Source organism: Psammomys obesus, unplaced genomic scaffold (assembly GCF_907164565.1).
Source record: "Psammomys obesus unplaced genomic scaffold, mPsaObe1.curated_primary_1811, whole genome shotgun sequence".
NCBI lineage: Eukaryota > Metazoa > Chordata > Mammalia > Rodentia > Muridae > Psammomys > Psammomys obesus.
In genome coordinates, this window is record NW_026596057.1 from 6,235,736 (window position 1) to 6,376,768 (window position 141,033).

General features: G+C 40.6%; 5 protein-coding genes and 1 pseudogene across 6 annotated transcripts in view; 1 reads left to right on the plus strand and 5 right to left on the minus strand.

The window, feature by feature from the left end:
* The window catches only part of Sele (selectin E), a 7,181-nt gene extending 3,146 nt beyond the window's left edge, over positions 1 to 4,035 (minus strand). Inside the window, exons 1-7 of the mRNA XM_055624694.1 lie at positions 3,964 to 4,035; positions 3,542 to 3,625; positions 2,754 to 3,137; positions 2,166 to 2,273; positions 1,539 to 1,727; positions 614 to 799; positions 323 to 511 (exon numbers count right to left, since the gene is read on the minus strand). Coding sequence (XP_055480669.1) covers positions 323 to 511; positions 614 to 799; positions 1,539 to 1,727; positions 2,166 to 2,273; positions 2,754 to 3,137; positions 3,542 to 3,599 — 1,114 coding nt within the window. The 5' untranslated portion in view covers positions 3,600 to 3,625; positions 3,964 to 4,035. The remainder of the gene's footprint in view (positions 1 to 322; positions 512 to 613; positions 800 to 1,538; positions 1,728 to 2,165; positions 2,274 to 2,753; positions 3,138 to 3,541; positions 3,626 to 3,963) is intronic.
* A 42,533-nt stretch (positions 4,036 to 46,568) lies between these two features.
* Positions 46,569 to 49,001, minus strand: Mettl18 (methyltransferase 18, RPL3 N3-histidine). Its single transcript, XM_055624578.1, has 2 exons — positions 48,902 to 49,001; positions 46,569 to 48,207 (listed from the first exon to the last, which is right to left on the minus strand). Exon 2 carries the CDS (start codon positions 48,015 to 48,017, stop codon positions 46,911 to 46,913), a length of 1,107 nt encoding a protein of 368 aa, XP_055480553.1. The 5' UTR covers positions 48,018 to 48,207; positions 48,902 to 49,001; the 3' UTR covers positions 46,569 to 46,910.
* Positions 49,002 to 49,176: 175 nt separating this feature from the next.
* Positions 49,177 to 90,363, plus strand: Firrm (FIGNL1 interacting regulator of recombination and mitosis). The gene is made up of 24 exons (XM_055624486.1): positions 49,177 to 49,287; positions 52,895 to 52,934; positions 53,849 to 53,937; positions 54,856 to 54,960; positions 55,508 to 55,648; positions 56,231 to 56,393; positions 59,364 to 59,448; positions 60,562 to 60,700; positions 64,818 to 64,898; positions 66,360 to 66,424; positions 69,719 to 69,867; positions 70,114 to 70,228; positions 74,169 to 74,355; positions 75,537 to 75,619; positions 76,202 to 76,253; positions 77,350 to 77,439; positions 80,186 to 80,371; positions 82,637 to 82,756; positions 84,689 to 84,784; positions 85,610 to 85,723; positions 86,568 to 86,672; positions 87,409 to 87,489; positions 88,997 to 89,116; positions 90,102 to 90,363. Exons 1-24 carry the CDS (start codon positions 49,177 to 49,179, stop codon positions 90,300 to 90,302), a joined length of 2,718 nt encoding a protein of 905 aa, XP_055480461.1. The 3' UTR covers positions 90,303 to 90,363.
* On the minus strand, positions 57,871 to 58,198 carry LOC129689335 (mitochondrial pyruvate carrier 1-like; annotated as a pseudogene).
* Positions 90,364 to 90,707: 344 nt separating the features above from the next.
* On the minus strand, positions 90,708 to 117,693 carry Scyl3 (SCY1 like pseudokinase 3). Its single transcript, XM_055624485.1, has 14 exons — positions 117,305 to 117,693; positions 113,842 to 114,056; positions 108,889 to 109,074; positions 108,298 to 108,411; positions 106,299 to 106,355; positions 105,188 to 105,290; positions 103,932 to 104,043; positions 101,594 to 101,671; positions 100,525 to 100,664; positions 99,159 to 99,343; positions 96,014 to 96,185; positions 93,705 to 93,866; positions 92,032 to 92,714; positions 90,708 to 91,084 (listed from the first exon to the last, which is right to left on the minus strand). Exons 2-14 carry the CDS (start codon positions 114,004 to 114,006, stop codon positions 91,025 to 91,027), a joined length of 2,217 nt encoding a protein of 738 aa, XP_055480460.1. The 5' UTR covers positions 114,007 to 114,056; positions 117,305 to 117,693; the 3' UTR covers positions 90,708 to 91,024.
* Positions 117,694 to 133,152: 15,459 nt separating this feature from the next.
* Positions 133,153 to 141,033, minus strand: part of Kifap3 (kinesin associated protein 3) — a 135,840-nt gene continuing 127,959 nt past the window's right edge. The window contains exons 20-21 of one of the 2 annotated variants that reach the window (XM_055624498.1): positions 138,313 to 138,381; positions 134,495 to 134,559 (exon numbers count right to left, since the gene is read on the minus strand). In XM_055624498.1, the coding sequence (XP_055480473.1) occupies positions 138,336 to 138,381 (46 nt within the window). In that variant the 3' untranslated portion in view covers positions 134,495 to 134,559; positions 138,313 to 138,335. Of the gene's footprint in view, positions 134,560 to 138,312; positions 138,382 to 141,033 lie in introns of both variants that reach the window. The other variant, XM_055624497.1, reaches the window with a different exon arrangement.

Sequence of the window (141,033 nt, forward strand, 5' to 3'; positions counted from 1 at the left end):
CACTTCCATTATTCTGTATTGTACGTTTTAAATGGGGTTTCTCTTACATTAAGAATTCTCCTTACCCTATGCCAATGCCAGCAAATTAATGTTATTAATATACTCTAGTTTAGAAACAAAAAAGAAAAAAAAACATCTTTTTTTAATGTCACTTGCATACAGTGCTGTTTTCTGGCCATATGTTCCTTTTTTAAACATCAATTTCCACGATACTACTGTTGCCCTCATAATAGTTACAGGGGATACCCGATGTCATTGTCCAAGACAGAAGATGACAGAGTTTGTGGAAATGAGAGTGTTAAAGGGACAGTTTCTTACTCACCTTTACAAACTGGAATCTGTGGTATCCACTGCCCTTGTGCGTTGCATTCAACCTGGGCTGGCCCTTGCAGCATGAAACTGTGCTCGCAAGTGAAGTTGCAGGATGACTTAAAGGCCAGCTCTCCAGCTGTTGAGCTGCTGCAGCTCACGGCGCCATTCTGAGGCTGAGGGATGGCATCACAGGTCACAGCTGGAACACAAGCACCCCTCCAAATTAGTAAACCTAGCTTGCCCATCTCCAGCCTTTGGTTAAGGAAGAGAATGGATGGATCTCAACACAGAAGAACACTACCTTTGCATGATGGCTTCTCATTGTCCCAGATCCCGGATGAGGTACATTGTAGATTCTGAGCTCCAACTCGTCTGTACCCTTCCTCACAGTCAAATGTACAGGTCGTGTTCCAGGGGAAGCTCCCAGGATTTGAGGAACATTTTCTGAAACCATTGGCAGGGTTTGTCAAAGCTTCACATTCAACCACTGAGGAGATGAAAGAGAAGAGAGAGTTTCACTCAAAGAAAATTCCATAGGTGCTTTTATTTTCTCTTAAATTACGGTGTATCAAAGAAGGTGAAACCCATCTTCAAAGGGCATGGCCCAAACTCCCGAGCCAATTCTTGATAACATAAAGACTCATAACAAATGTTTTAAGTCTTTACTATGCTATTCATATTTTTATATTTTCCTCTTAATTTTCGCTTTGACTATACTGGGTGGTTTCTGATTTATTTTACTACACGTAGAAACAACAAAAATGAAGAAAATAACAGCTTTGAGATCAAGATTCCTGACTTGGTGTCAAAGCAATATTGACATACAAAGGACCTAAGCAGTGAATCTTTTTGATTGCCCCAGAGGACTAAGATAGCTGTGTAAGCAGAAGATCATCGCTAAAGTAGGTCCCAGTGCATGGGAGAGCTGGACAGGAAAGTCCACAAGAAAGTCATGAGGCTGACCAGATGTGTTTCCACCGTCTCCATGACAACTTCCTTTACATCTCCCCAGAACCTCAGAAATACTGCCCTCCCAAATACCCAAAAAAGTGAAAAATCCTACATTAAACCTAACAGGTACCGGGTTTCCCATACAACCCATAGAGAGAATTCATTTTGTTAAATGAAACAAGAAGAACTTTGCACAGAATTGGAGTAAATTATATGTTGGATAGAAATGAAGGCAATGAGGAGGAGTGAAAAGCTTTGTTGCATTTGAGCGTTACCGTGGCAGGCTGGGGCTGGCACGCTCCATTCTCCAGAGGACATACACCACGTGGTCGTTTCCATGCTGCTGGGCAGGTAGCCCCTATTACAGCTGAAAGAGCAGGAGGAATTATAGCTGAAGAGGCCAAAAGGATGAGTGCAGTTCATGCTTCCGTGGTCAGGATTGTCCTGTCGTTTGCAGGTCACAACTGAAAAAAATAATCAAGTCACACATCTGCTCATCTCCCACCTTGCACTTGAGAGAGGAACACTGGACACTGTCATTACTGCCCATTGGACACTTCCTGTGGTCCAGGCTCTGTGGCACCATTAGACTGTGACACTCTCTCTACTATTAGCTTTGTGTTTCTCTGAAACCTCAAAAGCTTGGATACAGAGAGCTGTCACGTGCAGTATTAAGTTTAGTTTGATGACAACTGAAATATGCCATCATCCTGTAAGACTACTTCTTCAAGGTAGTAAGTCTGGAGTTAGACCCAGGAGGGTCTGATTTCATAGTCTCACCTGCTACAGTACTCTTACTCTGTGTACTCAGGTAGAGAAAACACGTGGACCCTGCTGACAAGCCATCTGGAACACGAGACCATCTTTGGAGACATGTTTGAACAGGCGAGGACAAGACTTACCTTGCTCACAGTTGGGTCCAAGGAAGCCCGGGTGGCACTTGCAGATGTAACTATTGATGGTCTCCACGCACTCGCCGTGACCACTGCAGGATTCACGGGCACAGGAAGCTGAGAAAGCACAGTCCGTGTGAGGACAGTCAGTCACATAGCGTTCATCGTGTGTTTTTGTTTGTTTCTAATTTAGAATCAGTGCAATCCAGATAATACTAACGACATCAGGGCTCGAGATTTTGACTGACATGCCAGATCCAAGGCCTAGGTTCATCTGCTGTATAATTTGGTGGTAATAAATGAATTCCAGTAGAATAGCTACAAACAAACAGCTAGAACACATATTTTATTCAAGTGTATATACTCTGTAAATATAGATAGAGCTATGTTTGCATGCATGTATACATATACCCATACATTCTTGACTTTACCCACAGAAATCACTAAAAGGAGATGCCCATTATTATTGGAGTGTTTATGATCCTCTCTTTAAGAGCCGAGTATGTGCACAGCAGAGACTAATTGTTTTTGCATTCTTTAACTCTGTCAGGCTGCCTGTGTGCAGAACCTGCCTTCCACCCGGCAGACTCTTCATACCTGTGTAGCACAGAGCCAGCTTCTTTTTGTCACATCTCTCGTCATTCCACATGCCCGAATCTTTGGGTCTTTGGATGTAGATTTCTACACAGTCCTCGTTTCTTTGCTTGTTGTTTGGCTCACCTGGAGCCCAGTTCTTAGCTTCCTCGGTCAGAGGCTTCTGGGTCCCCACCCAGATCCATACGTTATTGACTTTTCTGATTCCAATCCAATAATAATTTGGTGAATATCTCAGGGTGGAGTTCAGGTAGTTGATCTCTTCCTTGTTCTGGATGGCCACCAGATGTGTGTACTTCTGTTGACAGTAAGCACTGGCTTCATCATACGTCATGGGTTCAGTGGAGGTGTTGTAATACCAAGCTATGCTCTTTCCAACGAGAAGCACTGGGTTGGAGCAAGAAAGGAACAGCAAAGTTTAGTCTTGCTTTGTGGTATCTTACTTCTGGCTTGTAAGGGCCTTGTGATGGCCCAAACAATGCTATCCTCCAACTACACAGTACAATGGAAGTCAGAGAAAATAAAGTTCATTGGATGCAACGTGACACCTGTCCGAGCTCCCTTTCAGGAACCAAATGAACCAACAGGTCATTTAAGATCCATCCTTCCCATGTAAGGGAACTAAGTATTCCCACCACAGGGCAGAACCACAGGGAGAGGTCAGCAATCTTGCTCACCACCACACAAAACACAGAACAACCCCACACAGCAAAATACCCTCGCTCTTAAGAGTCAGCGGGGTGAACTGATGAGTGGGCGAGTGACCCTGGTCTCGGTTGACTCCAGCTTACCAAAAGTGAGAGTGGCGAGAGAGCGTGAGGCAGTCATGGCTCCAGCAGCTCCTGTCATCCGGAGATTAGACCGGTGATGCTTTTCTGAGGAGAGAAAGTGCGGAATTAGTCACAGACGGAAACTGTAAGTGTGGGTTCCTCACACGGTTCTGTCGTAGCATTTAAGTCAACACTGTGAGGTTTTAGGATTCCTGTGCCTCACCACTTAGGTTGCGGACATTTACTATGGTAAATAAATGCAAACTTTAAGATTTTAATTATTTTTAAATAAAGAGAAAAGGCAGGTTACACTGTTATAACAGCTTAGACAGAGTTTTTCATTAGAAAGCTTTTTTTTTTTTTTTTTTTCATATGTGTATACACATATAAATCTATGGTATAGACCCAAGTCTCCTCTGGCTCAGAATCTGCACTTCACTTACTATTCTGCAATGGTTGTTTGAGCGTTGGAATCCTCAGAGGCACTGCTCCTACTTCTGTCTTTCTCTTCTCGCAGTTTGGTTGTGTAGTCAGCCAAGGACCACTGGTTATTGCTTTGGCTGGAGCCTCTTTATAGAGGAGCTGGCTTCCTGTGAGTCATAGGACATTATTATCAAAATCTGGTAAGGAGGAAATCCTCAACCACATCCAAAAAGTTTTCTGGGAATATCCACCGAGTTAAAACACTTTCATAGTGATGTCAGAAACCCCATTAAACTAATCTTTTTCTGGGCTCCTGCAATTCATATACAATTTTATCAAATATGATTCAAATATGTGATTTTAATTCCTGTGTCATAATGTTGAATTACTGTTATCACTCATGTGTAGAAATGGGTTTCACAAACATAAACAAAGCTAAGAATATTTTATTATCCATAATCTATCACTCTCAATTTTCTCTTTAATCCATCAGCACCCACTTTCTGTTCATTCACCTGCTCCCTTAGCCCATTCTAACAGGCACAGTGGTACAGGGGAGTGATTCATGAACATGTGTTCATTCTCACATTCTACTCACTAGCTATGACAATGCTACAAAAGAAGCCTCACTCACCTATTCTGAATATATGATACAAATTAAATGAGAGATAAAAATTTACCCCTTCTGCCTTCCCACCATCTTTCACTTATTTTGATATTGACACTGTCTCAATCCTTCACCTTAGCCTACTTAGCTGAATATGGTTGTTATTGTTCAGCATATGTAGAAATGTAACCCATACATCGCTGATTTTATTTATATGCATCTGAAGGTATCACGTACAGGAAACCTCCTTCATTCACAAATCTCTTCTACAACTTGCTCTTTGATACTGAGGTCTTTCTCTCTGATACTGAGGTCTCTACCTAGATCTTTTTAAGGGAGGATTAAGGCAGTAAAGTTGTGTCCATATATGATCTGTTTATCTGTCTATCTACCTAGGTGCCTACATACGAATTACAAATGTGCATCTAGCAATTTTAAAAAGCCTAGTCAAGAAAGTGTGGCACATACCCATCATCCAGCATTTGGGAGGCTGACACAGGAGTTTGAGGCCAGAGACATCATTTCAAAACGGAAGAAAAAAAAATATGTACGTTGACTTAAATCTTGAAAATGTATCTGAAATGTTGAGTAAGTACCTAACAATTATTTTGCAAATAAGTCATAAAAAACCCTCAATCATACATTTGCATCCATGGATTTTTTTTATAACCAAATTTCTAGTTTTGAGAGTAGTGATACAATATCTATAGTGACGCAGTACCTACTTAATGACCTAGACTCCTGATTATAACCTCTAACTTTCTGAGTGCTTCCTCTGTGCCATGCTTTATTCTGAGCATATTGTCATGTTCATCTGTATTGTTTTTTAGTTCTATAATTTGTGAAACCTGTACCCTATCCTGTGGTACAGATGAGGATATTAAGGAACCAGATGTTATCTATCTATCTATCTATCTATCTATCTATCTATCTATCTATCTATCTATCATCTGTCTATTTATCTATCATCTAACTATCTGTCTAACCAGGTTTCTCTCATCTAACTGCGCAGAGATATATAGTTGAAACTCAGACAGCTGATCTCCTTGTCCATCCCCCTTGCACAGACCGTGGTGCCTTCAGTTCTTATACTCATACTGAGGTCTCTGCTCTGCTCTTCTCACTCCCAAGTCTTTGCCTTCTTCTTCCTCAAGCCCTTCCATCACTGGAGCTCTCTGCCAAAGGATGTGAGGCATGGCGGCAAGAAAAAGACCCAGGACAGTAAGTAGCATGGAAGGGGTGCCATGAGGACAGGACAGGGCTCCTCAGAAATAGGAAGCAAGTGGGAAAGGGAAAACAACAGGCAACGCAAGGAACTGCTGGCTCTAAGCCTCATTTGTCAGAAGATCCTCATCAAAGGCAAGGGCTTTCTCCAATGCAAAAGGGCAAAACATGTATTCTAAGTTTATACAGAATGAGCTCTAGGTAGAGACCTCAGTATCAGAAAGAAAAATAAGAGCAAATCATAGAAGATATTTGCAAATAAAAGAGGTTTCATGTATATCTAAAGATGCACACAAACATAACTAGAGGTATGTTATTTCCAATCCGCTCACCCTGTCATCCTACATTCTCCCAGGACATTTCCTATGTCTTGCCCCTGAGACTGGACTTGAAAGTCCCGTGCGTGGGCATTGAGAGTTGATGGACTTGCCCTTGTTGCATATGTTGCTGGAGAAGCTCTAAACAGACCTCCTGAGGAAGCTCAGGCCAAGCAGAGCCTTCTGCAGCTACGTCGTCTGGCTCGTCCCTCATCTGGTTCATCCTGTCCCGCACCAGGGAGGGACAGTCACTTTAGCAGTGGTTGTGGAAGGTAAGTTTGAAAAGGAAATTAGATGAGACTTGAGTGGTTGGGGTTTTTTTGAATATTAATTCCCTTCAAATAATACAAAGCTCACGAGAAGCAAGCTACTTACACGTACTTCAGTCTGTACGGAGTTCCCCAGACTCTGAAGATGTAGCCAGTTAGCTCTGATCTGTTTAGTTTTCAACCTAGGCTGATATAGAGCTCTTGAGGGCCTCAGTCATGGGAGACGGAATGCCCTGCATGGATGTGAACAACAGAAAGAAGAGGATGCACACACAGAGACACCACGATGCTCCACCAGGCACCACAGATCCTTGCTTCAGGAGTACTGTGCTTCAAGCCCTTTATCCTTCCTTCCACACCTTTTACATTGAGGGTTTAAACCGCCTCAGTGCTCCTGAGGGAGTGAGGGTCCAACTGAGCCTGTAGGGTCACTGACACACTTATTAACCAAGACTGTCCTGTAGAGATAGCAGATTGTTGGGTAAGGTGTGACCAAAAAAAGAAACAAAAGAAGAAAGAAAGAAAGAAAGAAAGAAAGAAAGAAAGAAAGAAAGAAAGAAAGAAAGAAAGAAAGAGAAACTCTTTCTAGATGCTTCAATTCATGTTTCAATTGTCACTGCTGAACGGAACTGAGAATTCCGAGCAGCGTCTTCCTCTCCTGCCTCCTCGGATGAAGTTCCCCATTCTCCTACCTCTGCAAAGGCTTTTCTTTCTTATCTCTTATTTTTGGGTTTTCAAAAGCCTTAGCACCTCCAAATTTCTACTTTGATGACATCTAAATTATCTTTATAGAACGGGTAGAGGAAGAAAATGCTACCGAAGATCCCTTCTTGTTTCCAGTATGCAAGCCCTTCTCTTCTGCATCCAAATAGCAAAAGAAGGCGATGATGTCACTGAGCCATCACAGCATGAAGTCACATTCCTTGTCTGATCAAAGCATGCATACGTTCAGTGTACATTTGATCTGGTTACCTTTCAATTCCCTCAGGAGCACTGAAGTGGTTAAAACCCTCAATGTAAAAGGGGTGGAAGGAAAGATAAAGGACTTGAAGCACAGTGCTCATTCCCCAAAAATTCACCGGGGATACGGCAGCTAGAGGCCTTCAGACAGCCCGCTGTCTGCCCACTCTGCTCCTCACGCCCATAGGAAGATATAGGGTTCTCAGCCTAATCTGTGGAGAAGAGTCCCCTGATCATCTCAGTAAAATGTACCTTAGCTGAGTGTGCTGTCCCAAGCTTGAAATCCCAAAGCTCAGGAGGCTGATGCAGGAGGACTGCCAATTTGGACTACAAATCAAACAAACAAAAAAAAAAAAATCAAACAAAAAAACCCACATCCTTAGGTATCAGAGTCTTGACCAAACTGGAGAGCTGAGGTGCAGGGATGGTCAGCTTTGTGACAATGCTGCACATATATAAAGAGTGTTTAGGACGAGCTGCCTTTTTGAATTCTTGCAGATGGGAAGAACATGAATTATAAACAAGGAAGAGAGAAATGTGTGTGTGAGAGAGCATGTGTCTGTGTGTGTGCATGTCTCTGTGTGTGCCTGTGTGTGTGCATGTATGTGAGTGTATGTGTGTGTCTGTGTCTATGTATGTGCATGACTCTCTGGTCATGTATGTGTCTGTGTGAGTGTATGAGTGCACGTCTGTGTGTTCATGTGTCGGCGTGTGTGTGTGTGTGTGTGTGTGTGTGTGTGTGTGTGTGTGTGTGTGCATTCACTTGCTTTATTTTCCCGTCAGGTGCAGGAGGATTCCATACTCTTTGGCCCCATTCCTGGAGCTCCTGAGATGATGAGAAACTTCAGTGTCTTAATATGGCTTTGCTTCCTGCTTGGTGTGACTTAGCTCTGCTTCCTGCCTGGCATGGCTTCACTTTGCTTCCTGCTTGGCAGCACCTTATCTCAAAGCTTCCTTGCCTACTGCTTTGGAATTAAGGAATAACTAATGGGAATTTCTTCTAAATGAGCCAACTCTGGTGAATTCCCCAATCGGAAGAAACAAGAGAGGGTGGGCTGGGTAATTAGCTGAACTTTTCCTGAATGTAGCCAGGCTGCCTGGTGACTGTTGTCTAACTCGGGAGGGAGAGCACTCAGGTTGGGAGAAAAGTCCCCTGGTTTGTTTCCCTTGGCCCCTCCTGCCGCTTGTTTTGAAAGCTAGACTTTTTCTCAGGGACTATTCTTAGCTTTGTTCTCAGTCCTTGCCAGTAGAAAACTCCCAGCCTGGACATGTTTGAAAATATAACTTTGATTTTTTAGTGTTCTCAGAAAAAAAAAAAAATGCATCAGTTCCAAATAGCATTAAAATGCCACTAATAGTCCAGGGGAAAAGGGTCATTTTCCCTCAAGTTTAGAAAGGTGATTTGAGGGAAAGAAAAGGCGCACAACTTGAGTTTGTAGGTCTCTTTACACCCATGTCAGCCATGGGAGCCGTAACGATCCGGTCCATTAGGCTGATGTTCCCTGTTTGGAAATGGCTCTATTGTTACCCGTGAATATTTAACTGCAGAACTAATGAGTGATCGCTGTTGACAACTACTTTATACATATTGTTTTGTACATATATGATGACATGGAAGGTAGACATTAAACACATCTTACAGGAGACAGAACAGAAGCCCAAGGAGGTCAAAAACCTTGTCTGTTTTTTGGTTTTGTTTTGGTTACTAACTGGCAGAACTTGGGCGCAGATCCACATCTGCGTCATCTGAAATCTTGTATCCTTTCGATAATGTCACGCTTGCTCAGAGTTCTCACCTGGGAAATACACCTTTGTTTTCACGCAGGTAACTGGTCCAGCAGCTTACTCCCGCCCTGGCTCTGTGGGCCAGCATCTTAGGTTAGGGACATTTCTGAAGAATCCAAGTCATAATGTGGTACAAGTTACCTGCTTGAGAGATGACCCTGAGAAAACCGATAGGTCAGCAAAGGAGTGAGATGGGAAGGAAGGAAAAAAATCTCACAAGGAGGTGTACTAGTAAGGGACTTGCCACCGGCAGTAGCCAGAGCTCAGCTTTACTAGAAAACTCTGTGAAACAGCACACCAAGCCTGACGATGTCTATCCGTCACTGGCTGAAAGACAACCCTGGGAAGGCATGGCAATCCTGCACTCCCGGGGGTGTCTGCAGCCCAAGAAAGCCCTCCAGAAGGAATTGCAGGTACCTGTGTTTCAGTCTGACGTGGCTTGTACGTTATCCTGGGATACTGTTGGTCTTTGAATTTTTGTTATGATTTGTTTAGTTGTGTGTATGCCCACTTGCACACCTGGGCAGACATGTGCCACAGCACAGGTGTGGAGATCAGAGGACAACTTGAGAGAGTTCTCTCCTTCCTTCCAATGTGGGTCCTGGGACTCAGAGGGCAGCAAGTGCTTTTGCCCTCTGAGCTAGCTTAGCAGCCCAGCTTTTACATCTTCTAGCTTTAGGCTAACAAGTTATTACAGATTCTGTGGATGAAAACAGCACACATTTATTATCAGACTGATAATAAATTATCTGATTATCAGACTCTTATTGGGAGCCTCAGAAATTAATCTGCTGCTGAGCTCCTTCAAACTATAGGCGGAATGGAGTTCCTTGTGGACCTGGGACAGAGGTTCTTAGGATTTGCTGGCTATTGGCCACCAGCTAAGAACAATCTACATTGCCTGGTTCAGTCCTCCTTCCCACTCTGTCCTAGTTTATTAAATGCTAAAAAGCAACTGAGACGACAGGGGGGTTATTTTAGCTCGAAGTGCTCGGTCGTAGTCCATCGTTGTGGGGAGAAGAGGCAGGGGCTTGAGACAGCTTCTCACATCGTAGCCACAGCCAAGAGCAGAGAGAGAATGGAGCCATGCGTGCCTACTATGCGGCCTCCTCTCTCTACTTTTATGTGGTCCAGGACCCATGAAAGAGTATTCCCACATGCAGGGTGGGCCTTCCCACTTCAATTAACATAAGTAAGAAAACCTTCCACCAGCATGCCCACAGGTCAGCCTTATGCAGACAATGGCTCATTGGGACCCTCTTCCCAGTGATACTATGCTTTGGCCAGGTGACAAGATTAGCTACGATGCAGGCCAAAAGAGTGTTGCATAACCAAATCCCTTTAAGTGTGTTAAAATTCTGAGAAGGGTAAACCGGGCCTTCCCAACAAGCACCAGGTCCCAACCATCATGCCTAAATTGGACGGCGCTGACAGAAACGTAGGAAAACATTAAGATAGAAAAATGGGCGCTGTGCCTGGTCTGGAAACTCCAAGCGCACCAGCCCCCCCCCCCCCCCCCCCCCGGCACACCCTGGCAAGTGTGCAGACAAAGCCACCCATCTGTGATGTCCGTCAACACCTTCACCAGCATGGCAGGCTGAAGAGCTAGCATGTGTGTGTTGCAGCATGGCAAAGGTGATTAAATAACTCTGACAGTGAGTGATGTGTGCATGGTCCAGGGACGGGAGCCTGGAAGATGCTGGGCTGACATTCAAAACAGAATTTCCTTGCTCTCTGGGCTCTGACCCTTGGCTTTTGATGTTCAGAAGTTCCTTCGGGTTGCTGGATGATGTTGATTTTGGAGAGAAAGCAGAGTTCTGTCTCTGGAGATCCCTTCCTGGACAAGGTTACAGGAATACAGACAACCTCACTAAGCCGGCAAGCCCTTGCTTCTGCTCCTAGCAGAGAGGAAGAGATGAACAATATCTCAGAAGTTCAGCTTTATCATCTTATCTCGTTAAAAGATGTCTCCAGTCAGTCTGGCTTGGGGTAATAGGAGAGTCTTTGTGATTTTCATATGTGGAATGTTTCCTTAAATAAAGGAATCTTGTCAGACTCTGAGAAATGAGACTTTTTCTCAGTCATGTCGTTGCTACCGGGCCTGCCCTGAGATGGCCTCTGAGATGTCACGAAGCCCCAGGGTGCACAGGAATGAGGAACTCAGCCACGTGGAAATACCCAGAAAATCAAATCCAACTTACATTTTACTGGGCTTTATCTAATAGACTAGATTTTCTACTTCGCCAGATTGTAGAGACACGGCATGGAATAGAAGCAAACAAACAAACAAACAAACAAACAAACAAAAAACCTGTTCACAATGGCCCATCTATTTTCATCTGTAAATGCCACAGAATTGTATGGGTATTACCACAAACTGGCTATGTGACCCCGAGCAAAACTTTAAATCTCTCTGAACTTCAGGTTCTTCCTATGTAAAGTGATACGGTATTTATAAAAATGGGAGGATTTTTTTTTTACATCACAATAATTAAATATAAATATAAATCTGAGTATGCACCTGAAACCCCAACATAAGCGAGGCTCAGGCGGAAGATTTACCGCGCATTTGAGGCCAGGATGAGCTACATAGTGAGGGGGCCAGCCTGGCCTACAGAATGAGACTCTGTTTCAAAAGGAAAAAGAAGATAAATAAATAAAAATGAAGAGAGACGCCGGCATGTAAAACACCCAGCATAGTCATCTATTGCAGTATGCGAAGACACAAATGCTCATTTTAGGCTTAGCAGCTGGGAGACAACTTGATGGAGCTAGCTCTGTCAGAAAGGAACTGGAATTTGTCCTGCAATAGAAAACTGTCCCCAGTTCCTGAGTCCTAAAGCGGAACCTATTAGTCTGGGTTGGTGGAAAAATTTCTAGGAGTGTTGTAGACTTCACTCTTAAAAATGTGTCTTTGTTGGCACACGCCTGTAACCTCAGCACTCAGGGAGGCAGAGGCAGGTGGATCTCTATGAGTTTGAGGCTAGGCTGGTCTACAACATGAGTCCAGGACAGCCAAGGCTAGAGAAATCCTGTCTGGAAAAGCACACACACATACACACACACACACACACACACACACACACACACACACACACACACACACGGTGTCTTGGAAAGAGTAATGGGAATTAAAAAACACACCAGCTTAACTGCCTAGAGTAGAGCAAGGCTAGGGGCTCTGGAAAGGGTGGATTGAATAATGAAAGGTGAAGTAGAGGGATCTTCATCTTCCCATGAAATGGCGATCAAGACTTTTCAGAATCCCCGCTTGAATGGCTACATAGATGTGGTTAATAAAATGTGTCCTCTACAATGGCCCGGAGGGAATGGCCAATAATGAAGGAAGCTAATTAGCAATGAGCTCAGGAAGGCGCCATTCCATTCCTGCTGAGTGAGTGCATCGGTGGCTGCTGCCTTTTCCTGTGGGCATCAGCCTTCAGCCTTGTCTGTCTTTTAACACGGACTCCATTCCTGAGTCTCCGTGGAACTCTGGGCTCGAGCCTCAGACTGGGACCATTCCACTAACTGCCTATGCTCCTGGGGCTTCTATCTGCTAAAACTAAGAAGTCACCCAGTGCTCTGCATTTCTGGAAAATAGGTGGTCCCTATTGGACTACCCATCCTCTAACAAAAATATGTCAATCCAAAAAAACACAACTTTTTTTTTTGAGTGAAATTATTTTTTTTTTAATTTTATTTTTTTTCTTATCAGTTACATTTTATTAACTCTGTATCCCAGCCGTGTCCGGATCCCTCATTCCCTCCCAGTCCCTCCCTCCCTCCCTCATCTCCACCATGCCCCTTTCCAAGTCCACTGATAGGGGGGACCTCCTCCCCATTCATCTGATCCTGTTTTATCAGGTATCTTCAGGACTGGCTGCAAAGCTCTCCTCTGTGGCCTAACAGGACTGCTCCTCCCTTGGAGGGTGGGGAGGCCAAAGAGCCAGTCATTGAGTTCCTGTTAGAAACAGTCCTTGTTCCCCTCACTATGGGAAACCAATTGGTTACTGAGCTACCACAGGCTACATCTGAGCAGAGGTTCTAGGTTACATTCATACATGGTCCTTGGTTGCATGTCATTCTCAGAAAAGATCCTGTGCCCAGATATATTTGGTCCTTGTGGAGCTCCTATCCTTTCCTCATCAGACTAACTCCCCTTCTTTCTTATGATTCCCTGTACTCTGCCAAAGGTATGGTCATGAGTCTTTGCTTTGAAAACACTGCTAGTTAGAGTCTTTCAAATGCGCTCAGTAGACTCCTGTCATATGTTCAATGCGCATCCCATCTGTCTTTCTAAACGAGGATTGATAATCTTACCCCATGTCCGCTCTCTTGATTGTCTTTTTTAGGTGTATAGATTTCATTATGTTTTCATATCTTATAGGTCTATATAAGTGAGTATATACTGAAAACACAACTTTTATAGCCATATGTAGTTCTTTTTATTGTGTTTCTTTCTTGAAAGAACCCTAATACACTCTATGGACAATTTTCTCTCACAGTGTTACTTTCTAACACACCGCCAACAATATAAAAATACATATATTAGGCTGTTTGTTATGGTCTAATTTTAGTAGCAAAATATTGAGAACAGTCTAATATGAATATGTGACATTTCTTTCTTTTCATAAATTATATATAAATTATCTATGTAATTAAAAGAAACATCCCTAGAGAAAATGGTTTCTTCACTAGCTAGGAGATTTTCAGCCACCTATACTTTCCTGCCTATGTCCAAAGTACAGAATTCAGATGCCATATCAGAATGTTTCTATAAGCACTCATTCTCCTCCAAAGAAAAATGTACTGTTGAGAAAAATACAAAAGACATTTTGTTCAGAATAAGGTTGTTTTCTACTTACATAAGCAGGAATGGAAGATGTTTCCTCCTTATTTTCCACCTATCTTGCAATCTTTATGCTGTCTTGGACACTTGTCTTTCCCCTTTTTACAAATACTATGTAAAAGTTCAAGGTAAGAAAAACTTGTTTGGATGTCTGTTTTGCTGACTGACGGAACACTAAAGGGACATTTGCCTTTTCTTCCTGCAACATCCAATGTGGTATGATCTGATTTTTTTTTCTTTTCTTTTCTTTTTTTTTTGTTTTTATTTTTAGAGACAGGGTTTCTCTGTGTAGCCTTGGCCGTCCTGGACTCACTTTGTAGACCAGTGAACTGGCCTTGAACTCACAGAGATCTGCCTGCCTCTGCCTCTTCAAGAGCTGGAATTGTAGGCGTGCACAACCACACCCTGCTATGATGTGAATTTTTCACAGCAAATTACTTTTAAACCATCATTCTTCTAGATAGAAAGCAAAACCTTCCTATCTTTGGACAAACTGATTCCAGTTAAGTAGCTTTTTACAAAATGTTGTGAATACAAAAGTTCCAGTACACATTCACTAAATATGTTTTTATTGTCTTCTCCCATAGTGATATTGGTCCCAAACAACATCAACGTTGTCATTTACTCAATCATATAATACACTAAGTTATCCCCAAAGTAGCAGATCAATGGTCAAATACCACATATTCATGTTTTTGAGATTTTTTTCTTAGAATATAAATACTCTTTACAGTTAAGGAACTAGTTTCTACTGACATTTAGGTTAATTCCCTCCCCCCCACCCCAGGGCTGTTATCAAAACTTTGACATCCTGTTACATTAAGTTACTTCTGTTTATATACACACACACTACATATGTGTCTATATGTATAGCATATATATGTATATATATATACATATACATATGTATAGCTCTGTCCACTGAAATACTCTCACCTCAGTGATATCCTGGTAGACGTGAGTTACTGCCCAGAATTTAGTTTACAAATGCTGTCATCTACTAACTGGAAGAGGATCTTCCTGCAGAAACTACTGATTCCAGGCCTTGAATAGGAGGGGTCTGTAAGCCTGGGCCACGAGTAAGAAAGTGCTCTCAGACTTACACAATAGATGAGGCAGACACATGAAGCCATCTGACGTGATCCTAGGTGACCATATTGGAAACAATCTGAGAGTCAACAGGGATATTAAAAAGAATAGATGATAAAATAATCTTTAAAAGTATACAGATCAGGAAGAAAAAGACACTTGTTTTTCTGAAGACCATCAAATAGTAGGCAAAGAAGAAATGTATCTTTAAAGGACCACCACAATCATCAGTTCAAGAGAGCGGCATTAACGGCTGAATCACCATTGCATAAAGACGGTTGAGGTGGGGGATGGTATTCATAGTGTTAAGGAATCACCCTAGTCATTGTTGGTTGCAGGTAGAAAAGCTAGCCAGTGATCCAAATGCCGTCCCCAATGGTAGGTCTCACTGAGTCACGTGTCTTTTAAGAGGATGGATTCCCAGGGAAGGATGCAGCAGCATAATTTCCTTCTGTGTGCTATAGGACACCCAGGCTGATGGTAGAGCCAGAGTCATTGCTTTCGACTTGCAAAGATCTTAGGTTCCTTGACTGTTCAGTAATTCACTCTAAGTAGATGATTTTTACGTTGTATTCAATATTTGGTTATCTTAACTTAGAGGGTCTTCCGATGTTTGTAACTCACTGAATTGTCAGAAATGAAAAAAGGAAATAGCACGGATTTTTTTTGAAAGTGTCTGCTCGTACGCTCACTGGGATTCATAGAGCCCCTTTGCCTAATAACGTGGTACCATGAAGCAACGACTACAAACATGTTTATAGCCTTTTTATTCGATAATGTGTCTCTTGGGAATTTATTCTGAGGAAACAATTTACTAGTCACAAAAAATGCTATTAGCACAAACCATAATGTGACTTGGACAGCCAAACGCTGAAAACAACCTAACGCTCCATCAGGAAAATCATTTACTATGCTAACTACTAAATTACTCATTATGAAGATGATGAAAACAGAAGTTGGTTATGATATTAAATTGTAAACACTCAGCATAAAATTTATATGCACTAGCTGGTCAGCGGTGGTGCACACCTTTTTATCCCAGCACTTGGGAGGCAGAGGCAGGTGGATCTCTGAGTTGGAGGCCAGCCTGGTCTACAGAGTTGGTTTCAGGACAGACAGGGCTGTAGAGAAATCTTGTCTTTAAAAAAAAAAAATGTACATGCATTCCAAATATAACTGCTAGGGGACGGGAAATGTGTGCATAGAAATGTAAGATACAAAAATAATTGTTCTGCATTAGTAGATTAGGGTTGCTTTTTTTTGGTTTGGTTTTGGTTTTTTGAGACAGGGTGTATCTCTATGTAGCCTTGGCTATCCTGGACTCACTTTGTAGACCAGACTAGTCTGGAACTCACAGAGAGCCTCCTGCTGGGATTACAGGCATGTGCCACCAGATTTTTTTTTTTGTAACATTTTGTATTTTGTAACATTTGCTACATCGTTTTAATTCACCTGAAGGGAAAGAGGCTTGAGTTTGTTCTGTTTCATTGTCGTTTTGTTTTGATTTTTACCATTCCCTCATATGTATAATGAGAATTTTAATTCCATTCCCAGTGAGCTAAATTTAATTTTTTTTTTTTAATTATCTGAGCACCACAGAACTTATCCCAGCACATTGGAAGCTGAGGTAGGACTCTTCAACTGAGTTGAGGGTCTCAGCCTTCTTAACACCGTGGCCGTTTAATAGTTCCTCGTGTTGTGGTGATCCCCAACCATGACATTATTTCAATGCTGCCTCCTAACTGTAATTTTGCTGCTGTTGTAAAATGTAATGTAACTATCTGCTATGCAACCCCTGTGGGGGGTCACGATCTATGGATTGAGAACTGCTCCAAGGTCACCCGCTTAGGGCTACTCTGGTCTCCATAGATCCTACCTCAAAAGCAAATAATGAAGCTTGTTTAGTTTTGACACCAATATTTGCAAAGTTCTCATAACTGAAGGAGTCAGAAGGAGACCTGCACTGAGGCAGTATTTTTAAGGAAATAGAAAATGTGCATTATTTTCAACTGATGTTCTTATTTTTCTTTCCTTTTTGTCATGTGTATTTATGGTGTGCATGTATGTCTATATGTGTATGGGTGCAAATACGTGCGTGTGTATAGGTGACTGTGTTCAAGAGTGCACACACACATACACACTTGGGGGCCAGAGGATGATGCTGGGTGTCTTCTTTGACAGCTCTCCCCTGAACCAGGGTCTCAGCTGTACCCTGTACAGCTGTAACTAGCTGGGGGTGCTGGGATTCCAAACTCCAGTTGTTACGCATACAGGCCAAGCACTTCATCTACTGAGTCATGTCTCCAGACCAGATATTTAACTTTTACAGAATTCTCCAGCCAGTAAGTTGGCTCCACAGATTTATTGCCTACTAACAGTGTTGAGATATGGCTGGATGAATATGTCTATAAGAATGGTCTAAATAATGAGACAACAGGTTATATTTATGGGATTAAAAAATTCTATAAGATAGTCTGGTAGCAATTTGTCAGTAGCTAAAAGAATTGCGCATTAACCCAGGAATTCCATTTAATTCTTTAGCAATACTTATGGGGCTATAAATTAAAAGTTGGCCTACACTTGTAATCTTAGCGCTCAGGGAGGCAGAGGCAGGCGGAGCTCTGTGAGTTCAAGGCCAGCCTGGTCTACAAAGTGAGTCCAGGACAGACAAGGCTACACAGAGAAACCTTGTCTCAAAAAAAAAAAAAAAAACAACCCAAAACAAAACAAAAGTTGTTTGTTGAAATATTGTTTGTAATGCAAAAAGAAAAATTAAGCACTTAAATAATGTTTGGTGGCTTGAGTGAGAAATGTCTCCCATAATGCATTTGGACACCTGGGCCCTGTGGTACTTTGGGGGAGATGTAATCTTTAAGTGGGATTTCTTTACTTTTGAAATTGATTAGTTTTGAAAGGCCAATATTACATTTGAAATTATTTTTTTAAACAATTTTGGGCTCTGTTTTCTCTGTTTGGGCACCTGTGTTCATCTAGTTTCTGATTGACATCAGTCTTTCTGGAACTGCTCAGAGTCTGTTCAAACACAAAGGTAGAATTTGTCAATATCTAGGGTGTTCTAATACACTTGTTATCTTTGTAATCTTTATGATCTTTTATACTATCTTGCTTATACATTATAGAAGGGAATAGATGCATATATTTAGCCTGAAGTCTTGATCAATCCATCCTTTGATTTGAAATAAATGTGTATAATTTATCCTATAAAATACATTTTATTGCAGAAAAATCAAAATCATATGTGTGGTTTATGATTTTCATATGCATGCATACAATAAAACTTACAATATGCAAAATAAAAGGCCAAAGAAATAAACTTTAAAGGCCAGTGGGTACAGGAGACCTCATGGAAAGAAAACTATGGGCTCGGTATTGATTCATCCTGAAAGGCACAGAACTTAGTACAGGCAAAAGACATGTATTTGGAATCCAGAAAATCAAGGTATTCTCAGGAAGGAAAAAATAAAATGTCTTCACACATTATGGGTTCCACACATCTATGAAAGCTTTGTTTTCTGTTGCACCTAATCTTCTTGCTCACCACATCACATGATTTCCTGCTGTGTTAACTTTGAATTTGCTCCCTTTATTATGTCTATCCAGTGATTTGATCCAGTCATTTTGCAAGATCATGAACTTTAAGTTTTAGTTTTCTCTCAAGTTAAAAAAAAAAAAAATCTATGAAACACCGTACAAAACCAAGGGCATTTTTTTTCCCTCCATGGTGCTATTTCTTTCTTGCAAGGATGGTCATCTGTGGCTTGGGGTTTTTCTTCATGGTCTAGAGTTTGTGACTGTTCTGAGAGTTGGTCTTAGGGCTGTTCCTTCAAAGGTGGAGCCAGAATTCCTAAGCATAGCTGACCTTTGACAACGTTCTTTGGGAAAGGCCCTTAGCTAATTTTGTACTTCCATGTATTTCCTGTTTGTATTAGCTAGCATTCTGTTGCCTACACCATTAGATTGCCTGTAGGCAAGTCTGTAGGCCATGTCTTCTTTTTATTGATTCTTTGTAAATTTCACATCATGCACCCAAATCCCACTCTTCCCCCATCCCTCCATATCCATCCTCCACCCTTGCAACCTCCCGATAAAGAAAACAAAACAAAAAAGAAAAAAAAATTAGTCTCTCTGTGGAAGGTGTGGTGTGTCACAGTGTGTCACACAGTATACCCTTTTGTCCAAACAGCCTCAGCCGCAAATGTTCATTGCAGTGCGTCATTAGTCTGATCCGAGGCCTCTGGTTTCTGTCACACTTTCAATACTTGACTCCTCCTCTCAGGTATTCTGTTGTTGCCCAGTATCATGGACATCCTGCAGCTTTGGATCTATATGACCGGCCCCTTCACATGCTCCAGCAGTTCATTGATGGGGTAGATGGCTGAGGTGGGATAATTCAAAGTTCTAGAACTGGGCCTGGGTGGTAGCTGAGTTGGTCTGCCTGCCAGCTTTCCAGCACCTGTGCCATCTGGGTCAGCTTTCCTCTCTTTGCTCAGGTGAAGGGCTGGGCCAGCAGTCCTGTATAAGGCAGCCAGCAAGGGGCTGACCAGCCTATGCCATCGGAGACAGCCCTTCTGTACTTCCCTGGCAAGGGGCAGAGCCCATTATGGCAAGGGGTGGGGCCAACTTTCTTACTCCTCCCCTCCCCCATCAGGGCTGGCTCACTCATGCCTACTCCAATATGGCTTCTGTGCTGCCCAGGTGGGGCACAGGGGGGGCCTACTGGATGCAGCTCTACCGTGCTGCATCCAGTGAGGGGAAGGGCCAGATCTCCCATGTTGCTCAGGCAAGGGGCAGGGCCAGCTCTGCACAGCCTGTGGACATCAACAAGGTCCCAGGCATCAGCCCAGGCCAGGGCCATCCCACATGGCCTTTGTTGGTAACGTAGGCCACAGATATAGACACAGAACCCAGACATGGCCCTTGGCAGCAGCATGGCTGGATCTTCACCATGGCTTCAGGTGGCAGCACAGGCTGCCCTCACCTTTGTGTCTCCAGATCGGCCTCCCTTCATAGTGCACAAGCCATTATACTCTCTCTCTCTCCCAACTCTCCATCATATACTTTCCCATTGCAGTGGCAACCACAGGCACCGCGTCAACGATGACATCTTTTTTTCAGATGTTAATGTTAGATGTTTGGCCCAAAGATTCCAAGTTAAGCATAGCACAGAAAAACTGTAATTCAACATAGAGTCATCCACTCTCATGGTTGAACCACCACCATAACCAACTAGAGAGGTTAGCAGATAGGCCCACGGTGAGAAGTAAGCATTGCTGGACATGTCAAAGTCCGTCGTGGGTCTCCACTCTGCAAACATTTCCTGGGCTAGCGGGAAGCTCCAGGAGTCACAGCAGCTCACACAATGGTCTGTTTCTCAAAGGAAGAAGGCAGAGGCCCGCTGGCACTTGCATATGTTACCGGCTCTATTGATGGGCAGTGTAACTCACCACGCCTTCGCATCTGCTCTGGGCTTCTCTTCTTCTCCAGTTACTCCACCACCTACTTGCTCGCTTCCCCGCTATGCCCTGGGTGAGGCAAGTGACATCTGGTGCTTCGCATTTTCTTAATTAACTACTGATGCGAGCAGGCCCAGCCCACAGTGGGGCAGTGCCACCGCTGGGCATGTGGTCCCAAGATGTACGAGAAAGCAGGCTGAACAAGCCATGGAGAGGAAGCCAGTGAGCAGCACCCCACCGCTTCAGCTCCTGCCTCCAGGCTGCTGCCTCGGGCTTGAGCTCCGTGCCCGACCCCCTTCTTTGACGGACTGTGCATAAACGGAAACAAACCCTTTCCTCCCCAAGTTACTTTTGGTCATGATTTTTTTTTTCCATAGCAATGGAAACCCTAAAACTATGACAAGCAAGAAACAAAATTCTGTTATCAAGTGTTCCATAGCTTATGTGCTTATTCAACCACTGAAGCGAAGCCTGGTTGCTTCCAGAGTTGGGCAATTACGTACAAAGCTACTGTAGTAACTGTGTTAACACAAGCTTCTCTCTCTCTCTTTCTCTCTCCCTTGTAGTTAAATATAAAGGAGTTGGATCATTGAGCTGTGTAGTGTTTCACCCCAAGCAGTCTTATTGTTTCACATTCTTATTAGCAGAAAGTGGTTGTTGCTCTTACTCCTTATCTTTCTTACTGTTTGGTGTCTTTAGAGTTTTAGTTGTTTGATCTAAGTTCTCCTAGATCTATTCCAAGAGAGAACACAGGTAGTAGATGGAACATATATAATGGCAGAGTTGTGTGTAAGTCATCAGTTAGTGAAGTACCCTGGTCACAGGATGGTACTTTTTGACTCTGATCTACCCTACAACAACACGTACACTTCAGAACCCACTCCCTGCCGACAGAAAGGAGGGTGCTTTCTAGTTCTTGGTCACATTGGCTTTAACTTTCTTAAGTTTTCAAGGATACAAAACATCCATGACCCTTCCTTGACTATTCGGACTTCTTCCCTGCATTGCATGCAAACGGTAACTGTGAACTAAGTGAGTTCCCATTGAGCAAAAGCTATGCGTATGGACCCTGGGCCAGCAGCATAGCATGCACCAAAATCCCCACGTGAATCAGGTGAATAGCTTCTTTCCTGTCTAATAAATACAACAGTAGTACTCCTACACCGTTAGTTCCTCACTTCATACTCAGTTGCTAACTTGTGAGAACGGAGGTGGACCCCGTGTTACTGGTTCCTTCTGTCTTATTCTCCTTATGGACACTGTGTGCCTCAGGAGAAAAATCCAACAGACGTGCTTAGCTTGCAAATTGTTTTTATCACCCTTCACAATTCACAGAGGATATAGGCCAGAACACCCACTACCTCACGTGCTGTCTTGTATACAGCAGTTACTAATTTGAAGGATACTTACTTCATTTAGTTGGCAAGAAGAGGGTATTTAAAAAAAAAAGAATTCTTATTTTTTTAATAGTAGATAAAATGGACCCCCAGATATATTCAAATTTCAATCTTTAGAATTTGTGAATAGGTTATATTTTGTAGCAAAAGGAGACTTTGCTAATACAGTTAATTCGATTAACTTGAGATTGTGAGACTCTTCTGGATTATCCAGAGCCAATCACCTGAAACATTAAAGAAACAAAACTTCCCTTGATAATTTAAAGAGAGGTAAAACAGAAGGAAAGGGGAAGCAGTTTGAAATGTGAGGGTGATGCTTCATGCTAGTACTAAATGCAGATTATGGAGGGGCACCACAGGACAAGGGGTGCAAGCATTGTTGGAACACGCGGGAAAGTCTTCAGCTAATGACAGAAGGAAGGCCAGGATGAGCAGAATTCTACCCACACTTCAAATGATCAAGGGACTATCATCTTCCCTAGAGGAAGGACACTTTAATCTTAGTCAAGTGAAACCTGAGCCAGAATTCTGACATGCAGAACTTTAAGATAATAGTCTTGTTGGAAACCTTTAAATCTGTGGTAGTTTACAACTGAAGCAATGGAAATCTAATGTTGATACAGTGAAAGAGAAAGATGACATTTTATGCCTCTTTCTGGAAAAACAGTAAAGAAATAGCTACTCTATAAAAAACAAAAACAAAAACAAAACAAGGGACTGAAAAAGACTCTGTTCCAGTCCAGCAGGTGAACCAATATGTTTATTTGGGTTAATTAAAGGAGCCTGGGAGACTCTTGGGTGCGCACAGCAGCAGGAATTTCTGTTCCACACATGTGTGGATCACATCTTGAATCACCACTGAGAAGTTCCCATCCCAAATCAATCTTTCAACTCCTGTACACTTCATCACCGCTCCCCATCTCCCGCAAACTGCACGTAGCCTGCCCAGGAGGGAATGGTGACTGAAATAAGGGTCTGCTGCCTGCTCCCTTCTTCCATTAGAGATACTCGCAGCCTTGTTACCTATTAGCTGTTTACTTGCTTATTTGACTGCTGTGGGCCAGAGCCTGGTGTAGGTCACACAGCAATTCTACTTCATGATGGCCATGGCCATGCCAAGTCAGGTAGAAGCACCTATACGAGAGAGAGAGAGAGAGAAGGAACTCTACCCTGGTATCTTTGCAAATGTCTAGGCCAAAGCCAGATTAGTTGGAACTATTACCTATTATTAGTTGGAACTATTAGCTATTACCTTCTGCCCTCTGGCCTCACTTGTTTGGATTACCACAAGTCAGTTCTGTGCACAGGAAAGTCAAAACTGGCCTCTGAACAGCTGGCAAGAAGAGGAGAGACTTCAAAGTGACTTTTATCACAAACAAACAAACAAAAAAAAAAATCAAGGAATAGGATATTGTCTCGCCGTCTCATAGTTTCATCTCAACCTGAGTCATATGTTTCTTTCCCTTTTGAGATGTTAGTAACAGAGTAACCTGAAATCAGATTATAATGCAGCAAATCACAGTATAAGTGGCTTGGGCTCCCAAAGTTTCTGATGTCCCATGGCGCCAGTCATACAAAGCCACTTGGAAATGAGCTTAAATGAGATACTTCCTGAACATATGCCTCATTGTTAGGGAGCTAGGTTGGCTTCCTCACCTATGGCCATGCCAAGTAGTCACGCTGCATGGTCTCTGAGGACATGCTATTAACTGAATTCACAAACTGCTTCATAGTACACACTTCTACTAAGAGCAAGAAGGTAAACGGCTTGTATTTCACCACAAAGTGGAAATGTCCACTCGTTGAAAAGGAAGACAGGAAGATGTGATCCTTGGGAAGTCATTGAATTAATGGGAACCTAACTCTGGAGTGTGCATTTCCTTACACTACTCAGCAGTAGTGGGCTCCTTAGCTCAGGATATTAATTTGATGAATTGATACCTCTGAAAATTTGATTGAAGAATAACTTGTTCCTCGGATAAGGAGATACCCAGCTTTCCGTCAGGAGTGCTGTGGCTGACTTGCTTGGTCAAGCAGGGTGAAATAGCAATAAGGAGTAATGACTTTCAAATTCCACTTTATGAACAGAACGCAGACCAGAAGCAAGCACAAGCATGTGCTAGGCCATCGCACAGGAAGCTGAGGATTTTTCTTCAGAAACTGTCAATGTAGACACTAAATAACTGACATGCTAAGGTACAATTATTGTGACTACATTTCTAGGGAATGTTATATAAACTTTTAAAGAGTGATTCCAACACAGTAGACTGTATGATAGAAGATCAATTGGCAGCGTGGCCACACTGGTTAAACAAGCTGTTGTGTCAATACATTAAAATTCATATATATATATATATATATATATATATATATATATATATTTTTTTTTTTTTTTTTTTACCTAGATCCAGGGCCACAGCCCTGCACAGAATAGATTTTTCTTTCCCAGTCTGCTACTCTTTGTAAAAATTTGAGTTCACTTGGCAGTTTAGGCTTGCTTATGGGGGATGGGCTGCGGGCAAAAGTCACAGAGCTGTGTCTTTCTCTGTGCCTTACTCATTAATGTACTCCAAAAATCCCCGTGACAGCTTGACAAGAATATGTCGCATTGGTGAATCTTGTTGTGAGTAGCTGATACCTACAATTACTAAAAGGTGGTTATTAGAGTGTGGGTACGAAGTGCCCCCTCTCTTCTGGATTGTTTGAATAACATTGGACTCCAGCAGTTTTCCCTGTTTGGAGAAGCCATGAAATCGTTTGAACACAGAGTCTAGGTGACAAAAAAAAAAAAAGAAAAACAAAACAAAAACCCAGGACTATGGGGATAGGATAGAGGACTACAATCCTGCCAAGTTTCCAGAACTCAGGCTTCCTGGTTTACTGGTCACCTCAAGCTCCTTCTGCCATGGAGCCCCACCACCACACCTTCCTGTCCCAGTGGACTGTATCCTCTCAAAGCGTGAGCCAAGAGAGCTTGTTCCACAAACTGCAGAATCCTTGAAGTGCCTGCCAGTATAAGCACGACCATTACCAGTCTTTAGTTGTAATGGGAGTCCCAGAAAAGAGGACAAATGATTAATGAAATCTGAGGTTGGTCTGCCCCTGTGATCAGAATCAACATTAAAAAAAAAAAAAAAAAAAGTATCAGCCGTTACATGTACATATTTTAGTTCTGAAGTCTGGCTGTTATCTGTCAAGTGGCGTTGGATTTTAACCCTGTGAGGATTAATTCCTCCACCAGGTGGCAGTAGTACGGAAGAAGCCCAAGCAGGTGAAGAAAGCATCCTGGGCACAAAGGAGGCCAGCGCAGAGGCTTGAGCATCAGCGGATGTTAATGGACCTGGCAAATTAGAAAGAGCACGAACATGAGGGTGAAGAGAGGCTGAGGACATTGTCATACAGATAGAAAAATAATTGGGAAATAACTTTAGTAGGGTTGGGTTTAGTAAGTCTTGCATCTTCTAAAAGAGAAACAGCTTGAGTACAATCTGCAGGATCAGTTAAAATATTCAATGGCTGAGGAACACCCCATAAGAGCTGATTGATAGCAGAGACTTCAGATTGTTGAGCTGTTCAACCAGGGGTCCGTGCAATCTTTTTTGTGGAGTTTGTATATAAGACATAAGCTCCTTGTCCTTTAGAAGAGCCACCTGTAAAAGCATTAAAAGCAGTCTCTACAGAATTTTCAGATGTAACTTTAGGTAAAGAGCCATGAGTATCTTTTTAAAAATTCTTTAAGGGCGTTCTGTAGGATAATGGTCACCTATAGATACCCAGTTGCACGTTAATGCTCTCTTCCAATCATTATCAGTGTAGAGAGTAATCAACCTACATTTTATTTAGTGGTACAATGATTTGTGTAGGCTCTTTATCAGTAAATTGTTTAAGACACGTCTTTCCCATCATTATCAGGTCTATAATTTTTTTGGGGGGGACTAAGGAGTTACAGATCCTTGCAGAGAATTGTAGCAAGCATACATTTCTGTAACACTGATACCTTGTTGATATGTAATCACAGCAGGAGACGAGGAAGGAAGGATAAGGAAGTGATAAGGAAGTAAGGGGTTAATTCTATGAGCTACCGCTTTAACAGCTGCTTTATTTAATAAACTAAAAGCTCATTCTGCTTCAGGTTGTATATTTACAGAGGTTCACCAGGAGTCTCCGGAAAGAAACCTAAAGAGCAGAGCCAAGTTCATAGTAGTGACAGGCAGACAAAACACACCCAACTGACATGAACCAACATTTTTTTTTTTTTTTTTTGGTAAATAATTAAGGGTACAATGTTTGGTATATTTTAAGCTGAGAGGATGATGGCAAATTTGTTGTTGAGTTATAATATATCCTAAATAATTGTAACGTAGTTGCTTTTGTATTTTATGCGGAGCTATATTAATTTTTTTTTTTTTTTTTTAGTTTAGTTTATTTACGGTGAAAATTAAGGGTGGAACCCTGGCGCTCCTGCTGCATACCGCTCCCCACCCCCACCCTCCTCCATGCCCTTTCCCCCTTGCCTCATTCCGGGCCACAGCTTACCTAGCCAAACCCTTGTGGAGTGAAAAAGACTAGTGGGCAGTGAGTGGCGAAGGATCTCCAAACGCTCGCGCCTGGTGTGGTGACCAACCATGGGGAGCCAGAGCCACAACGGATGGCGTCCCCTTGGCGCATCCTGTAAAGACTTGTTAGGCAGAGGATTTTTTTTTTTTCTTTATGGTCTTCCTGAGCAGCCCAGATTGTGAAATAATGGACGGGGATTTTATCCTCCTTTCCTGTCCTCTCTTTACATTAGCTTCTATGTATTTCCAGTTGTCAACATCTGTGGTTCCTTGCTCAGGAAACCACGGATTGGACTTTAGTCACTTGTATAAAGTGTCAGAGCTATTGCTCTGAATAGTTTGCTTCCCCAGATCTTAGCAGATATCTCAGTAGTTGAATGAAATGCTTTGCCTGAGGACCGAGAATCGCCCAGGCTATTTCACTCCCACTTGCCATCCTTCTTGGGTGAGAGGGCAAAACTCCTCCCCTCCACTTCTACTGAAAGAAGAAAATTCTTACCTTCTCAGAGGGTTGAATCTCATGTTTGGTGCTAGTTGTGTGTGTGTGTGTGTGTGGGGGGGTGTCTTCTGTGACCTTCATGGCCAGAAGAGCAATGATCCCAGAGAGGCAAGAAGGCAAGTGTTGATTCAAACTTTGGGAGTCTAACCCCGAGTAATTTATTTTAGGCATATTTAAGTACAGCACAATTAGGGGAAGCTTCCTATATTGAGTAATAATCAACTCAATCCTGTGTGCACAATAAAACTGACATGAATCTCCTTAGTGAACAAAGTAAGCTACACAAAGATCCATGTGACTACATTGAAATTCCTCATAAAGTTCATGTGACAGCTTCCATAAAGATGAGTTCTATAGATTGACTGAGAAAAGCAAGCTTATGATAAGGGTCTGGGGGAGGATCCGGACCATACAGATTGCACAAAGGTCACCAGGCTATAAACCAGGTCCCCTCCCAGCCTTCTGGATAAATTATTCATCCCTACCTTTGATTAACATTCCAGTTTCTCCTAATGCTTATCTGTAAGTACAAGGACTTCTGCTTCATACACTTGGGCAGTAAAGCTCAGACTCCTGAGGTTTCAGAGGGGAATAAACAGTCTTTGGAGTCAGCTAGAGGTCATTCATGGTATATTGTGGCAAAACATGTAGCTGTATTCTGCCTCTGTACTGAAATTGTTTAGCAGAAGAAATGCCAAGATAGCATAGCATCCAGGCTTCAGCAAGATTTCTGCTTACTTGAGCAGACTTTCAGTGAGGGAGAAGAGCTAGTTGGGTTTAAGAGGAATACACAAATGACAGATGTGAAAAAATATCTTGAGTGAGACACTAGAATCAGCCCAGATGTCAGAAAACCTATCAAAGCCAAATCATAGCTTTGACTTGAAAATCACTAATTTTTGAGTTGACACAGCCACGGAATAGGTTAGCAGCCAGTCATGAACTTTATTGCCGAGAACACTGCTGATGTCGGGGTTATAACATTTGGCTAGGTTGTTACTCTAGAAAGTGAAGTGAAGACCACTTTTGCTAAAAAGCTCGACTCCTCATTTGACCCTTACAGACTTCTAACGAGTGAAGAAAATTGGGGGGGGGGGAACACTTTTGTCTTCAAATTATCTATACCCTTTGCTACCTCAATCCTTTGTCAGATTCTACTCAGCCCTGCATGCATAAGCTGAAATATTTTGTCTAAGACTATCATGCAGAGTTAACTTGTCCCCTTGTTCATTTGACCTGGCCTGTGCATCTTCTACTCCATCTGCACGCTTTCTCGGCAGTTCTAACACTTGGCAGCCTCTCACCACCATCAGAAGGGCCAGACCAAACTGTGAAGCCAGCACATCGATGCAAGGTGCTCAGTGACTCAGTAGTTCCTGAGCAAAGCACATGAGCTAAGCCCACCAAGCCAAGGGCATGGCGCTTACTCCTGAGAAGGGAGACATCTTTCTTTAGAAATTACTAAAAGGAAAGTACTAGAAAAGTGAGAGAAGTCTACTGTTCCCTTCTCTAAAGCAGCAGTCTGATCTCTTCTACAAGTAAAAGAAGGGAGATTTTTGTCCTTGTTTATAGGGAAAGAAATAAAAGGGAGCTTTGCAAATCCTCATGTAAAGCGAGGATATGACTTGGTCTCATTTCTACTCTTTTCCCTCCATAACAGAAACCCTTTATCCGACACCGAATGAACAAAGTCAGGCCAAAACTGAACAAACCTATTTATGTCAAAATCCTAGAAAACTAAAAACTAACTTACAGTGGCAAAAGCAGAATATGGTGGCTTGGTCGGGGATGAGGGTTTCAGAATATGCAGGGAAGGGAGGATGGATTATGAAAGCAGCACATGAAAACTTTTGGGGTGATAGATGTGTTTATTATCTTTTTGTCATGTTGTTCGTGCCTGTAAACATTTGTCAAAGGAGAAAAAAGCAAAAAGGAAGAAAGGAAGGAAGATTCTAATCTTCCTTTAGAATTTAGATTCAGAAATAATAAAGGATGTGGGAGACTATAGATACATGAAGTATGTATGGGCAGAAGCCCATAAAACCTAATCTTAGTTCAACTACATTCACTCTTGTAAGTAAGATACCAAGGTACCATTGTCTCCCTGGCACTTTCAATCTCTACTGCTGATTGTGGGTTTTAGGGTCTCACTACGTAGCCCTGGCTGTCCTGGAACTCGCTATGTAGACTAGGCTGGCCTTGTACTCACAGAGATCCACCTGCCTCTGCCTCCTAAGTGCTGGGGTAAAGGTGTGAGCCACCATGCCCAGCTTTATTTCACATTCTTCATCTTTAAGCGTATTTCAAAATTAATTTTCCAGAAATGAAATTTTCAGCATAGTATTTGTGCATTCCTGAATGTCTACTATTTTCCCCTTCCTTATAGGAAAAAGAGCTCCCACTCCTTAGGCCTGGCCATGGTCAGGCTTCAAAATGATCTTACGGCTTTAGTTACATTACATTCCTGTCTGCTCACTCATCAACTAATTAGATGTCTGACATTGGCTTAGAGACAGTCTCTTGAAACTCAATGACTAGAGGCCAATTCCCGAACACGTTCTCTTCCTTGGAACACTTATGCTGTGGTGGCCTGAGGGGCGAGGAACCAAAAGCCATCAGTTTGCATAGGAAACACCTTGCATAGCCTAACCTTTTCACTTTTATTGCTTTGTTAGTCACTACAACTATTTCTTGATTGCTATGGCAATTGACTTAAAACAAGCCTTCATTAGGAATCGTCAAACCATTGTCTCACTAAAAACCACCAACATTTTTCTTGTTAGTGACAATTATGGAAACATCTACTTCCAAGAAGACATGGGGACCTCTGAACTTTCTAAATGAGGACTCCACGCGTTCTGGTCTGAAAAGGAAACAGTTGGGCAAGATGACCAACCACGAGAGAAAATGGTATCCAAGCTATCGCTTGAGGTCAAGCTGGAATTCACTGGATAAAGAAAAATACAAAGAGTGAAAGAACATACGAAGGAAGAGAACAATGTATGCAAAGATCTAGGTATGGAAATGGTGTTAGTACATGGCCAAAGCCAAGAAGACAAAAGGGGATTTGGGTGGTGAAATGTAAGACTAGAAGAGAAAGAGAGGGAATATGCTCTGGATAGAACAGCAGGAAAGTCTTCCATTTGGTCGTTAAACAAATTCGAACCGGGAGCATTTTATATGCAAAGAAGCAGGGGTGGAGATTACTTCTAGGGTGAATCACATGAATTAGGTGAACACGTTGGTCCATTCAAGGGGGGAAAAGGATGTTAGCTGCCTGCAGTGCCATGAGCCAGAAGGGGAAGGAATGGTATATGGTGAGATTTTATAAGCAGGTCCAAATAATATAGGCCCTTGTAGGCCATAATAAGAATTTGGATCTTATTTTCAGAATATTTGATAAGATTTGAAAATAATATATATTTGTAATTAGAGTGTTTTAATTTTATGTGTATGTATATGTATCACATGCATACCAGGTCAGGAACTGGAGTGACAGTTGGTTGTGAGCTAGAATTCAAACCAGAGTCCTCTGAAAAAGCAATAAGTGCTCTAAATTGTTGAGCCATCTCTTCAGCCCATATTTAGGTTTTTTAAAAGACGGTTATTGCCAGGCATGGGGGCACATGCTTGTTGTAATCAGCGCATCACTGACTGACAGAGGCAGGGATGTCATTGTGAAGTTGAGACCAGCCTGGAAAAAACAGCCAACTCTAGGACATCCAGGGATACCTAGTGAGGCCGTGTTTCAGTGAAAAAAAGCAAAATAAAAACTCAGTTTGGGAGACTTAGTTTTATACAGGAAACAGTAGTTAAGTAATTATGAGTTGTTTCATTAGGCCCAACGAGCTTGAACTAGAATTGTAACCATATACATAAATTGAAGTAGCTCAGATTTAAGCTATCATTTTACAGGTAGAACTCTTATTACTGTGTTACTAATCATGTATGAGAGTATGAAAAGGGGGTGTTACTAATGCCTCCTTCATCTCTGCCAGAGCAAATGGCTGCTGGCTCGTAGGTATGGAGAGAGAAGTAAAGAGCAAGAAAAAGGACTACAAGCTTCAACTGTAAAATTAGTTTTGAGAGGCCTGTTAGATCTTCACGCAGAGAATATTCATCAGGTGTTTGTATATGAGTTATGCTAAATAGAAAGATAAAGGGGAAGATGATTTGAGAGTCATTTGTCAATGTGTTGCAGATAACTCCAGGGGTGAAGATGGGCTATCCAAGCAGGTGAAGATAGGGAGAACTGAAGGCTCCAGGGAATGCAGCTCTGGTACAATCCATTTGTAGCACACACAGGCATGAAGGCTGATAACCAGCAAAGAAGTCCAGGAATTTAGGACGGCATTTAGAGAGTTAATGCAGAAATAAGAAAAGGCCAAAGTGGTTGATATGGAGCAGCTGATGAAGCAAACAGGAAAACCAGAAAAAGATATCACAGAAGACACTCATTGACTCCTGAGTGGTTTCATAATGTAAGTCTGGAAATAACCATGGGGTCTGAGAAGAAAATGGTCTTTTCAGTAAGCACTTTGGGTGGAGGTATGAGACAGAAGTTGAATGTCAAATCAACCATGAAAAAAAATTAGAAAATACAAGTTGCGAAGTGACAATTAAAGACAGGCGTGTGTGCGTATGTGTGTGACAGAGACAGACAGACAGAGAGAAAGATACAGAGACACACAGAAAGAAATAGAATTTTGCATGCCATGTTTTTCTAGGGGAAAGAAAGCTACTTTGAGAACAGTGCACTTGTCTATGCTTTGTCATATTCTGCCACACTGTCTGGTGCCCCCCTATTCTCCTCAGCATGCTCTCAATTGCCCAAGGCCAGGTAAATGGACAGGCAAGATGTTTGTAATTTGCCAGGGAGATAACAACTGACAGCAGATATAAACAAACTGGAGAGAAGAGGGTTTCAGTTTTCACTCTAACTTTGATCCCAAAGGGACATGAACAAGCCAGACTCTAGCTGAGTGTCCAGAAATTGGTGGTGATTACTGGCTTGAACGTTTAGCACTGGATTGATGATACTGATGGTTTTTTGTTGGGACATTCTTGCTGTTTTACCAGTTGTAGCGAATCCTCTTAGGAAACCGCTTACCAATCAGCACAGAAAATCTGAAGCATTTAAAAACTCCAAGTTCTGTTGCGGTTCTTGGAATTAACTATTGCTGTTAATAGCAAGAAAACTGCTATTGTACTGACAGGGCTGAGATGGGGGAGAGGAGACTGTGGCTTTCTGGAGATCTTTCCATCATATTGAGACAACAGTCTTTGGTGACTAAGACAGTGAGACAAAGGGTTTAGCTCTTTCCTTTGTGTGTTATAGTTGCCTCTTGACCTTCTGTTCTTGAAATGGCCAAATTCAAACTCTTACTAAGAGCTGACTCAGAGGAAATTTTGTTGTTCGCTTTTACAAGCCATGGCAGTAATGGACACGGGAAACACTTGGAATTCAGAATGAGAGTTGGTCGTTTTCAGGTAGGATACCTTTGTCAGAATAACTATTGCAGAAACGTCATGCAAGTGAAATTAAATCTTTGGGGTTCCTTAGATGAGACGAGATGTTTTAAACAAAACACATTGTTACCCTAAGTTAGAAGTTTAAAAATACTGTTTTGAACTTAATTTGTGTGGAGAATTTCCATAAACAAAGTTGAAACGCAAATGCAAAACAGAAAAACAAATCCATTACACGCACGCATGTCTGTGCACACATGTTCAGAAACGCACAAAGACGGACTCCAACCGCAGACAATGAACGCATGGCAATGTTTTCTCCCTTCTCCTTCGACAGGCACCAGGGATATCGTGGTCCCTGAACCAACTGTATGAAACAGGAAATGTCATGTGAGGCATTAACTCGTGTGAAGTTGTTGTTATCTAAATATAATTGTGTTTGCTGAAGAAACCCAAGGGCAGAGCGCCGTCTGGTCGGTCCCACAGCGGGCGCTGGACGATATCTCAGCTGTGGTGGGTCAAGGGCTGGGCGGGGTACCTGGACAGGGATGTCTCTGTCTCCCATTCCAACCAATCCCGTCACAGTAAGAGCCTCTCTTCTACCCGTGGAGATTGGGAACTGGATCTAAGCGTGTGTTTAGTCTATAATTTCACTAAATCCTCACAGAAAAACCTATGAGTTTAGTGTAATGCTCTATCCAATGTTAGGTCTCGTTAGACAGTCAGAGCTAGCTACAAAAAGGCTCACGGCAACGGGATGACAAAGATGCAGAACCAAGTCTCAGAAAGGCGGTTCCATGCCAAAGCTTGCGCGACTGCTGGATGCTGCAGCCTCGCGTGAAAACTGGGCAGTCCAGGAAAGAGAAGAATCATAAAAACCAAGTGAGCTTTCCACAGAGGGGAAATGTCCAAAATAGCTGTCAGGCTTACCCGAAATTATCAGTTTGAAAATACGCTGGGCGGGGTACTCATTAACTTTCAAGCTTTAAGAACAATGGAGGCCATCTAAGGATAAACAGACATGCGTGGAGCATGCCGAGAGACTGGAAAGCACAAAGATCCCAAGAAAAAAACTAGGAATAAGATAACCTACTTCAGACCACAGCGGGCAACCTGATAGGGTAAACGCAGTGACCAACCCTAGTTCCTATTTGTAATTCCATCTTCCGTGTGGTTTTTCTCTTCTGCAAGCTCTCAACGCCTAAAAATACTACACAAATGGAAAAAGCAGGATAATTTAGGATAAGGTTATTTCGCTTTTTTTTTACTTTATTTTTTTTCACCCTTAGCTTTCTTTTATCTATCTATCTATCTATCTATCTATCTATCTATCTATCTATCTATCTGTATCTAATCTGTATCTATCATCTATGTATCTGTTTTGAAATTATGATTTAATTGCAACATTTTGCAAGTACACAAACAAGGACTGACTGAAATCATATAAAAATCTACGCTCAAACTGTATCAATATAATAGTCAAACGATACATTTTAAAATTTAGTAACTACCAAGTTTCATGGTTACATGCGTTATTTTAGTTGATTCATAACTATTACTGGCATTGGACAATTAACTCTCTGTGTGCTGGGTTGGAGCAATGCATGATTGTGCTTACTTTTTCACACCTAAAGACAACACAGTAGCAGGCTGAATGGACTATGTCATTCGTGAATGGGTGCATGATTTCGTAATGAAAGTAAACTGTATTAAAGTAGATATCCCAGGAATTTTTTGCAATGAGAAATTTTAAAATAATTTGCTTTCTCTGCCCAAGATTTAAGAGATATTAATGTGATGAATCTCTTGACAGTCTGACAAAAGGCATACTAGATTGTGATTTATACTTTTAAACTACAAAACGGAAGTATCGCTTCATTTGCTAGTGAAAGAAAGTAACTGCAGGAAATCTAAATTCTGCATATGTTTTTAACAGGAAAGAATTTAGGGTAATTCTATAAATACTGCCTGTATATTAAAATGGGATAATTGCTTGTTCTGTTTTGTGTAGTTTTGGCATGTACTGGCTTTTAGGGAAGTGCCGCTGGGCATCAATTACTTGACTTAGTAAAATATGAACAACATTTTGCTGCTTAAAAAAGGAAGAAAAGCAGGCAACTATACAACGGTACATGGCATAAAAATGGTATGTGCTGAATTAGTGTATTTGGTATTTTAGGTACCTGAACTCTTGTCAAAGTAATCTGTATATTTAGTGTGATGTCAAACATAGGAAAAGAGCTGCTATAAGTTATCAGGATGATTACAAAGACTTTCTGGCCTGTTTGTATGGTGACTAACAAAATCTTCCAAAAGATGTGGAAAGGAAAAAAAGGAAGGAGAATTGTCTGCGAGGTCAGATTTGCCTTAGAGAGATGTGTGAGGTAAAACTGTTTAGTGCCTGTGTGGTGACCAAAGCTGCTGCCAGTGTGATAGAGACAGCATCAGCCAAGGATGTGTCGGCCTAGAGACAGTTTAGACACCTCCTTCATCACTGGGGAAGACAGTAGAGGATTAAGCCAGGGTCCCTCCTCACACTGCACACAATTATCAATTCTGAATCTATTGGAAAGAAACAACAAGCCGGCTGTGATGGTGTACCCTCTAATCCCAGGACTCTGGGAGGCAGAGGCAGGTGGATCACTATAAATTCGAGGCAAGCCTGATCTACAGAGTGATTTCAAGGACAGCCAAGGTTACACAGAGAAACCTTGTCTAGAACACAATGACAACAAAGTAAAGGAAGTAGGAATTGCAAATTATCTAATCTTGTAGTCAGACATTTTAAACATAACACTCTGTTACCATAAGCTAGAAGTTTTTAAATACTGACGTTTGGAGTTTAACTTATGTCAAGAATTTCCATATGAAAAGTTTAAAATGCAAATTAAAAAAAAGACAGAAAAAGTCTATTACACAACTGAACACAAATGTGCAAGGACACTCTTCAAACCCAAAACAATGAATATTTCCCCTGGTAAAACAAACTGCCAAAACTTGATTCCAAACCAAAAGAAATGAATAGATATATAAATCTAAACCTTCCATATACATATTTGAAAGAGTTCAACCCCACTCCCAGTCACAGGAACATACACTGAAAAAAAAAAATGGCTCCCTTCCAAAAGAAGCAAAAATATGCTAGAATATTGTCCTATAAATGTTTCTTAAAAAATACTTTCATACATCAGTGTATGTGCATGTAATTTTTATATATATATATATATATATATATATATATACATGTATATGAGGTGGTAATTTGACAACATAGAGAAATGGAAAATTGTCTTATCAGTTTCACCAGCATAATAGCAAGAAAGCATAAAGTTTACCACACAAGACAGCCTACCAGAACAGCTCTTCATACTGAAAGAAGGGAGTCAAATGTTTAACCTATTCAGCTTGAGTCTGTAAGTTATGGTGAAGCCATACAATAAACATCATACAGATACTGATGTTCAGTCCCTCTTCAAACTGTGGCTTTCTCTAACAACATTCTGCTGCAACAAGCAAAGCCCATAGGAACTGTCCAGTCTCACACTGTACTGTTTGGCTAAAAACCTAAAACAGATTTCAGTTGCCTCAAGAAAAATGTAAAATTCACTAGCTGTTTCTTGAGACTTTGTGATTCAAGCTTCTGTTTTCAAGGGCATGGACCCAGCAAGGCTGAGGTGAGGCCTGCCCCACCCATAGTCCTTCAGCCTTGCTCTGTCAAACCACCTTCCTTGCAAAAGTACCTCCAGAACTATTTCCTTTTACCTCCAATTGGCAGCTTCTACAGTTCAAGACCAATGTCTAAGGAGCCTCCCCTAAACATCCATCTATGAGCTTTTGCTCCTAGCCCCTAGAAACGTGTTCCTGTTGCTTTCAATGCTGAGAAAGCGCATTTTAGCATTTGCTACTTACCCAGTAAGATCTGAAGGCATTCGGTCAGAAAAAAAGTGTGTTGAATATTCTTCTGTCCACCTTGACTTTCCTTATACATAAAAGCAGTTTGGTAACTATGCTGGAAGGGTTAATCAATGCTTGGAAGTAATTAAAAGTCCACAGAGAGCAGGTGTTATGTCTGTTCTCATTAACAATCAAAATCGAGGAAGCTGCAATTCTCTCATACAGGAAAGCACAAAGCACTGGACAGGGACATGAAAAAAAAATTCCCTCCAGCAGGAGCCAAACAACTTTTCCTCTTGATGCAAGTCAGAAAATGGCAAAAAGATAGGGAGCACTAATGAGTGGAAACTTGATAGAGAACGGTCTCTTATGGTGGGCTACGGTGACTAAAGCACATTTACCTTCTATTCGAAGTGCCAGACATTGGCTTTGTTTCTTTGGTTGGTTGGTTGTTTTTTGTTTATTTGGCTTAACCTTTGCTTTTTTTGTTTTGTTTTGTCTTTGCTTTGTTTTGCCTTGATAAACGTTCACGATGTGAGGATCCTTAGTGTTAACAGCGAGGGTTTGATGGTTTCCCCATTCTCCCCTTGCACTGAGAAATCAACAACATCTGGAGGTAAGTACTACCCATCGTTATGCTACCTTCTCTTGGCCAAATACCAGTTCTGTTGAAATCCCACCCTCTTCCTCTGGGTCTCCTCCTAGCTGGCCGTAGTTGGGAGGGAGAAAAAAACACCTACAGATCCTTGCTCACTGGACTCCTTTCAAATTCATAATTACAAGTGTCAAGAACTCCCCTCAAGGCTGCCTGCTGGTCAGCATACTGGCCACAAAGTCCTTTTATTTGTCAACTTTTTAAGAATACTACTGCATACCATTCTTTGTCTCCTCAGATCTCCACTATCCTCTCCATTGCCCTCATTCTTAAGTGATGATCCTGTTTCCTGTATCTCTGAGAAAACATATACATCAAAATAGAGCTTCCATACCTGTTGTAGTCCAACCTGTACTTCCTTATCCGCCCCTGTATCATGCACTTTTCGAGTATTATTGTTGCCATGGATAGGTACTAGGAGTTAAGTAGGGCATCTGAGCTGTTGTGGCGCCAGCCTTCTCACTTAAGCTCTGGGCAGAATCAATTCCTGGCTTTTCCAGACCATGGCTCTGGCAGCTTACCTCTCTCATTCCTTTAACCCCATCCTGCATATTACATCCAAACAACTGTAGAAACTTGAAGCTGGGCCCTGAAGAAAACCGTGCTGCTTGGTACGTGGTGCCAGGACCACTGGTGCCCACTGAGCCCACTCTTGGTGCCCGACAAGGAATTGTAATGTGACTCACCATGAAATGACAGTACAGAAACGACACGAGAGAGGATCGGGCTTCCTTTGTTAGAGACTGGAAATGATCCCTGGCAAACGGCAGTGAAAGGTGTACTTGGGAGGTGTGGCCTAGACAACACTAGATGCCGCTGACTAATCTGGGAGCCTAAGACTCGGAGAAGAAGACTGCAGAGAGCCTCTGCATTGTGTTTTTGTGTCTGTGGGTCTGAGCTGCAGTTTTCCTAACCGTCTATGGTTAGTTCTTGCTCCCCTAGAAATACAGCCTGGTCAAGAGAACACCACAGAAGGCACAGACGAGAGGTAACTCGTCTCCACTCAGAAGCGTCTCCTATCTCCATGTGCCTCACTGACTTTGGAGCCAAACTTGATAGTAGAATAGCCATTTATGAAATTTTCCTGTATCAAAAGTATAAAAAATAAGATGACTTTATAAACTATTCTCTAACTGAATGCTACTAGGGTGTACGAGAGGGAATAAATATCTAGCAGCTGGAAAATAATCATGTCATGAATATTAGATTGCAGCTATTAATGACATCCATATGATGGTTTATTATTTATAATGGAATCTTAAAGCGTGCCAATAAACTTGTTAGCATTTATTAAAATTGAATTGCTCTGTAGTTCATTATTTAATGTTTTGTTCACTTTTCTATTAAGATACTGCTTTTAAGATCCATTTCCTTATATAAAAATAATAAAGATTTTTACATATAACATATGATCTGGTAATCCAGAATATTTATACTCATGGATTAAACCATCTGTCAGTATTTGCTCAACTGCTATTTAATAAAGCGCCAACTAATGGGATGATTTAAACATGGCTCTGACTGTGAAGATCTTAGATTTCCCTGGGAGAAGATTAAACGAGGGAAGCAGGTGCCACTTATCCTCCTTGTAGTGGAGCAATTGCCTGGCTTGTTTCAGATGGTGTTCAGTTCCCATGCCCACTACTTGAAAGAAAAGAAGGAAGGAAGAAAGGAAAAAAGAAAGGAAGGAAGGAAGGAAGGAAGGAAGGAAGGAAGAAGAAAGCTATTTTAAACTTCTTCATTTTATTGTAAATAAGTATGCCGGTTTTGGATGGTAAATTCTGTATAATGGAGAGATACACAGTGTCGGGAAGGGGAAGATAGCTCTAGTAGTAGAATATTTTCTTTATTTTATTTGTTTGGCTTGATTTTTTTGAGACACGACCATTCTAAGCATCCTTAAAGAAGAATAGGAATGGCAGTTTGGCCTTAATTAAGGGAGAGTTTCAAATGAAGACAAAAATATTTGAAGTTTACTCTTGGGATAACTGCCATAGAAAACTTTTGGGTAAAGGAGTGATGGTCTAAAACCTTGACTTTTTCCTCAGGTGTTTCACGTTTTCCCCACAGTCTCTTACTAAAAGTCTGTTTCGGGGAAACAATAATACCAAGTAGTAAGTCCTTCCCCAAATGTCCCCCAGAAAGTTCTCCATCATGTCCCCACTTGTGTAATTTCCTTATGAAGACATCAGGAGCTTCTTATCCATAGATGTGTCCTTACAGTTCTGGGCTCTATAAATACAGTCTTAGAGGTGGAGTTACTGTGGGATTATACCAAATTTATGGTGAATCTCATACCATGGCAGACAAATGAGCCATGTTTTAGATTTTAAACTGCTAATACAAGTGTATGGCTTGGTATTTTCTTCCTGGATTATAATGAATTGTCCTGTAGACTGACTTTGGAGGTTATAGCCTTTGAAAATGGGAAGCTGTTGAACATTTTAATCAGAAAAGAGGTGAGATACAGTTGACATTAGGAAAACTGTTATCTTGTGATACAGGTTGCATGCTTGACATTGGGGTGAATGGAGCAATCCTTGATTAGAGATAAATAAACAAAGGAAGCAATTGACTGAAGATTGGCAGTGGCAGTATTCAAAATTTTGTTCTAGTCAAATGTGGAAACAAAAGGAAGCATGAATTACAAATAAAGTCTTTAAGGATAAAATCCTAGATGTCTATAAAATCTCAGTAACTGTGAGGTGAATGGGTAAAAATACTTCACATGATACAAAGAGGAAACTGACTCTTGTAAGTTGCTCTTTGCTTATCACACAGGGCCATGGTACTAGAAAAAAAAAAGTGCTAAGCTGAGTTAGACTCCCCCCCCAAAAAAAAATAATGCCAAGGCTTAAAAGGCTGCTCCTTCCTGATACCCTCCCTCCCCCATAGGCCTGCTCTTTCTGACTGTACTAGCTATCCAGGACCCTCTCGAACTTCCTTCTCCCAATTCCTCCAGCTAACTGAGCTCCTTCTCACCGCTAGGGCCACCCAGGTCCTGTGAGCCAGCAGTCAGGGTGGCTACCCTTCCAAACCCAAAGGCTTCACTGAACTTACCTTACTTGTTCAGGCCTGCTTCTCCTTCCCATACACCCCCCAGATTCCTGTGGGATTCCTACCCCTGTGACACCAGATAGACCTCCTCTTTTCCTATCCCAAGTGCTGCCTTACTCCTGCAGGACTCCCCTTTCCCTGAACTTCTCTAAAAAAAATCTTAAAGACCCAGGCTAGAGAAAGCAACCCTAAACTATTAAAAACACTGCTGATGGTCCCACTCACTATCCCCTATTTTAAGTCATGCTAAGAGGCTATCATAATAAAAATATCATAGCAATGGCAGAAAAACAAACACACTGGTTCATAGAAGTGAATTAAACCCCAAAGTGCATATGAAAGACAATATTTTCAACAAATGGTACAGGTCAGACTGAATAGTTACTCATAGAAAAATTAAATTAAATTCTTATCTCTCACCTTGCACAAACTTTAGCTCAAAACAGATCAAGGACCTCAACATAAAGCCTGGCACCCTGAATCCGATAGAGGGGAAGGTAGAGACTACATTTCCACTTATTTGTACAGGAAAAGACTTTCTGCACATGCTCTCAGCAGCATGGGCATTAAGAACAATAATCGGCAAATGGGACTTCATAAAACTAAAAACCCTGTCTGTACAGCAAAGGAAAACATGTGCCACAGAACAGGAAAAACATCGTTAGTAGCTGTGTATCTGACAGAGAGTTGTCTAGAATAGATGAAGAACTCAAAATACTGCCGAGAAATCAAACAACCAAATTAAACTTGGGGCATGGAACTAAACATAAAATTCTAAAAAGAAAATACAAATTGTAATACTTTTTAAAATGTTCAATACTCTTAGCCACCAGAAAACACAAACTAACACACACACACACACACACACACACACACACACACAAGTTAAAACTAATTTGAGACTTCAACTTTCTCTCATCACAGTGGTTAAGATTTTTCTTTTTTAATGACAACAAATTCTGGCACGGATGTGGGGAAAGGAGAACATTTATTCATTGTTAGTAGAAGTGTGAAATGGTGCAGCCATTATAAAAAAAAAATCAGTGTAGAGTTTCCTCAAAAAAGCTACAAATATTTCCACCGTTTGATCTGTTTATATCACCTCTGGGCACACTCCTACAGGACTCCCAGATTCCTCCTGCAGAGATACTTGATTGGCTATGTTCATTTCTACCCTACTCATATAGCTAGGAATTGGAAATGGCTTAAACGTCCATCAACTGACAAGTAGATAATGAAAATGTGGTACATACACACCATGGAATTATTTGGCTGTAAAAAAAAAAAAAGAAAGAAAGAAAATATACAAGTAAATGGATTGAGGTCAAATAATTGTTCAGAACAAGGTAGCCTGAAACCAAAAACATAAGAAGAAACTATTAAGGTGCCAGGGTTGGAGAACTTAAAGGAAGGGGAATAGAATACCAGGGGTATGAAGGGGAAAGGGGGAACCTGGAACAGGGAGGGTTAAAGGGAGTGGGGGATGGGAGAGCAAGGTAGAGAAGAAAGGAATGTGGAGGGACCTTTAAAAATGCCATGTAGAAACCTACTACTTGTAGAAGCTTCCTAAAATGTATACATATATAAAAGGAATTTAAATTTTGTTACCCTCTAAGAAGAGAACATCCTCCAAATACCATAGTCTATTAAAAAAAAAAAAAAGCCCAATACAAGTATAAATTATCACTTTACAAGTTCTTGATTAATATGGTCTCTTAGGCCTACCCCCATAATCGCTCTTGGTTATTATCCTTCAGAACTTGAAAGGAAGGCCCTGTTGCCAAAGACAATATGTACTTGAGTCATAGGAAGGACATGGAGAAATCACGCTGGTACCAGCCTGGAAGATTCATTTCTCCTGGCCAGCTTTCATAATGCTGTAAGGTTCTATGCATACCACTGTGAACTTTGTGAACTACAGTAATAACTGGCCTGGTAAGATATGCCTTATTGGCGTAAGTATTATGGAGCAACCAACCACTTTCTGAGCAGATTTAATGCCTGTTCCACAAGACAAAACTCTTGTCTGTTACCATTACCTGGCCCAAAACTCCATGACTGGCTATAACAAGGGCCCTAGGGGAGAACCCAGTTTGATTATTGTGCAGTAGACATAGTAATAAGCTGCCCCCTATGTTCTTATTTTTCAATCCATACACTGCTGCAGCTCTCAGTCTTCATTTTGCAGTAGATGACAATACTCAGACCTACAACTAGAAAATATGCAGAGAGTAAGAGACATCTACGGCACATCCCTCCCCACAGGACTCACGGCAAAAAGAATGTAAGAGCCAGAGGTTGTGGGTGTCTTCAACAACAGGGACATTGTACACATGAACTCAAAGCAGCTGTCATAGCATGCTCAAGACCTGCACAGGATGAGGACAGTCATAATCTCAGCAGGGCTAGGAAAGGGCTCATGAAGTCCCATCTCTAGATGAGGAGATATTGGCAATTGATGGCTACTGGGGGAGGGAGTCTCAGTTTTCTTTTAAAAATGTGGCCCCGAGAGGCTACCCATAATTCAACAGATGGCCTACACCCCTGCCCATACAGACAGCACTAAGTAGACTCAGAGACAGTCAGATCTCTGTGAGTTCAAGGCCAACCTGGACAACAAAGCCCAGGATAGCCAAGGCTGCACAAAGAAACCCTGTCTTGAAAAAGCGAACCAAACCAAACCAAAAAAGAATAACAGGTAAAAGTGCCTGTTGCACATGTATTTAAAATTGTTAAAATGAGATTTTGAAGGTATTTATTTGAGGAAAACCCCTTTTATGTGGTCTGTCATCTATCTCAGGGTATTAGATCACCCTGCAAATTTACAAATGCAAAATTTTCTCTTCTCTCCTAGCACCTAGAAAAATGCATGTGTTAGCAGGTGCACATTAAACACTCAACGAGCCAACGAATTAACATGTTTGAGAGTTCAGCACTTTTTCTGCCAGTCAATGTCTTAATACCCCTCCCCATTCCTGTACCACTCTGATGAACAGCTAGTCATAAGAACAACTGTTATCTCAAAGATCTCTTCCCTCCCTTCTCTATTTTAGTAATGTTCCAGTTATTTGCTAGTCTTCCTCTTCATGTTAGTTGTTTGCTTGCATATGCGTGTACCAGGAAATTAGTCATCTTCTCTAATAAAAGAAAAAATCATTGCCCTTTGGGGTTGGTAGTGGGATAACAGAAGCCATAATTGAGAAAGGAAGAAAAGTATCCACCTAAAGTTCCAAGCATGAGATTGAAGCAGCCTGTCTTTGGCCTGTGGTTCCTCATAAAGCAGCCTAGGCTTGGTAGAGCCACCTCTCTCCTCACTATTAAACACAGTTTCTGGAAATCCTGAGTCCAAAGAAATGGTGAAAAGACAGCCTCACTTTGTAAACAGCTTTCCAATTTCTGATTCGGTACAAAAATCTACTCATGCGGTCATGCCCAGATGAATGACACTGGAAATGATCTTCCCCTCTTCCTCAGATTTCTTTTCTGTACATGATCTCATTCTTTAGCTTAGCAAGATGTCTCTATCAGAAACTTGCAGGCGTTTTAATTACGTTTCTCACTGCTGTGACAAACAACAGGCAAAAGAAAGTTAAAGCGAAGGTTTAATTTAGGTCAGTTTGAGAAGGCCCAGAGCATGGTGTTGGGAAGAGGACAACTGTAAAGGGGTTCTCTAGCTGTGGTGGCAGGAACATGAGAAAGCTGCTCACCTTACATCCAAGCCAGGGAGCAGAAAGATGAAAAGGGACAATCAGCTCTTTTTCTTTTGCTTTCTTCAGTCTAGGACCCCATCCTGTGGGATGGCTCTACTGACAATCGGTCATTCCTTCTGGAGCTAAACCTCTTTAGCTGGAATCCTCACCTCCATCCCCCGAAGTGTGTCAGTCTCGGGTGAGTCTAAATGCTGTCAAGTTGGCCATGGAGCTCAAACATTACACATAATATATGAAACATCCTCATTAAAAGGTTCATGGCTGCCAGGCATGGTGGTGTATGCCTGTAATCCCAGCTCTCCGGGAAGCAGAGGCAGGCAGGTCTTTGTGAGTTCAAGGCTGGCCTAGTCTACAAAACAGGTCCAGGACAGCCAAGGCTACCCCCACACACACACACACACAAAGTTTCATGGCTGTGTTGCCATATCTAACCTAGATAGGTACTCTTCCCAAACACACAGAAAATGTATTTGTGTTTTTATTCCAGCTTCAAGTTCAGTGTCTGATAAATAAGTTGACACTTAGTGGCTGGCTTTTTCTTTAAAACATTCATGACTCATTCCACAAAAAATAAGATCCTAAGACAGCCACAAGTTTGACTTAAATCTGCAGAGAACCAGTATATACTTTTACTTTTCAGTCCTGAGGACTGAACCCCAGGCTTCAGTCCTGCAAGTCAAGTGACTTAGGAAAATACAACCGATGCCCTCAGTATAAAAAAATCAGAAGATAAAATATAAAAACGAACAAAAGAACACGATACCCACAAATGATAGCAAACAAATTAAAAGAGACAACACAGTCTAATGATTTTAGATCTGATCTAACTTTCCTCTTTATATGGAACTATTTTAGGAGTCAAGATAACAGTCTAAAGTTTGGGGGTGGGAGGTTATAGAATAAGATCATCTCCCATTTAAGAAAAACAAAGCACAGTTACGAATGTGGTTAAGTCAATGCTTAATAGTCAAGCACAGATGCATTTCCTGTTAAAGGAATTGAAATGGAGGTGCTTGAAACAAGAGCCACCCTTCCTAGAAAAATGTTCCTCTGCATTTTCCAGGGGTTAGAAAATTGTTCTCATTGTGAAAATCTCAGCAAAGCAAACAGGAAATAAAGTTCTGTTTGTGGAAAGCCCAGGAAACAAAAGTCACTGCACAATCTGCCTGCCAATGAAGATTCTCGGGTGATGGGAATATTGTGTGCCAGTGACCTGACCAAATTTCTAGATGTACAGTATTTCCCCCGACAAGTTCTATAGGCTTTCATGCTATGTAAAGTAGATCCAGATTCTAGTTCATACAAATTTCCAGAAGCTGCATCTTCGAATTCTTTTAAAATCTCTTTTGAGCTGATGTATCACAAACCAGGTTATGATCACGGCAGTATGTGTGCTTTTTCCCAAAGAGAAGTCCTCACTCAGGCCAACAAATCCAAGGCTGCTCCAACAGTTTGAGGTCCGGGTATTCTGGCAAAGCTTTGGCTTCACAGTGTCACACTCTCCTTGCTTTTCCTTTTTCAAGTGCTTACTAAGCGTCCGAAACACTTTGGAGGGCACCACAAGGCAAAGACATGCTTGATCCTCTCCAAGCTTATTCTCTGGTGAGTACCAGGTGCTTATCTGCTCCACAGCCCATAGCACCTGTCGTTAGCACGTGTGTTGGTTACTTTGGTAAGTGCTGTGACACTATGCCTGTCAGAAGCATCTTAAGAGGCTTTGCTTTGGTTTGTGATCTAAGAATGAATAATTCATCATTGCAGTGAAAGCATAATGAATTCATACTGTATGTGGATGGGACTCCTTATATCACGGAACACTGGCACTCACCTGGCCAGTGTCGCCCTTTTTATTCAGCCTGGGATGGCAATGCATGGGGTAGTGTCACCCACAATCAAGGTGAGTGCTCCCTACTTGGTTAACGCTCTCTGGAAATGGAGTCTAAATCCATTTGACAATGAAGATTAATCATGATGGCATGGGACATATGAAGCCATAGTGTTCTTGGTGAGCCTAGAGATAATCCCCAGTACTTGGTTCTGAATCACAAACAAAAAGCCATCTAAGACAGAAAGTCTGGCCTTTGGAATGGGCTCGTAGAAGAAGCAAAAAATATTGACAAAACACATGTGCAACAGACAGTTTAGAAACATATTCATGAGATGCACTCTCCTTTAACAACCCTTAACACCACGTTTCTGAGACCTAGGAATGAGGTGAAATGTAGGGATGGGGTGCGATCACAGGATCACAGTGGATTCGTGATGGTGGAAAATGGAGACTGGGGTGCTTAAAGGTCATTTCAATTAGAAATCTCTTGAGACCCTCATCAATTATTTCAAGGGTTCTAGTCTCAAATATACCCCTTTCTTCTACAAACTTCTGAAAAAGATGAACGCCACCACCAACACCAAAATTCTACAACTTAGATTTTTCTCCAAATAATGGACAAAGATTTATAAACTAAAGTTTCAACAAAACTGAGCAGGACTTCCTATCCAAGTGGGAAAGCATGGTGGCTAAACATTGCAGGAAGTCTTAGAGAGAGGGAAGCTGAAGAGGGTTCTCAGCAGTTAAGAGAGCTCGCTGTTCTTGCAGAGGCCCGAGTTCAGTTCCCAGCACCCATGTAGGGCAGTTCACAACTACCTGTAACTCCAGCTCCAGGGCACCTGATGCCTTTTTTTGAACTCCCATTCCATGGGTACTGTACTTGTGTGTGTCTCACACACACACAAAAGAACACACTTAAAAAATAAAAATAAAATCTGAAAAGAATTCTTAAAAAAGACTTTTTATTCATACATAGGAATTGGTCCATGATACCCAACATTAACCTGTTCTTTAAAGAATCCTAGAGCTACTATTGCAAGCCCTGTTTTACAGATGGGAAAATACATTTTTAGTTTTTTTCATATATTTCAATTAATACACACTGATTGTACATTATTAGTGGGCTCTTGTGTGCTATGGGAAAGAACTTTTGTGATTCAAGAATTCCATCAAATTCTCATGGAAACTTGCAGTTTTACACAGAAAACCTAAGGCTGCTACCATACTTGGCTTATTATTTCAATAAGCAAGATCATAGAAACACCGTAATTTCAGAAAAAAAAAAAAAAAAAGTGTTCTGTTTATTTCATTAGGCCATTCGGTGTCTATTAACTGGGGTGCTTAAAGGTCATTTCAATTAGAAATCTCTTGAGACCCTCATCAATTATTTCAAGGGTTCTAGTCTCAAATATACCCCTTTCTTCTACAAATTTCTGAAAAAGATGAACGCCACCACCAACACCAAAATAATGTGCCTTGCTTGCTAGAAGCACCCGGCCATTCCTACTCAACAGTCTGAGAAATGTTTCATGCAAAGTGCTGTAATAATCTGGATTATAAATGGTTTCTGAAGTGAGAATGAGGTCATATTTCACAAACAGTTTTTCACTTAATACAAGCTTACAAAATTCAGACCACTCCCCAGAGAATAACCGGCATTTACGTATTTCTTGGGCTACTTTTGACTTCCTTTGTCTTTTCTCATCTGGCTCATTTACACCATTACTGTCATCCTGTAGAGGGAAGTTAGCAACTACATTAGGTAAGGTAACTTCATCAATCACCAAACTGTTATAATCTTGAAAATGAACTTCTCCAGCTCCTTCTTTCAATGCAGTTATTCCAAGCAATCCGGATCCACAGCCAAGATCCAACACTTTTTGTCCAGCAAATTTCAAGTTGCCCTTTGTGAAATAAGCCAGGAGATCAAAGGTACATTCCCAGATTTTTAAGCCTCCTTCATAAACACCTGGAATCAGATCAGAATGCGAAGAAAAGCTTTCTGAAACTATGTTTTCTCCGGGGAATTTCTCTTTCAACAAGATGGTTTTCACTACTTTTGTGTTAACATGCTGGGGACCAGGCAACCTTTCCATAACTTTATTTTCTAAGACTTGATTAAAATCTTGAGACATAGCATGTTCTTTAGCAGCTCTCAAGGAGGGCTGTTTTTCACAGGCTTCTGGGTCACCTGACCTGTCAGTTGTCCTAAGTGGGCTGTCAGTGTCTTCAGAGGAAGCTGCATTTCCCAGTGAGGAGCAGTCCCACAAGCAATCCGCAGGCACACCCGACAGTTCTGTAGAAGACTTTCTGTCCTGCTTTCCGTTTTGACTTTTTGGGACTGATGACGAATCCAGGGTCAAAGTTCCATCATCAAGGGGTGCTACTTTATTTTCCAGATCTTCTTCTATACTGAAATTGAATTGAAAGGCCATCCTCTTATTCTATCCACACACTTATCGAAAATGATGCTTCAGCTTCTAGATAGAATTTAATGGCATAACTAATCACGCAGCCAATTAGTTCTGTCAAGCTAAGTCTTCTAGCTGCTTATACACCACTGGATGTATTTTGAGAGGCTTTCAAAGATTTTTCAGAAGCCTTTGCTCCTCTTCCAATTCAGCCCTGGAAGGGAAAAGGAAAAAAAAGAAAACGATTTAAAAAAATAGCTGTGTGTGTTCGTGTGATTTAGGAAAATACACCAATGCCTAAGTATTCAAAATCAGAAGATAAAATATAAAAACAAACAAAAGAACAGCTATAGCGCAACCATCTTCACCAGAACAATACAAAGCCCAAGAATTTTAGACAGGACAGCCTAGCTACTTGGTGTCTTTTAACTGTCTTGTGCCCTGGCATGTTTACCCCTAAAATTCCAACACTTCTTCATCTCTGTCTGTTAATCTGCCTCCCAGGACAGTTTAAGGTCTTATTTGGGTAAGCAGGGCATCCATTTTCAGACAGGCACGGGTGTGATCTGGTGTGTGCAAACTCATCCAAAGGGCATATCTACCTGGCGTTCTAAACGTCACGTGATTGGAGGAATGACTAGGGCCTGGGACTCTGGAAGTATAATCCATTGTATAGAGAGTCAATTTCTCACTGTGCAGGACTCTCTATAGCACACGTTTTGCCTCGCACGTTTCTGGAAGGTGAGGTCTTTGCTAACTGGGCAGCCGCTGTGTACGAAGGGAAGCATTCGCGCCAGGAAAATCATCCTACTTTCAAACGCGCCGCGCGGAGGGGCTGAGAGTCATTTCCGGCTGCAGATGCTGGTCACGCGTCGTCTCAAAGTCACCTGGGACCGAGGGTAACGCACCTGAGGACTTCTGGTCTCCGCACTCTAACATCACACGTGGGGGTGAAGGAAGCCCGCCGTGTCCGGAACCCGGGCGGAGGCCGCCTTCGGCTCGCGGTGCACACCATCGAGTGAGTCCTCCACCGGCTAGAGAAGTCTGCGGCGCTGGGGAGGCGGCGCCTCCTCTCTATGGTTTGTTGTGGGCGGAGCGCTCTCAAAGCCTGTCGGGACGGCGTGGCCTCCGCTCTAAATTGTGGCGGGAGTCGAGAGGTTTGTCCGTGTGTGTCGCTGGAAGGATGTCGCGGGGCGATGCGGCGGCGGCGAGCAGGCTCGTGCTGGAGGAGCTCCACAGCTGGCCGGAGGAGACGTGCCGTCGGGAGCTGCCTGCGGTGCTGCCCCAGCTCCTCATATCCTTGGAGGGTGCTGAGGGGCGTGTCGCGAGCCTTCCCGGCTGCCCCACGAAGGCGGGCGGCCTGCGGCTGGGGCGGGCTCCCACCTTTCCTAAGTGTGAGATGTCAGGCCCGAGCTCCACGGCTGGCGCTGGTGCTTAGGTGTCTGGATGAAGTGTGAGAAGTGAGGGATGTAGTTGTAGTTGTTCTGTGATGCATAACTTCAGAGGATGATATGTAAACAAAAAAAGGTTTCCCGTTTTGAACCTCTATTATCCTTTGAGTTAGCGTTGCTTCAGGTGTTGGCTTTAATTGGATTGGGATTGCGTGTTGTCAGGTCCAAACGATAATTAACTTTGATGGTTGTAATTGGAAGTTGACCTCCTTCATGTGAAAATGTGGTTTTAATTTTATGTCTTTGCGCCCTCCTATATAAAACTACACAGAAACACACTCCTCCAAAGTCAAAAGGCTGCTACCTTCTTGGGAGTTCATACCCTGCACAAAAGATGTTTCACAGTCTGTATGAATTAAGTATTTTGTAAAAAAATCACATTGAAGTCATTCCTTAGACCTTAGCAAAATCCAACGTGGTACTAATGACTTTATAATTTTTTTTTTTTTTTTTATAGACCTTGTGTGGATAGGGAATTATTTTGCGTTTTAGGGTCTTGCAGTATAGCCCTGGCTGGCCTGGTACTAGCTACACAAAACAAGCTAGTCTTGAGTTTACAGCAATCCCATGTCTGTCCCGTTGTAGTTTTATGTGAGCCACCTGGAAGGGCTCTCTTCATGGAACTTCCTCCTGGAAGCAGCTATTTTCCTACTCAAAGATGTTAATTTATGTAATGTGTGTTTGGTTTAATGCTAGGCTTAGAGGAAATGAAGATACACTTTTTCCCCCCCTCAGTCTTAACGTCATCCTCACAACATTCAGAGTGCCATTCCTACATTACCTTGCTACCTACTGAAAACTCAGATCATATTTCCAGGTTTTCTTCTGTAAGTAAACCTTGAATATTCTTTTTTAACCAGCAGATTGTTATTTCTCATTCTAAATTACTCCATGAATCTACCTGTCCCCACTGTGATTCAGTCTTTGCAACATAGACTAAATATTTTTCTTGTTTCTACACAGTTCTTCTGTAATCCATTTCTTACAAAGTTTAGACTGAAAGACAGAACTCAATTTTTTTTCCTCCTTCACTGTACCTATGTGGCTTGATTTTAAGGATTCAATCTGAACTTGTCTTCAAGGTTCCTCATAGTTTGAACCTGGTCCATCCTTCTTACCTAACTAGCTACACTCAGTTCACAGATACATCGAGCTGACCTTCAGAATCTTTGTTCTCAGCCTAATTTGTTCTCTAGCCTTTTCAAGATCTCATTCTGGTCTTTCTCAGTTACTTCCGTAAGGAGCCTTTTTCATAGTTCTCAATCTTAGGTAGTTCCCTAACACCTAACTTTAGGGTCTTGATTGCTATGATAAAACACCATGACCAAAATCATCTTGGTGAGAAAGGGTTTATTTTAGCTGGCAGGTCTATAGCACAGGTCATCATCAAAGGAAGTCAGGACAGGAACTCAAGGAGAGCAGAGACTATGGTGGAGGCTTGCTCAGTCTTTGTTATAGCACCCAAGACCACCAGCCCAGTGAATACTGGCCAAAGTGATCTGGGCTCTTCCACCACGTCAATAATCAATGAAGAAAGTGCACTACAAATCAATTGAGCAAAGCTCATACGAACTCACAGACGGAAGCAGCAAACACAGGGCTGCCTGCATGGGTCTTCATCAAGTTCTGTATACATTATAGCTTCCAGCCTAGTATTTTTATGAGACTCCCAAGTTTGTGAACAAGTGGGTCTGATTATTATGCTTTCTCTTTGGCTCTTTTCCTTTCATTGCTTTGCCCTGTTCAACTTTGATGGCTTTTATTTTAAAATTTTGTGTTTTGTTACTCTTGGAAACTTGTTCTTTAATTCTAAAGAGAGGCAGAAAGGGAGTGGATCCTGATGGAAGGGGTGATGGTGAGGAACTATGAGGAGTAGAGGGAAGGAAAACTGTGATTAGGATATATTGTATGAGAAAAAAATCTATTCCCCCTCTGCCCCCAAGACAGGGTTTCTCTGTGTAGCATTGGCTGTTCTGAACTCCTTTTATAGAACAGGCTGGCCTGGAATTCACAGAGATTTGCCTGCCTCTGCCTCTCTGAGTGCTGTCATTAAAGTCATGCCTCACAAAACCTGGCTAAAACAAAACAAAAACTTTTCAATAAGGGGGCGGGGCAGGGTGGGGCGGGGTGGGGCATTACAGACTTGCCTATAGGCAAATCTTATGGAGGCATTTTCTCATTGAGAGTCCCTTCCAAATGACTCTAACTTGTGTCACTTTGACTTAAAACTGGCCATCACACTATTACACTTATGATATTTATGATATTTACAGATTTTGGTTTTTTGAGACAGGGTTTCTCTGTGTAGCCTTGGCTGTCTTGGACTCACACAGAGGCTGGCATGGGAACCACAGAGATCTCCCTACCTCCCCAAGTGCTGGGACTGCAGGGGTGCACCACCAACTCAGTGTTTGTAGTTTTCTGAAGACCATTTGATCCTTAAAACAACTTATTTTCCCCTACCCTACTTATCCTCACTGCATTGTCAAGTACAGAGGCAGGTATTTGGTTTTGTTAACTGTTTTATCCTCACCACTGAGAATAGTAAATGCCACATATGTGTTCAATAAAAATGCCTAGGCATCTCAAATAAGTAGTTTTTTTTTAGCATGCTATTATTTACTTTCATTCTGTATAACAAATGGAAGAAAAGTGGAATAGATCACAAGCTTATCACCTTCCACAATTTGTTTCATAGTTTTCATTTTTATATATTGTCCAGTCTTTACCTGAATATTTGCATGCTCATAACCTAATATTAATTGTGAAGTAGCAAGCTTTCTGAATTTAAACTGGAAATGTTCCAGTTGACATATTCTACCCTCTTGAACTTAAAAAAATTTGGGCTACTTCATTTTGGTTGCAGTTATAAAATATGCAAAATAAAAGTTCAGAAGAGGGATTTTTGTGATAGTTACGGATACCCAGTTTCTTGACATTGGACAAGGGTTCTTAACTGCTTTTACAATAAAATATTTCTAGCAATTCTCAGTGATGTGCAAGCATAGTTTTTACTGTGTTTATTATCAACTCTTGTACTGAATATATAACTTAGTTGTAACAGTTTGCAAGCTCCTGCCACATGCAGAAGATCTCAGCCGGGTAAGGCTGGTAAGGTTGGTATGTAAGTAACATGAAGAGTAAGGCAGATTCGAAGGGGTAGAGGTGCCAAGGAGTGTTTCCTGAGCCGGAGCTCGGGGTTATGGCAGGGCTCTCTTCCGTCAGCCATATTCTTTCACGGCTATACTGAGGTGGGAAGTTCCTTATCTCTAAGTAATTTTGAAATTTCTTCTTTAAAATATTTTCACAAAACCTTTGTTCACCTGATAAATGTTAAGTTTTCAAAGGTAAAAGAAAGCCAGGGATTTGGGTATAATTTCAGTTTCCTAGGGAAATTTATTGGTAAATTTTGAGTACCCCTTTTGAATTTATTCCTTAATTATATTTTACTTTATGTATCAGCATTCTGAAAGTTGGATTGAACACATTCGTAAGTAAAATTATTTTGTGTGTGTGATCTGTATATGTCAGTAGACAAGACTTTGCAGATTTATATCCCTTCAGCTGTAATTTTTTTATTGTAGCTTCAGCAACTTCCAGTTACATAAGAACCCAATCCTTCCAACTGTAGTGTTTTTAAGTTTTAAATTTCCATTTTTGATGAGGTATAAGCACACTAAAAATTTCAATGTTATGCTGTGATGGGACCAAGATAGAATGCCATTTCAGTCTGTTACCACTTTCAGCCTCAACATTGTTAGTGCCATTTAGAAAATACTCTTGAGTTAGGAAAAGCTCCTTCTGTAGACTCCAGATGATGACAAATTTGCCGTTTTGGAAAATTTTTCCTCTCATTTTCATCAGTTTTCATAAGACTTCCTTATAAGAAATCTGAGGTTTTCTGATGTCCATGCATGCTGGGACACACGTGTGCCTGCACTCACACATACAAATGTGTACACAGGCAAATCACTTTTAGAGAAAAGTTATGATGGGAACTGTGATTTCATTCCTTGCATTTCTGTCAGCCAGCTATGAGTCATTGTGTAGTCCTGTTTATTGAACTGTTAAAATTGGACTTTTTAGCATTTTGGAACTTAGGTTTTTAAAAATTTATCTTGGTGGTAGTAGATCCTGTTGAGTAGGTGTGTCCACACTCATTTAACTCATGTAGCTTGTTTTCAGTTGCTGTTTTTGCTCTTGTTTTTCTTCCTGTTTTTTTTTTTTTTTTTTTTTTTTTCAGTTATACTTTTTACAATGAAATGCCAAATAGTTTCTCTGTGGAATATGGGATTGAATCCTGCAAACTTTAGGGTGATATTACTTACATATTCTCATATTTGATTAAGGGCAGCAACTTATTGACTGACATGATATGATATTTTTACATATTTTGCTTTATAGGAATTTTAAAAATCATTGTTGAAATGTTTTTGCCTCATATAAACCACCTGACACTGGAACAGTCTTTCTTTTCCCAAGTTTTCCCAAAGGTACAGTTTTAATGTTAATTTACATATTACAGAGTTGTTAACATGCTCTCAACTTTATGTAATCTAGTCCTAATTTTCTTAATTTTCTTATTTTTCTAATATATCGAACATCATACTTGAGTGCAAATAAATAGTAAAAATAGTTCAGCTTTTGGACTAATTCGAGATATTTGTTGTAGACTAGGGGTATGATACAACTGAGCTTTTTGTATATAAAGCTGTTCTGTAGTATAGCAGCTCATTGTGGAGTTTGGGACAGGATAACTGAGTAGCTACATAAATCTAGATGCATGCTGTGATTATTTGTGAGGTCATTACTTTAAAGTGATTTTTATGTGTAAAAAGTTAAACTAGTGAAAATACAAGTGAGTACAGCCTGGCAAGGTTGCACACACCTTTAATCCCAGCATTTGGAAGGCAGAGGCAGGCAGAGCACTGAGTTCAAGGCCAGCCTGGTCTACATAGAGAGTTCTAGAACAGCCAGGGCTACATAAGAAACCCTGTCTCAAAAAAAGACCAAAACAAACAAAATACATGAGTACGAATTGAAAGATTCAGTGTAAGTTGATAGCCACTACCAAGAAATGCCCCTGTGAATGCCACAGGAGAGTTTAAGGTCGTTGTCTTTTAGTGTGCAGAGTAGTGCTTGAGTTTGTTACCCCCAGTTGGACTTTGAATAAGTTCTTTTTCTATTTACATTACTAAATACATTTGACACCACAGAAATGAAAAGCTCAGCAAGGCTCAAGGCTTTGTTTAAGGACTCTATTGTCGAAATACTTTTTATTTTTACTTTTAAATTTGGAATAGTAACTGACAGTGGCTAGGTGTTACTAAGGAGTAAACAGATCATTCTGTTGTCTTTATTTTTCCAGTGATTTCTCTGATTCCTGTTTATAAGCTGATTTGTTTTCACAGACTATAAAATTGTTTGATGGCATGATAAGTGAATTAATTCGTGAAGCCAGAGAACTCTCAAGCCAAACTTTAGAAATCCAGGTCATCCTACGGAATATTTTACAAGTAAGTGTATTAGAAAAAGAATGGAGCTAGGTGTGGTAACATGCCTAAGGCAGGAGAAGCTTGAGTTCAAGAGAAGACTGGGTTATATCATGAGATCCCCTTTTTTTTGATTTTTTGTTTTGTTTTGTTTTTGCAGCAGGGTGGTAGGTGCCTCATGTCCCCATCTTGTACTTGGAGGTTGAAGCTGAAAGATTACTGTGAGTTGAGTCCAGTCAGGGTTAGAGAGTGAAATCTTGTCTTCAAGAAACAAAACAAACCATTTATTTTTTATGGAATGGCATAATGCAAAATTATTTATGGACTTAAATAATATAGAAAAATTCTGCATTTTTAATATAATTTTATGTTAGATATCTTAGAAGCCATCAAGATGGCACCCTGAACTGGGTTATGATTCTAAGTGATGCTCTGATAGAGTGAAGTTCACCGAAAAGAGAGAGGCACAGAATGTTTTCTCACTGCTGTAGGTCCAGCACTCAGAATGCTGTGTAACTCCTTTGCTTCATATAGACAAGTGTATCTTTAATCAACTTTCCCTTATTTCCAGACGATGGTGCAGCTATTAGGAGGCCTTGCAGGATGTGTTCATCATGTCTGTGCCACACAGGACTCTGTCGTTTTAGAACATATTCATAGTCTTCCCTCATCTATCCTGCATGTAGTTAAAAGTACATTTGAACACTGTAAGGTGAGTAATGGGTCTATGCAGAGTATAGCCTGAAATCAGTAGGTGGAAGGACTTAATAAGTGTGTGTGTGCATAAGAGTTTACATTTTAGTTGATGTGACTGGGATGGGCTTTTCTATGGAGAGAGGAGACACGGTAGTTTCACAAGTGACTAAAAGTGGCTTTTTGAATTGCATTTGCTTTTCCTAAAGAAGAAAAAATGGTAAAGATTTGTGGTTAGCCATAGGAATCTTGAAATTGTTTCATTAGACAGTACAGGGAGTTGCTTAGTTCATGTTAACATTCCTGACGCAGCTTTAAAGCAGAAAAGATGGCTTAGAATTTGTAGGGCACAGGCAGTTTTGTTATCAGTGTTGTGTTGCGTAAAGGACAAATTTCTCATTAACTAGATTTGTGCGTGGTGATAGGGTGCAAAAATGTGTGCTTCATATGCTTGAGCATCTGTCAAAGTGCATTTAATAAGTGTGATTCTGTCAAAACCTTAAATTTGTGATCTCAGTCTGACGGTATGGGTTAAAGCACATTTGAGTTATGATGTGTCTGTGACGTACCTGTTTCTCTCCTTTTTATATGTTGTGACCAGAATAGCGAGTCCGTGTACACTGGACGCCTACACCTAGTGTCAGACCTTCTCAAGGTTCTTTTCAAGGAGGCCTATTCTCTCCAGAAGCAGCTCATGACACTGCTGGACATGGTGTACCTGGGCCCTTCAGTAGATGAGAATAACATTTTGAGGATGGTAGAAGGTGAGCAAAGAGTTTTTGATTAGAATAGGATGCTAAGTGGCTATTGTTCATTAAAACTAATGTTTCTTTTGATGCATGCTCTCTGCTTATGTGTAAAGATCTAACTCTAACTAGGTAAGTTTTCAGTTTTTTAAATTTGTAAAATTTAGTTTTTATGCTTAATATCCAGGTTAAATATATAGTAGGTAATTTCCACACAAAAGTTTTAACAGATAAAGGATGTTTGTAACTTTATATCTTTTAAGCTACTCTATATTCTTTTTTAATTAAATTTTTATTTTTTTTATTAATTACAGTTAATTCATTTTGTATCCCAGCTGTAGACACCTCCTTCATTCCCTCCTAATCCCACCCTCTCTCCCTCATCTCCTCCCTGCCCCGCTCCAAGTCCACTGATAGGGGAGGTCCTCTTCCTCTTCCATCTGACCCTAGTCTATCAGGTCTCATCAGGACTGGCTGCATTGTCTTTCTCTGTGGCCTGGCAAGGCTGCTCCTCCCTCAGGGGGAGGTGATCAAAGAGCCAACCACTGAATTCATGTCAAGCAGCTTTTAGATTTATTCCTTAACCCATGGGGGGGGGGGGGTAGGGATGGAGAAAGGTATAGGGGGAGTTAAAATTCCTTTCTGGAATTTTATGCATGTGTGTGTGGGCTTCTGGATGTGTACATGTACACCCAGACACATTTATTACAAGAAATACCCATTTTACATGTATTACTTTCTGTTTTTTATTTCCCCAGGGGAATTAAGCCCAAGGCCTTGCACATACTATTTTACTCTGCAGACTTGCTAATTTAATTAGCCAGGTGTGTTGGATGCTTAGGCCTGCACAGCACTTGGGAAGCTGAAACAGGAGGGCTTGTAAGTTCAAGGTGAACCTTGAGCCTCATAGTAAAGCCCTATCTCACCGACACAACACAAAACAGATCTAGAATTTTAAAAATAATTCTCTAATATAGGAGAACAAAGATTATATTTTTTTAAGAAAATATTTAAATATTTATTGCCGTTAAGTTACAGATCTGAATTACACACTCTGGAAAACACTAGTACTTTTACCATTGGAAATTATGTATGGACATGTGACCAACTGAGAAAATATACTGTACTCATTAAAGAAAAAGTCAAGAATTTTGAGTACTTAAGTGCTTGTAGTTATAAAATTTTGTTCCCTTAAGATTTTTTTATTACACAAATCCAAATAGATAGTATACACATTGCTACAGATTGCTATAGATAAAAGCATCAGTCAACATTAAGTTGGTTGCATATTTTGAACAACTTGATGAAGACAAATTTTAGCATTGATAAGGCAGCAGAGAGTTGGTTTAGGGATTCTTGGCTACTCTGTAATGTTAGCATGGTTATTAAACACAGCACTTCATGTTTTCCTCTCAGCAGGACTATGCTGCTCAGAGCTGTGGCTTGGCAGCAGTGGCTGAGGCACTGCCCCTTTCACGACCTGGTCCTTGCACTGCTACGCAGACGCCCGCTTACTTGTCTCATGTAGATAAGCCGTCCTCCCTGAAAGAGCCTAGCTGCTTCATTTGTTGCATGGCATGCAAACAGAAGCCAGTTTTGAGGCTGTACCTTGTAGGCAAATCTCATGAATGTCAAAGAATAGCAACAGGGGGCTAAAGTCGACCACCCACCAATATCTCTGCAGATTTCTTCATATTGATAACAGCAATGAGGAGACCCCAGTTGGCAACTGGGCCCCAGAAGTGCATACTCAGAGCTAGTCCTTGAAGTCCTTACTTAGGATATACATAGTCCACAGCTTTGTGCACCAGAGCTCCAGCCATGGCCGTGCTGTTCACGGCCATGAACAGATGACACCAGAGTTGGCCCAGCTGAGGCCCTTGGCACTCTAGCCCAGGCAAGATTATATTGTATAGTGTAAAGAAAATAGGTTCATTGTGATGCATTCAAGTACCTTTTGCTTTGTAAACCTAAAAAACACGTTGGTTTAAAATAATGTTTATTCACAATTTTATGTGCTTGCAGCTTAGGCTGGTATTATGTATAGTAATTTTCTGTGCAACTGGCTCATTCCTGCATTTGCAACTAAGGATTTCACTCACCTCTGGCTGTTTGCAGAGGCAGAACTGGTGAGAAAGTCATGTGCATTTTAAACCAGACTCAGTCACCAGTATGGCTTTAGGGTTTCCAAAAATAGCCAGGGAGGACAAGTCCCAGTACACCAGATCTTTGGTTGCTTTGCTTTGATTATTGTTTCTTTTATCAGGTCAAGTTATAAGTCTATTCCTGGAGGCACTCTGGCTGCAGGAGGGTTAGTTGGGGCCATTTTTATAAATTATCTAGCACAACCAGAATAAAAATCTTAATGAATGTAAGTGGTTGCAGTTCTTCGTAGGTTTTCTTAGCAGTGCCATTTTTTAAAAATTAAAATTGAATATATAGATTATTTCAAGTATAATAGGACATAACTTTATTCCACTGAATATTTTATAATAGGATATAACTCTTATTCCACTAAATTCACTCAGTTTTAATTGTCAGTATTTCGACTTTGCAGTTTATAGCTGAAACCTTAAAAGTATGACATTTCTTTTTAGTAATTACTTGACCCAGTTCTTTTCTTTTTCTTTCTTTCTTTCTCTTTCTTTCTCCCCATCTCCTTACCTCCTCCCTCCCTCCCTCTTTCCCTCTCTCTCTCTCTTTCGGTGTTGTGAGATAGGGTTTCTCTGTGTAGCCTTGGCTGTCTGTGCTCACTTTGTAGACCAGACTGCCCCTGACCTCACAGAACTCTGCCTGCCTCTGCAGAATCCCAAGTGCTGGGATTATAGGCATGTACCACCATGCCTAGCTGACACAGTTATTTTCAAACTAGTACATAATTAACTTAGTCAAGTATTGAGATGTTCTCTTGATCCATTTAAATATAAGAGAATGTTATCTCATATAACATTTAATTATCCTGAGAGTTGTTTTATCCTTTTTTTGTAGTTATTCATGCATTTTTGGATATCTGCTCTGTTATCTCCAGTTTGGACCAAGCATTTCATGCCAATACTTGGAAGTTTGTAATTAAGTAAGTTGGTTAGATTTTCTTTTTCATACTGCATTTTCTGTGTCTTAAATTCTAAATAGTTAATGGTTTTTAGATTACCTTTGAAATATTTTATGTAGTTGTAAAGACTACTCATTGTATAGACTACTCTGCTGCATGGTAATCCAGATATTGTACATGTTGCTTCCAAACCAAACTGAACGCCTCTGTGTAGTTATCTCTTAAAAACAAATATTCCCCCCCCCTAGAGTTGTAGCTACTTAACTGGTAGTTCTGAAATAATGGACCATGAGCCAGCGTATTCCTGAATCATACACCTGCTGTTAGTGTTGTTGGATAATTACCAGTATCAAATATGGCGTGTCTAAGCTCAGAAATTAGTAACTAACTTTGGAGCTGACAGTAATCTCTTTGTTATATATAGTTAGGTTGCTCAACCCTAATTTTATTTATGAAATAATTTGAACCTAACTTAAAGCCTTGTCAGGGATAATAGGGCGAGTGCCTATAGCAGTTGTTAGATGCTGAGGGGTGATACATTTAAAACTGAAATTGGATCATGTCGTTCAACTTTTTAAGCACTCCCACTGTTCAGAGTAACAACTTGAGCCTTTCTGGACACTTCACCAGCCCCTCTGAAGCAGCTTGCTTTCTGCTCTCAGTCCTTCGAACTCATCAAGTTCACTGGTCCTAGGCCTCTGCAAAGGCTGTTCCTCTCTCCTGCTTGTTCTTAGTCCCAAGGTGCAGCATTAACATTCTTATAACATTTTTCCATAGTACATAGGACTTTCTCAGCTTAGCATTTATCACAATTAATTATTATGTTCTTACAGTTATTTAACTTTATGTTAGGCCATATATTTCATATAGGTGGGGCAAAAATTATGTCCATTTGATTTATTTTTTTATCTTCCAAGACCTAGCAGATTGCTTGACAAGTAGGTTCAATTAATATTTTACAAAGACGGAATTTTAGCCGCTAACTTTAAAGTTGACACGTCTTAATTATACCACGTTTAGTTTTAGATTGTGTTTTGAAAATGTTTTATGCGGTGATGTTTTGCGGGCCTGAGTTATTTGATGTGGTTACTTCTCACATCTGCTGACTTTATTCATCTGTTTTTACTCATCTAGGCAGAGCCTCAAACACCAGTTGGTGATAAGGAACCAGTTGAAACACAAAGAGATAATTTCTAGCTTGTGTGGAGACATTATTTTTTCCTTTCATTCTTGTTTGCAGTTAGCTGAACAGATGGCACAGCCGGCTGTACAGGTAAAATGTAGTGGGACGACACTGCAAAGGGAGTCGTTACCTAGACAGTTAGTTATTGAAGCTTATTTGAACATGTAGAGTACAGTTTAGGGTTTTAATTATTTTCCTTGAAAAATTTTGCAGAATTATTTACACCTCATAATTACTTTTTGCCCAGAACACTGTATTGTAGCAACTCCTCTCATTTCCTATGGCATGTGCCTGCCTGTTATCTCTACAGTCTTAGTAGCTGGTCAGAGTGTTCTCCTCAGAAACTGTTGTTCTTTCCTGTCCTGTGCAGTTGCTGTTTCTGTGTTACATTTATTTAAGGTCTCCTGATTTATACGGTTTCAACCTCCTGTCACCAGTGCACCACAACTTTTAACAGTATGTGTGTGTGTGTGTGTGTGTGTGTGTGTGTGTGTGTGTGTGTGTCTTTATTCTTCTAAAATTGACAGGTAGATTTCTGTTGATTTCAAGAAGTTACAGTGTCAAATTACCATCTTTATGAAATAAGACTGTTCTAAACAGGTAGGATAGGGTTGTTGGAATTTACAGCTCATCTTCCTATAAAGTATTATGCGCAGGATGTAGTGGCCCACCCCTGTAACCCCAACACTTGGGGAGGCAGAGACAGGTGAATCACTGAGTTCAAAGCCAGCCTGGCCTACAAATTGAGTTCAGGACAGTCAAGGCTACACAGAGAAACCCTGTCTTGAAAAAAAACAAAACAAAAGTATGTACAGTGACTTTTAGACTAACTCAAAATTTATTTAAATATCCCTGAGTTACAGGATTAATGAATCCAGGAACTAATATGTAACTTTATGGGAAGACAAGTTGAATATTTCTTCCTCAAATGGCAGTAATACAACTCCTCTTCTTGAGAACTGCAACTGACAGAAAATTTCTTTTTGTATGTGTTGTTCCCCATTCCAGCCTTGAGGGTAAAGGGTAGAAGTTTAATTGAAGTTCCCAGACTGATGCAGCTATTGCTAGAACAGGGATAATCTGAAAGGACAGATCTCAGAGAAATGTACAACTTTGATAAGGAGTTCTGAAACACACAAAAGTGAAGGATAGTTGTAGGAAGAGGTTCACTTTTTTTGTTTATCTTTTTTTTTTCTTCCTCCTTTTAGATGCCTTCATTCCTTCTTTTTGTTTTCTCACTTCCTGGTTTCCTTTCTATTTCTCAGGACCTTGCAGATAGGAGAGCTCACTTGTTGAGGATCCTGCATTAATGTCACAGAACTTGTTCCCTTCTTCACTTAGCATATAGACCAGTGGTGTTTCTCAACCTGTGGGTCAAATGACCCTTTCACAGGGGTTGCCTAAGACCATTGGAAAACATAGATATTTACATTATGATTTATAACAGTAGCAAAGTTACAGTTATGAAGTAATAACAAAAATTATTTTCTGGTTGGTGGTCACCAAAACATGAACTGTATTAAGGGTCACAACATTAGGAAGGTTGAGAACCACTGAGGTAGCTCTGTCTTCACTCTTTAATTTCTTTTCAGTTTCCTTTTTGCTTGATGCCACAGACTCAAGAGTAAAATTAGGTCTCTGGCCAGGAGATAGGGAAAACCCAAAGAATAGTATAGCCTGTAGTAGTGGCAACCTGCAAGAAAGCCTGGTTCCTAGATAGAGTAGCTACAAGTATATATATATTGTTTGTATGAAAATGAGGGAATTAAATTGAAATTTTCTCAACCAAATTCTCACGTTTTGACTTAGCTATGCAAATTTTGGGCTAAGGTCAGCTGGTCAGCTCCATTCAGTAAATGAATGAGTTCTTGGATACCTTCTGTGTCTCTAGTCTTCTCACTGACTATAGCAGTGCCCTCTGCTGTTCACTGTTGGCATTTAGGAAGTTTTCCCGAGCAGCAGTCATCTTGTAGTCCTCTACTTCCCTTCTACAACACGATGCCTGAGACTAAGTCAGTTGGGGATAACAGCAGTCCATTCTCACAGTTCTCAACTCAGGCAAGTTCCAGATCAAGTCATAGCCGGTGTATGGTGAGGACTTCTCAGTTTACAAATGTGACCTTGCTGCATTCTCATGTGGTGAAAGGGCCAAGACCCCCCTCCTCCCTCTCTGTTTATAAGGACATTCAGCTCAATTATGAGATTATCACTTCCTCAGAGGCCCTAACCCTTGATACTGAGTATGCACTGAGTATGTGCTTCCAGCATTGGTGGGCATGGCACCAACCTTCAGATCACTGCCCTGCTCTTTTGAAGTGTCACGGTAACACCAGTGAATTTAATTGTAAGTATAGGATGTAAATATAGAAGTCTTTGTTTCCTGGAGCTGCCATTAAACAAAACACCAGAAAATTAATCTCTTCACCTTCTAGAGGCATTGGTAACATGGCCACGTTCTACTGATAGTGCTGGCAGACCTTGGCGTTCCTCACTGTAAGCTGCAGATTCCAGTCTCTGTGTCCGTCTTCACATGATACACTTCGCCGTGCATCCCCATCTTAAGACACCAGCTGTGAGGGTCAGGGTGCCCCTAGCTCAGTCGTGGCCTAGATTTACCTATGCCTACAATGACCCTATCTCCAGAAGATTGAAGCTCACTTCAAAACTTGAGACATGCATAAGATTGGAAGGAGAGAACTAATTCCACATGACTGGCCTCTTACTTGCACACACACTCTTGTGCTCCAGTACTCCCCAGAGTAATGTTTGTTTTTTTTTAAAACAGAATCTACACTAATGTCAACTTCTATCTTTACACAGATTCCCTTAGCAGCCTGACACCACCAAGAAGGTTGGGTGAAGTGCTTGCTTTACCCAGTCTGCATGATTTTTCTTGTGCTCACAGATAAGCACTTGGGGAGCCTGGAATGTTGCACACATGGCTGGTTCTTTCAAACAGGGATGCATGACCTGTTATCTGCCCGGAAGGCTGGGAGGAGACCTGGTTTATAGCCTGGTGACCTTTGTGCTATCTGTGAGGTCTGGATCCTCCCCCAGACCCTTATCATAAGCTTGCTTTTCTCAGTCTGTAGAACCCATCTTTTTGGAAGGTGTCACGTGAACTTTATGAGGAACTTCAGTATAGTCACATGGATCTCTGTGTAGCTTACTTTGCTTCTCAAGGAGATTTATGTCAACTTTTTGTGTACACAGGACTGAGTTGAATGTCACCAGCAACAGTTTCCCCAAATTGTGCTGTTCTTAAATATGCCTAAAATAAATTACTCGGGGTCAGACTCCCAAAGTTTGAGTCAACACAGTTTGCTTAGTTGTGTTGAACTCCACTGCCTTCTTGTCCCCCTGCAGAGACCCCCACAGGAGAAAACAGGCTAAGTGTATTCTGTTTTGCCCTTTTGATGGTGCCAGGTTGCTAAGGGATAAAAGTTGACGGTGTAGATTCATCTTTAATCTCTGTTCTCAAAATGAAAAAAAAAAAAAAATACTGTGGAGCATGGTGGTGCGTGCCAGTAATCTTAGCACTCAGGGAGGCAGGGGCAGGTGGATCTCTGTGAGTTCAAGACCAACCTGGTCTACAAAGCGAGTCTAGGACAGCCAAGGCTACACAGAAGAAACCCTGTCTCAAAAACAAGTTCCTCTGGGGGTGTAGTGGGACAAGCATTAAGCGCAGTGTGTGTAGAGGTCAGAGGACATCATGTGGAGTTGGTTTTCTCCTTCCGCTTCTAATGTATGTTCCAGGGATCAACCTCAGAACTTCAGGTTTGTGTGGCAAGCAACTTCATTTGTTGAGTTTTCCTCTGTAGCTTTTCTTCTCTGTATTTTTTTTTTGGAAAGCACTGTATAATAGTATTATTCACTGGTGTTTGCATTCTCTTTTCTCTCCATTGCCTTTCCTTTTACCTTTTACGTATCAGTCACCTCCTCTTTTTGATTAATTTGATTCCTACAGAGCAAAGAACTATAATAAATTATTTACATTTCACTTTCAAATCAAATAAGATTATAAGTTATAGTTCCTTTTTTAATAATGCAGAATTTAATTCATTAAATATCTTGTTAAACTGGTAGGAATAAAAAAACAATACAGAAAGTGGAAAATTTTATAATCACTTTACTAAGTTGTTTTAGAAACTTTTGTCTCATTTACAGGTTTAACTAATTTTACATTATTATGCTATTTATGGAACAGGATAATGCTGACTACAGATTATTTCAGAAAGCACTCAAATTGTGTCGTTTCTTTGCTAACTCCCTTTTGCACTATACTAAGGTAAGGCCCTTTATAGTATATAAATGTAAGCTAGCGCTCAATTTTAAGTTGTCCTTTTGTGGGTGGCAGGGCGGGCTTACATGTGTGTGCACACGTGGAGGCCAGTAGATGACATGGAGTGTGTCTTTTGTTTCTCTCAGCTTGTTTGGTGAGGCAGGGTCTCTCACCGAGCCTGTTCTCACCGTTTTTGGTACACTTACCAGTGAGCTCCCGGGATTCGCTTAGCTCTGTTTCCTTGGCATTACAGCATGGTGTGTCATGACTGACTGTTCTGTGGGTGCCGCTCATTCAAGTCAAGCCCCCTTGCTTTCATAATACTCTGACCCACTGAACTTTCTTCCTCCTTGGCTCGCCAGTTTTTATCGTCATGCCCAAGCCAGATCATTTGGAAGATTTTACGGTTTAATACTACTTATTGTTTCTATGATGTACTTACATTGTTAGCATTCATCATTATTGGTGTTTTCATGTAATTTGCTGAGAATTATTTCTGTAAGCTGAAGTTTCTATAAGTTAATTTGAAGAAAATAACTTAGTTTGTATTTAAATAGTATTTACAAGTTATTTCTACCACGTTTCTGAGTTAGGTTCAACTTTAAATGTTCAAATCCTTTACATGCACCACACACCACACACACACACACACACACACACACACACACACATATTCTCACACACTCACACTCTTAATTTGGTATTCTCAGAATAATCTATATTTGAAGATATAAGAATAGGATAAAAAAATAAAAATTAAAATGAAACAGATAAAATAGGATAAATAAGTTAAATAGGATAAATAAATATCAGAGATTATTTGGAAAGATGAACAGACAGTGAAATCTATTATTATTAATAGATTTTAGTGATTAAAAAAAACTATCACTTGTTAAAATTTTAATGCATTTTGCTCATTTTCACTCTTCATTAATTTTTTTCATCCTCCTTCTACATCTGTGGGATTTGTTCCCAAGTCCCCTCCTACTTTGATGTCTTTCATTTTGTCTTTGTGTTTTTAATTTTTTTTTCCTTTGGTTTGGAAAAATTTTTGTTTTTTCTCTCCCACCACTTTCCTCCTCGCAGATCCTCCTATATCTTTGGTCACCCAACTTTCTGTTCTTTCTCTGTCTTACAAAAGAACAAACAAACAAACCAAAAACAATCTCTTCCCCAAACAAAAATCAAAACAAGCAAAAGACCAGTAATACAAAAAATAAAAAAATAACAAAACTAGACAGAGGAGGTGGTCCTCAGTAAGTGATGGGTGCTAATTGCGGGTGATGATTGTGACTCTAGTAGTCTAGAAGTTTGGATGCCCAGCCTCATCCTGTATTCACATATAAGCTGTCTTTTTGTATTTGAATGCAGCATGTCCAAGTTTTTATTCTGTGCATTATATTTGTGGGAGTTTTAATTAGAAAGTCATGTGACATATAAAGAATGACTAGAATGTCTTTCTTTTAGGAATTTCTTCCTCTCCTGTCTGATTCTTGCTGTGTTTTGCACCAACTTTATCTTCAGATATACAGGTAAAAGGAGTACCTCAAGCTTACTAAAGTCTAACAGTGCTACTCCATGTAAATATAAATGCTTATCTTAACTTAAACATTAGAGTAATTTTTCTTAATGTTTCAGTAAAGTTTTACCTGCTTGCTTAAAATACTGGGAGATGGAAGCTTTTAAAGTCTATGTGAGCTTTACTTTGTTTTTAACTAGTTTCTTAAAATGATTAGTAAATAATTGTAAATACTAAAGCTTTTATTTGTATATGGGTATATTATATATACTATGTATATGGATTTATAATATACACATACATGTATACATATTATATATAATGTATATTTCCATTTTATATTGCATAGTTCTGTTTTGGTAGATCTGGAAATTTACTTGGAATTATAAATTTAATTTGGAGGGGTTTAGTAGCAGATGGAACACAAAAGACAGGAGGAATAGTAAGTCTAAAATCAAGTCAGCAAAAGTGGTAAAGACTGACAGGTTACTAAGGGCATATAGGATAATAGAAAATAACCTGACATACATGTTGGTGTAGATTCATAAGAGAGAATGTAGTTTTTAAAAGTAGACATGATGCCCAACTTTAAGCATTTTATTTTTGTTCTTGTTTGGTGTAAGTTAATGCCATGAAGTGTAGTTTACTTTTTTGTTTTGTTTTGTTTTTGGAGTTTATCTCAGTAATGAGTAAGACTCATGTTAAGATGCAAGATGTATTTTAAACTTTATTCTTTAATGTTTTACTAGGAACCTCCCTGAGGACGAAACAAAAGCACATAGATGTTTATAGGTAGGAAAAAAGTTCTGAGATTCAGAAAGGTTAATACAAGGGCATGGAATAGTAGGAGAGCCCTTCCTCATGTTATTTAAGTTAATTTTATGTGCTTTCGTGTGGGTATGCACATGCCATCGTGTGTGGGTGTCTGTGTGTGCATGCATGTGCGCACATGCTTATCGTTTGGAGGGAAACTTGCAGAGAGTTGAAATTGGGGATCAAATGCAGGACCATCAGCTTCAGTGTAAAACTAAGCATCATTCTGTATGTGTTGAAGAACTTGTTCAGCTGTCAGTTCTCTCATTTGGAAGCTGAAGTGATTGTTTTGATCATGATGATTTGTGCAGAGTGCCTGATGTGCTACACTCAGCTTCTTGCCTCATGCGATCTAGAAGAGTTGTCTGTAGGAAGGCACCAAAAAGCAGTATCCACACTAGTTCCTCCTTTTTATTCAGCTGTGTTTAGGAAGCTAGAACTTTGAAGGAATAAGAGTAGCAGTCAGCCTTTCATATTGTACAAGTTTGCTGTCATGGTTTTCTTCTTATACTTGTACTTAGGCTCATACAGTCATTTCCTCACTGCCATGAATTAATTCTACATGTGCCCGAGGCTAGCCTCTTTTGCTGTCCTCTTTGTGCAACGGGTGTAATTGTTTGATATTCTCAGGCAACCCCTGAAGGTAGTCTCTTACGTAACGTCGACCTGCCCTCTCTACTGGATCATTTTCATGTGTACATAACACATGCTACTATTTTCCCTAGTTCAGTACAAAATAGTCTTTCAGTTCTTCAGTCCTTTTCCAGATATGCTCCCATTTCTCATTATATTCCAATCTTCACATGACCTTCTCAGAGAACGTCCTGTTCATTTTCCTTGATTATTTTTTCTTTATAACACTTACGTACATATTATAGTAGCCTTCACAATTCATGAAGAGTATGTTGAAACCTACAGTTGCCAGAAAGACAAGTGGTACTGAATTGTCTACTCTGTGTTCTCCCACATACATACGTAAACACATACCTACAATAGGGTTTCTGTGTAATAAGAAGAGAGAACCGCTGTAATAGTGTATTGTGATGTAGTTACCCTTTTGATAGGAGGTGACTGAGTGTCTTGAATATTAGTAAACTGGGGTGAATGACAAAATTATTGTGGCGTGGCTTTAGGCTACTATGTAAAAGTTACTTGAACACTAGTACTGCTGTACACCAGCAGTGGAGTTGATGGAGAAGGTGGCTAGTGAACCCAGGGTGGCTGATGCATGCAGCATCGCTATATTGGACAAGGGAGTCACAGCACAGGTTGGGGGAGGGGGAGAAGGACAGTATCAAATGTTACCGTTGTGTTCTTGCATTTTTTTAATTTGGTGTTTTTGTACAGTTAACTTCAGGAAACTGAAGTCATAGATAAGGAGAGACTGCTGTACAAGTTTACTTTTTTACTTAACTGTCCCCTCATTAAACAGTAAACCATGCAAAGGGCAGTGCTTTCTATATTCTGTTTATTACTACAGTAGTACCTTCTCCTGCTACATAGACATTTAAACATTTGTGAAATAGTTTATGACTATATCATGTGATTGAGAAAGAAAATATTTAGGTGCTCAGTAGTTGTAGCTCATGTCTGTGGAAATTCATTACCTGTACTTTATTCATTCATTATTTTAGTCATCTTAACAATCAAACATTAGCTAATTACATGACACAGGAAGTAATATAAGATTAAGGAGGTCAGATGAATGAACGAAGTGACTCAGATAATTGACTGTGAATAGTACTGTTGTCATACTAGAAAGACTTCAGATATTTGTCAGATGCAGCCTTTTAAATGTTATGTTAGACAGTTTGGTTATAATTGTCCCGTTTACCATAATTAAATATCAGGTAACTTTGATTTCATATAGGTTTTAATTGAAGTTTGGTTTAAACTCCATTACTGAGAAAGTCTTTTTATGAAAGTCTTTTTAGCCCCTTTTGTTTGTATATTTATCTTTTTAAAAGCTTTAGTTTCTAAGAAACAGCATCAATTTATAGTAAATTCAGCATTTACCCATCTTAAAACAGCTATTTTACCTTAATTTATTTACTTGTGTTTGAGATAGGGTCTGTACTCTGGCCTCGGTTTCCTGAATGTTGAGGTTACAGGTGTAAGCTACTAAATCAGCTTTCAATAAAAGTTACTAAGGCAGAATTCATCCGACCTATTTTTATTATAGTTTTTACTAGTTATTTAATAAGTGTATGTTTACATTATTTTTAAGGACACCATCACCAAAGGATATTAAAATATCCCCAAATAGTACTAGATTTCTCTAAGAAATATTTTCTCTATAGAATTATAGTTATGTTATTTAGTTTCTAGATTTTTATATCTTTTTGATATCAATTTGGTACTTTTGAGTTTTTTTTCCTATAAAATATGTACTTCACTTTTTATGCTTTTTCACTACTGTGACGTGAGCTTCTAATATATCTGTCTAAATCTAGAAAATGGCTATTAAATGCATGAGTTTTTTTTACCTTTGCAGCAAGTTTCCTCCAAGCCTGTATGCTGCCAAGATTTCCAAAGCACAGCAGGAGGAAATAGCTGACACTTTCCTTGTGTTACTGGACCCACTCATCAGTCAACTGCTCAAATTCCAACCTTTTGTGCAGGCAGTTTTGGCTAGTAAACTTGGTAAGCTTCAAAACATCGAAATCATCTCCTTTATTATGGCATGTCAGATACAGTTGTTTCCCGTTTAGCAGTCACTATTTTTGTTAAACATTTTTATTTATAATTTATTATGCTTTTATTGAAACATAGATTAAGTCGTACCTTTACTTTCTTTGTATAAAACTATCAAATTCCTGCTGAAAAATATTTTGGATGTGTTGTTTTATCAATTGTTTCAACTGAATGTATGACTTTGTTACTGAAAAGATCTGCCCTGTGGACTTCAGCTCCCACAAATCCTACTTCTGGTTGTTGTCATGGATAAGCTGCCCTCTCAGCCTGAGGATGTACAGACCCTGTGGTGCACAGAAGATACAGCTAGGTAACATTGCTTACATCTAATCATAGCACTGGCTTAGAGGTTCCTATTTATTTGAAATGGCCTTGAATTTAAGTTTTAGGCAGACATGGTATATGCCAATAATCTTTCCTCTGCAGTATGCTGAGATAATCACGTGAACCTAGCATTTTGAAACCATTTTATCATATTCTGCTTAATAGCTACTGTGTAGAAAAAGTACTTTGTAAAAGCTATAAAACATAATCTATAACAAATTCTAAAAATATTTTTAAATTTTGTTTACTGATCATTACGCATTGGTTAGGGTTAAAAACGTTGGCTGTTACGGATGTAGATGCAAATAACATGTAAAAGTGAACTGCATTAGGGGCTAGTGAGATGGCGTGTCTGTTAAAAGAGCTTGCTGTTCAAGCGTGAGGACCCAAGTTTAAATCCCAGGACCTATGTCTGGTGGCTTACAAATGTCTGTGTCTCAAGCCTCATGGAATCTGACACCTTCTGCTGCTTTTCGTAGGCACACATGTGCAGTTACACTCAGCAGACACATGAGACCAAGCTACACAGCTACACAACAGTTGTAAACACAGGCATATGCATACATAAAAACTGGTAGACACTGTACAGTGTCTCTAGGAAAGTCACTTGTCTTCACCCTCTTTCCTAGCACTTTAGTCCAGTGCTAGTTTGTTACCACATGGATTATTGGTGTGATCCTAATTTTTTATCCTTCCTCTTGGCTGGGCTGGTTAGTCTATTCAAACTGTGATGCTCAAAAAGTGATTTTTTTTTTTTAAAAGATTATATATTGCTCTATCTGTGTGCAGACCTGTATGAAGAGGGCATAGAGGGTATAGATGGTTGTGAACCTCCATGTGGTTGCTGGGAATTGAACTCAGGACCTTTGAAAGAGCAGCCAGTGCTCTTAAACGCATTCTCTCCAGCCCCCCAAAATGATGTTCAAACTTCTAAATTATGCAGCCAGTTCTGTTGCTATTAACTTTGATACCCCATTTTTTCATTTAAAAATATGTATTATTTGAGAATGTCACATAGGGTGCATTTTGGTCATATTCATTCACACATCTCACCCTTAAATTTCTCTACCTTCTCACTCATTCCCAACTTTGTGTCCTCATGTGTTTTTATAACCCACTAAATTCAGTTTATGATATTCATATCCTCATGGGTGGGTGGCCATCAAGTGGAGTATGGTTGACTAACATACATAACATAAGGGGACACATCCTTAAGGTAAACTCACACTCCCTCTGTCAGAAACCATCTACTGTCAGTAGCTCTTCAGGAACAGGGACTGGTGAGACCACACAGACACATTCACACATGCATGCAACCCTCCATCCAAGGATTTTGACTAACTTGATTCCCAGTTAATTAATTAAACAAAATTTACATCCCAACCACAGTTGCCCCTCCCTTTTTTCCGCCTAGTTCCATCTATCGCTCCTCCTTTTCTCTTCAGAAAAGGGGAGGCCCCCAGTTTATAAACCAGCCTTGGCATATCAAGTTGCAATAAGACTAGGCACATTATCTCTTGAGGCTAGGTGAGGCAGCTCAGTAGGAAGAAAGGGACCCAAAGGCAGGCAACAGGCAATAGGAGACAGCTCTACCCCTATTATGAGTCCCCCAGAAGGCCAAGGTACACAACTGTTACATATGTGCAGAGGGTCAAGGTCAGTGCCATACATGCTTCCTAGTTGCGGTGTAGTCTCTGAGCCCCTATGGGCCCAGGTTAGTTGATTCTGAAGGTTTTCTTGTGATATCCTTGACATCTTTCCTCCCCGTATTTTTTAAAAAATCTATTTAATTTTATTTATGTGCATTAGTGTGAAGGTGTTAGATCCCTTGGAATTGGGGTTACAGACAGTTGTGAGTTGCCATGTAGGTGCTGGGTATTGAACCCGGGACCTTTGGAAGGGCAGACAGTGCCCTTGACCACCAAGCCATCTCTCCAGCCCCTCCTCCCTCTCTTCTGCAGGATTCCCCAAGTTCTGCCTAATATTTGGCTGTGGATCTCTGCACCTGTTTCCATCAGTTGCTGGGTGAAGCCTCTCTGATAACAGTTATACTAGGCTTTGCTCTGCAAGTCTCATTATCAGTTTTAGGGGTGGGCTCCTTTTCATGGCATGGGTCTCAAAATGGACCCATTGTTGGCTATTCCCTCAAATTCTGCTTCATCTTTACCCTTCATATAGGTAGGACAAATTGTTGGTTGAAGGTTTTGTGGTGGGGTTGGTATCCCAGTCCCTCGATTGGAAGAATTGCCTGGTTACAAAACATCGCCAGTTCAGGCTCCATATCCCCCATTGCTAGGAGTCTTAGGTAGGGTCATAGATACCTGGAAATTTTCTTTGTCCTAGGTTTCTAGCTCGCCCCAGAGATCTACCCCTTACCCCCAATTCTAGTTGTCTCTCCCAGTACTCCCTCCATCTTCCCCCCAACACCCTTCTATTCCCATCCCCAACCTTATCCAGTCCTGTTCCCCTGTCTACCCAGAATGTCTATTCTATTTCCCTTTCTCACTGAGATCCACACATCTTCCCCTGAGCCCTCCTTACTTTTTTGGGTCTAGGGATTTTAGCATGGTTATCCTTTATGGCTAATACCCACTTATAAGTGAGTACATGGCATGTTTAAGTTTTTGGGTCTGGGTTACTTCACTCAGGATGATCTTTTCTAGTTCTGACCCTTTGCCTACAAACTTCATGATGCCATTATTTTTAATAGCTGAGTCATATTCCATTATGTAAATGTACCACATTTTCTTTATCCATTCTTCAGTTGAGGGACATCTAGGTTGCTTCCAGTTTCTAGCTATTATGAATAAAGCTGCTGTGAACATAGTTGAACAAGTGTCCCTGTGGTATGATGGAGCATCCTTTGGATACATGCCCAGGAGTGGTATAGCTGGGTCTTGAAGTAGCATTACTCCCGGTTTTCTGAAAGATCACCAAGTTCATTTCCAAAGGGACTGTACCAGTTTGCACTCCCACCAGCAATGGAGGAATGTTTCCCTTGCTCCACATCCTTGCCAGCATGAGCTGTCGCCTGAATTTTTGATCTTAGCCATTCTGATGGGTGTAATGATGGATTCTGTGTTGTTTTGTTTTACATTGCACTGATGGTTAAGGACGTTGAACATTTCTTTAAGTGCTTCTCAGCCATTAGAGATTTCCTTTGTTGAAAATTTTCTGTTTAGCTCTGTACCCCATTTTTAATTGGATTATTTGGTTTGTTGGTATCTAATTTCTTGAGTTCTTTATATATTTTGCATTATTAACTTTCTTAGGGTTGACGAAGATCTTTTCCCATTCTGTAGGCTGCCATTTTGTCCTTTTGACAGTGTCCTTTACCTTACTGAAGCTTTTCAGTTTCATGAGGTCCCATTTATTAATTGTTGATCTTAGTGCCTGAGCTATTTATTATTGCTGTTCTGTTCAGGAAGTTGTCTCCTGTGCTAATTAGTTCAAAGCTTTTCCACACTTTTCTCTTATATCAGGTTTAGTGTTTTTGGTTTTATGTTGAGGTCACTTGGACTTGAGTTTTGTGAAGGGTGATAGATATGGATCAACTTGCATTCTTTTACATGAAGACATCCAGTTAGACCAGCACCATTTGTTGAAGATGCTGCCTTTTTCCATGGTATGGTTTTGGCTTCTTTGTCAAAAATCAAGTGTTCGTAGGTATTCTGGATCTTCAGTTTCTTTCTAAGATTACATGCCCATTTTGAAAAAGTTTTGTACAGAAAAATTCTTTAAAGTTTTTTTTTTTTTTCTGGCAGTAAATATATTTTTTATGTCTGTATTCATATGAATTTCAGCTATTATTGACTTATCTTGACATTTTGATTCTCTGAAGTAGCCTTGTATATAGCATTTTATTTTACCTGCTACTTCTTAACCTCCTTTAATGCTTGGCTCCAATGTTTTTAATTTTCCTGCAGAATGTCCCTACTCAAAGCCATTTTCTACAATTTTGGGCAGTGTTCTGGTGAACTCTATTTGCCTGCTCATTTACAGGGAGTAAAGGGTAAAGGACAAAGTGAGGTGCCTGTCACTGTGTATCAGCATGTTTGTGTTCATCTGTGTGCATTCGTTGCTTCTTTTCATCCCTCACTGTTTCCTGAGCTGGTAAGTGCACTACAGACTCGATAAAGTGGAGTTTACGCTTTGTATTCTTTTCATTGAAATTATATTTGATATGTAGTAGAACATGAGGATTAATGACTAATGTAAACCCCAGTCATGTCAATTTGCACATTTTATTTTTTTGTTCATTTCTGTCTTAAGAGATAGTAATTCTTAGCCAGGTGTGGTGGCACATGCCTATAATTCCAGCACTTGGAGAGGAAGGGACAGGCAGAGCTCTGAGTGCAAGGACAGCCTGGTCTACAAAGTGAGTCCAGAACAGTCAGGATTGTATAGAGAAACCCTGTCTTAGAAAACAAACATAGAAAAAAAAATTTTGACTCACAATACTATTTAGTTAAAATGCTTGATAAAAAAAACATTTGCGTTGTGCACAGGGAAGTATAAGAAAATCCTGTGAAAAGTGGAAAACTTGAAGAAAGGGATGTTACCTAATGTACTAGTTATGTTTCTGTTGCTGTCATTAAAAGCAACTTAGAAAAGGAAGAGTATGTTTTGGTTTAAAGTACCATAAAGAGAGTCCAAATAATGGTGGTACCAGGCATGGCATTAGATGGCTAGAGCCGAAGCTGAGAGATCACATCTCAACTACACACAGGAAACAAAGCTCTTCGAAGTGGAGCAAGTCTGAAACCTTAATGTCCCCAGTGATGTCCTAAAAGTGCTGTAACCTTTCCTGACACTTGCCAATTGGGGACCAAGTGTACAAATAACTGAACCTGTGTGTGGGGGCCATTTATCATCAAACCGCTATACGATACGCTTTCACGAAAAGTAAATAGTAATATGTACTGCTTGATCTGTTATAGATGGTTTTATTTTTAATGGAATTAGACTGGTAAAAAGGTTGAAAATGTTTTAGGGAAAAATTGCCATGTTAATTGAAAGCTTTTAGAGATGGTCCTTGTGGATTGCAAGGATTGAGGTAGCACACTTAAATTTGGTTTCTGTTCCCCTCAGCTCATCACAATGGTAGCATATAGTAGGTTCTCCAGAGATAAAGGAGTGCCACTATGGTTCTTTTAGGTACTAGCATGTAGAGGTTTTCTACTGAAGATCTGTCATTTTGATTCTGGTAGTGCTTTCTGATTTAGTGTGAGAACTGTTTATATCTCATGAGCACCTGCCTATTAATAAGTGGAAATTTATGTTCTTTTCATTAGGATGCTGCTTTATTGGATGCTGTGCTTAGTACTCACGTGAGCACTTCGTTGCTAGCGATGGACGTGTGGTGCTTCCTTGCTCGGTAAGAAGTGCCGCTTCTGCGTTTCCATGGGGTAGTAGTAACGGCCCACGGGGAGGAAGTTTAAGTTGACAGAAGAGTTCTGTTTCTATAATCTTTTCATAACACCTCAAAATGGTTAGATTTTAGGTCACTATACTAAGTTTGGAAACAGGTGTCCTTTTTGTTTTGTTTTGTTTTTATGTACAAAGTGAGTATTGAGGCATTTCTGTGATGTTTCTTGGTATCCAGTTTGAACATGCCTAATTTGAAGTCAAAATGTGTAAAATCTAAAACTTTGAGCCCTGATGGTAAAAAGTGAAAATTACATTCCTTGAAACTATTTAACTCTCAATATTATTTGTATTATTAAATAAATATTCAAGTTATGTATATAGCCAGTTATGAAAGATAAATGAGTTAAATTACACATATGTATATTTAAAATGATGAAATCTAAAGTCCGAAACACTTCTGGCATAAGACATTTCAGATAAAGGATGCTCAACTTGAAATAGTTCACATGTCCTCACCAGGGTGTTTCTGACTCCTTGTTCTCCTGCCTAACTGGAAACTCAGGGCCTTTTTTTTTTTTTAATGTCACAGATATGGGACTGCCGAGCTTGCTGCACACCATGTCACCTTAGTGGCTCATCTGGTAAGTAGAATTAAACAGCCTATAACATCCACTTTCTGTGTTTTCTTTAGAGTATGATTTTCTTTTTGTATGCTAATAAAAATGGGAGAAATAATGTCTAAATTTAATGCTAATTATTAATAGCTAATAGAATGCTAATGTTAATACAAAAAAAGGAGTAGAAAACGTGTATGATGAGAGATTTTCTCATTTTTACAATTTTAGAATTCTACGGTTTGGTGGAAAAAATCTAGGTCAATTGAGAATATATTTAAAAAAGAACATAAAGTGAAAGGGAAAATGTGACATTGGTGGCTAAGTGCTCATCTCCTTAGTATAACTTGAGGTCTCCTACGATTTTGTTTCATTTAGGTTAGGATGGTTTGAAAGGGTTTCATTGATTGTGACCAGTGTTCTTAGGGAAAGAAATTTGTTTTGTCATTGAGTACACGCATACGTGGATTTACTGGTTTCTTTATCTTTAACGGTGATTTTTAAAAATTATGAGTTATGTTCCATCTGAAGTGCTTACGACATTTTGTCACTGCTTATCCCTACCTTTAACATGATCATGTCTGAGCCCGCCCACCCCTTTGATTATTAGCAGTTACTGAGTCGTAGATTTCTGCATTTAGTTTTAATGATGGTGTACTCCAGTGATGAGTTGCATATCCTGACCAGCCGACATTCATTCTCACAGCCCGACACATCCTGCACAAAAGAGAGTGATTCCTTACAGGTCTTAAGTCTTCAGGCTTTGTTACTTTTTTTTTTTAAATAAAGAATTCGTTACTTTTGAACAATAAAAACATTATTTTTAGGTTATATTTGCTTGTGTACGTATGGACAGGGAATGCAGGATTCCACAGGGCCAGGTGTCACGGGTGTCGGATCTGTGGCGGCTGGATTGCAGGTGGTTTGTCAGTGGCCTGATCTGTGTGCCATAAACCAAATGCAGGTCCTCTCCGAGTTCTTATAAAGAAATTAAAAATAGCCCTAAATTAAAAAGAGCTGTAGTCCTGTCTCTCAGTAAGAGTCATTTGTTTTTGGCATATAGTTATGTATTCCAAGCTTACTTTCTGGTTTTAAATCATTCTCTTCTCTCTTGTCTTTCCAGATAAAATCTTGCCCTGGAGAGTGTATTCAGCTTAACAACCTATCAATACTGTTGAAGCGTCTCTTTTTCTTCATGGCCCCTCTCCATCAGGCAAGGATATTGTCTATGTTAATGTCTTCAATCAGCTGCAAGAATGGAATTCAGGTCCCTTCCCCTTTGTTCTATACTTAAGTGTAGTATAACTGGAACAAAAATTAACATTAATGCTTTGGTAGTTGATTTTTGTCTGTGTTTCAGTTTACAGATAATCTGATTCAGTCTTCCTGGGCTACCTCTTTCTCTCTCTCTCTTTTTTTTCTCATACCTTTAAAGTACTTACGGGCAATGAGATGGCTTTGTGTCTTTGTTCCGTGTTGTAGCAAGTAATAAAAAGTGGTTGTTGGGCTATATGATGTTTATTATTAGCCCTGTGATTATCATGGTGCTATTATCTAACTTGCTATCACAAATAATAAGACACAGACACCTGTTAGATTTTATAATTGCCTCATTCATCTTGGGCCAGGCAGATATTCCTACCTACGCTGTCTGAATCTCCTCACCATCCATCTCCCAGCCCCCAGCCAATGCCGTTCTCCTTATGCATCCTATCTTCCATCCATAATCTTACAAATACTTGCTTTTAGTCTTCATCTGGACCTTTTCACGCCATTATTGGAGTCCTTCCTCCCGGCCCCACCTGTTTGTTTGTTTTTTTTCTCCAGGCTTAGGCATCCTGACATCCTTCTTCCTCCTCTTCCCCTTCCCATGATCCTCTCTGTCCTCCTTATCCACACCCACTCCATTCTGCCCTGCCCAGGTATAAGCTGTTTAATCAACCAGATAAGTCGTTCTGCAAGTTTACAAAACAAAGATAGGTATTATCAGATTTTAAGGGCCAGTAACACATCAGACCAACCTCCAAGAGTTCCATTTATCCTATTATGCTTTGAATGATGCATCTTAGTTTTTCAGAGTAAATAAAATTGATTTTTAAGGAAAAATTGCAAGTATGATAAGCCTCAGTTGCTCAGTGTTGTGAAGTCACCAAGCTTTGTTGTGATTGAGATTCCTGTCCTGGACCTGAGTAGCCTTGCACAGTCTGGTAGATTGGAACTGGAGCTCACTATTAGAATCCAGTATTAGGGTTTTGTGGGGTTTTTTTGTGTGTGTGTGCGTGTTTGAAAACAAGTTTCTGGACTCTGACCAAATGCAGTGGTGGGTGAGAGTAAGGCTCAGCAGTTCGCTTTTGCTGTTAAGCACTTAATATGATTCTGATGTGGAGTCAAGCTTAGAACCTACTAGATGCATGAAAGAAATTTGCCTGTGAAACCCGTTGGCCTTGGCTTGGATCCTGAATTATATCAGTGATACAGCATTAACGCACATCAGATTGGATATGTTTTACTAAAAGCTGACACATGTTTCTGTTTCTATGGGGAGAATAATAGTTGAATATTATAACACAGTACTCTTACTTTAGTTGTTTCCTTACTGAGGGAGAAGTAATATACCTTATTTCAACATACCAATAATTGTTGTTACAGTTTCACTCCTGTTATGATAAAACAGTGACAAAAATCCCACAGGTATATTTCCCTTCTTCGTTTTAAGGAAGAATGTAAAATTTCTGCATAATGTTTCCTTATACTTCACTGTTCTAAGGAAGAATGGTTCTTGAGCTGCTTTCTCCAGTCGACCAAATCATGGCTTTCCTGAAGCCATGGTTTTATGCTGAAGTTGCTTATTATAATCGACATTTGGCTCTTGAAGGATCCATTTTCCACCTGTAGTCTCTGTCACAGCAGATGACCACACAAACTCTTATTTTGCCAGCTAAATATTTTCTGCAAATGAAATATAAAAATGTAATACAGAGGTCCAACAGTCAAGTTGACTGTTTTGCTTTAGTCCTAGAAGGGATTATTTAGTTTTCCAGTGTATGGCAAGTTTTGATATATTTAGTGAAGTTTAGAAACTTTAAATCGAATTGTCTCATTTTTTGACTACACTAGTATATTTTTTTAATTAGGTTCTACATATAGCAATTATAAATGCATTATTTTTTCAACCACAATCAGTTTAACATTTGGACTACCATCTTTTTGACACGAGCATTTTAGCGGAACAGTGTTCCTTTTCATCTAATATATAGTAAGCTCTTTAGATTGTATTTTAGTGGAAGAACAGATTAACCAATCACATCTTTTTTTTTTTTTTTAGTTGTTTTTGTTTGTTTTGTAGTTTCCTTTTGGGAAATTAATTTAGGATGTCCTCTAGGCAGAGCAGAGCCAGCTAATCCTTTTGAAAACTGGACCTGTGATCTTGGCTTCATGTTCTCAAATGTATTAAGATAAAAGCCAGGAGAGTTACGAATTAATTTTGTCATCTGGAATATTAGTTTGACTTAATTATATAAGATGATGCATACTTGTAAGATAGCAGATCTAAAGGGTAGAAAGAAGATAAAATATCTGGTGTGAATAATAATGAAATATATTATTTAACACTCCTTAGTGCATTTTGTATTGTGCTTCATTTAAGCATGATTTTTCATTTTGGAAGCACACAGTAGCAATGAAAATAATCAGTTCATATATGTATGTTGGTCTTATACCCAGTGATCTTACTGTATATTTAACAAGAGTGTTATATGAATATATGCCCCTGGCATCCCTAGAATTCACCATGTAGACTAGGGCAAGTTACACTCTTAGAGATCCTTATGCCTCCGCCTCCTGAATGCTGGTGTTGAGATATGTACCATCCCACCTCACATAAGTGTTAAAGTTAATATTTATTTCTTGTACACCCAGTCATCCATTAGTCTGAAGTTTCTTATTATCAACTTATTCAGGTGGAGTTTGTACAGAGATTTTCTCCAAAAGAAGCAGACAACTTGCCTCTGTGGCAACATATATCCTTCCAGGCATTATCTGCTGATCTCAGGAAACGAGCTGCATGTGAAGTGATCAGAGTATGCACAGCACAGTGCAGGAAGTGGTTGAGCAGCAGTCATACTTCGGCAGAACTTGACTCTCTGGTAAGATAGTTTGTTTATTCAGTATTATACTGAGCACTGTTTAGGTCATAGCAACAGTCTGTGCATGTGTTCTCCTTCAAAACCCAGCAATGTTTTTAGATTTGTACAATATAAAAGGATCTTTGAGAAAATTATATCAATTAATCAAAAAATTGTTGATTAGGAAGCTATTGGGTAAGATGCACTTGGAAGGCATGATAGCTCTTCATTCACTGTTTTTCCAGCCACCTGCCTGGCTGAAGCATATATGATTGACATCTTCTGTCTTAGATAGGATCTCATTAGTGCATAGCCCAGGATGGTTTTGAACTCAAGATGTTAACTTAGCCTCCTTAGTGTTGGATAATGGCCAGCTTAGACATTATTCTTTTGTTTGATAAAATACAACATGCATTTTATAGAAGCCAGTTCTGAGCCTTTATGTCTTTCTGTTTGCTTACTCAATAAAACAGTAGATTCATCTATATGTAGAAAATACATGAATTTTAAAATTGGACTAGATAGTACATGCAGTTGAATTTTTTACTTCAGTTTTTATTTGCATTTGTTCAACAAATACACATTGAGTTCTCTTATGAAATAAGTTTTGTTTTAGTTATTGGAAGATTGAAAAACCTGTTATTTTAGATGTAGATTCTTGCTAAGCAGTATACAGTATAATAAAAAAATACAAAAACTTAGCCAGAGATAAAGTATATATTCAAGGACTTAAAGGCTTTCTTGTTAAATTTTTGTTAAATTCTTGTAACATCAAGGCACATGTTTCTATACTGAGCAGTTCAGTACTGTTGTAAAATGGCAGTTGACCATAATTTATTAGTTTAAAATATTGACATAAACCAAAGAAGTGTTTTTTTTTGGGGGGGGGGTATGTGTGTGGCTTTATTTTATCATAGCTAGTCATGAGTGGGTTAGTATAATATGTCATTTGTATTTAATATGCACTAGTTTATAATTGTTCAGCAAATTCAGTAGACTCTCAATATGCATTACACTTTAATAATAAAATGTATTTTGGGTTGTATTAGGTAGAAGCACCAATTTCCTAAAATTGTGTAACTTTTTAAGCTATGGCCAAAACTCACTGAATGTATTTATTTGTAGAGGGAAGTAGATTAATCTTGAATGATAGGCTATAAGGCAATTCCAACATTGGAATATTGGATATTGCAGTAAAGGATTCGGTCAGTGCTACTTGTTATTAGATTGCATATGGCCTTCACCCTATATACATCACCCTCAGACAAGCCAGAAAGAGATCTGAGTGTTTGTATGTAGATGGAAGAATGAATCCAGGAAAAGGTTGTTTTCAGTGTCAAATTCTAGATGGTGTATTTCTTTAAGTACTTTATTTGCTTATTAAATGGAGTGTTTTTGTAGCATCTCATGGTAAAATAACAGAAATAATAAAAATCTAGTAACCTATGCAGATTACTGGTTGCATGGTGTGAATTAAAAATACTTCTTTCTAGTGATGAGTATTCCAAATTAGGCCCCCCTTGCTCATTGTGTGTTAGGTTTTTATTACCGTGACAAACACAGTGACCATAAGCAACTTGGTAGGAAAGGGTTGATGTCACCTTAGAGTGCATTATAAAGGGCATCAGGGCAGGCACCCAGGCAGGGACTGAAGCAGAAGTTGTGGAGGAACACTACTTACAGCTTCCCCCATCGCTTTCTCAGTCTGCAGCCAGTAACCAACCAGGAAAATGGCCTACACACTTGCTTAACGATAATCTGATGGGGCCATGGTGTTGGTTGTTGTTGTTTTGGGGTGGTTTTGTTTTTGTTGGCTATTTGTTTTGTTTTTCAAGACAGGGTTTGTCTGTGTAGCATTGGCTGTCTTAGACTTGCTTTGTAGACCAGGCTGGCCTCGAGCTCACAGAGATCCATCTGCCTCTGCGTCCCCAAGTGCTGGGATTACAGGTATGCACCACTACACCTGGCATGGAGGCATGTTTTTAACTAATTTGTCTCTTCCCAGATAATTCTACCTTGTGTCAAGTTGACCAAAACAAAAAACAAAACCAGCCAACCATACAACAACAACAACAACAACAAAACGGTCAGAGTAATAGAAAAACAGAACATATGTACAAAGCCTACTAAAATTCAATAGTGTTTGTATTTTAAATGAAAATTTCAAAGTAGTCTATATGAATTTTTATAAGAAGTTATAAGTAATCATACAGTGTGTATAACTGGCCCCTTGGTCCTTCAGACTAGATTTATAAGGTAAAAAACTTTCCTCTTTTCGTCCTTTAGAACACTGCCCTTGCTGCTTTGCTTACAGCATGTAGTACTGCTGAAGCTTTGGATACCAGCCAACTAACTGCAGTTACTGAAGTTGTGAGTCAGCTTTGGACTTTCATAAACATTGAACAAGTAAGGAAAGCCACTCATTTCTTTGAAAATTATGAAATATTGAAAAGATAATGTTGGAGTTTCTCTCTATATTAAAAGTTCTAATTTCTTGTGGTGATCGGTAAAAGCTGTGACTTAATTCACTTAGTTGTGCTCTTTCTCAGGAGTTGTGTGTGTGTAAAGCAGAGTATGTATGTGTTCTTGTGCATATGTAGAGGCCAGAGGCTAACACTGGGTGTCTCCTTGACTGCACTTCACCTTATTTCCTGTCACTGGGTCTCCCACCTTGAGGGGGGCTCTGGGATCTGTCTGTGTGCTCCCCCTTTCCCTAAACACTGGTTACAGATGAGCCCCTGCTCACACTCAGCGTTTGTGTGGGTCCTGGGACTCAGGAACTCAGGTGCTCATACTTGCACGTTAGGCACTTCAATGGCTGAGCCATCTCCTTAGGCCCTTTCAGGCAGGTTTTGTGTCTGTGTATGTGTGTGTTTTAAGTGTGTGATAAAATATTAATGTTTGACCCTACCAAAGTGGCAGTCACAGCTTATCTCCCTATGTTTATGAATTTTCTGGACCCTTTTTAAATTTTTTTCTATTTTTTTCCTGTGTTGGATTAATGTCTCTTTGTAGCTTTGAGGTCTTTTAATGAAACAATTCAGATGACAAAAATGAGTTGACTTAAAAGTGAAAGGGACTAGTAAATAGACAGCTAATGTGTATTCCTCTTCCAAGTAAAGCTAGGAAATCATTAGGCTAAAATTAAAACATATACCCTATATACTTATATTTCTTATTTTAAAGCCTGTGACCTCTGGCAAGCAGTGGAAGCTGAAAGCAAACCCAAATTTTGGGGAAGTAATAGAAAATTTGCAGATAAAGACTGGGAAGCAGGGATTAGGTTTCCTGGAGATCAAATTCAGGGTTTCATGTATGCTCTACCACTGAACTACACCCTCAGACCTGAAGAAATACCAGGTTTTAGGTTCCATTTTTATGGTCACATTGCTGCCCTTCAGTGGTGTCACTTAAGCAAGAGGCTGCAACCCATGTTTACGTATCACTTAGCCATTCAGCACACCTTTGCTGGGACGTGCCTTCACGGCAGTGTGGCACATACACTAACTGTGAAGAGGTGGAGTTTTACCAAAACCAACAGATAGACAAGTGGCAGACACCCACTGAAAATTATCCCCTTTAAATCATCTGGATTTGAATGGTGGCTCCTCATTTCCTAGCCGTATGATCTTGAGCAAATATTTTCCTCACCCTGTTTTCTTATTATTAAGGTGGGGTGCTGCTGTCTACCACTCATGTCTGATGTAAAGCATAAGTAATTACAAGCCACATATTGACTGGAATATGATGAATGCTAAGTAAAATCCTGCTATTGCCATTTTCATGTGCCTGAGTGAGGGCTCCTGTTGGGATAAAACACCATGACCAAAAGCAACTTGAGGAGGAAAGATTTCATTTTATATCATATAACCCATCATCCAGGAAAGTCAGGTCAGGAACTCAAGGCAGGAACCCAGTGGAAGAATTAATGCAGATGCCATAGAAAACTTCTGTTTACTGACTTCCTCTTTATGGCTTGCACAGTCTGCTTTCACTCATGACTACCTGCCAAGGGGTGGCACCACCCACAGTGAGCTGGGTCCCACAGAGGACATAACATTATCTACAGGCAGTCTGCTGGAGCCATTCTTTTGTTTGTTTGGATTTTTTGCGGGGATGGGCAGAGGGCTCAGGACGAGGTTTCTCTGTGTAGCCTTGGCTCTCCTGGACTACGGTGGCCTTGAACTCAGAGATCAACTTGCCTCTGCCTCCCAGGTGCTGGAGGCATTTTTTAATTTAAGTTCTTCCCAAATAAATAGCTTGTGTCAGTTTGATAAAAACCTCTTACATCATGTAATTCTAAATTCTCACTAAAATTACTTTTGTTTCTTGTTTAAGGTAATCAGCCAACCTTATGTTCAACAGACATTTAGCTTTTTACTTCAGCTACTGGCATTCTTCATCCAAACTGTAGATCTGCAGCTGATAAGTCAGGTAATAACAGTGATCAAGTTGGTTCTTTGCTTATTATTGTGTGTGATCCTGCTGTGATGTGGTTTACTTGTAACCCCTTCAACCCTTCCTCTTTCCCTCCCTCCCTCCCCAGTAAGCCTTATTAGAGCCCAGACTCGCCTCAAACTACTTATGTAGCAGAGGATGCTATTGAACTTCTCTTCCTCCTGCCTTTATCTTTAGAAGATATGCTTTTATGCAGTGCTGGGGATTGAATCTAGGGCTTTGTGCATACTAAACAAGCATTCTACCAACCACACCCCAGCCCCGTAATCCTTTTTTCATAAGCTGAATGTATCAAATTTACTTGTTTTCATCAAGGTTGTCACTTAGTGTCTTCCTTCTGTTAGTGCTACTTGGCTATTTCCTGGGTAATTAGTCACCATACAAAATTCTGACTGTTTCATAGCAAAGCACTAGTTTTTCAGGAAAGACTAGGGGGTGGTAAGTATGAGGGGCTAGCTCCAAATGGGGATAAAATCAAGGGAGCCTTTACTAGGGTGGTAGGTAAGTATAAATCTGAAGGAGAAAGCCATGTAATCTCTCTGGAAGAGTTCTGAGGCTAGAAACTGGTGAGAATATTAACAACTCTGATCTGATGTTTATCCTTACTCAGCTTCCACAATTGAGGCTTATAAACTAGCCATTGGCTGTTTTGGATTTTGTCTTGCTTCCCTTCCCCCACAAGCATACCTTGGCAGCATGTAATTATATGTGTGTGTGTATGTATGTATGTATGCATGCATGTACACATGTACCCACCCTTTGGCAGCACCTTGTAACCTTTCTTTGTTTTCATCTCTTCAGGTTGTTAGTGTACTGACACCACTAATTAAGCTAGAGCCTCCGGACCATGTCTCCTTAGCAATACTGGATTTTATAGCTTCTCTGGGCAAACTTTTTATACCTCAAAATATCCAGGTAATACATTCTTTTAACAAAAATACAAAATCTAAGAGCAAAATCTCTGTAATGACTAGAAAAATTTTAAGCTTTTGGTTGGCTTGTTTTTGAGACAGGGCCTCACATTGTAGACCAGCGTGATCTAGAACCTGAGGCAGTTCTCTTTCGTCAGCCTCATTAAGTGCTGGGACTGTGGTGTGAGCCACACTGGGTATCGGTTTTTAATTTCTAAAATCTTGTGAATTTACCAACAAAGTTGTGGAAAAAATGCTTTCTGATAGGAAGGATAGTTGTCAAAATAGAGCACATTTTAAGTCATTTTCTTTTAAAAATGAGTTGGCATACTATAATAATTTATCAGGTTGCCTAATTGTAGAGGAATTTTAATCCAGCAACATGGCTGCTCTGACACAAGAGATCACATGTGAAGACCTTCTAGGTATGTAATCCAGCTGGAATACAGACATACCCTGGATTACAGTTTGATCTGGCTGGAATATAGACAGAGAAGAGCTAAGTATGAGGGGCTAGCTCCAAATGGGGATAAAATCAAGGGAGCCTTTACTAGGGTGGTAGGTAAGTATAAATTTGAAGGAGAAAGCCATGTAATCTCTCTGGACGAGTTCTGAGCAATGTAAAGCCTCATAGATAGGAACATGCCAGGCAGCCACTCAGGGTATCTAGTATAGCAATGGGTGGTGATGCTTTATAGCTCGTTGTATAGTTCTGGATATAACCCTGAAGGAAACTGGAAGTTACTAGACAGAGTTGAGAAAGGAAAGAGGACATAATGTGTCCCAAAAGTTGACAATGTCCTGTATTGAAGTTGTTTTTCTCCAGCAAGGTTTGGCTCTCTTCCTAGGACAAGGTGCTGCCCAACCTGTCTTGTATTCTTACTTTACTGATAGTCAACAGGAAGTGGCTGCTAGAACAACATGCTTTGGAGGCATTTACACAGTTTGCTGAGGTAAGGCCAGTTTATATACAGATTGAGCTCTGTGTATTTTCATATTTTTAATATTCTAAAACATTTACAAATACTGAGATGCCTATGTGTCTCAGTTGTGAAATTTTCTGCTGAGGACTTACTAATCATTATGAGGCCTAGAGAAGTGATTTTCGAAGGTTCTCTGATCAGCAAGGATTAAGCATTCAGTCAACTGCCTGACTGAGTCATACACTGCCTGCAGTAGCACAAGGGGATAGTTCTTGAATTGAACACCCTTAGCTCAGCTCTAGAGAGGTGAGCTCCTTTTGTTGTGAGGTGCTGCTTCTGCTTTGACCCGTTTCTGTACAGTTATGCCTTCCGCTTAAGAGTGATTCAAGTAACTAAATCTTGCAGCACTATAATATATATATAAACACAAAATTATATATAAAATATATACAGATATATATAAAGACAAAAGACTATATATATATTAGTATATACAGTATACTATATATGTATACTATATATACATATATATACTATATATATACATACATATATATATACACACACACACATATATATATATATATAAAGACAAAATTACATTGTATCTCAAGGCTTTGTAGAATTATGAATCTATTGCCTTTGAGAATCTTTGGTTACTACTTTCTTTTAAAATGAGTTTTCGGTTAAGGTAGTCTAGTAAATTCATTGGCTTAACAAGCTGCTGAACTTTAATTGATATGTCTTGTTTATTATCTTTTAATAGGGAACAAATCATGAAGAGATAGTTCCACAGTGTCTTAGTTCTGAAGAAATCAAGAACAAAGTTGTAGTTTTTTTGGAGAAGGTATTTATTATTTATGTGTAAGGTCCATGTTTTATTTTATGTTTAATGTTTTATATATATACTTGTAAGCACCTTAGTTTAAGCCTTTTCTTTTTGGTACTGGAGTTTGAACCAGGGCTTTGATAGGTGTTTTACCACTAAGGTATATCTCCAGTCTTAAACTATAGGTTGTTTTGCACAGTGCTAATTCAGATAGGCTAAACATGTCTAATCCAGAGTACTACAAAATCTGAAACTTTGTGAACCATGAATATGAGTAAAAGAACAACGCAGTGAAACCTTATTTCATGCACAAAATTACTAAAAATGGTGTATAAAACTGCTTCAGGGATGTATGAATTTCATGAATATTTGGATTTTATCCCTACAGTATCTGATGTCCATATAGGAAATCTGAGGCATTTTGTATAAATGTAAAGATTCATACAACTTGTATGAATCAGTTATGAGGGTATATCAGAGATGTTAATCACTTAGAGTCACTGTACTAGTAAATTTGAGATACTGATAACCTTGGCAATAAGATTCAAAAAAATATGCTGATGATAGTTGATTACACGTGACTACAAGGCTGACAATGAATGGTTCTACTATATTTTAGAATGATTTCAGTGTGGTTTTCTAATATACAGAGTCAGGGTTTACTTTTGTAGATAGGATCTCACTGTATAGCTTGGCTTTGATTTCAGAGATCCTCCTGCCTCTGCTTCATGAGTGCTGGAATTAAGGGTGTACTGTCATATCCAGCTAAAGTGGTGTTTCTACAGTTGTTCAGTAAAATTAAAAAAAAAAAAAGTTTAAGTATAGGAATCCCATATATTCTGAAAATATATTCTGACATACTGGCGTTATGATATAGGGGATAATTAAAGTACTAATAAGCAGACCTGTCAGACCACAGATACAGAATACCCGGAAACGTGTATTACAGCGATGTCCATATTTAGCTGGCTTCTCTCTATAGAGCTCCCTTACGCATGTTACCAAGTGTGTGTGTATCACAGTTGAGAATACATCTAGGCTGGGCTTTAAGTACATGTAAAATAAAAGTTTTGCCAGCGTCACACCACGTACAGTGAGGCAAATGGTAGCCGGTTTTCACTTTTCTCACACAGACAATTCTTCTGTAGTAAAGAACAGTATAAGGTAGTCAAAGGTTGCGACCCTACATATCAAATATCCTGAATGTTACACATTTATATTACAATTTATAACAGTGAAGTTAATGAGTCATGAAGTCGTAAGGAAATAGTTTTATGGTTGGGAGTGAGCACAACATGAGGAACCGTATTAAAGGGTCACGGTGTTAAGAACATTGAGAACCACTGCTCTAAGGGGGATTGTATTCAAGTTACACTAAGATGAGTCTGCCTAATGTAGAATCTGCCTGGCCACAGGTTAGACCAGGATGGTTGTAACACTCAGCTTCATCTTCATCTTCTGTATCTCATACTACTTGGTATCTAGTAGAGAAGGCTAATGAATCATTTTTGGTTATCTTTGGCAGACAGGAATTGTAGATGAAACTGAGGCTGCCAGCATGGACAGTGTCAGACAGGAGAAAGGCACTTTCTGGAAACCCTCTGCTCAGGTGGCTGTAGAAGAAGCAAAGGGGTCAGCTTTACAGGTATCGGCCGCTTTTTAGTATGGTAACTGGTCAAACGAGAACTTCTGCCCTCATAACTGATAAAACCAACTAGTTCGATTCTTTCCTCATGTTGAATTTCAAATAAATCTAGACAGGTAAAATTCTCCATTTATGGTAGTTGCACATCAAAAACAAAACAAAAAAACCAAAACCACACACTTTTCCTGAAATGTTACCAACATAGACAAGAACTACAGAAAATAGTTGTAACCATTATACCAAATATAGTTTTTATTATTGATAGTTACATATTGTACCAATGATGGCATAAATGCATTTTTTTCTAACCCACAGATGTTAGTCAGCATGTTCAGTTCATCTTAAGAGGATAGCCTCATAATCACTTTTCTCTAAATATCAGGTCCCTATTAATTGACAGAAATTTGAAACTGCTGCATATGTTCAGAATATTTTGAATGTAGGTAATAGAATTTGGAATTGTAGGTAGGGCTGTCAGAAAACAATGTTCAATGTTTTTATTGCAGTAGTGACTTGTTTTCTTAGATGTAGCTGTAGGCCGGAAATATATAAATTTCAATATAAGTCAGTTATGTTCGTAAGCCCTGTGAATTTAAATGTGACTCCCCTTTGGGAAACCAATTATTATATGTCTGGGTCTCCTATCAGCCCCTCTTTCCCCTCCCTGTGCAATATGTTTCAAGTCTTAAGTTTTCCTCATCTGGATCCAAAAAGCATGTTGACAACCATAGTTCTGATCAGTCACAAATTATTGTTAGGAAATTCACATTTTACTTTCATTAATGGTGTTTTAAAGAATACTCATTGATCGCTGTTGGGCAGGGAGACATTTGTCATTGGCGACCCTAGCTCAGGGTGACTCTCCTTGTCCGCCACATACAAATTAGGAAAGAAGTAGCATTTAGGTGTCACTGCAGATGGGAAGGGTGCCCTTTTAGGGTGAGGGTTGCAGCATTACTTGCCTCATGTTTTCCTTATTTCCCAGCCTTACACAAAGAGAGCCCGGCAGGAGCTCCCTGTGGAAGAAGAGTACAGGTCAGCCTTTCAGGCAGCAGCGGGGGGTTTGGAGACAACTGAGGTGTTACTCACGCACTCCCCTGCTCCAGCCTGGCTACTAGGGGAGCTGGAGGCACTGCGAGAGAGGATTGAGAAGCTAAAGTGCCGTGTGCAAGAGGGTAAAATATGAATTGTGAATGTCCTGGCTCGGACAGAACTGGGCTTGAGTCTTCAACTGCCTTGCCTAGATGTTTGTAAATGAAACTACAAATGTAAATTATGTTTGTATATTTTCAGAGCACATATAAAAGCTTTTTGTAAATGTGAAAATATCTTTATTTAACATAGAGAACAAGATGGGGGGGATATTTCTCATTGAGAACTTTGGTACAGTGTAATACAGGTGAAACAGTAACTGCCCAGGTCCAAAGGAGAGAGGTACCTTTTTTTTTTAAACTGATGATAAACTGTAAACAAATAAATAAACTGCCTAAGGAATCTTAGCAGTTTGAAGTTATAATTTACAGCTAGATTTTTTTTTCAGTAAGTTATTATTTCATAATAGAGCTTACTCTTTGAAAGAAATGGCACAAAATTAAGCTTACCAGCTTGAATTTTTATTTTCTTTACTTCCAGAATTGTCCTGGAAGAAAGCACTTCTTTAGCTATTTGCTTTGCATGAAAACTGGCCTTGGTCAAGTGCACACAGGCACTTTCTCCTATCCAGTCCCGAGAGCCTTCTGCCAGCCATGGCGTAGCCAGCAACCTGAGGCTGGTCTCTGCTTGAATTGGCACAGACTGCAAAAAGAGCTCCTGGTACAGGGAACACAGGCTGCTTTGGGGTTTTACACCCATGCAGCTTGCTTTGAGGTATTAATTCTTTTACAATTCTTCCTGAAGTTTAAGCTCTTATCACCAGCTGTTATCTTCCCAGGTTAGCTCTTCTCCTTCTTCCCAGCCTTCTGCCTCTCCCTGCAACAGCACACAGAGATACCTGAAGCCTCTGAAGAGAATTATGTATACATCTCAAAAACAAGCATTTAAAAGTGACCCAGAAGAGACTACCTCTTAAGTACAATAAAACTGTAACTAAAAGTTAAAGTGAGATTGCATTGGTTCTGACATTACAAACCACACCCACTGGAAAGTAACTACGTAGTACAGTAAAGTCAGTCACACATTCTTTTTCTCAAACAAGGACTTACTCATGCAGCAGGTGGACCCAGGGATGGCCTGCTGTGGCCAAGGACAGGAAGTTTTAAAACAAGGTTTTTGTTTTTTAAAAATTTAATTTGATGTGTATGGTTTTGTGTGCTTGTAGAGGCCAGAGGGATCAAATCTTCTGAAACTAAGGTTACAGACTGTTGTGTGGCATTATGAGGGAGCTGGGAATCAAACCCAGGTCCTCTAGTAGAATAGGCAGTCCTGTTAACCATCTTTCCAGCCGCATGATTTTTTTTTTTAATATTTACTTAATATGTATACAGTGTTCTGACTACATGTACCACTTGCATGCCAGAAGAGGGCACCAAATCTCATAGATGGTTGTGAGCCACCATGTTGCTGGGAATTGAACTCAGGACCTCCAGAAGAACAGCCAGTGCTCTTAACCTCTGAGCCATCTCTCCAGCCCCCCTGCCCCATGATTTTATTTTAGTAATTTGATTTTTTTTTGTACTGTGTCATGTCAGTAGGTTGGACAGGTCTGATGTCCTTTTTGTTTGTTTGTTTGTTTTTTGTTTTTAAAGCACTATGAAAAACTGTTTTTTAGGAACTGTTTTTGTTGTTTCTGGATGTACTTTGATAATTTTTAGCCAGCTGAGTACAATATTCTTTCTTTGAGAAAACTGCTTGTTTATTGTTAACTGAGACCCCTGAGGGAAACTCCAACATTAGTTTAATACAAAGAATGAACTCACCTCAGTCATTTCTGTTGCAGCAAATTTTGAAGAAAACTGCACTACTGGTGAGACATTATTCTTGTCAGGGACCATCACTTCTGTCCTCAGTTCAGGCAAAATAAGAAAAGTACCTGAAGGCTTAATTTCTGGGATCATATCTGCAAACCAATCCAACTCAGGATCTTGTACTTGCTTCTTTTTTACTTGTATGGTAAACTCTTCTCCTAAACCGAGTTCTGAGCGAACCTTATGAGGTCTGTCTTGCGACACTTCCAGTGGTTGGACTTCCCCATGCTGTCTATGGTTGGTCTTTGAGGAGGCACTAGATTTAGCAGCCTTTGACTCTTCAGTGAGAGGAAGCAAGGCTGCAGCGGGCCTCTGTTCCCCTGAGGTAATAGTAGGCATGGCAGCAGACGCTCCGGCAGCTACGCTTACTTCAGTACCAAAGCTAGACTCACAATCACCCCAGGACTCCTCCTCTGCATTCAGATGTGTGTGCTGGCGCTCGGCTACATCGCAGGGTTCTCGGGACCATATCTGAATACTGGCAGTTTGGTGCTCAGGCTCCTCAGGCTCGCTCCAGTCAGGCCACGCCTCGGCCTTGTTAGAACCTGCTGGGACGTTTCCACTGTCCTCTGAAGTGCTCTGCACATCTGAGATTCCATTCATAGGGAATTTAGTAGCATGAGAAAACTGATCACCTATGGGTGTATGTAAGAATTAGTTCTCATAAAATGTTATGAGCAGGCAAATAAGTATGGGTCTGATTACTTGGAAATATCCATGTACACTAGCAAAAGTTAGGCAGAACATAACAAAGATGCCATATCATTTCTCCAAATACACATGACACTTAACTCAAAGGCATACCAATTTTCACAAATGACTGATCTTTTGATCTTTGACTAAATATCCAAACACCCCGATAGCATAAGTCTCTATAAATAAATACAGACACAGTCTTATTCTTGGTATTATGACATGTACAAATGTGTGCTCAAGTAAGTTGTTTCTACTTACTGGGTGGGAGAGTCTGTGCATGCATGCCTTAGTGCCGGTGTGTAGGCTAAGGACAGCTGTGCAGTTGGTTCCACCTTATATGGGTTCTAGACATTGACCTTGGGTTATTAGCCTTTCACACAAGTGTTTTTACCTCCTGAGCCATGTGTTTGTCTCTGTGTGAATATGCACATATGATTACTGTGCCCACATAGGCCAGAAGCATTGGATAACCTGGAGCTGGTGATAGAGGCCATTGCTGGGGATCAAACTTGAGTTCCCTACAGGAGTATTTTGTTCTTTGAACTGCTGAGCCATCTTTCTGGCCCCCAAACAGGTTTGAAACAGACTTTCTCAGGTGTCATCAGGTGCTAAGAAATAACAGGTTTACTCTGCTACCACTTCCCCAACTTATTTACAGAACATTTTTCAGTACATGTCTTTTTTAACACTATCTGTAGAACTTTCTAGTTTTGGTACATGTTGATGCAGAAGGCATCAAAATGCCAAAATATGTTACAAAAATGAACTCAAGTAATGTTAACTCATTGTGTCGAAAGGTTAGGTAAATAGCCAACAGTTTGGAGAAGTAAGACAAGAAAAAGGAATTCCAGGATACTCATGATTTTCAAAATTTAAGCTTAATATTCTCAGGAATATATCAAAGCAATGGGAAACTCAGTTAATCTTACCTGTCTGTAAAAGAGTATTGTAATATTCTTCCTGTATGTGCTTACTGCTGTTGATGGGCATGCTGCCAGAAAAGAACCATTTAGGGAATACGTTAGAGGAGGGGTTCTCCAAGACTTGTGAGGTCCGACTCTGCTGGCTGCAGACAACATGCATGGGAGAACCTGAACAAAGTGAAGGAAGAGGGGTGTGCTTACTGATTTTGCACATGACTGGTGAGCAGTCAAGGGAAATGGGTATATGTAGCACTGATCAATGAACATCAAATGTTTACCCCAAAACAATTATTGAATGGGTTGCCTATAACTAGAGGTTAAAAGACAGGTTGTGTCACCACATGGTGGTGATGGGACAGAAGTCCTATGACGCACTACATAGATAAAATCTTTAGGAAACCCTGGTGTGTGATATTCCTTAAAATAATTTTGGTGGCAATCTAACACTGTGATTCTAATTTCCTTTTAATAATAAAAGGCTAGTAAGAGTACAAGCCTAACAATAATAATGACAATACCATAAAATTATGTACTGAAAATAATTAACTTTCATGCTATGGATATTTGACCTTGAGTGAGGAAAGTAGCTGTCTTAACAATTTACCAGAAAGCTTAGGCTCAAGACTGGATATTGATCAGAAAGATTTAGGAGTTACAGCTGAGCTGGATTTGGTGGTGCAGGCTTTTAATCTCATACTTGGGAGGCAGAGGCAGTTGGATCACAGTGAGTTTGAGGCCTGCCTGGTCTACAAAGAGAACTGCACGACAGCCAGGGCTTTTACAGCTGCTTACCTTAAAGCTGGGCTAAGGGGAGTCAACTGTCATAAATAAGGCTTCAATTCTCTATAGCATTTCTCTCTCTCCTTTACCTCAGCCCTCAGGGCCTACCACTATAAGGCAAGGAACTGCATTAGAGACCCAGAATTTAGTAATGAAACCATGGTCATATTTAAGGTCCTACAAAGTAGCAAAATGGCAATGACACTGCTGATACAAAATTTTGTGCTACCTTCCACAGAGAATACAGTGGGAATAAGCCAAAATGAAAGATTTCCTGAAGTACTCAAAAATACCTTTTATCCAATAGTCCAACAAACTCAAAGGAACTTAAGTATCTAGTGTTAAAAAGAACAAGTCTTTAATAGCTCTTACTAAAATTCAGCTATAGCCTCTGACTTACAAAGTCTCCTTCTGAGACTATCCTATGGCAGTGGAGCCCCACATAAGGATGCCTGTGTAAGGGTATTCATAGTACTACTGTTTATATACTGATTAGAAATCCAGTGAAATACTACACAGGTGTAAAGTGACATAGCTTTTCATGTATTCACTGGGAAACATCTTTATTTTGCAATACATGGAAATAAGCTATAGACTTGTTCATAGCAGCCTTAAGAATAAGCCTATAAAAACCACATAATGTATGTATGATACATTTATCTTGTATCACTTTGTAGGCTTACAAAAAAGTATTTTTCACTAAGCCATTAAAGGTCACTTTGTATCCACTACAAGTTTGAAAAGGGAAATTCAACTTTCCTCAAGCTTCTTGACCATTTCCCTCAACATAAACTTGTATAATACTAAAAAGCTAATATATATATATATATATATATATATATATATATATTCTTAATTTTGGTGGTTTGGAGTTCTTTTCTCTTTTGTTATAAGGGGGTAGTAAATGGGGACCAGGTACCCCTGGGCTCTGGGGAAGAGGCATGCAGGAAACCCCAGCAGGCTGGAGTTGGGTAGAAGAGTCCTGGAGTTTCCCATAATTCTTCGCAGGAAACAGCAATGCTGGCAGATAAGGAGGTGGAATGAGGCAGGGCCCTTTGGAAAATGGGGTAGTGGGCCAAGGGGATTGGGGTTCACTCTAACATGCAAAGCCCAGGTGCCCCATAAGCTAGGTTGCTTTTAAAGAGCGCCATACAAATAAATACACAGACTTAGCTATACACACACATGCAGAGAAGGCTCTGTGTTCCCAAGGGTGGGGATCTAGGCCTACTGGCCCCAAGACAGGAGTCAGCCTCGCCTCTGCCATCAAGTGATTCTCTGAAACACTCCAGGTGGTGTGGCCAGGCAGGTGAGTCTTCTTTGGAATGGCTTTTTGGTATCCAAGATGCTGCCCAGCGGGCACCTAGGCCACTTTAGACAAGTCTATGTGAGCTGGGGCACCGGTGTGTGTGCTGTGAATTTGCATGCGTGCAATTGTGCATGATGGTACATGACTGCCCGGCCTCTCCCCTCCAGGGCTCTGGGGTACAAGGGTGCAGACAGAGAAAGGTAATAAAATAATTTTTTAATCTTACCTTCAGGGGAAAGGTCACTAGTTTTAGTAAAACTTGGAGCAGTGCGCTTAAAGATCTTAGTTCTTTCTCCTCCCACAACCACTTCTGGCCCAAGTAGAGACACCAGCACTGCCAGGCTACGAAGGGTAATTGCCACAATGGAATTGCTGGTATCACGAAGGCCCAGTAATACCTAGGAGCAAAAATTGGGTATGAATGTGGACAGCCACTATCTTTCTCTCTTGGAAAGATAAAACTGGCCTGCAGTTTTAATGCTTGTGCAAATGAACGACATTTTCCTAAATGTTTTTCTAACCTGGTGGCTCTCCAATGATCTAAGGAAAAGAAACAATATTTTGCCCTCCCAATCCATCATGGATTGCTACTTAAGAACAAAAAATGCCAGGACAGGCAAGCTAGTCCAGTGGGTAAAGGCTCCTGCTATGAACCCTGAAGACCACGTCCACATGGTGGAAAACTGACTCTCATGGGTTGTCCTTTAATCTCCATACATGAGCTGTGGAAGGTTATGTATGCACAAACATGAAGACACAACACAACTGTGTTTTTAAAAATACAGCCCAGCAGAAATACATGGGAAACTAACAACTCCAAAAAACTGCTACACATGGCAGTTTTAAGTGTAAGTATTCATACACTTCATTATAGAATAGTTCAGGAGTGACACTGCTCTGCAGAGCACACTCTGACCACTCTAGGGACTGACAACTATGTTGCTGGTTTAAATCTCAGTTCTCAACTTTACACTCAAAAGGTAGATCCCATAAGATATCTGTATTTATATTTAGCACTTGCCCATCATAATTTAGCCTGAGCTAATTATGATCTCTCTCCAGTCATCTAGCTGCAATTCACAGAACTAGTTGTCCAGTTTGCTTAAAATAAGGATAGTAAACCTTGTGTATGGGAAGTTATGAAATGCCAAAAAAAAACAATGAGCTTTTGTTCAGAGTTAAAAGATAGATGCAAAGAAAATGTGAAGGAAGCAAAACCTAGTAGGACTTGATTGTCAGGTTAGGTAGTCTGTAACCTTTTATTCACACACACACACTATTATTCTTTTGTGTTTAGCTGGCTTTATGTCAGTCGTAGTTATCTGCAAGCAGAAGTACCTTAAACAAGAACCATGGAGACGATAAGGGACAGGTTTTGTTTATTTTGGAAGAGAAGCTACATTAGCTCTTAACTGTATCAAGAATAGAGTTGCCATAGTTTCACTAGTAAGTCTCAGTATGACTGGACCAATCAATCATGCATTTCTGGCTAACTTCTTATTTGTGGAAGAACAATGCATTCTAACAAGACTTGAGGACAGCCCGGTGCGAGCTAAGCAGGCACTTCCTGGGAGTAAAGCTTTCAAGTAAACCAGAGCCTGCTTCTATCATCAAAACACTGCCCACAAAACAGCCCCTCTAAGCCCAATGTGTTCTCAACACCTTTTCCTAAAGAGAGAAAGCCAGTCTTAAACCCCTCCTCCCACTGTTCTGGTTGCCCTAGACTCATCTTCTCTTAATTGAGCTTTTCAACAGGTTTTGCCCTGTCTTCCACATGGCTGTATTTTAGCACACAGAAATTGACCCAGTTAGTTTATAGGGAATAACGACAATTGCCAAAGAACAGCTGCTGAACTAACTAGTTGTAGAACGTAATAGCTCACTCATCATTTAGCTTTCTAAATTAGGAGAGTTGTTTGTCACATGCTGAGCACCCAGCTGTCTCTGGCCTCAGCCTGTAATACCTGTTTCAGGTTAGAGCACCGTGTTGCTCTTCTAAAGGGATGCCATGCAGGCTAACACTCATTCCTGCAGAGCTAGGTGCAAAGAGCCAGCTCTCTAGTGAAGCACACTTCCACAGCCAGGCATCAGCCCATGCTACAGTAACTGAGCTAAGGGGCTCCGTGGGGGTGGGACAAGAACCCAGTCTCTAGTTCAGTGACAAAAGACTTAGGTATCCTGCAGTCCCTGCTAAGTCTAGTCTATCAGCCAGCCTTTCCAAAGATCCCAGGAAGTCAGTTAGGTAAGTCAGCCCAGGTGAGGCCCCGAGGGCTGAAGTCTGGAAACTCCTAAACCCAGTCAACAGGAAGAATCATGAGAGTTAAGGAAACAGTTGCCACCCTAAGGCAGAGCCTAACGTAAACATCTGCCATCCACAAACTCCTTGAATATAAAGGCAGAAACTAAGCTGAGATACACCAGGTGGCTGGTAGCTTTAAAGACACTTTTTAGGGCTGGAGAGATGGCTCAGTGGTTAAGAGCACTGTCTGCTCTTCCAAAGGACCTGGGTTCAATTCCCAGCAACCACATGGCAGCTCACAACTGTCTGTAACCCCAATTCCAAGAGATTTGACACCTTCACCCTGATACACATAAAATAAAAAAATCACTTTATTGAAAAAAAAAAAAAAAAAGAAAAAAGAAAACCAAACCAAACCACTTTTTAACAACAACAACTTTTGAGAAGGTTACACTGGTTAGCATGGGCCCTAACGTCAATGACTAGTATCTTGTGCTAACTGAAGTTAGACATGGCAACACTTGAAATCCTACTAGGAGTTTAAAGCCAGTCTCTGCTATACAGAGCCCATGGCCTCTCCCCACTGCACCACCCCAAAAGCCAAATTATGAGTCAGTCCTAGAACAAAGGCTCCATGAAGATGGGTGTGGACTGCCTGACGCAGCTCCCCAATGATGCCCAGTACTGCTGCTGGGCGCAGTAAGGCTTATAATGTGCAGGCGCTCAGCAGCGGCTGCACCTGACTACACCTGCATTTCCCACTTCTTCAGATCTCTCCATGGCAATTACCGTAATGTAATTATGGAGAATCATATTCTATATTTATAAAGCATTTCACAAATTCGATGAGTCTGCTTACGCCTGTTTTCTATCTTCTCATTCATTTACCTCCAAGAATTAGCCAACAGAATCATAATTGCTCACATATTAAGGCTAAACATGTTAATTGATTTGCCAAGAAGATTGGAATAAAAATATAATTTCAGTCCTTTATATTCTACTAAGTTTTAACTCAACTGCTGTCAAGTCTGTGAGCTAGTATCTGAAAAACAATCCCTTCTTTCATTCCCTAAAAACGGCAGCACCCTATGCCAAGACAATAAGACAATCCCACTGCCAACTTGGTCCTGACCTGTGGCAAGATGACTTTCTTTAGCTGTTCCTGAGTAAAGTGCTCCACATAGGCCTCAATGTGGGACAGTAACACCATCCGCACGTGCTCCTCATGGACCTCGAACAACTGGAGAAGCACAGGGATCACTCGAGACTGGAACAGCGCTGGCGAGAGCAAGCAAGGCGTTTCTCCTGGTGCATTCTCTACCCCAAACCAGAGGGGACAGACAACAGTAGTTTAGTGAAAAGAGTAAGAACATAACTCATCAACTGGGCTCACAACTTGACACACAGTTTACGTATCTGTCTAGATTTTGAGCCCTAGTCTAAAGGTATTTATGTGGATTCAAAATTGCCGAAAGGCTTTACTGTCTCAAGGCTATCTGTGTCCTGTTCTTTGTTAGTGGGTCTGGCTCAAGGCTCATCTTTAATGAGCGCTAATGTGATTTATGGGTTCTCCCTCTCAAATCCACTGTGAAAGGATGGAAAGCTAAAAGGAAAATTCATGACTAGAATAAAAATATTCAACCCAGAGATAAAAATGCAACTTGAAACTGAAGTAACTCCCCATACATTTGCTGAAGTGACATCATTTAAGAGAATGAACTACGGGGAAGAGTGCTGTGCTGACTGCAGAGGACCCAGGTTCGGGTCCCAGTACTCATGGTGGCTGGCTCACAACCATCCCTAATTCTAGGGGATCGAGTGCCCTCTTGTGGCTTCCATGGGGACCAGGCATGCATGTAAGACAAATGTATACATGTAGGTAAAACACTCCTACATGTAAAATTAAATCTTTAAAAAAAAATTTTTTTTTTTAATTTTAAGAGATTCTCAAGCAGCAGGATGCAACCTAACTCTAAAGTCTTCAGTATGTTAATAATATATTCTTTAACCCATGTGTTGTCATGTAAAGACTACAATCTTATAGTTTCAAAGCAACTGCTTCATTTTTCATTCAGGGAAATAAAAACATACAAAAAGCAACACACAGTTCGAAGAAATAAAGTGACCTTGGAGATTTGCAACCTTTTTACTAGAAACACAATGTGGTTGCTTGGAGTAACTTAGGAAGCGCGGCCTAAGGAGTCACTGAAGATGCCTGTGTTAACCTGTTGAAAGTTCATGTATGCACTGCGCTGCACTTGTGTGTGCTTGCTGTGTAACCACTCCCTGCAGTAAATACGGCCCTCCAGAAAGATGTTCCATAGACACCTGTGGGTTTGGCACCTGGGCTAAAGCTGTCATATTAGGGAGGAATAATTGTTCTGTGCCTTTAGAGCCAAACACTGGAGCACTCAAATAAAATAAAATAATAAAATAAAAGGCCTAATAATTGCCAAACTCCTTGATAACCAGTAACACTAGGAAAAAAAAAAAATCACCTTTTTTAGGGCCAAGTAGATAGGGAAGAAAACTTTTAACAGCTACTGGCTCGGCAAACACCAGCGGGTTAAGCAGGAGAGGCACCAATCTTGAAGCTATTAGTTCTTCCGACAGGCAGCTCACTCGGTCCAGCAGAAATCTGAGGACAAATGAGAAAAAGATGCTGTTAGCCTCCGATCTGGTGATGTTACCTGTCTGCATTCTCAATCAGGCTACCCCATCCGTGTGCCATATGTGGTAAGCACCTGATCCGATGGTGCTCTGCTGTCCATTTGCTGCTTGTCGGTTACTATTTGTTCTTTTGCTTGCTACACACTTAATGTTATACACAGCCTTCCTTGGCTGCTGCTCTAACATCCTCTTCTGCCCATTTGCCCAGGCTCCATACTTACCCCAACTCCATGTGCTCCCTCCCCTAACCCCACTGGTTCTTCTCTCAGCCTAAACCATCCCAGCTCTGTCAGTTACGTCTTTCTTACCTCAGTGTCTCCTTCACTGGGCCAGCATCACCTTACATCAACCTCTTTTTTTATCTGGTGACGGAACTACTACACACTAACCAACCCAAGGCTCAAGCGATCTAAGCCTGCCTTCAGGAACAACAGAATGACCAGTACAGAGAGTGCTGGCCACCTCATGCTTACATTCACCCCCTCAGTGGCTTCAAGCTAAGAAGCTTACTGTCTGCAAATACCAATGATACTCTGCCTTGTCACACAAGGACCACCTCTTACCTCTTGCTTTGAACTCTGCCTGCCAGCAGGATCCAAGTGCTTGCCATTTGCTACAGTGAGTCTTTCCTTGGTTCATTCATTCCTGTTGTTTCTCTGTCCAGAGGAGCTTTCCTCTCTCCACCTCCCTCCCAGCAAAGCAAGACATGCGCCCATCTTTGCAGGTAACAGTTCCTAGTGTAGCGATGTCTGGGCTACTAGGACAGTCTATCCCTGGGCCCAGTAGAAAAAGTTCAATGACCATCGTGCAGTCAGAAGTCTGACTCATCCCTAGCTCACCAACATGACTACATAGGTTGATACAAGGTAGTGAATTTAAGTTTTCTTCTGAACTTACTTGAAAAATTCAGTCTTTTCATCTTCACTCTTTAATGTCAAGCTTTTCAAGAAATTCACAACTTCTAGAAAATCATTTCTAAATGCAAAAAAAAAAAAAAAAAGAGCAGAAGAGATAAATACAATGGAGCAAACCTAGAAGAACCTAATGTCAAAAAATTCTAGTACCTTCTGCAAGAGTACATAAAAGGAACTGCACATGCTAGTGTACTTTAGGGCTTCATCAGTGATCACACTTTTCCAAAATTTTCACTGCAACAGGACACTGGTCAATGATCTATCTGGAGAGAAATGGCATCACTATTTCAAAGACGCTGATTCCTAACTCTCCTCTGGTGAAGTGAAAACACTAAAGAGGACCTAGAAAATGGAATTTCTATAGGAATCATTTTTCTGACTTTTCACCTAAGCAAGGCCAGTTTCTGAACAGTCCAGACGGTTCCAAACCTGTAGACTGCTCTGTTCCAAGAGAGCATGGCCCCCATCCCACCACATGAAGTGCCGTGCAGCACTTAAGCACACAGGCTGGGTAGCTTACACGGCAGGGCAGGCGCTACCTTCGCTTCCCCGTTAACACCCACACGTGATCATTGGACAACTCATCGCGGGGGCACTGACTTCCATCACTTTCTTCACCTAAAAATTCAGGTAACTTTTAACTTCCCCCAAACTTAATTTCCATTAGCCTGGTGTTGACCAGGTGCTTTAATGAGAACAGTCTACTGACACATACTTTTTGATGGTGGATGAAATAAAACACAGTGGAAAATACACAGAAACTCAAGAAACAGCTTTGTACTGCATAAGCCCTTTTCTGCCTTGTGGAGATGATTCATATCACATGCTGTTTCAGGATGATCCCTGCAACACCAGCAATATGTACTCCAGCATTTTTTTTTTTTTTTGCAATTATGGTTTAATACTACATCTTTATATCTGCTTTCATTTCTCACTGCAAGTGGTAGCACGTATGGTCTATAAATTATGTGCTCATATACTTTAACTTCTTTTAAGAGACAAGTTGTTTATATTTCATGGCCCTAAATGAGAAATAGATCACCTACATTTGTTTTATGTGTCCATCACAAATCTTTTTCTTCCTTTGATATTTCTAGGCTATAAAATTTGTCTTATTAGAGTTTCAAGTCTAAAAACAACAGAACAAAACAAAAACAAAAACTCAAAAACCTTTAAAGATTCATGTTAAATCTAAGTGGACCTGAGCACTCCAAACCCCTGATATTCAAGCGTCAGCAGTGGCTTCCCATTCCACTGCAGCCGAGCTAAAGCACAGTGTTTTGAACTGAATAAAACTGCCTAGGCTGTCCCACGGAGGGACGCTGGCCTGCTCATCCCGTTGCCCCTGGCAGTTTCCTCCCCATGCCACAGTGGGACATCTAAGGTGTCCGTTGGAGTGCACTGAATTTTTTTTCTTCCTTCTATACTAATACACATTTCTTAAAGAACTTGCATTACACATAGTGGCAACAATTTACTACAATGAATTATCTTTATAGAGACTGTTAAATCATGAGAAATAAAGTTTTTCTAAAAATCATCTACAAATGCATACAAATAATAGTAACACTGATAACTGTTGAAAGACTTGTGAACATAAATAGATACAATTGTTATTTGTCAATTTAAGAAGTTAATGGAGAGGGGAACCTGCTATGCTGGGGAAAGTTGAAACCATTTTCTCAGAAACAGAAGTGACGCCTCTAGCCCTGGCGACTACAGTGCTAACTCAATAACCCCGACACACGGTGCCTCCTTAGGGTGGCAGTGGCCTTCCTTTTTGCTCTGATTCCTTCCAAGCTCTCTAAGTAGAAACACATAAAGATATTGGTTTAAAAAACATCAGGTTAGCTTTGCTAATAAAATTCACAAACATGGGACTAACCTGGGTACAAGGTCTGTGGTTACAGAAATGAAAACCAAAAAATTCAAATTAACCTCAAAGGTTCCAGACCACCTGTGAACGCAGGAAATATTTACACACTGTGCTCTCCCTCTGACTGATCTCTACGCACTGTGAAACAAAGGGAACAGCATACTGCCAAGACAAGCACAAAGTTGGGACCCTCCCAACAAGAAAAATTCACAACACATACCTATAAAGGCAGCAAAAAGCTGAGGCCATGTTTATCTGCTTTCTCAAAGTAAGATAGAACTGTAAACTATTTGTCACAGACTAGTTTCTTTATAATCAAAATTCCTAAAGTATCTGGATATATGTCCTTCATGACAGCTAAGAATTTTTAAAACTTTCTGTGACAGGATTCAGAGAGGTGGTGTTCCCTCCACCCCCACCCCCAAATGTCACATGACGACCTCACCTGAAGAACTCATGGGACAGTAAGGTGCTGAGTGCTGGCCGACACTCTGGCATGGGGTTCAGCAGAGCTGAGTGCAAAGTCTGTAGGAAGCTGGAGAGAACATCCGCTGAAACTGAAATCCAGAGCTACAGTTAGTTCCAGTGCCTCCTCTCTCTTTTCGGACCTCTCTAGCTGGAGACTAATGAGAGCAAAAACCAACCTGTAAAAGCCCAAGCAAACAGAGGCCTGGCTATTGCTACATGACTTGTGCTCGTTGAGGCCAGATGCCTTGGCAGTTATACAAAGCTGTCTTGCCGGCAGGCACAGCTCACACTACCCCAGGCGCCTCCCCTGCGTCCTCCCATTTCCTGGTTGTTAACCCACCTCTGATCAAAAATGATGGCTCAAAAGAGAGTAGGTTTGAAGGTTCTGTTTGGGAAGGCCCTGCTCAACACAGCTGAAGGAATGGCTACATTTTCAATTCTACACATCTGCCACCATTATAGGTGCATGGGAGAGTAGCTTAAACAAAGTAAAAACCAACAATGCTTTGGGGCCGTAGTGTTTAATTCTCAAACATTTGGGAGGGACGATTAAAGCTGACAGCCAAAAGGTCCTTCTAATACCAGAACTCGGCAGATCCTGGCAGAAGCTATACTGGCACCGCACAATGTGCCAGCAGAATGAGGCATGCCACTGAAGGACCTACGTGGCACACACCTCAGTAACTGTCACAGGTGCAGAGCTAATGTCCTAGAGTCTCTCCCAGGAGAGCAGCTCCGCTGCCAAGCATGCAATGAGAGAACACCGAAGGGAGCAGAGTGTCTTTAAGTAGCCTGGGCTTTAAGAGGGCACGCAATAAAAACAGTTAGTAAACTAGAATAGCAATAATTAATGGCTTTGAAAGAAAATTTAAGCCTGATTTTGAAATTAATTTAACAGAAACACTGGAGCCTTATTCTACTATCCAGGTTATTACGTGTCTGCCACTAAGGCATGAATTCACAAGACAACTCAATAATGGAGTCAGAAGATAGTCACACATGACTGGAACAGCCACTGTTCACAGTGCTTCCTACTTAAAATTCTTTCTATTACTCATACTTACAGAGCCCCGAGCTTCTCCCCTTCCTGCTGCCGCTGTTTGCCTAAGTGAACTGTGTATTAAGCAGCAGGCTCCCCACTACACCAACGACGGTAGCCCTGGGATTTCCAGGCAGAGCCAGTCGGATGCCTTTCCTCCTCAGTGTGCGTGCCGCAGTGCAGCGCCAACTCACCCTGCTCGTTCAGGACTGGGAGCAAGCTGTCCACCAACGTTCCAAAGGAATAGGCGTCCCGGGCGTGGCCACAGGACTCTGGAAGGGCTGCAAATTCTGGAGACTAAATGCAGGAAAGACTATTAGAATTAGAGGACCTGCTTTCTATGCCATCTCCAACGTTCTCCCATGGCTGCGTTTATTATACTTAAATCTAACTTCATGGTACCAGACTCCACAATCTTTAAGAACTGCTAGTTCACAGTATAGGACAAATAATGCAACTGTGTCAATTAAAATAGCATGTCTCTCTCAAAAAATGAAAAAAACTATTAGTTTTTCAACTATTAGTTGATGGAACTTATCAAAGACTTAAAAATATATATGAACAGAAAAAAAATTGGAATACAATATATATAATGTATATTACATATGCACACAATGAAAACAAAAGTTCATAAAACAATGTTTTTCCTTATAACCTGGGATGCCAAGTGTTATTTTATTTTTCAACTTTTTCAAAATGTTGATCAACTGTCTTAAAATCCATAAATCACCAGTTTTAAAGTCCCCCTAGTGTAAATATATAAAACAGATTCGGCTAAACCTGAGATTGCCAATCTTAGTTTCTAGCTACGCTTGCATTTCCTATACAACATACTAACATTGTCTCCGGAGGCTGGTGTTTATTTTAGGGCTTGTGAAGGGCAGCATTCTGAATTTACTAGTAAATGTCTCTTTCCTCACCATGATATTAACAACCACTCCTCTATACGTCATGGAATTCCAGCTAGAAACTAGCTAGGAAGACAGGAGGCTGCGGTGATGAAAATGAAAGGACAAGGCCACTGCTTCCTCAATAATCAACGGATCCAGCAAAGGAACGAAGATTTATTGTGAAATAAACACCATCTCTTACCACACTGGGGCATCTCCATCTTTATACAAGCAAAAACTGTAAGCTGCTTCCCTAACTGTGAGAGTTAAATTTTCAAGGTCAGAGGCATCAAGAGGCATGTGTAATCTCGTAAGGAATGGGCAGAGAAATGGTAAGGGTCTTGTTCTTTTAAGTTTTACACTCTATTGCACAACAGATTCTGGGCCTCAGTTGCACTAAGGGGCCTTTACTCACCATCTCTTCAGGAGGAACAGATGCTGGGTCTCTGACTGACTGGATACTCCTGAGAAACTAGACAGAAAAATTAATTAAAACAACCAACTCATAAACATATCTGACAAATTAATCTCTTAGCTCAATTTACAAAAGCCATAAGCAGTGAAAGCAGAAGCCATAATGACATCTTTAACTTAGTGGCACACATTCAATACACAAGGTTAAAACCTTCCTAATTCATTGTGCATATAGTATCCAGCACAGCACAAGGCTTAGGAAAAGCCAAATGCCAGCTCTTCTTCCCATCAGCTGGTCTGAGAGGTACCCTTTGTTTCCTGCACAGATATCAGAAACTCAGAGGTGTTCTGGTCAGATGTGGCACATGCCTGTGGTGCCCACAAACAAGGAAGCTGAAACAATAAGGTTACTTGAGCTGTACGTTTAAGACTAGCCTGGAGGACAAAGCGACATCCTGTATTAAAAAGAAGAGCAAGCAAGCTAACTGTTCAGCACAGAACAAAGCTCTCTCACACATCTTACCACTAAATCATGGGACTCTTAAGTTTTGCTGTCAGAAGACATAAAAGCTGAGGCTCCTGTGGGTTGTACACATGATCAACACCGCAGAACAGGCACCTATTCACCTATTCAAAGATTATTTCTGAAAGGCTAACAGGATCACAGTGTCATTTAGGGCACGGGGAATATGAAATGAATGCAAAAGATCTCCTGTCCCCAAGCAGCGTTCAGAACCTGGAGAGGAGCTAACAATTCTGATAATTGTGCTGAGTGCCATGGACGCCTATGAGTAGTGCTTTCAGGAAGGGAAGGGCTCAGAGGCAGGACTTAGGCTCGGCCTTACAAGAGTTTCCACTTTCTGGGGGAAGGGAGCAGACAGTCCAGCAGCAGAAGCACATCAGAGAGCAGCAGCTCGGGACTGGGGTGCTAAACAGAGGAGAGGGAGGAAGGGCAGGTACTGTGAGGAGCTGTATGTGCATGGCAAAGCTTTATGCTATGGACGGTACACTAATTAGATGTGAGGTGAGGTCAGAAGAGAAAGTGTGCAACAGGGACAGAAATGAGAGAAAACCTGGCAGCACTGGATTGGGGTGCCAGCTCACGAAGGCGTCCGTTACTAAGCCTAAGTGTAGGAACAGCCTAAGAAGACAGACTGAGCCAATACATCCAAGAGAGAGCAGTGAAGAGGACTTCTCGGTCTTCCAGAGAGCCCAAGTTCAGTTCCCAGCACTCACATCATGTGACTCACAACTGCCTATAACACCAGGTGCAGGGGACCTGACATCCTCTTCTGGCCTCCCTGGCCACCTGCCTAGAGGTAGAACACCCACCCACCCCTCTTTTTATAAAGACAGTGAGCCGATACTTTCATAGAGACGTTATGAAGGGAGTAGTTTGTATTTCTTTTAGGAAAAGTACAAACGGTGAAAAGAAATAAACTAGAGAATAGAGCAGCTTGTCTATCAGGAGGGAAATGTAAGGACTTGTCACCCAATATTATAAGGAGTACCACAGCAGCCACAACTCAACCCACAAGTCCAGAGAACACAGTGTATTGACACTGTCCACACCTCAGACACTGTTCACTGACTACTTTCTGGCCTCCTAACAGACAGGTACTGTTCCCGGAGGACATATAAAAACGCTGCACTCAACTGCTGGAACAGAAGAGAGACACATAAAGCCGATCTCAGTAGTAAGCATTAGGCCTAAGTAAAAGGAGGCACAGGTACTTAAAGGAACAGAGAGGCAGGCGACTGGTTTAAATGTCTGAATAAGCCGTTTACCTTTCTGTCTTAGGCTCCTTACCTCCTATACGAGAAGGGAATACATGAACCTCAGCACTTTTTTGAGGAATAAACACTGTAATTTTCCAAACTTGGGCATTAACAAAAAGTTCAAGTCTTAGATCTGAAATAATGGTAACAGTGAAGGAAAGAACCCCATCTCAAGTCACCGCCATGTCCTCCCCGAGGAGGAGGGCTGCTGCCTGGCTCACCTCTGGTGTGGCCTGAGGAACCGTGCAAACTGTCTCCATGCCTCCAAGCTTCCAGTGCCCATCTTCACTCACAAAAACGGACGATAAGCAGACATTGTTGTGTGTCAGATGCCCCTGTGTGGACGGAAGACACAAAAACAGAACGGGAAGAAGATTGACACCCCAATATCTGAAGGCTTTTAAACAATTAAATACTGGTTGCCACAAAGAGATCAATGAGATCTTTTGCACCTGCAGCAATTGAAGCTGTGCTTAAAGAACAAAGCAGAGGTGGTTAAGCCAGAGCTGGAGCTTGTTGAGAAAAGACTGGCAGTAGTGTTGTGCCTGTTTGTTTTCGGAAGTTCTGCTCCATTTTAGATTTCAAAGAAAGAAATAACCACTGTAGCTATACTTAGATAAGGGCTAAAACTATCTAAGTAACTGCTCAAGGACAGACAACTACCTGCTGATTCCACAAACTCTCTGTGATCTCTCTTGTTCCTTCCAATTTCTTTCTCAGTTTCTCTGTATTCGTTTTATCTAAACGCCACCACCTAAATGGTCACTTCCATTCCTATCAACACCTGTGAGGAAGACTGTCAAGTAACTTACTCTGTCATGAAGGAAGATAAGAGCCAGCAATATGTCATAGATTCCAGCACAGACTTCTGCAGGAGACAGGGTTTCCAAGGCCACTTCCAGAGGCTGCACTCTCTCAGTGACGAGATGAATGCCATCTGCTTCCACAGTACAAGATAAAAATCTTAGCAAGCAAGGGTGACGAAGTGTCTTTAAGTGCTTGAAAATACAAATAGAAGAGTTGATGAAGTTAATGACTCAAACCAGAGGAACGGTTTTACACACACTGTAATAAAGGCCATGCTTTCACCGAAGGCCTTTTTACCTCTTTATGTTCCCCCAGATTTTAAGGAGGACAAAAGAGAATCTACAACTTGTTCTGACTTTATTCAACTTACCAATATTTAAATAACTCTACAGAGACTTCCTATTCCCTTATCAGCCTCCTGAGATCTCAGGCCTTCCAGCTATCACTGCCACGAAATCTGAATGAAATGTCAAAAACGATCTGAGAACTCCCAAAGCATACAGATCATGGAGCAGAGTCAAGCAGCTGTGAGAATGAAGCCCAGTTTTCTCTTCTTACAGTTAACTACACATTAACAGCAGGCCTCAGCTGTGAAGAAACATAGCAAGGGGCCAAAACAGCACCAAAAATCTCATTTTTCTGGCCAGAATCAGAAAAGAGCCCAGGAAAGGCAGAGTACTGAGGACATTTTCCCAGAGAGTAGAGAGTTGGGGGAGGAAAGGCCCCAATTCTCTACAAAACCACAAACCCCCAAACTCTGGAATCAGCAAGCAGGCTCAGGAAAGACCTAAACCAGAATGGCAAAGGTTTAAGAAAGGGACAAAAATGTGAACTGCCATTAATGAAAAATTGAGGTCCAAACAAACCTGAGGAAGGTTAACTGTCTACCAAATCAAGCCTATAAAGATCCTTTAGAATAGTGGTTCTCAACCTGTGGGTCGCAGGCACTTTCAGGGTCAAATGACCCTTTCACAGGGGTTACCTAAGACCATTAGAAAACACAGATATTTACATTACGTATTACATTCGTAATACATTACGATTCAGAACAGTAGCAAAATTACAGTTATGAAGTAGCAACACAAATAATTTTATGGTTGGGGTCATCACACCATGAAGAACATATTAAAGAGCCAAATATTAGGAAGGTTGAGAACCACTGCTTTGGAGAATTACGGCAGAATCAGTAATCTCTGCCACACCGCATTCAAAATATCCAGAATGTACTTCAAAATCTGTACTCAGCCTGAGAATGTGATCCATTTTTAACAGAAAATTACTGGAAATTAAAAATTCAAGGCGTGAGCTCATTAACTGCATGAATATGACATGGTATAGTCACGAAATCTGAAGACTTAACCAATCCAAAAAAACAGAACATTGGCTTTAATGATCAGAGCCAGAGGGACCTATGTGACAATAACAAAATGTCTATGCAGATAAAGAAGTTCCCAAAATAGAGGAAAATAGCGGCAAAGAGAAAGTGTAATTACTAAAAATATAAACTGGGCCCAAATCTCCAACTCACAAATTTAAGAACTTCAGTTAACATAGGGTGGAATAAACATTTCCGTTAAAAGGACATATGGCTTCTGGGGCCAAATTTTAAAAGTCCTTCAAAAACATTAAAAAAAAAAAAAAATCTTTCTTATCTTACCCTGGCCTGAACATTTGCTGAACTGTCACAGGGACATATCCATTCTTACCAAGCTTTCTTCTTTTCTTAACTTTTACCTATTTATCAAATATTTAATCCACTTAAACATTTTAACAGTTTTTTAAACATTTATTATCTAAACATGATTGCCATGCTTTTTTGATTACAGAGCTCACCAGTAAAAATGTGTTATCTGTTACATGCATGTCCACACTTAACACATACAGAATATTCAAAAAATTCAGGTATGGTGGCACATGCCTTTAATCAGCACTTGGGAGGCCAGGACAGATAGCATTTGGGAGTTTGAGGCTAGCCTGGTCTACACAGTGAATCCCAGGACATCTAGGGTTACATAGTAAACACCAAAGTATTAAAAGATAAGTGAATTTAAATAGATACCCCACTATTTTTTTTTTTTTGAACTACAATGAATTATGACTCACAAGTCTCTGAATACAAATACTTCATGTTTAGGAACCCGTAACATACAATATCCCCTTCCCTATCAGTTTTCTTAGCAGATAGACAATATGCACAAATTGATGACAAGGATGAGTCCATCTGGTTTGAATACATGGGTTAACATTATAGCAGTTCTTCCCCTTCTGGTTTGGAAAAATTAACCAAGATTTCAACTACAGCTCAGAGACAGAGTAAAGCAGCTAGGAACCCGAGGTCCAAATAAAGGGATTAGCTGCTTGCCGACAGGGCCTTATGACAGAACCATTATGGCTGTTCTGTTACAGCCTCATTAGCCCTGTATTATCTATTCCTAGTTCATGCTTCATATTATAAAAATCTTAATTTGAATCTCTTGGCTGATCTACAACCAAGCGCTGTGGAGACGGACAGTCCAAGGCCAGTCTCTTTCTACAGAGTGACTCCAAGCCAGACTCTGCCTCAATAAAAACAAACTAAAATAAATAAAACTAAAACAAATAAAAACACAAAACAGCAAAAAGGGAAACTCATTACTCCAAACAAACATACAAACAAAAAGTGAACAAAATTTCATTTAACTAGTAATTACAAACTACTTGCTTGGGATCATGCAAAGAGAACAACAGCCAAGACTCCCAAGGAGCCAAAGTGTCTGCCAGTAAGTTGATTAGAGTTTGGTTAACTGGAGCAAATTTCTTACAAGTATATTTTAAACTATAGTTTCTGTGTAAAATTATGTGTCTGCCTTCATACTTCCATTTTAAAAATTATTTCAAATAGTTTTCAAACTGAACATAAAATATTTCACTTTTGTCTTTTCAAGAAATATTCTTCATTCCACTTCTATGCCTTAGGGTTGTAATGAACTTCCTCTCACCTTTAACTTTTTACATTTACTTCTTTGTGTACGTGTGTGGTGTGGATGGCGGTCAGAGGACAGCTTACAGGAGTGGGCTCTCTCCTCCAACCATCTGGGTCCTGGGTCTTGAACTCAGCCGCGGCAGCGAGCACCTCTACCTGCTGAGCCATACGGCCGGCCAGCCCTCCTCTCATCTTTGTGTTCTCTTTTTCCTTCTACTACTCAGGAAACACCTAGTTCAATGCCGACGGGAAATTACAAAGCAACTAAGTAGTCACCTGATTCAGGTAAACTTCAGTTTTGTCCCCTGCCCCATACATGCACAGAAAAACTCTTCGGAACTTCATAAAGTTAACTGGCTCTATGTTCTTTTCTATAGCTCACATACAACCATATATTTTTAGACAGAAGACCACAACTCTATGCTGTGACACAAATATGACAGGATAACCAAGATGGCCTAACTATTTCTTCTTCCTTAGAGATATGAATCTAGGACATACATGCAGATATGCTGCTTTTAAATCTGAGGGTTTAAGAAACTGGATCACAAACTAAGGAAAAAATGCAGAAAAGCAAGGAAGCCTTCTGCTTTTGAGACAGTGGGGTAGCAGTGGCATCCAGGCTCTGGTAATGGCCAGGGAGGTGGAAATGCAGGTCAGAGTTCAGACAGTAAGTCTGGGCAGATAGTAAGTGCAGGCATAGACTGGTTTGGGATACACTCCCACCGAGAGCAGTAATTATGGGCTATCTGCAAGGTCTCAGCTGGGACTAACAGGTGCCTCACAGTGCCAAAAAGAGCAGTTAAGAATAGCTCTGCAGCTCGGCTGGAGGCCAGTGGTCTCTGGGAATCCTTTTTATGCATAAGCTTGTGGTTAGTATGAAGCCTACCTGCATCTGGACTGCAGCAAATTACAGGACTCAAGCACATGTCATTTCCTACAGGCTATAGACTAGAACCGAACTTGAATCCCACTTAGAAGATAATGCTATTAGTTACAGTTGGTGAATTTAAGATAAAATGTGGTCTGAGAGACCTAGCTACTTTTTAAATCATTTAAATCTTTGACAGACCACATAGCTACATTTCTTCTTTCAGAGGCCAACAGTGTAGTATGATGGTTATTTTTTTATAATAGTAGAGGAAGAGTATAATCATTTCCTAATAATAATTGAGGCTCTCTGAGATAGGTTCAGGAACCCATGCTGCAGAAACAGGGGCTGCTAACTACAGTTGCTTTAGTATTTACATAGATAGACATTACATCCCTAAAGCCAGCATGTTATATGCCGTATCACAACCAGTTCCTGAAACTTAAAGACATCTATCCTGATAGTACCAACTCCTTCGTATTTTGTTGTCATTCCACATTTCTGTACTGTCTGGAGGTTTTCCAAGCTCAGTATGGCTGAAGAGACAAGTATGGGCTATCTGCAAGGTCCCAGCTAGGACTTAAGAGGGCATCTGTGGATATGAAGGTGGGGGAATTCTTTACTCTTAAGCTTTAAAATTCCTACAGCACAAAAATCCTCATCACAAACAGCACATCTTTGGGATTTTTCCTTTAAAAAAGTTTATGAGCTGGGTTACACAAAAAAATAAGAATGAAATATTTTTTTTAAATGCTGTGACATCACAATATTTCAGGGCAAGAAAGATAATATAAAATTTCTAAAATACTTTATTTTCAAGCATATCAACACACCAATTAAAATATCAATGATAAGCAGCATTTTTGTTCAACTAGATTAATCACACCTTTCTTACATTAGGCACATGAAATCACCTGCCTACCTTTCTCATTAAAAGCAGTTATTCAAAACCATCACGATGAGTTTTGTGAGGGTCTATGGCTGTAGAGATGGAACATCAGAGGCAGGACAACTGTTTTTATATAACATCAAGTCATAAACTACTACTGCCTGTGACCACATCTCCCTTGACCTTTATGAAGTTCATTTCAGGGGAAACCTATTAAGACTCCCCTAGCACAGTACCTTGGCAGCTTTGTTAACCTTGTCTGCGTTTTCTCTCTTACAGACAAACACAGACACACACTTCCCATCTTGCAGCACGGCGGGATAAACAGCGAGTCCAGAGGGTAAGGTGAACGGTGATTCTCGCAGCGTGTAGCTCTTTAAAGCGCTGCTCTCTGATCCCATCCCTTCTGCGGCGAGCTGGCACTGCAGTTCCCCCTCAAATCCAAACAGATCTGAAAACCAAGGAGAAACAAACGTAAATGATAAATCTCTATCTGCAATTTAGGCCAGGCTGGCTAGGTCGAGGTACCCGAAGAGGACATTCAAACTTCCTCATTCCTGCAGTGCTCACAAATGCATCTGATATACAGACGGCCAACGAACAGCCAGTTATCAGGAATGCCTGTTAATTAGCAACTAACAACTCCGGAGAAAATGGGTTACCGAACAGTCTTTCCCCAAACCCAATCACACACAAATTTCTATAAAGCTCGTAAAACGTTTCAGTTAAAATAAGTAGTCTTTGGATAGATACAAATCCAGTAATTGTGACACAAATCCCTCGACTTGGATTTTCCTTCCACTTGAGGAGCCACAGAATAATTTATCTATGTAATGCTGCTGAACTACATGCCTACCACATTGAATTGTGTGCATCAATGCAATCATATTACTACACGAGGAACAAAAAAAAAGTATGAAGGTGAAAAGCTGTAGAAAATTATAGTTTTTCAAGATCTAAGAATATATGAAGGTAAACACAAATTCTGCTCAAATGCAGTGAGCTCAAATTCTCTTTCTTAAGAATAACTGGGCTTGTGCACTGCCAAGTCCCAGGGGACGCATCTGCAACACATTTCCTGCACCTCAGGCTTAGGGATCATGAAGAAAGAGAGGGTTTGGAAAAGCCAGAGGAAAGGGAAGTTTGCTGTGAGACTATCTTCCAGAAAGTCACAGCGACTTTATTCATACAGTCTTACTAAAACAGCTGCCTAAATAGGACCCAAACAAAGAGGACACCTATGGACATGCTAACACGAATGGGTGAGATTTCACACAACCTCCACCCTAGCCAAAGAACTACAGGTAGGTGTGTATTTTGTTTATTGTGTCACACACACCCCAATTAAAAAAAGAGACAGACCATGAATTTGAGAGAACTGTGGGGAGGGAGTGTATGAGGAGGGGGTGCATGAGAAGGGTTAAAAGGAGGAAAGGGAAAGAGAAGAAAGATATAATTATGTACAATTTCAAAAATTAAAAATACTATACAAAAATGAAGTGACACTAAGAACAATACTAAAAAATCAACAGCCTTAGTTACAAGAAATATCCACTTTTTACTGGAAGAGCAGATGAAAGCACTTCATGCAGGGTAATGAGGAGAAGCTCTGCTTATCTGGGGTGCAGCGGCGCCTGATCAGTGAGGGCCTTCCTCGTGCTTCCTGGCCAAAGAGCAGTCAACCCACAGACTAACTATCTGGAGCATCCATGAATGGAATGAAGGGACAGACTGGTCGGATCACCGTCTCCGCTACGAATTTGAATAGGCCAAGGTTTTTCTCTATCTCTAGTAGCACATCTGAAGCTGGAGGCTCCATGAGGTGAACCTGGGGCTATGGCAAAGGAAGGCTACATGGGAGCAAACACTTGGCAGGCACCAAAAAAGTGAGTGGTCAGTGGGAGAGCGACAGGCATGGGCCGGAGAACGGCTGCTTTACAGGAGCACACTTCCACCCCGGACCTGTCTCAAGCCTGTAGGATGAGCAGCTGGTCTCAAATCCAGTTTTTCCACTGCCTCATTGACTAACCCTCTGGAGTCTGCAGCCTACACTCTCTGAAATCAACTCACATTTCTACTTGAACCCCTGCGTGAAAAAACAATGCGATAGCCATGAGTTAGGGAAGGGTTATTTTGAAAAGTCTGTGAAGCTAGCCTGCTGCATTCTTGGTTCACTACAAAATAAAACTCTTCAAAGTTAACAAGCAAGAAAGGAAGCACAGAGCTACAAGCAGATGAGAGTCTTCTTGGCCAAAATCACACTATTTAGCTTCATAGTTAGTCCTGAAAAGATACTGTGGTCACCAAGATTCATGAGCTGTGCTGGCAGAGGCAAGGGCAATGGATATTTAACTGACTGATTTCCAGTAGCAGGGCATGCCCAGTTGGAATATTGGGTCTTAGAATCAACTAACCTTTACTTCAATGTTACATAAACAGATGATAATACCTACAGACTTCCAAAAATATAAGGTGTTAAAACTAGTCATTTTCCACAGCTGTGTACTGCCTAGGACCCTGAGAAAAATCACTTTAACAGGGAGAGGACTCAATTTCTACTGAAGAAAATGGAATATCTTGTACAGAGTTCTATGCCCAATGCAGTAGGGAAAGGGTGCTGATGACTGGATTTGAGAATCCCCTAAAACTGTCGCTCTGATTCTTCCCACTGTACCTAAGAGGCAGGAACGCTGCTGACATAAACAGTACTTTTACAACTTAGAACAGAAAGGAACTTACTGAAATGCAAGATACAAAAACACTCCGAGGTCCAAATATTCATTCTTGGTTTGGGGAGTAAGGAGGAAAACGGGAAATAGGGCCAGGTAGCTTTGAAAGTCACGCGAAGGGAGCAAAGGATATTCTAATACAGCATGGACATTTTACACCCCTGATGCTCGCTATAATGAAACGTCGAGTCGACAGTCGTGGATGTGAATATACATCATGACTGTCTTTAAAAAGAAAATCATTTCCTCCAGCCTTTTTCTTTCTTTGGCTTCAGGTGAACCTTCTGAAGGGACCATTCTTGCCTACGTTCTCAACCACAAACTCCGTGTCCTCTGAGAGAAATATGTGCCCCTTCATTCTTCACCCAGCAATTAATAGTCTCCTGGTTCTAATTCCCTTAGCTCTAAAGTACCAAAGCTGAAGACTTGCCCCGAGAATTCTAAGGATATTTATTCACTGGCACTTTGATGCTGGGTGACAAACATTACTAGCAGCCCCGTGTGGTCTGTTGCAGCCACGTACACTCCCTGTCAAGAACTCAACCTCACCGTGCTAGCTGACAAGCAAAACATGTAGCCTCTCTGGACTAAAAGCACTCCTCCGTCTGACCTCCGCGCAGGACAAACAGCAGTCCCTCAAACCAGCCATAAGACTGGTCCCCAAATTCAGCAGAAACGACCTCGGCAGACGTGTGTTATGTTTATTTTACGCATGAAGCCCCGGGGGTGCTGGAGCTGTCTGGGACTCTGCACCGCGGGGCCTTCCCGCTGGAGTCCAGGCCCGGGCATCTTCTCCCTCCACTGGCCTCGCCGCGGCTGGCGGGGCTCACTCGAGACGCCAGGCGGAGGGGCACCCCAACAAGCCAAAGCAGCTGGCGCCCAACTGGCCGCGCCAGGGTGTCCCGAGAGCGGCGGCCCCGCGCCCGCACCCTCCCTGCCCCGCCGCCCAGGCCGCTGGGCCGCCGGTTACCTGCGGGCGGTGGGCGGAGGCTGGCGGCTCCGCTCCCTCCTCGCCCGTGGCTGGCTCCCGCAGTCAGGCCGCGGCCCCTCCGCCCACACTCTCCGCGGAGCCCGCGCAGGCCGCACAAGGACCCGAAAGCGGGTCGACAGCCCGGCCTTCCGTTCCTCTGACGCCACCAGCGAGGCGCGCGAACCCGGAACCGAGCCGCCGCGGCCGTGCAGGTGATGCTCCGGTCGTGTCGCCTTGAGGTGTGGGCGCCGGGGAAGCCTGCGCCTCACGCCGGCTCCCAGGAACCCACTCTGGCTGCAGGGAAATCTCCCTGCGCGCGTCTGCAGCCTGACTGCACAGGTATCCTGGTTCTAATGTTTGGGTTTTTTAACCGGCCACTTTTGAGCTCATTTCCGCCCGAATCCAAAATGGCCACCTCTGGCGTCAGACGAGTACTCCAGTAAAGGGGGCGGGGCAAAAGGAGAGGCGTTTGAAGCTGAGCCAGAACTTCCCCCAGTAGCAAGTCCTGGCCACCCTGATTGGCCGAGCTACCTGGTGAGGTGTTTGGGGGTTTTTTGTTTTGTTTTTTGTAAACTACTAGTGAAGTTGTCAGAAACCATGATGAGTCATGCTTAAGACATAAGGTTTCAGATAGAAAAACCTGGAATCATAATTCAGCGGGAGTAAAATTAGAAAGCATATCACTCCTCAAGACAGAAGAGGAGGGGAAGGGAGGGGAAGAAAGAGAAGGGGAGAAAAGGAGAATGGAGGGTAGGGGAGGAAAGGAGAAGAGGAAAGAGGACGAGGAGAAAAAGGCGATGGCCATACACATGCTTATTAACAGCTCCAATATCTTCTGACTTCTCCTTTTCCTTGCTTGTTCATCTTTGGTGTAACCGCCTGAGAACAAATGATCACCCCGTTTGCGTGTGGTGGTCATTGGTCATAGGTTTGTGGAAATAGCAGGGTCTCTTGACAGCAGCACAAAAGAGTCCCTGCTCTGGACTGAGAATAAGCCAAAGACAAAAGGGGTTTGAACCTAAAGCTTGAAAGGCCTGTGACAGACCTGTTGAAATGATTGATCCTCATAGCCACAGGATGGCTCACCAAAGAGCGGTGGCAGCCACTGCTACTTTAATGAAAGAAAGCAAACAAGCTAACTCGGGGTCAAGATCTTATACTCACAGCACCCCACAATATTGTTGAGGCCCTTCTCTGAACACTGGCTAATGACTGAGTGACCCAGTTCCAGGTCCTACTCTTGGCTTACCCTTGAACCAGATTTGAGAAACCTACCACCATCAGTTCTACTACCCTCTTGTCTGGTGACAAGCCACAGGTGCTCATCTGAAATAAAAGATGAAACCAGGTACATGGGAGTGGCAATAGTTACTTTAATCAAAATGATCTGGGCCCAAGCCGGGCACCTCAAGCCCAGAGAGCAGAAATGATTGATCTGACCCAGGCTCTCAGATGGGGAAAGAAAAGCCCACCACCATATGCATGGACTGTCTTTTGTGTGTTTTTACTACTGGGTATGTTCGTGCTATGTCCATAGAGAAAGGGGCTTCTAATTGCTGGAAAAAGGATTTTAAAAAATCTTGGCCCTCCTGCAGACTATTTGGCTTCCCCTACAAATTGCTGGCCTCCACTGCTGGGCTTCTGACCTGGATGCCCAACAAACAGCCCCAAGGCCAGAGGGTCCTGTTCATATTCTGATGACACACATGACCTGGTACTGCCTGAGAGTCCATGAAAAAGAAAAAAAATGGAGCGAGACAGTGAGCCCAGCAGAGACAATGAAGCCAGTGGAGGTGAGCTAGGCACTCAACCCAAGCCCCACTGTCTCTCATCTGGAGGAGGCCTGTGGGGTACCTGAGCAGCTCTGAGCTTGGAGGTCTTTCTGCTCACTCTTTCAGCTGCATGGCGTACCTGGGACACAGCCAGTGAACCCAGTGGAGGGACCATTATCAGGCTGGCGAACAGCAGAGACAACCAGTTGGTTAGAGGCCAACATAAGAATACAAGCAACAAAACTTGTGGCATTACCAGAAACCAGCAGTACTATCACAGCAAGCTCTGGAGATACTATCACACCTGAAGGACAAGAAAAAGATTTTAAATCTGAGGCTATGAAAATGATAGAAGCATTAAAGGAAGAAAATAAAGCTCTCAAGGTAGCACAGGAAAATACATTCAAACTGATGAAAGAATTGAACAAATCCCTTAAAGAAATACAGGAAACTACAATCAAACAGGAGAAGGAAATGAATAAAACTGTTCAAGACCTAAAAATGGGGGGGGGGGGAGAACTAAAAATGGAACTAGAAACAATAAAGAAAACACAATCTGAGACAATCCTGGAGATGGCAAACCTTGGGAAGTGGACAGGAACTACAGACACAAGCATCACCAACAGAATAGAAGAGAGGAAAGAGAATCTCATGGGTAGACAATAAGATTGAAGAAATTGATATATCAGTCAAAGAATATGTTAAATCTTAAAAGCTCCCAACACAGAACATCTAAGAGATCTGGGACACTATGAAAAGAGTAAACTTAAGAATAATAAGAATAGAAGAAGGAGAAGACTCCTAGCTCCAAGGCCCAGAAAATATTTTTGCCAAAATCAGAAGAAAGCTTCCCCAACCTGAAGAAAGAGAGGCCTATAAATATACAAGAAGCTTTCAGAACACCAAACAGACTGGGCCAGAAAAGAAAATCACCCCACCACATAATAATCAAAGCATTTAATGTGCAGAACAAAGAGGGAATATTAAAAGCTGCAAGGGGAAAAGGCCAAGTCACATATAACCTATCAGAATTACACCTGACTTCTCAAAAACTCTAAAAGCCAGAAGGACCTGGACAGATATCTTACAGATAGTAAGAGACCACAGATGTCAGCCACTACTACTACACCCAGCAAATCTTTTAATCACCATAGAGGGAGAAAACAAGATATTCCACAACAAAAACAAATTTAAACCTAACATATCTACAGAACACCAAACAAAAGAGAATATACCCTCTCAGCACCTTACAGAAACTTCTCCAAAATTGACTCTGTACTTGGTCACAAAGCAAGCATCAGCAGATATAAAAAGATTAAAATAACCCCATGGATCTTATCAAACCACCATGGATTAAAGCTGGAACTTAACAATAGAAAGCCTACAAATTCATGGAAACTGAACAGCTCGGTACTCAATGATCACTGGGTCAGGGAAGAAAGAAAGACTTCCTAGAATTCAATGAAAATGAGGCCACAACATAACTAAACTTATGGGACATAATGAGAGCATGCTAAAAGGAAAGTTCATAGCACTAAGTGCCTTCATAAAGAAATTAGAGAGATCCCATGCTAATAACTTAGCAGCATACCTGAAAGCTCCAGAACAGAAGGAAGCAGACACACTGAAGAGGAATAGATGACAGAAAATAATCAAACTCAGGGCTGAAATCAATAAATTGGAAACAAAGAGAACGATACAAAGAATCAATGAAACCAAGAGCTGGTTCTTTGAGAAAATCAACAAGAGACAAATCCTTAGTCAAACTAACTAAAAAGTGGATGGAGAGTATCCAAATTAACAAAATCAGAAATGAAAAGGGGACATAACAACAGATTCTGTGGAAATAAAAAAAAATCATTAGGCTTTACTTCAAAAGCCTATATTCCAAAAAAAATTGGAAAATCTAAAGGAAATGGATAGGTTTTTCTGGATAGATTTCAGCTGCCAAAGCTAAAGCAAGACCAGGTAAACAGTTTAAACAGTCCTATAACTTCTAAGGAAACAGAAGCAGTCATCAAAACCCCCCCCCCAAAAAAAAATCTAGGTCCAGATTGTTTTAGCACAAAATTATACCAGACATTCAAAGAAGACCTAATACTCATATTCCTCAAACTATTCCACAAAATAGAAATTGAAGGAACACTGCCAAATTCATTCTATGAAGACCCCTTGATACCTAAACTACACAAAAACTCAACACAGATAATTTCAGACCATTTTCACTCATGAACATCGATGCAAAAATAGTCAATACTTATAAACCGAATCCAAGAACACATCAAATACATCATCCACCATGATCAAGTTGGCTTCATCCCAAGCATGTGGGGATGGTTCAACATACAAAAATCCATCATCATAAGCCACCATATAAACAAACTCAAAGAAAAAAATTACATGATCATCTCATTAAGTGAAGAAAAAGCCTTTGAGAAAATCTAACATTCCTTCATGATGAAAGTCTTAGAGAGATCAGGGATACAAGGCCCATATCTAAACATAATAAAGGCTATGTACAGCAAGCTGATTGCCAAGATCAAAGTAAATGGAGAGAAACTCAAAAAGCAATTCCACTTAAATCAGAGACAAGGCTGCCCACTCTCTCCATACCTCTTCAATATAGTACTTGAAGTTCTAGCTTCAGCAATAAGACAACTAAAGGAGATCAAGGGCATACAAATTGGGAAGGAGGAAGTCAAAGTATCACTATTTGCTGAAGATATGATAGTATATGTAAGTGACCCCAAAAATTTCACCAGAGAACTTGTACAGCTGATAAACAGTGTCAGCAAAGTGGCTGGATACAAGATTAATAAAAAAAAAAAATCCATAGCCCTCCTGTACACAAACAACAAATGGACTGAGATAGAAGTTAGGGAAACTACACCCATCACAATAGCTACAAATAATATTAAGTATCTTGGTGTAACTCTTACCAAGCAAGTAAAAGACCTGTGTGACAGGAACTTCAAGTCTCTGAAGAAAGAAATTGAAGTTATCAGAAAATGGAAAGATGACCCATGCTCATGGATTGGTAGGATTAATGTAGTAAAAATGGCCATTTTTCCAAAGGCAATCTACAGATTCAATGCAATAGGCATCAAAATACCAACATAGTTTTTTAGAGACCTTTAGAGACAATTCTAAACTTCACATGGAAAAACCAAAAAAAACCCAAAAATAGCTAAAACAATCATATATAATAAAATAACTTCTGGAGGTATCATCATCCCTGACTTCAAACTATACTACAGAGCAATAGTAATAAAAACTTCATGGTACTGGCATAGACATAATTTTACCTTAAGACCCAGCTATACCTCTCCTGGGTATATACCCAAAAGACTTTCCACCATACAACAAGGGTATTTGCTCAACTATGTTTATAGCAGCTTTATTCATAATAGCCAGAAACTAGAAACACCCTAGATGTCCCTCAGTTGAAGAATGAATAAAGAAACACATTTACACAATGGAATACTACTCAGCTATTAAAAACAAAGAAATCATGAAATTTGCAGGCAAATGGATGGAACTAGGAAAGATGATCTTGATTGAGGAAACCCATACCCAGAAAGATACACCTGGTATGTACTCACTTTGAAGTTGATTTTAGCTATATAGTACAGGATAAGCATACTATGAGGCACATACCCAAAGAAGGTAAGTAATGAGGACCCAGGGTAGGATGCATAAATCTCACTCAGAAGGGGAGATAGAGTAGACAGAGGTAATGGCTGAAGAGAAGGAAAAGGTAGGAGAGAGGGCACAGATAGTTAACAGGGTGGAGATTAGCCCTGAGGAGAGCAAGGCTGAGAGGACAGGCTTGTAGAGAAAAGAGAAACTGAGGGTGGGGACATTTCTGTGACAAGCTGGAGACCTAAGACAGGGTAGGCTCCTGAGACTGTATGAGGGCGACTCAAGCAGTAACTCCTCGTAGCAGAGATCATAGAGACTGAAGAGGACATCCTCTAACTAAACTAGTCTTCTAGTAAAGGGCGGGGAACACCAACCCACCCACAAAAACTTCAACTCAAAATTTACCCTGCCTAAAAGATGTGCAGGGATAAAGATAGAGAGATAGAACAAAGATTGAGGGAATGCCCAACCAAAGACTCACCCTATTGGAGAGTGCCAATCCCTGACACTATGAATGATATTCTGCTAAGCTTGCAGACAGGAGCCTATCAGAGTTGTCCTCTTAGAGGCTCTACCCAGCAATGCTTCCAAACAGATGCTGAGACTCACATCCAAACATTGTTCAGTGCATAGGGAGTCTTGGGGAATAGTGGGAGGAAAGAAAAAAGGACCCAGAAGTGACAGGAACTTCACAAGAAAAATGACAGGGCCAATTATCTAGGGGTTTGTTGAGACTGAAGCATCAACCAAGGCCTATGCATGAACTGGACCTAGGCTCCCTACGAAGATGTAGCAGATTAGCAGCTTAGACTTCAAGTAGGTACTCCAGTAAGGGATGTGAGGACTGCATCTGGACAGACCCATTTGTTAGCTTTCTGCTCACTTTATCCTGGCAGGACTGCTTTGACAGGCCACGGGGGAAGAGGACATGCTCTTTCCTGATGCAACTTGATGAGCTGGGGTATATGGGAAAGGGAGCTCCTCTTTTCTGAGGAAAGGGTGGGGGGAGGGGAGGGTTGGGAGGGGATGAGGGAAGAGACTACTAGGAAGTAAAGTGAATAAAATAAATAAATGAGAAAAAGAAAAAATGGACAGCCCCAACCCCCAGATTGATGGAGGACACCAGAGGAAAAGATCCTTCTCCCAGAAATAGATGGCGGGATTCTGGTAATTGACCTCCACCAAGCTACTCATCTGGGGTACACAAAACTTTCTGAGTTGCTCAGACCAAGGTATGTTCCACCTAGACTGGACAGCCTAACTGGGGATGTCTCAGCCAGATGCCAGGTTTATGTTCAAGTGAATCCAAAACAGCCTTTACTCTGGAAGGTGTCCGGATGAGAGGCCAACACCCCCACAAACTCTGGACAAAACTGACTTCACCAATATCCAGACTGCTGGGGGAGAATAAAAGTACTTACTATTCTGAAAGATACATTTTCTGAGTGGGTAGAGCATTCTTCACCAGGACTGAAACTGCTCAAAGAGTAGCTGAAGAGCTCCTCCAGGAACTGGCCCCTGGTTTGGTGTCCCTGTAGTAACAGGGTCCAATAGTAACCTAGCTCTCATAGCCCAAACCTCTCAATTAATAGATAAACCTTTAGAGATAGATTGAAAACTTCATTGTGCATCTAGACCTCGGAGTTCTGGACAGGTTAAAAAAATAAACAGGACAGTTAGGAAAGTTTAACAAAATTCGTTAGAGTCCAGCAAAGGATGATAGGCTCTTTCCTTTGCTTTGGCCTGCTCCCCATGGGGAGGGATTTACCCCCTATAAGATTATGTTTGAAAGACCTCCCCTATAGCTTCCCAGGCTCAGAGACCAGCAATTGGCAGAACTCTAACCATTACTTTCTCAAGTCACTACAGGCCCACCCTGTCCTCCATAAAGGCTATTTGAGAGACTGAGAGCTCAGTGGGCTCCTGAGTCCAGCACCAGTTTCCCCTTTCTCCAAGTCCAGTGATGCTGTCTGGGTCAGGCAGGTAGCCAAAGGGGCCCCGAAACCAACCTGGAAAGGACCCTCTACATGGTGATTTTCTCCACTCCTATGGTCAAGAAAGTGGAAGTCACAGATGCCGCTACCAAATGGACTATCTATAGACCCATTGAAATTAAGGTCTAATTGGGACCCCCTCCACTGTCCACCCTGCTACCTCCTCCTGACACTTGTGTTTGGTATGAATACAAGGTTATGGTCCAACCCTCACAGGCCTCAGGTCTGGACTTGGGATCCGAGGAAGACAATTCCAGGGAAGGTATTAGATAATATGACTACAAACCAGCAACCCATTTTCCATACTTGCTGATGCCCATTTCAATGTGTGGTTGTACTGGAAAAAGGAAATATATGGGGGTTTAATACAATGCTGTGCATGCCCTGTAGCTGGGCCCCTAATTGCCAGGAACAAAGGAGTTTCCATTGCAAAAGTGGATTTATAAGACTAAGGATTAAAAAAAAAAAAAAAAGTAAGGATTCCTTAAAAATTCATTTAAAAAGATTCTGGCCTTTAGGAAAAAGAAAAAAAAAAAAAAAACTGGGGAAGCAGACTCTATGACACAGGATGGGTCCCTGCGAAAAGAGTTAATCATTCCCAGCCAAAAAAATCAGCTGGGCTTGCTAGTTATGCTCAGACACCATACCCTGTACTATATTGGGATAGGGACTAGCCAGACTGCCATCCCATTAACCGACAAAACTCAGTGTGACTGGGGACAGCCCAGATTCACATTAGATCACTTCTAGGGGCTAAAACTTGTTTAGTATCCAAAACCTTTAACCTAGTCGGTTCCCCCTTATTCTGATGTCTGCTATTCTGCCTTGTGATGTCTTGCTGGGCCTCTGAGACTACTTTGTGAATATGTACTAATGGTTTGCCTTGTCTGATGCTTTCTATACTAAGTAGATTGATCAGGACCTAGAAATATTAAAAATGTCAATTTCTGAATTAAAACAACAGATTCCCTTACAGAAATAGTCCTACAAAACTGAAAAGACTTAGCCCTCTCATAAGATAAAAGAAACTATGTATGGCTTTAGGGAAAATCTGTTGTTTCTAGGCTAATTGTTCAGGAATAATTAGAAAAAAAATCTCACCAAGCTCAGAGAAATAATTGGTACCAGCCCCTGTTCTCTTCACGTCCCCCCACCCTCCCCGGGCTAATTACTCTGCTATCGGCACTGGCTGGACCTTTCATTCTCATAATGATTAGATTAACTGTTGGAGGCTGGGCTGATGCATGTTACTCTCCCTAAAGATCTGGTTACACCTCTCCTTGTTTTGTAAACTGCCTAAGACAAACCTGATTGATTGATTAAACAGCCTATACCTGGGCAGGGCTGAATGGGGTAGGCGTGGTGAAGGTTCCTACTCGGAGAGGGCAGGAGAATAAGGAGACAGACCTTGATAAAGGAGGGAGGATGCCACAATGCATTAGTGTGGAGAACAAAACCACCCACGGAGGCTGAGAGCAAGGGCACCAATATTGGCATGAAAATGCCCAGATGAAAAATACAAGAAAGTGCCATGGGATTATGGATGGAAGGGAGACCAGATGAGGAGGATTAAGGTGGATGGCATGGATGGGGGCAGGGAGATGGATGGTGAGGATACTGAGACAGTGTAGGTGAAATATCTGCCTGGCCCAAGGTAATAGGGCAATTATAAAATCTAACAGATGTGTTTTATTATTTGTGGTAGTAGGTTTGATAATACCTCCATGATAATCTTAGGGCTAATAATAACAATATTTAGCTCAACATGCTTAATTTTTAATTACTACAACAATTAACAATGTGGCCCCACATCTTAAAATAAAAGAAATAAGTCAATGATTTGACTCATTCACGAAGACCAGTGAGGAATGAATACTAAAGACTGTATTTCATATGCTGATTTTGATTTGCTCCTTATGGATGGTCAACACTTTATCTGGAAGCCTGCTGAAGATGCAGCCTGGGCCCATGAAGCTAGAGACATAGCTCACTGGTTAAGAGCTCTTGCTGGCTTTGCACAGGACCTAAGTTCATTTCTCAGCACCTGTATCAGGTAGCTTACCTGTAATTCCAGTCCTAGGGGATCTGATGCCCTCTTCTGGCCTCCAAGAACAACAGCGAGTGTGTGATTTAGGACTTCCTCTTCTGACTTCATCGCTTTGTCTTTCATTCTCTCTCTGTCTACTCACACCAGCCTCCTGGGTCTCCCTCCAGCCTTGCTGGACATTTATTTGTCTTAGGACCTTTGTTCTAGTTCTTCCATCAGTCTGCTGTACCCCCAACCTTTGACATTTATTTGGTTAAGTCTCTCATGTCCTCCTACTGTATTCCTGTTCAGTAGGTACTACTCTTTTTGGTGAAGACCTGTGCTATCTAATATCACAGCCTTTTCTCTCTGTCAATTTCATTGCCAAAGCTTCTTAATCTGTTTTGCATTTTTCTACTGCCCGCAAGTTCTAACATCTCTTTTATGAAGTGTAAAAACTACAGGTTTTCTTAATGTTTCCAGATTTGGAAACATTTTTTTTTTTTACCATAAATAGCATCTCATAGTTTAAATACCAAAATTTTTCTTAGTGTTATCATTGTACTGAGGGCCCTTGTGTGTGATCACTTCATAAATTGATCAAACATGGGAATTCCTACTGATTATGCCTCTTGTTCATTTCTAGAGGTTAACTTTGGAATTTTTATTCAACAGAGATGCAAATAAGAGCCAGGCACAAACAATAACTTTGATGGTTACTGGTATCCTGACCTGTAGAATACTGAACCAGCAATGGTCAGCAAACGTGAAAACAAGAAAATTCCAGAGATTTTAGAGTTTTATTAGATTTTACTCTCAGTTTTGGCAATAAAGTTTATTTTCCAACTATTTTCTTCAAAGGTGTTGAAAATTCTTTCCCTTCTTTCCCCAAACATTGCTGCCTTCTCCCCTGCATGGTAACAAAGGCCATTATGTAAAGAATTCACTAATCCAGTGAACTGGAACATGGCGGTGTGTATAGCCAAACATCGAGTCACCTGCATCAGAAGAACAAAACATATGGCGTGATGGCTGCTTCTTGGATTTGGTTAGAAAGAAAGGTGGAAGAAGCCCTTGCTTGCCTTTCTTGTCTTCTGCAAGAAACAGAAGAGCAAAGAACATCTAAAGGAATCCAGCGGGAATGTGCTCTAGCCACTGTACCCGTACCTCAAGAACACAAACAGGGCATTTTAGCAACAGGAAGTCAGACCAAGCTGGGTAGTACTGAGGAAATGCAGGGTCTTTCACAACAACAAAAATATAAGTAAGCTCAATGTGGGGGCATGTGCTCATCATTCTGGAATGCAAAGGCTGAGGCAAGGGGATCATTGCACATTTGAGGCCAGCCTGGAGGCATGGTGAGACCCTGTCTCGAAAGCCAATAAAACACAAAATAAAGTTGAGAGGTTTGGAAGGAAGGGTTCTTAAATTGAATGCTTGATAAAGACTACCAAAAAGATTCTTCTACTACAAGCTTTCCTAGAGGTCACTGCAATCCTATATAAAAATGTGTCTACAAGGACATCTGCCCAGCAATGGGCCCTGCAATCTTGGAATACATGCCTTATCATTGTGGCCAAGGATTACTGTTCCTAAGTACATATGATGATCCTCCTTGTGGTTGTGAAAACATTTCCTTGCTCCATTATTCCTCTTACAATGCTGTGCTATTTCCAGATAAACATTCTACTGCTTTTTATTTAGGTCGAAAGTAATTAGGAATTACATGATAATATGATTGTACCAGTGTAGTTTTCAGAAGGAGCCACTGACATGGAAGAGCAAACCACCATTGTGGAGTAAATTTAGTTAAGTTTCAGAAGGGAGCTGGGCTCACTGGAGGCTCCCCTGCGCCCTCTGGTGGCAAATGTACAGTGTCACTCACTTCTCTGGGTAGAGAAGAACATTTGGAACCAGGCTGGCTTGAGGCCTGAAGGCTGAAATTCTCTGCGTGCTATCCTAATTTTGAGAACTTTTATGGCTACCTAAAATGTGGATAGACTTATGAGAAGAATATGATACATATATAACATGATATATATTACTCCACTATAGGAAGAAATGAGGTGCTTCATACAGTCTGCAAAACAGATGAACTATGAGAACAGTCAGTTACACACCTCCTTCTGTCTTAACTACAGTGTTGGCACTTTAAGGAAAACTTGCCTCTTTTTCGGAAAGTCTGGTGCTATTAAGGCCCCAGACTCTGATTGTTAGTGTACCTTCCTGTCATCAAAATCATATCCTGGCAGGAGTGAGGCTGCTTTGGCAGGGTCTCTTTTAGTGTGGTTCCTCAGCATCCAAGCACCCAGCAGCTTCAAGAAACCATCTGCCCTCACTCCTCACCAGAATTTAACACACACTAGTGAAAACACTAGACCAGATACCCACAAAGGGCACTCCTGTTTACTAGGGATACAAACACATGTAACTAGTTCTCTTTACTCAACATTGAGCTTTGTTCCCTAATCAAAGTCCTCTTTGATTTTCTGGAAGGGAATGGTTTCCTATTCCATTTCCAACTGCTCACCAAGTTGGCCTATAGCAACTTAAAAACAAGGAAAAAGCAGCTCTTTGTAGACTTCACCAGTTTCCAAGCTGTGTAGGAGCTGATCGTATAATAACCTGCGGGTTTTGATACCAGTTGGACTGATACAAGATCGACTGAAAATAGCTGACTCCATTACCACAGAATGTTGTTAGCCATGTCTCAATGGAGTTTGCATCTTACAATTGCGGTGATCCCTATTGGGTAAGGAGACATACAATAGCTAGCTGTGGGATTTTGATGTAAGAAATTCCTGGGGTCACAGACAAGTTTATGTCTATGGAAAACCACTCTTTTCTATCTGCTGGCCCTCTCTAATTTGGAAAGCCTTGGAGGTGTGGTGCCTCTCATCATGGCAACGAGGTCCCTGATGTACGTGGACAGGTTAAAACTTGAACAGTCTAGAGAGTGGCCCAGGTACTGATGCAATGAAAACAACAGTTGTGTTTTAAGGAAAGAGCCATGCTGTTTGACTCACAATGACAAAGCAAAACAAACACCGCTTTCCTAGGAATCCAAGAGATGGTTATGTCAACTCAGATCAAAGGGAAACCTCTGCTGAAAGAAAACAAATTTGATGCAATTTTCAGTGGGAACACAAAGGACTCCTGTGGGTCAAGGGTAGCAATGACACCATTACCTGAAAATGAGGTTAAATAGTACATTCTGCCTTATAGCCATAATCATTCAGAGAAGGAACAAGTTCACTGACACAATGTGCTTGGCTCTGGATTTCACTGAAGACGGTACAAGAAACCAAGGGACTAGTGGGTGGTAGCAAATTCAATGACTATATGACGATCAAGCAAATGGAAACAAAGTGGTGAAAAAAATTAACGCTCAACTAGTTTGGAAAGAGTCATCAAAGCACTGATACACAGGAAGATGTCAGTGATGTGGGATAAGACGGGTGCTCTAACTGAACCAAAAAACTACGGAAAGGAAAGCCAGAATGGTGGGAGTCATGTCCATGACAGAATCCTTCTGTTCAAGCATTGTTTAGGTGAGCTTGTGCCACACCTACCAGTGTTGCACATGCTGCATTGGTAGCTGATATGTCTGTTCAGTTTCACTATGTTAGAGAAGGATTTTTTTTTTCTAATTTTCATCTTTCAAAGTTTTTTTTTTTTTTTTTTTCTGGCTCTGTTTGAAAGGGATCTCGGGAGAAACCCAACATAATTTCCAAGGAAACTTGGGAATCTGCTTATGAGACTAGGTAGATTATGGAAGTGCCAGGATATTCTACTTGCAAGCTACATAACCAGGAAAGCTGGTGATGGAATTCAGTCTGAGTTCAAAGTTCTAAGAAGCATGGTGATCTACAGAGTAACACTTAGTTTGAGCTGAAAGGCCCATGACTTGGGAAAGTGTGGGGAAGGGAAGCCACTGTTATAACTCCCAGTGTTCAGATGCTCAGGAATGGAAAGCAACGGGGCCCTAGCTATAGAAGAAAGAATTCATGTTGCTTTTGCTTGTTCGTGAGCTATCACTGGAAGATGGGCCCATGCTGGCGAGGGTGCACCGTCTCTATTCCACCTACTGATTCAAGTGCTAGTCTTCCAGAAACACACCTATGCTCACCCAGAAGAAATAGTATTTTATCAGATAGATGTGCATTTCTTAGCCCAGTCAAACAGAAACACGGAAAAAACATGACACGAGGTATAAAATTCTTGGTTGACAGTTTATTCTTTTTCATAGTTTCTGATGAGAAAATTCTCTTTATTTTGTCCTCTGTATATGTCTTCAGAATTTTTTAGTTCTTTGAGAATCTCACACAGTGTATTTTGATCATGTTGACCACCCCTCCCCGCAAAAGATCCACCTTTCTTCCCCATCCACCCAACTTTGTCCTTTTGTTCTATGTCTCTTGGAAAACCAGAAAAACAATTTGTGCTTTTCCACTAGTATCTTAGAGTCCTTGGAATAATGGGTAAGTTTATCTCCATACTACACATATACATGTTGTTGTAGGTTGAACTATGTCTCCCAAATATATGTTGTAGTCTTAAACAGGAGTACCTCCAAAGGTGATCTTATTTGGAAATAGAGTCTTTACAAAGGTAATCAAGTTAATGAGGTTATTAGAGTGGGCCTAATGCAATGACTGCTGTCCTGATGAGGCAACTGGCTACAGAAACATGCAGGGAGAAAAGGCATAAAGACAGAGGAGCAGAAGCCAGCCATGGCGTAGGAGTGCTCCATCTATGAGACAGGGTGCCAGTGACTGTCAGCAAACACAAGAAGCTAGAAACCTTACAAATGCCACAGAAAACATGGCACTGCTGGTACTAAGATTCTGGACTGTTAGTTTCCACAGGTGTGGCTTCTACGAAACCTACTTCTAATGTCTGACACCACCCAGTTGTTTAGTGAACATTTACTGCAGCCCTAGGAAACTGACATGTTTTAAACAAGCAGCTGGTTTGGAACATTATACAATCTCCACTTTCTACCCTCCCCCAGGAACAAAACTGGTTTAAGAATCCACTGAAGCCAGGATTACTGGCTCACACCTACAATCACAGCACTCGAGAAGTTGAGGCTAGAGGATCTTTGTGTGAGAAACTCCCTTGTTACTTAGTAAATTCCAGGTTATCCCAGACTACAGTGTGAATTCTTATTTCAGTATAATAGTGATTAATGATGATGATGATGATGATGATGACAACAGTAACAGAACTCCACATCATGATCACAGGATTTCAGGTCTAGGGTCCTCTTAGCCTCTGGCTAACTTTTAATTATTTGAAGAGTGATACTTTTGTTATGGAAAGTGAATGGGACCAGACAGAACAAATCAATGCCTTATCCAGTCATCATCAGAGAGGCCTTCAACTGCGCCAGAATTATTTTTGAGTTCTGAATTCATCCATCCCACAAGAAAAACAAGCAAGTCTATAGTTCAGACCCTGTTCTTGTTAGCCACTTATTAAGACTGAAGGCAGTTTGTTCTTTGAAGTATTTTATGTTTTTTTTCCAGGCTAATTTAAAATTTAATAATTTTATTTGAGGTGTTACAGATACAACCCAGATTGCATACATGCTAAGAGAATGCTGAGCCACTCAGCTATAGCTCCAGTTCCTTTTTAAAAGATGCTTGTGGAAATTTTATTTTTTATACCCTAAGAAAATTTCTAGTATATGTCATTAAATTAAGTATGACTGTAACTTGTAATCAAAATCTAGTGAGGACAAGATATGACTTACATTATGAATGGCATTTCTAGAAATGCTGAGTGCTGACCCTTTTTGTGCTCTGACATACACAAGAATTTAGATATTCTTCATTATTAATCTCATGGGCAAACTTTCATAACCAAGGGATGCTAAACTGCCCATGCCTGAGTAGAAAGATTACAAATTCTAAGTCTGTGAAGTCCTAAAACAATATAAATATATAAGATATTTAGAAACGTTATGAATTATCAGAAATTTTCTTCTAAGTCAGTGTGTAAACATCACTATTTTTCTATTAATGTCACCTAGATATACTTAGACTCAGTGTACATGATAGACAATAGGAAAGCATTTGTACAAGGAGTGCTGTATTGAAAACAAAAAGAGGTGATATAATTTACTAAATATAGAAATGCGGGGAAGTAATTTTGTATCTCATCTCAATTTTAAAAAGAAATATATATTTTACATTTATTTGTGCTTTTGTTTGATGCATATTTACCATAGCCTATAGGTGAAGGTCAGAGGGCAGACTTCCAGGATTTGGCTCTCTCCTTTAATCATGTGGGTTCTGGTACTTGAACCCAGATCTTCAGCCTTGACAGCAAGTGACTTTACTTACCTAGGTATCTCACTGGCTCTCACCTCAGATTTTTTTTTTAATTGTAAAAATGAGAGTTGGACAGTACTGATTCAAACCTTTCTGACTTTAATAGTTTGTGGGTAAAGGGAAACAAAGACAATAATTGCATGCTTTCAGAACGATCAATTAGGTTGTGAATTCACAAACATAAACAACTTCCCAGATCATACACTACCTTATATGTATCAGGTAAGAACATATATGTTGGTTATATTTACAATTTTAAGTGTTTGGTTTCTTGAGCAGATGGACTGAAGTGTCCCTAGAGCCTTCTGAGCTCTAGCGCTTTGTGCTAGGCATGTGGATTATGGAAATAGTATAGTTGGGTCATGGATTCTAACTTAAAGGCAGAAGCTTACCTTTTATCTGTGTTGTTCTGAAGCCTTGTGTTTCCTTCAGCAGGAAGTGATCAAAAACACAATCTATGCTTATATTTATTTCACTTGCTTGGTTTCTCAAGTAAAATTTTTAATATTTTAAAATCAATGAATTATTTTCAAAACTCATTATTAATCACTGTGCCACTCTCCAGTTCCCACTACCCACTTCTATCTTAAGTGAACAAAGAGAGAAAGAGTTCTTTCCTTAATTTTCTTAGGTAAGGCAAAAAATAATTAGCTTGTTCACAGTTGATATTGTACATTTCAGGAAAGCGAGGCTTAGAAGCCCAGTGTTGTGCCTACTCCGTCCGGAGGTTGTCCCGGGATTCTGCTACAGTTACCAGGGCATGAAGCTGACTCACAGTAGAGGATACTAATGGATAGCATCACTTACAGCATATGCTCTCTCTCAGTTAAAAAACTCAGATAGTTAGTAACTTTGTGAAAGAAACTTCCAGACATAGCATGGAATAAAAGCTGAGGTTCATTTAAAATTTAAAGGTAGCACAACTCACATGAAACATTAAGGAGTTTATAGGTAGAAAGATAAAGCAAAAAAAAAAAAAGTATGTGTATCCCATGTACATGAGTGGTTCCTATGAAACATAGTAAATATGAAAACATGCCTTTGGCTCATTTCTTTGCATGTATGCCACTTTTTAACAGAAATTAGTCACTTAATGTACATAATGTAGTGTGTATTTTTCCAGGCTAGTAGTTCTGCAACAATCTCATGGTAAACATTATTCACCTCAAGATATGGCTGGACGAGTGGCCACTGGAGCATCAATTGCATTTAACAGAAGACATGAGAGTTAGAGCTAACCTGAAGATAACAACGTGGAGAAAAAAGCAACACAGCCCCACAGGAGTACAACATGCATTATTAAGTCAAGATTCAAAGTTAACCCACAGTATACAGATGTCTCATAAGCTGAGCGCACATATGGGAGGGCTGACTTTATCGAGACCCAAAGCTGTAGTAGTAAGGTTCGTCAGGGCGGAATCCATATGCGGTAGCAGGACGTCCAAGGATTCCCACTGGCTGGCCAAAGCCATCCATTCCAAGGCTGGAAAGAGAAAGGCAAGTGATAAGCTGCTCTGTTTTTAACCACACACCCACAGATGGGTCATTGTCAGGGCCCCAGAATGTCACACTTTCAAGATTCCCTGACCATGATTTTCAGAGATATTAACATTTTGTATTCTCATTAAAATGTACTTAATAAAATACCTACTTCTGACAATCTATGTCCAAAATCAGAAACCTGTTAGGAGGGTCTATTTCTAAATAAAGTGGAAGACTCAACTGAAACAGTTTGATTCAACAAATTATTCACACATGTGGCTCTTATGAAAGAGTATGAAAAATTCCCATTCCAGCAATGATCATCACTACTCCACTGGGAAACGGTAACAGTAGCAAGAGTTTGCTGATGGCTACAAGGTCTCTTTGTCTTGTGGAGGTAGAGACTAACCCCTTATTAACACAATATGCAGTCTGAGTATTAGCAGCAAATTCCCAACACATCCAAGTCATATGAGCCTGAAAGAACAAGGGAGAATTCCACACAGCCTACAAACCAGCCAGAGTTTGTGTATGCCAAATTGTGTATCTTTTCCTCTTTAGTAAAATCAGGATGATTTTAAACTCTGGTTTATTCTATGCAAACAGAAGCCCAAGAGTTACACAGATAGCCGGTAGGACAGATACAGACTGATCTGAATTTACAATATTCTTTTGTCTATGAATAAGCTATTAAAAGAAAATCTGTTCTACAAAGCATCTTAGCAAAGATTATTCAACACTGAAGAAAAAGACAAAATGTTAATTTGCCAGGCAAATATGACAGCTTCAACATGCTCATGCACAGCTCATGCAGCGAATGCTAGTGAGCTCGATTTAAAACAGAAGGAAATAATTTATAATGCAGAAATTAAGCTTTGAAAATAAAAAGCACATTTAAATGACAAGACTGAGATTCTATTACCCAAAAAGATAATTTCACTAACAAAATGTCAATCTGATCAAAAATATATTCACATTTAAATTAACTTCCTCTCACAAGGTAAGATTATGCTGAAATACACTAGTATAAAAATGCTAATAGTATGTGCATTCAAGTGTTTGTTTATGTATCAGACCATATCTAAAGAGTAAATGTAAATATGCAAGACGCTAACAGTTTCATGGAAGACACATACTTCAAGCGAATCTACCTCTTAGGGAAACAGAACTAATACTACCTTTCAGGTTAAAGTTTATACTGAGTGATCCTGGGGAAACAAACAAACAAACAAACAAAACAAAACAAACAACCCACAACTCTTTCATGGATCAATATTTTATCAATGCTAGTTTCAAATTTTAAGTCTATATTTTCTTTTGAAATGGTAAAAATATAAATACCCCTTTGTACTTTGTTTCACGGATAAGCTTAAACTTTGAGGTGAAGGAAAAATATTATTGTAGAGGCAGCTTCAGAGAGGGTGGGGGTTGAGAGTAATGAGAATATATTATATACATGCATGAAATTGTCAATAAATTTCATTAATAAAAAACGATGTTTCAGAAATTAGTGGCTTCAACAAATTTCTATATATTCATAAGGTACAGCTATTCAAAATTAGAGAAACAGCTGGCTGATGAGACTCCTAAGCACTAAGACTGAGCATATCATGCGTTTAGCTAACTGACATGTAAGGAGTGATGATGGCTTATCGATTTCAACTTACTCCTTCCCCACCTGTGTACTTGCTACTTCAGACACTCCTGAACTCCTCTTAAAAGGCTTAAAGCTGAACTTAAAGCTTGAACTTATCAGTTCAGGTTAATTTTGTTGTCATTTCTTAGTCTCAAACCTTTGGAAATCAGGTTTGTAATAGATCACTGAGCAAACAGAAAGCACCTTCGAAATTGACAGTATCATCAGAGGGCTTTTGGGAAAGTCTACATAAAAGATGATGATTGGCAGGGAGTTTGGCATGCTAGCACAGAAAAGGAAGTTTCTCAATGCAATATGGGTAGAGAAGCTACTCACAGCAAGTTCCTTTGCTGTCACTGGCCTGGATCAGGACCTGGACCAGCATCTGACCTTTGCAGTCCAATGGTCCTCAGTGAGGAAAGGACTTAGCAGAGTCTCAGAGACTGAGACTGTTCTACATTCAAGGTGAATGATTCCTTTTCTCTATTTCTATCATGGATAGAAAGGCAAACCCCTCACCACTGTTTTCCTATGTGGCTTGTTGACTGAATAAATATATTTAGACATGCCTATATATTGCACTTTTCAGTATAAATGACAAATCCCCATTTGCCCCTTTTCTAAATACACCAATTACACTACAAGAGTCTATATGCCCAGGTAAGTGAGGGTAAGATCCACCCTTAGGTATAGCTCCCTGCTTACGCCACTTATAGCTGCAATGTGTAGGGCAGCACTTGAGCTTTTTGATATGTATGTATGTGTGGATGGATGCATGCATGCATGCATGTATTGCCCAGGAAGGAAACTTGAACCTAACTCTTAAAACTGGCTCTTTTTGATTTACCCTTCATATACTATAGATTAAGCATTTAAAGGATATTTAAATACCCAGCTTGAAGAATACTGTGATACTGTAGATCCTTTTATAGTTATGGCCATCTTTTAAATTAGTTGTGATGCTACAGTTTTCTTCTTTAATCTTTTATTTGGGTTGTTCTAAAGCAGTAGAGGACAGGGCTTTCCATGATGTTAGAACTTGGGAGACAAATATTCTTTTGGATCACGTGGACATTAATTTTACTTTCTTTATTGATACAAAGATTCAGCATTATTAATGTGAAGTCTGGCTCAAAAGTAGGAGAGTCTAATGATAAGTATCACTTTAAATGGAAGTAGACAGATATTAGAGGTGAGTTCTTTTAGAACCAACAGAAGCCACAAATACAAAAGGGCAATGGTGTAGCAAAACTTGTGCCTTTCTGACTCAGGAAGACTTAACCTGCCATTATACTACCATGGATACGTTTGTCCTTACCAGGGACCTAGGAACCCAAAGAAACTAAGCCATGATGTGTGACATCTGCTCTAGCTTTGTGTAACCACCACTTTAGATAAGAGTTTGTAACACATGTCTATACATACTAATATTTAACCATATCCTGCTCAGTATGTCTCTATATACACGAATTCTCTTTCTGCTTCTGTGCACCTGTGTAAATAAACCCATAAATCCTTCCACATTAGCATATGCAGCCACTATACTAGTGTTTCTTCACATGGCTCTTTAGTGATACTGAACTTTTATCTTTAGTGTTCAGATAAAATACGTGTTTTAATCATCCAAACCCAGCATATTTTCTTGATAATAGATAGTTCTAGTTCAATGAAAAAGGCTCTCTCTGGTAAAAAGATAACAAAGGATGGTAATGTCAACACATCAATCTTCTCAAGTTTTATGCCCAAGAACAAAGAACTTAGTGGTATCTTGAGAATAAAATAGAAAATCCTTTAAAGTAGAAAACTATAGTTATAATTCAACAGTAATATAATATTAAACCATTTAGAATTTGTTTTTATAAATCTACAGATTTAATTGACACAGATAAAGCAGAAAATTGAATTCTGTTAATATTTACAGGCCCTGAATCAAGTCCTCAAGCAGCATTCACTAAGATTCTCAACTTGCGATGACTCAGGGAAAAGGAAATCTGAAATGACACGTGACGCTTTACATGCAGCACAGTCCAAGGAAACGGCAGCCAGCAGGAGTCCTTGGCACACTCAGCGTTCCGTGCCACAGTTGCATTACTGGACAAAGGGAAGAGAGGCACCTACCTCGGGCTGTCAGTGAGGCTTAGTTAGTGCACATTTGTAAAGCACTTTGAAATCCTTGGGTGAAAAGTGCTGCGTAAGTGAAAAGCATCATTATTATTTTCCCGTAATTAGAGCAAAGCAACCATGTCTTCTCTTCTTTTAAATTACTAACTCAGCAATACAAGCACAAGCATGTAATAAATTTATTAGTGGATGTTAGCAGGAATGAGAGAATACTTTTCATCCAGTTTTTTTTTCTTTCATAAGCTCATAGGACCTAGGATCTGAAAAAAATTTGAAAATCTTGTTTGCACTTCAATTCACAATGCTCTTGACAGAGCTCATCTAGGCCTTGTCGGAACTCCTGGAAATGCAGTGCCTGGAACTCTGAGTTTCCGTGCAAGCATGCTAGGAAGTTCTTTATTACAGTCCTCCTGTCCAAGTAGCCTTGCAACCATACGCGAAGTCCAATTCTTAGTGTACTGTCTTACTGCCCAGTTCATTCAGTCACCAGGATACAATCTCCAGTCTCGGCTTCATTTGTTTTCTAAAATACTTTTATTTTTATTATTTACCTTAAAATGAAGAGTCTGAAGTTTCTATGACGGTATGATGTGGTCTGAAGTCACTACAGCAGCTGGGAGCTGCCCCGCCCTGACGTGCCCCACCTCATCTGAACCAAGTTCCGCATACAGCGGGAACCTATCTCTGACCTTATTGATGTAACTTAAACTCCACTGATCTTCAAAAATTTTAAGGAGCCATTATGACAAAGTAGTCTAATCCTGACTGTACATATAGGCAGCCCACACACTGACTTTTCACCTGCCACTAAGCTGGATGTCATTTTCTTTTCAATAGTCTTTAAGGAGTCTACACTTCATTTCATAGACTCTTCTGTATCAATGTACGTATTCACTCATTCTTTGTGACTCACAGGTGATATTAAAGGCTTGAGTTAATTTCTGACTGTCAAGTAAAAGGACTCAAACAGGAAGTAGTTCTCACTGGAGGAGACATTCCTGACTCCACAGAATTGTATGACATAATCTGTTAACCTTCTGGAATATTTCATTTTATCAATTAATTTAATATCAATTTATCAACTGATCACTGACCAATAATCAGCATTTTATACTTTTATAATTAAATAATGTTGAAATTCAGAAAAATTTTGACTTTATGTTGTTCCAGGAATTCCAATCTTGATGACTGTGATTCTTTGTACAAAAAACATCTGTTCATTCAAACAGGACAAACACCTGTTGAATTCCCATCATGTGTAAAGTACAGTTTTAGAGCTAGCATATATCAGGAAAAAAGAATACATGGTTCTGGAAGACGACAATCACACGTGGTCCTGCCTTGCAAACTTTGGAGGCAGGGAATCCGGGGCACGGACAGTAGGACTCTAAGTGTTTACTATGCATGAGGACATCTGTAATGCACGACACTGTACCGCTTTAACACCGGTACATCAGGACACTAAGTAATACAATGTGAATGTGTCAGAAACAGTCCATTTCCAGAGCAGACTGTTTAGGCAGGAAGGTTCAACTTTAAAGCACTTGCTGCTATATTTCTAGCACTGTATATTTTGGTTGTGTTTCCCGTATCAGAATGTAAGTATCATGGAGGATGAAGGCTGAAATATTCTCTGATGTATATGAAGCATCTAGCACAGACTCTGACATGGAATGGACAGAGAGTATCAGTGTATGAATGGATGCGTCTGGAGAGACAGGATTGCACAGGTTAAAAGAGAGATGCAGATCGCATAGAGGCCTGAGCAAGACAGTATCAGCTAAACAGTCACAGCAGTGTGTTCTGGGGAAAGTCTGAAATGTGTGACATGAGCAAGAAGCAGAACTTGAGGTCTAAAATGTGAATAGGATTAGAAAGCAAAACTCTTTCTATGCCATATTAAGAACTGCACGGATTTGGAGAATTCCATAGTTTTAAAGAATAGCCTAATTCTGTGTTTAGAAAGTTATCTGCAGTAGGAGAGGGCGTTGGGTGAACTCAAAGACGCAGAAAACATTTAGGAGGTAGTCTAGCTGCCCAGCTTGAAAATGTAGGAGGAGCCTCTATGCCAGCAGCCTAGGAAACAACAGTGAGCAAATTGTTACAGTCTACAACAAAGCTTAACGTGTTTGTGTTGCACACACGCACACCCACCCGCCCACCCGTGGAGGTCAGAAAACTACCTGTGGAGCTCTCTCCTTCCAGCTGTGGTCCTGACCAAACTCAGGTTGTTATGACTGGCAGCAGATACTTTTAGCCAAGAAGGCATCTTGTTGGCCTACCTTTCCTCTTTTGAAATAGACCTTTAGTTACAAAACTTTATTAGCTTAAAATTTAGAGCTAAGGGGGGAAGAAATAAGAAACAACTGGCTGAAAGTTTTAATAACTACAGATAACAACCTTGTCCATTAGTATAGGAACTGCTTCTTGAAATAGCCAGAAGGCTGTGGTCTTCTGTGTGATGAAGTCAGACAGTGTATGAATCTGGTTAGTTTAACATTAAGAAACTGCCATGTTTGTGAAATTACTGTTGTTGGAAGAGAAATGCAGGACAAGTAAGTAACATTCAACAAGGTGGTTTCTTACAACTGGAATCAGGATGTAACTTACAGAGTAGCCACTAGATGGCACCATTGTACTCAGAATGGGCCACTAAATTTTTTATTGTTAGTATCTATCTATCTATCTATCTATCTATCTATCTATCTATCTATCTAT

Bases quoted from the DNA above. Each gene is read 5' to 3' on its own strand.
- Scyl3 (XM_055624485.1), bottom strand. From the start codon at position 114,006: ATGGGATCAGAGAGCAGCGCTTTAAAGAGCTACACGCTGCGAGAATCA. The intron at 108,412-108,888 runs GTAAGTTACTTG...CCGTCCACACAG, and splicing joins TTATCTTCCTTCATGACAGA to GGGCATCTGACACACAACAA. The intron at 93,867-96,013 runs GTAAGATTAAAA...CACTTTGTTCAG, and splicing joins TAGTGACCTTTCCCCTGAAG to GTTCTCCCATGCATGTTGTC.
- Firrm (XM_055624486.1), top strand. From the start codon at position 49,177: ATGTCGCGGGGCGATGCGGCGGCGGCGAGCAGGCTCGTGCTGGAGGAG. The intron at 55,649-56,230 runs GTGAGTAATGGG...TGTTGTGACCAG, and splicing joins GTACATTTGAACACTGTAAG to AATAGCGAGTCCGTGTACAC. The intron at 64,899-66,359 runs GTAAGGCCCTTT...TCTTTCTTTTAG, and splicing joins CCCTTTTGCACTATACTAAG to GAATTTCTTCCTCTCCTGTC.
- Mettl18 (XM_055624578.1), bottom strand. From the start codon at position 48,017: ATGGCCTTTCAATTCAATTTCAGTATAGAAGAAGATCTGGAAAATAAA.